Raw genomic sequence first — 139257 nt, 5'->3', positions numbered from 1 at the left:
TGACAATGAAGGGAAGTCCCCTATGGGGGTGGGGATTGCTTAAAATCGGCCAATTTCAGCCAATTTTAAGTAAAAATTCCTGGCACAACAATGAAGCAAGAAATATGTGGGGTCATGTTGGAAATGTAAAAAGCTGACAGTTCCTTTTATCACATGTGGTGGACTTGCCACAAAAGCAAAAGCTTCTGGAAAGAAATACATGCTGAGATGCAAAAGGTTTTAAAATTTGAGTTTGCCATGAATCCACAAGCAATGCTGTTGGGAATACTACCAGAAAATGTAGATAGAAAATTACACGCACTATTTAGATACTTATTGATGGCGGCAAGGGTGGTGTTTGCAACCAGATGGAAGAAGAATGCCCAACTAGAGAAATCTGGAAAGACAAGATGGCAGAATACGCAGTGATGGCAAAACTGACAAGCTATTTAAACAGAAGACCAATGAGAGAATTCGAAGAGAAATTGAGGAATTATTTTACTCACAAAGGAGAAAATGCATAAAATGTTTTAGTTTTAGAAATCTGAGTAAGATAATATACTGATATATTGTTCTAGACTGAATATAAGGTTAGGATCTGATAAGATGGAAATGCTTAAATGTCATTGGTGAGGTAGAATACAAGATATGGAAACTTTGGCATAATAATTAAAAGAAATAGAAATGATCTGTATAGAAGCATTAGACCATATTAAGATATAGCAGTAAGAATGTGCATGGAGTCCACTCATTTTGATCTTCAGTTGATCTAAAAGTCAGGGCTCATTTGGAGGCAGAACGCACCAGAACGGCATTCCGGAATATCTGAAAAGAGGTCACGTGGGTTTTGCCCCCTCTGAGGCAAGCTGAGTGGGGCTGGGCTCCAAAGGAATGTAAGCTGCTTGGACTCATTCTGCTCTGCTGCTTTACTTTCATTTGTGACTCGTGAGAGGAGGGGGGGGAGAGAGAAAATGAGTGTATCGGTACAAGCCGAGTGGGGCTGGGTTCCAAAGGAACATAAGCTGCTTGGATTCATTATGCTCAGCTGCTTTACTTTCATTTGTGACTCATGAGAGAGGGGCGGGGAGAGAGAGAAAATGAGTGAATGAGTGCAAGACGAGTGGGGCTGGGCTCCAAAGGAACGTAAGCTGCTTGGATTCATTCTGCTCTGCTGCTTTACTTTCATTTGTGACTTGTGGAGGGGGGGGAGAGAGAAAATGAGTGAATGGGTGCAAGCCGAGTGGGGCTGGGCTCCAAAGGAACGTAAGCTGCTTGGAATTCATGCTGCTTTATTTTCATTTGTGACTTGTGAGAGAGAGTGAGTGCATGGGTGCAAGCAGGGCTGGCTCTCCAGAGGAGGGTAAGCTGCTTTGAGTTCATTCTGCTTTGAGGAAATACCTGGAGATTTTTGCAGAAAGAGGCCTGAGGGGTGGATGTTGCCTTCTGACACACTTCCGGTGATGTCAGGGTGTGTGGCATATGCTAATGAGATATGCTAATAAGTTATGCTAATGAGTTCCTGCCATTCTTTTTCTAGGAAATGACCCCTGCTAAAAGTGAACACTCTGTAGAAAAAGAACGTGTTTAGTCAGTAAGGTACACCAAAGCTGGAATAGTAGTTGCAATCTTCATTTTAACATTGATGAACTCTGATGAAGGTATGGTGTGTGTACACTGTATTTTAACAACCCTTGTAGTGTAAAATCCTACTGTTCCTTGGACCCTGTTATCCCTCCCTCTTTTTTCTGTACCCCTCTTTGTTTTGAAAAACAAAACAAAACAAAAAACAATGAATGCTCCAGAATGTACATGCACTTCATGTGCATGCATGGCACGTTTCCCCTGTGTGTGCCCCCTCAGAACACCCTGTCTCCCAGTTTGGGCCCTGGGGGGACCTGGCAACCCTAGCTGGCCTCTAGATCCAGATGTGTGGTGCAGGCCATCAAGCCAGGCTCAGTTGTACCATGGTGAAACTACAGGTTTGGACTTACAGGTGCACCTTGGTTTCCCCTGTATTCCTCTTTTCACTCTATTTCCTTTTTCTTTCCTCCTGGAAGCCCCACACATCCTCACCATTCTTTGCTTCATTCTCTCCTTTCCACTAACCAACCAAACTTTTATCTGCCTCCCTTCTTTAGACATATTTATTATTTTTACTTCATTTATATCTTGTCTTTCTCCACAATGGAGACCCAAAGCAGTTCTCATCGTTCTCCTCACCTCCATTTTATCTGCACAACAGCCCTATGAGATAGAGTGAGTACTGAGAATGAGTTACTGGGCCAAGGTCCCCCATTCCTGACAAAGATGAGCTGTGGACCTTGGTTTCCCAGACCGTAGTCTGATACTGTACCACAATGGTTTTGATGCAGTGGAGAGGGGGCACAGAGGCAGATTACCAGGAAGATTGCTAGTAGTACAACAGAGTGGGCACAGTTAGCAAGTGCAGCCTTAGGAATATAGGTAGAAGAGCAGTGAGTGCTCCATAAGAAACCACAAAGACAGCATGACTTCCAAAGCAAAAGAAATGTTAGATGTTTTTGCAGATTTCTATAAAAAACTATATACTTCAGAGAACCCTGATAGGTTCTCAATAGCTTTCTGTCATCTATTAAGACCTTCATGAAATTATCTCAGGATCATAGAGATACTATGAAGCAACAGATCTTCAGGCAAGAAGTCATAGAAATTGTCAAAAAACTTAAACAAAACAAAGCCCCGGTAGAGATGGTTTCTCAGCCGAATTCTATAAAAAATGTATCAACAACCTGGCTGACCCTTTAACAAGCAGATGCAATTCAGTGCTGCTCTCAGGTGACATCCCTCAGATGTGGTATGAATCAAAAACAATTTTAATTCCCAAAAAAGGAAAGAATGATCTTACCCCAAATCATTTAGACCTATTTCTTTACTCAATCAAGATGCAAATTTTTTTACTGCCATACTGGCAATGAATTACATTCATTGTGATCAAACTGGATTCATGCCCCAAAGAAACATATCGGATAACATCAGGAAAACCATTAACATCATCAACTGTTGCAAATTTAAACAGGAGGAATCCCTAATTCATTGTTTAGACACAGAAAAAGCCTTTGATAGGTTGGAAACAAACTATTTAACTCAACTCTTCTAAGCAATGAATTTTGGTCCATTGTTCCACCAAACTATTCGAAAGTTGTATGTAAAACCTAAAGCTCAAATTTCAGCAAACAGACTTCTGTCAGCTGATTTCACCCAGAGGCACCCGCCAAGCCTTCCCTTTATCCCTCCCTACTCTTTGTTATCTCTATCGAGCCCTTAGCAGAAACAATTAGACACAACACAAATATTCAAGGTGTCCTAATAAACAATCAAGAATTCAAGCTCAGTTTGTTCATGGATGATATATCACTAATCCTAAAAAGTTCCTGGCAACTTTGGATAAAGCTATTCTTTCCTTCAGCCAAATTTCAGGATTTAAAATCAATTACTCAAAATCTGAACTCTACCTAATAGTGATTTCTTCACCACTTTCTAAATTCCCTACAAGTTCATTAAGAAATTTTGGACTTATCTTGGAGTCAAAATTCCACTCAGTCTGAAAGATCTGAAAGACTGCAATTATAGTGACCTTAATCTAGAAATCAAGACCTTTCTTAAGGATTACCAGGAACTCAATCTAAGATGGTACAAAAAATTAAACACACTCAAATTGTTTGTTCTACTTTAATATTTGTTTCTTTTTAGAATGCTTCCCCTTATTCTCCATGGAAAGGAAATTCAGAAATGGCAGACTAATTTAAACAAATTTATCTGGGGGAATAAAAAGCCAAGAGGGGAGGGCTAGCCATACCATTGTTGAGAAACTATTACATTGCTACCCACTTGGCTAATTTACTCACAATATACAACCACTTGACCACATTCAATGGGTTAACATTAAAAAATCATACTATAACCCCATGGCATATAATGATACAATATAGAACCACCCAGGTAAAAGATCTATCCCAGCTATCCAGAGCACATCTTGCAATGCAATATTCCTCTTATGGGACAAAAAGAGGAAGTGGTTAGCTCCAGAAATATCACCAATGTCCTCCTTTCTTGGGCAATGATGGTTCCCGCTGGCTACAGAGGCCCACTCCTACAAATTGTGGAGAGAGGCCCATAAGTCTAGATTAGCTGATGTAATCAAGCAGGGCCATATCTTAAACAAAGCCAAACTGGATAAGGATTCCAATACCATTTTTCCATGGTTCCAATACTTACAAATAAAACTCCTCTCAGAAATCAGAGCAGCTTTTAAAAGGAACTTAACACAATTTGAAATGCTTCTGCTGCAAGGAACCATAAAGTGCAAAGGACTCAGCTAAATTATATCAATTAGAGAACAATAGGAACAATCATATTCCCTTGAACTATCAGAACAAATGGAACAGGTCTTGCAGCTTCAAGATATCCAATGCCCAATGGGAAGAAATCTGGAAAACCAAAACTCCAACAAAGGGGGTTATTAATATTCCAAGGTGTTGACACCAGCCTTTACTTGTAAACCATCAAGAATCCAACCATCTCACTGCTCATGGTTCGACAACGAATGTAAGGAAATGAAAAAACTTACTCAAAGTAAACATCGAAGGTTGAAAGAATATTGTAACCTTCTATCGCTTCAAGAGTTTCTTCAAACAGAAAAGAAATATAAAGCCATGATCCATAGGAAAAAATGTGAGGCTATCTATAATGGATAGAATGCCTTAATTAATGCTTCAAGGAATAGTAATTCTAAACAATTTTGGACACTGCTTTCCTCTGTTCAACCCACAGTCAAGCTAGCTACTTTCTGTATTCCCCCTCCAGTATGGGAACGATATTTCTGGGCACTATATACATCTAACGATCCAATGAATACTACGCCAAAACAGCCTGAGAATTCAACATCCTGGTTACCAATAACAAAAGAGACAGTGGGAGAAATCATTAAGAGAATGAAGTCTGGAAGAGCCCCTGGGTTGGATTTAGTCCCACTAGAATTTTTCTCATCTAACCTTGATTGGTGGTGCGATATTCTAGCACCCATTTTCACTATCATTAACCAGACAGACCAAATTTCTAACACACGGCGAAGAGCAATAATTGCCCCTATCTATAAGAAAGGGAATAAATATGACCCGAGCAATTATCGGCCCATTAGTCTATTATCGATCTTGGGAAAAATATATGCCTCCATTCTGTTACACCATCAACTTGATTGGATTCTCCTTGAGAATATTATTGGACCTGAACAGATGGGTTTTATGAAAGGGTGATCGACAATTGACCACTGTATACGATTACACCACCTGGCTAAGAAATACACAGCTGCTGCAAAGGGACGCCTATATGTGGCTTCTATAGATCTACAGACAGCCTTTGATTTGATACCAAGAAAGTGCTTATGGGAAAAATTAGGGAAGACCTTGATGGACCAAAGACTTCTGTAGCTAATACAAAGGCTTTACGAACCCTCAGCTGATCAGGTCCGTTGTAGTTCAAAAGGGCATTTGACAAAGCTTTTTCCTCTGCAGAAAGGAGTGAGACAAGGGTGTTTGCTGGCCCCCATTCTGTTCAACCTCCATATTAATGATATGGCTTGCAAATTAAATGACAAACAGTTCCATCCCCCTGTACTGTCAAATACCGCTATCCCAGTATTACTGTATGCTGATGATACTGTGTTGTTATCTAGAACCCCAGTGCGTCTATGCCAACTTCTATCCTCCTTTGCAGAATATTGTGCCTTAGAGGGTTTGATTATAAATTACAACAAATCCAAAGCGATGCAGTTCTCTAGATCCTTACGCCAGAAGAATTATCTTTGGCGTGTAAATGGAATTTTGCTCAGATATGTCCTGGACAGCTCACATTAGAAATGTTCGAACCATAGTGCTTATAACCATGTGTCAGGTCCAGTATATATCTAAACTGTACTGACTCCATTTTCTAATGCTTCTAGTGTTTAAGTGCTTTCTCCCCAGGTGCACCAGTTCCCAGGCAGCATTCCCACCAGAGGAGATTGTTGTGTCTAACACCGTTCCACCAAGCATTGGCCTTGAAGGAGAGCAGCTTCCCAGGACTGGAAGATGTTGTTTTGAGAACTATGGGGGGAGGCTGTTCCAGATGGGTATTGTTACTCTGTATCCTATGCTTGCTCTTCATTGGTAACAATGATCATGTACCATCCTGAGTCTCCTATTCAGGACAGTGGACTATAATGGACCTTTTCTGCAATAAAGCTTCCTTTGCCAGACATTGGACTTATTCTTGCTTCTAAAGGGAATCTTGCAGAGAGTACCTTATTTAGCCACAGTCTGACATTTTGTTACCAATCATGTCTGCGTCGGGCCCAGCGGAATCCAAGGTTGTCCCGGACAGGGATCCTTTGTTTGATCCGTATGCGTCTCCCGACAATCAACCGGTGCAAACCCAAGACTCCCAGGAGCTGGGAGCAACCGGGAACGGAACCGGAGCCTCCACTTCTACCCTGCCTCTCATCGACTTCAGTACTCGAAACGAGACCGAAAGCAATCTCGGGGCAAGGCCGAAAGCAACCGCTCTCCCCTTGATCTCGGTGCCCACCCCGTCGGAGTGGGGAGCCAGACCCCGAGAAACCAGAGAGCGCCGGGCAGGTGGACTCCATCCACGAGTCTCGATGGACGGGCGCCGAAGCCTAGAAACCGTCCCGGAACTAGATAGCAGCCAACCATGGCGATATTGGAACAGGACGTTTGAGCAGATGGAGGGGGACACGTCTCGCCGAGGCGCCCTGAGTTGGGATTATTCCGAACTTGCCCCGTGGAAGGAGCCAACGGAAGTCCCTGAACCAAGTTGGGAGCAGATACGAGGTCGCACCTATGCGGTAGATACCAGCATCTCGGCCGTGACGGGTATGGCCAAGGGAATTCTAGCCGCGAGGTCGCGAATAGTTCAAGGGGACCCTCCTCCGTGGGGCCCTTTCTCCCCGGTGAGTACAGCGAATGAAGGTTCCCTGAGTGAACAACCAGGGCCAAGTCGTATACAACAATTAGAAGCTAAGCTGATGGATATGGAAGAAAGCTTGGCTCACGCCATTCATTTAATTTCCTCAATGGGGGCAGGGGAAAGACTGTCTCCTGAAGAGATGGCGATACAGATAGCTACCCTTCAAAGTGTCATCTCCTATCCGATGGAGGAAGTTCAGCAGCGGTCGTCGCCTACCGGCGGGGGGGGCACCTATCCTGGCGAATCGGGAGAACAACTCAAGGAACTTCCCCCTCAGCGGGAAACTCCACCGAGAAGGGACCACCCGGTTGTGCCATCCGGTGAGACTCCCATCGAACCTCCTATCACGGGAGGGGATGTGCCGCCAGACGAGACCCCCGTTGAGAGGCCTACGGAAGGGGAGGAAAAGCCAAGTGATACACCGGTGATACCCCCCCATACTTCCCCGAAAACGGTCCGGCCGGACCAAGCGGGAGCACCCGTGGCTCCATCAGGGGAGGGAGCCCCTGGTCAACCGCGCGAAACTGTTCCCGTCGGGCAACCTCCGGGAGATGGTCTACCAGCGCCAAAAGGCCAGCCGACGCTTCCCAGAACAACAACGCCCGGAGGGGCAAGCCCGCGCGGCCTTCCACCCATTCGGCCTTCGCCGCTGCGGCCCCTTCCGCTTCGACCACAACTAACCCCGCCGCTGCAGCCGATACGTTTGCCACTGGAACAACCCGTAAGACCGCCTCCGACCCAACCGATGGGACCTACACCACTGCGACCCCACCAACCCACCCCTCAGCGGCCGATTATTACTCCGCCACACCAACCTCAACCGCCAGCACCTCAACCGCTACGGCCAGCACCTCCGGCATTGCCACCAGCCCTGCCGAGAGCACCACCGCCAGCCCAGCCGAGGCCGGCACCCCCGGCTCAACCGGTGAGGCCACCGCCAGCACAACCGGGTCCCCTCATACCTCAAGTGCCATTGAGGCTTCCGGCGGACTTCTACCCAGCCCCGGCTCCGAGGCAAGACCTCCCAATGGGTTGGGTGAAACTGGACGCCACTTTTGACGGGGATCCCTCCAAACTGGGCTTTTTTCTAGTGCAAGTCGTGCAATTCTTCAACCGGTGGGGACACCTCTTCGGCAGCGAGGCCAGCCAAATTGAACACCTCGGCTCCCGCTTACAAGGGAAAGCAGCGGACTGGTACGTAGGACTATATAATATCGGGGCCCCAGAACTCGATACTCTCCAGGGGTTGGTGGATGCTATTAGAGCACAATATGAAGATCCCTTAGAGGAAACCAGGGCCCGAACAGAATTGCAGGCCATTAAGCAGGGCAGCATGGCAGCGAGAGACTATATCACGAAATTCCGACAATTGGCTGCCAAGTGCCCCAGGTGTGAGGAGTCCACAAAAATTATTCTGTTCAAACAAGGACTTAATCCGAGACTTTTGGACAGAGCCCTCATGCAAGACAATCCCCCTACGCTGTTAGGTTGGATTCAACTTGTTTGCGAAGTAGAAAATCGCATTTTAGAAGTCCGTTTGGTTGAGCAACAACAACAAACGGGACAAAGAAGACCATTGACCTTACAGAAGGGAGCTCGGGGAGCTGGCTACGCCACCCGTGGAGCGAGAGATGCTAGATGGCAACAAGGGCTGTGTTTGCAATGCGGACAGGCTGGTCACTTTGCAGCACAATGCCCCTACCGGCCTGTGCAAAGACCTCCGCTCCAATTACGGCGTCCAACCCTTGCTCCGTTCCCTACGCTCCAACGCCCGACTCCAGCTCCACGAGCAAACAGAGGCCGCGGCGCTTCCCAAAGGCCAGCCTCAGAAAGAGGGCTGGAAGCGGAAGAAGTTATGGAATACGATCCCGCTTCCCCATCTGCAGAAGTCAATCCAGAAAGTCCCCAGTCGGGAAACGAGATGGATCTGTCGTAACAGGGCCCAAACGACAGATCCGCCCCAAGCCCGTCCCTGCACGGAACCGGCCACCTGGGTCCATTTTATTCATGCCAGTGACTTTAATCAACCCAGAGAGAAAAATGCACATTCGGGTGCAAGCTCTTATTGACTCGGGTTGCTCAAGAGATATCATAGCCCCAGCTCTAGTCAATGGACTAGTCTTACCAACTCGGGAATTACAAAATCCAGTAATTTTTGAACAAATGGATGGTACCAACATGAATCCGGTCACAACTGAAACCATCCCGGTGATCACAGGCATGGGACAGCATTGGGAAAAGAGGTCCTTTGTCATCAGCTCTACTGCCAAGTACCCGTTAATTCTAGGCAGCAAATGGCTATGTGATCACAATCCCTACATAGACTGGGCTCAAGGATGTATTACCTTCAATCATGCCAACTGTAAACTTCACCGTTGGAATCAAAACTGGGGCGAAGACCCTACTCAGAAAGAAAAGGCCCTCCTTACCCAAGAAGAAGTCAACCAAATACCCGAACCTTACTGGCCTTTTCTAAACGCTTTCTCGGAGGAGGAAGCGGACACGCTGCCCCCGCATCGACGAACGGACTGTGCGGTGGAAATTTTACCAGGAGCCTCACTACCCAAAGGGAGGCTCTACCCCATGAGTCTCCATGAACGTGAAGAGCTCCGGAAATTCATCGACACCAACCTCCAACGAGGGTTCATCCGCCCAGCCTCTAGTTCCCACGCCGCTCCAGTTCTCTTCGTGAAAAAGAAGGATGGGGGACTTAGACTGTGCACGGATTTCCGAGGACTAAATGCAGTGTCCACCAACAACGCCTATCCTATACCGCTCATCCGAGACCTTCTCAACGTCGTGGCCCAAGGTGATTTCGGATCGCGGCGGACAGTTCGTTGCCAACTTCTGGCGGGAGCTTTTGAAAATGTTGAATATTGAACAAGGTATCAGTTCAAGCCACCACCCACAAACCGACGGACAATCTGAAAAAACTAACCAAATTTTAGAACAATTTCTTCGTTGCTACATTAATTTTCAACAAGATAATTGGGTGGACCTTCTTCCCCTAGCCGAATTCTCCTATAACAACAGTGTACACGCTTCAACGGGAGAGGCTCCATTCAAAATTGTGTACGGGACTCACTTCGATCCCTTCCCGTTAGACGCACCCCCTCTCCATTCCTCTAAACTGCCAGATGTATCTTCATGGTGGGGGGAGGCGGCGCAGCAATGGACTCTTATTAAGAAACACCTCGAAAAAGCCAAACTGGATTACAAAAAATACGCAGATCGCCATCGTGTGGCCGAATGGGAATTACAACCTGGAGATCATGTGTATATTTCCACAAAAAACCTAAAGCTAGCTCAAACCAGCCGCAAACTCGCTCTAAAATTCCTGGGACCTTTTCCTGTGCGCAAAATAATAAATAAAGTGACTGTTGCTGTAACTTTGCCTAAAAACCTGCGCCATGTGCATGATACGTTCCACGTCAGCCTTCTAAAGAGAGCTCCCACCGACAACAAATGGCACATAAGAGCTCCACCCATTCCAACTTTGATTGACGACCAAATACACTATGAGGTACAACAAATATTGGACTCTAAGCTCAAGCGAAACCAGCTTTTTTACCTCATTCGCTGGAAAGACTTTGATTCTGGTTACGATGAATGGGTGAATTCTGCACATGTTCATGCTCCTAGATTAACCAAAGCTTTTCATACTCGCTATCCATATAAGCCAGGGGGGGATCTATTTTAAGGGGGGCAGAATGTCAGGTCCAGTATATATCTAAACTGTACTGACTCCATTTTCTAATGCTTCTAGTGTTTAAGTGCTTTCTCCCCAGGTGCACCAGTTCCCAGGCAGCATTCCCACCAGAGGAGATTGTTGTGTCTAACACCGTTCCACCAAGCATTGGCCTTGAAGGAGAGCAGCTTCCCAGGACTGGAAGATGTTGTTTTGAGAACTATGGGGGGAGGCTGTTCCAGATGGGTATTGTTACTCTGTATCCTATGCTTGCTCTTCATTGGTAACAATGATCATGTACCATCCTGAGTCTCCTATTCAGGACAGTGGACTATAATGGACCTTTTCTGCAATAAAGCTTCCTTTGCCAGACATTGGACTTATTCTTGCTTCTAAAGGGAATCTTGCAGAGAGTACCTTATTTTGCCACAGTCTGACACCATGAAGGCAATAATCTGTTTTTTCTATTCGAAAGGTGGACAATACATCTCAGCTGCCATCGTTGTCTTTAACAGTAAAGTAGGCTAGCAATTTTTATATGGAACACCTGTGTGGGTCGAAGTCTGTGGAGAAGCGATTGACTCCCTCCTCCATCATTTTCTTCAGAAAATTACTGGTGCTCCTAACTGTGTAGCTGGAGTATCATTGAGGGCAGAATTAGGACTTAGGTCCTTCGAAGCACGGGTATGGGCGGCACCCTTTAGGTTTTGGATTAAAACCCTGTTCTCCACAGAATCAAATGGCTATTTGCATCTGCTACAAACCGATTCTTATCAAAGTCCTTGGAGTAAATTGATCAAAAACTGTGTCCAGGTCTTGGGTATTAACCCTCATAATCTGAAAGAACAAGGGCCTTCAGCAGCTCTTTCCTCGATCTTAGGTTGTCTGAGTAAACTGGATTACAGAAGTACTATGGTAAGAGCATGTAGAGAATGCTCACCAATATACTTGGGTTTAACATTGCCACAATCTCTTCCAGATTATTTTGATTTCTTGACAGTTCCACGTTATTGGCGATTATTTATGTTATCCAGATGGAATGCCATTCCATCAGGAGAGTTGCTGGGACGCTTAAATAGGGTTCCCTATTCTGAGCGACTCTGCCAATGTGGCTCTGGCCAAATAGACGCTCTTCAACACTGTCCATTTGAATGTAATATTCTAAACACGGCAAGAGGCAGATGGATTAAGCCCTGTATCCAGGACCCAGGAAGTATAGAGGACAATTTGAGGCTCCTTTTAGCAGGGGTGGATTTTAATACCTCTTTAGCAGTAGCTAAGTTCCTCTCTCAATCGGTTAAGGAAAAAACTTACTAAATTTTTAATACTATACAGATTATATATAATAAAAGACTTTTTCCTATTTTAATTCTAATTCTAGTGTGGCACTGCTCAGAGCCGAATAGGCTGTATGAGCAGTATCATTAAAGTAAATATTCCAAGGCTATTAATATTCGGATTCTTTCATTTAAAGTTATATCTAGATGGTACATGTCACTGCCTCAACTCCACCTGATCAAACAAAGGAATAGCCCCCTTTGTTGGAGGCAATGCGGCAGTGACAGCCATTTTCATTGCTGGTGGACTTCTGGGGGCAACTCTTTCTCCGCGTTTATAGAATCACAGGATACAAAGTCCCTACGAAAACAGAGGTAGTATTGCTAAGCCTATGTGAAGACACTACTATCCCAAGCATGAGAAAAGACCTAATCTTTTTCTCCTCACTGCTGCTAAACCAAACATTACTTCTTCATGGAACAAGACTTCTCTTCTCCCACTATCGGCTTGGTACAAAAAAAAATTCTAGGAGTATTTTGTCATGGAAAAAATTGTGGATCAACTCCATTCATTGGACAATCCGCAGTTTCAGTCCAATTTCATGTACATTTGGCTTCCATTTCTAAATTACATGGCTGCTTTAGGGCAATCACATTTTCCTGTTGCAGTAGTGTGTAACATCCTTGCAATTCTCTGAAAAAATAAAAGTGAGTAAGCTATTTCTCTGTCAAACTTATTTGTATAATTGCATCTATTCCTGTACTGTTGTATAACTTCTGCTACAGTGTTACAGTTTTGTTGCTGTTCGTTATAAAATTGTTAAAATGAAAATAAAGTATTAAAAAAAAGAAAAGCAGTGAGTGGACTACAGCTTGCAGTTCACCAAAAAAGCCCAGAGCCTCTCCTCTCTCTTCCCCCTAAGGATCACGACACACTCCCCATGTCCTTATTAAGAAATGGCTGACTGCCTTACAGAAGTGAAACCTGTACAAGAGTGACAGAGTAACAAATGAAACAAAATAAAACAAAAAAGAATCATGAGGGTTGATTGCTTGGTTAGAGAATGTTTAGATAGGTAATTTGTTTTGTTTTCATATTAATTACAAAAGACCCCATTTTCACAATTATTGTAATTAATAACAAAAGAAACACACATAAGTCTACAAGATATAGATTTCTAGTTACCCCATTCCAACAAATTAGTTCTGACTAAACAACCCTGGGCTATAGAAGAACATTTTTTTCAGTGGAAATACTGCAAAAATTTGAGATTGCATCAAGGACTCATAATGTGCCATTCCATCTAGTTGTGTCTAATTCTTAGTGCAGGAATTTTTTTGCCACAATTATTGTGTCTCATTATTAGTGCAAAAATTTCACATGGACCCAAGCTTTATAGAAACAGTTGGCCAAGCAGAAGAGAGAGATTTTCTACTAAAGATCTTTGACACAGGCCAAGTACCGTGAGCTTATATTCAAGAGAGCAGTTGAGAAGCTGGTTGTTTAATTCATTTATTCTTTTTCCTGGAACATGACACATGGTTTTGATCTGTGCAGAACTCCTGTAAAGAAGGATCTGAAGCATCTATTAAAGTCTGTCTTTATTCTTATTATTTTAAAATAGGGCCCATTAGAAGACATTATGCATTCAACTAGTGTTTAACAGTTTTTGCTATGGTCAACCACAGGTTATTATGAGTGATATGTACTGAAAATGGTATCCCTGTCTCAAGCACATAATAGGTCTCACTGGGTATTTCTCTATTACATCACTGACTGCTGCTGTAAGTTCCTAATATCTCATGGCATGGGCTAAGTCATCCTACATGTTATAGGAGAGAGAAGGATGTGTTATTTTTATCAACATCTTTGAAGGTGCACTATGAACAAGATTCAGTTCAGTGGCATTGGACCAGGTTTTCTAATTATTCAATAAACTTTCAGATCCTCCTTGACTCCATCTATGCATTGGCATGAGGCACTCTTGTTTCACTGTGAAACTGGCCTCTGTGTAGGCCTTTGCTATTTATTTTGCACACTGTCAATATTTTGTACATTGCCTCGACACGGAATCAAAAATGTATGTAAGATGAGGTATTTGATCTTAACATCATTATCGTTTACAAGAATGCATCCAGCATTAAAGATTTGGCTGTTTGCATATTCAGAAGTGTCTTGGCTTATCAACAAGTAGACTGATTTCTGCAAAGCTGGAAACTACTTTTGTTAGAAAAATATGGTGATATTATAAATCTCCACATATACCATAGACTCTGTGAACAATGTTGTATATATAAATAAAACAAGCATTTTTCTAGATTCTTTATGCATTATGTACAGTTCTGTTTCAATAGCCCATTTTATTTATATTTAGAAATTATATAAACCTGTTGAAGTATTAGGATAAAGCTGAAGAAGCATAAAAATGTTTAGAACTATAGAATTCCCAGTAAAGTTTGCCTTTTTAAAAAAATGCTTTATCTCAATTTGTGCAGAATATTAGCAACAATAGGAATAGGATTATAGAAACTGTTCTTATTTGTGAAATACAGTTCCTAACACTCTAGGTATTTCAAGCAAAGCAAGTAGACAGGCAGTGTAGTTGTGCATTTAATTGCTACTTTTTCTTCACCAAGCATGTCATCAAATTAAATTCAATTCCAATGACTAGAACTTTCGCAAATCTGATGGATCTTGGACATGAGCAGGGTCAGCATAAGAGGTAACCATGCCATGGAGCACAGGAAAATCCACTGTTATGTCTGAACAATAGGGATAAAAGAGTACTCCACTTGACTCTCTCCTACGTTTCTCCCAGCTGAAAATAAGAGGTTGCTGAGAAAGCTGTCGAGTCTTTGGAAGGGGTACCCAGTGGGAAGGAACATAGGAAACAAAGCTCTCAGTTTCCTTTTAGCCCTGCTGGTGGGGCTTGAAGGAACACAAAAGAGTCAGGATGCTCCTCCCTCCAGGTAGAGAGGTATGTGTGTGCATATGCATGAGCAGCAGGCACTGGAGGTTATTTTGCCAATGATTCACCAAAACCTCGAGTGGATCCTAGACATAAGTATCCAAGACTAATAATCTTGGTAGGTACCAAGGCAGGGATGAATTTAAACAGATAAATCAAGCAGCCTGTCCAATGTAATATTAGTATGTATATTTGCTGATAATTCATAGAACTAGTGGGGAGGGGCTGTGGCTCAGCAGACCATCCCAGGTTCAAACTCCAATTAAAAGGACCAAGCAGTAGGTGACATAAGGCCACCTGCCTGAGAACCTGGAAAGCTCTGTTATTCTGAGTAGACAATACTGATCTTGGTGGACCACTGGTCTGATTCAGTATAAGGTAGCTTCATATGTTCACAAGTACTGTGACATCTGACACAATTTAGTCCATGGCTATACTCCAGCCAAAATTAAGCATTTTTCAATCCCGTTGATTTCAACAATAGCAGAGGAGTAGTCAGGCATATGTTTAAGTGTCTCCTACTCAGGGCTCATTTCAAGGGGGAATGCACAGGAACACAGTTCCCCAAAGAGGTCACATGTCAGGTGGCCCTGCCCACCTGACTCTCGGCCATTTTGGGCCTGTTTCCTCCTGGATTAGGGCTGAAACGGCCCGGATCGGGCCTCTGATGGGTGGTGGATCACTCTCCTGTTCAGTAGCGGCCCAATCCTGATCATTTTGGGCCCCTTTTCGGCCATTTTCAGCCCCTTTTTGCCATTTTGGGTTCAATTTAGGCCCCAAATGGCCAGGATTGAGTCCAAAGCAGCCAGGATAGGTGATGTCAGGGGGCATGGCATATGCAAATCAGTTATACTAATGACACGTTTCCGGTGATGTCAAGGGGCATGACATAGGCTAATGAGTTATGCTAATGAGTTATGCTAATGAGTTCCTCCAGCTCTTTTTCTACGAAATGACCCCTGCTCCTACTGAAATCTAAATCAGCTTAATATTCTCTAGGTAGTGCTCTATATTTTTCTTTAAATGTAAAAGACCTCTCCACAGTTTTTTCTTGAAACAAGGAAAAGGTGTCATTTAATAAATATTACTCTCCCAGTAGTTCAGGGCATGGACTGTATTGTATTATGAATTCAAATATACAATATTCTCAACGTTTGCGTAGTATCAGACTGCTTGGATGGGTTTACAGGAATAGGGATCATCCAATGCATTCTGTGCAGGGTAGATTTGTATACAAACCCAAGATCCTCTTACAATGTTTAAAACTTGATCTGCTCAACCAATGTCTCAATTTACACAGCATGACATTTCAGAAAGGACCACAAACAAAATAAGCAGCTCCCCCCCCCAATAATCTTTGGCAGTACCATTTTTAGGGCTAGAAAATACTCCTCTGGAGAACAGAATCCATCTTTGAATTGGCCTGCAAAACTGGGCAAATTTGTACACTCTCGATTCTAACACATGCGTGTTAAATCAAGTAACCAGAAGCAATGCAGGCACCTCCCTGCTCTGGGGGACAATGTATCTTTTGTGCTTTCAGATTTAAGTAAATTACATGGTGCCAAAACATTCAGACTACTGGATGGAACTAGCCACTTCTCTATGTATTTCCAAAAAGAAAACATAACTAGGAATGTAAAGTATTTATCCAGAATAATGTATGGAAGTTGAAGTGTGTTTTTTACTTGAGTAAACACATTAGGGAACTCTAACTTGGTTGTATGTCAACCCATGGCAAAAAGGGATATTGGTGCCACCATTTATATATTACAAAAATACAATGTTTCCAACATAGCAAGTACACACAGAGTTTTTTTTGGTACACACATACATTCCAACAGAGGGAGCCAATATCCATGTATAAGTTAATATATATACAGCTGTGAAGGGGAGATCTTTATTGTGGAATGGGAAATTCCATGTACCATTTGCAACCATAAAGTAACTGCTGGAATAGGAGGATAGTATGTAGTGATTACACGTAATGTTGATGTACAACTTCTCTGTTTTCTTTCAACTTCAGGCACAATTAACTGCATGTAGCAGCACAGGAACTCTTTTTCTGTGCCACACACTATTTCTGTAAGTTCTTTTTGGAGGGATCACATGTGCAGGATAAATGGGTCTATCACATGTAAACCTTCTCTGTGCCCAAAAGAATATTACTGGAATGGTGCGAACCTTGACATTTTCCCCAACTCTGCAGTTCTGGTACCTAGAACAATCACACTGAAGTGGCTTTTATGCCAGTAGTATAACTTATGTAGTAATTTATGAATTGGACCTAAAGGTTAACTATGCCATACAATTTTGAGTTCTTTAAACAGGATGATGATTTCACTGGTAAAAGAAAGTCTGAATTATTGGAACTAGAGAAATATCAATAGTAAGTTTAAAAAAAACTATTTTGCAAGAATATTTCACAGTTTATTCATAGAGAATTCCCCCTCCCTTTATCTGATTGCTGGGATGAAAAATATGGCTGACCATTTCCCTGATTATTATAGCAACCATTTTTGCGCATTCTTAACAAAGTCTCTTGGGTCCTCACATTAGATTGTCCAACAGCACACTGCATTTCATCCATTCTTAATCTATTTTTGAACTCTTGTGACACAATAAATAGTTTACGTTCATTTCTGTCCTGTGCTTGATATCAGAATAATACTGTAAACCATCCTCTTGAGATAGTGAGGATTTAAATTAAATGGAATGATTTTTTAAAATTGTTTTGCCCTAAGTGCAACAACCTTTAAGAAAGCACTGGAACTATTCAAATGCAACATTTTCTAAGACACTGACAAGTAACTCATGTTTATGGATCAGAAGCCTAATGTAAAAATATCTTATGCAATAGCTGCTGACCATTTTTTTTGTGTTTAGCTTAGTCAAGACAACAAAAATCCATTTATAGAAACAATGATATCTCCCAGATCTTCATGCGGCACCTTGCAAAATTTTTTGTTACTCTAATATCCTTATTTCATATAATGGCTGTGTTCTGGAACTGGGAAAATTCCATACTTCTCACTTAGTAGCTCAGCCTCGGTCCTTCTCCCATGAAGAGAACACCTAGTAGCAAATGGATCCAGTGAACATCTCTTTCTCTCTCTCTCTCTCTCTCTCCCCCCCTTTCCTTCAGACTCTTTTGAAGTTGTCACCATCAGAAAGCTGAGTTTCTGTAGTTTACATATGATGCATCTCATCATCTGACAGAGCCTGCTCTTGCAATGGCCTCGAAGTCTTCCCCTTCTGGTCTCCTGTACAAACAGAAAACCATATGCTCTTTTTGTAAGCTAGGCAGACGTCTCTCCAGATTTTAACGCAACAAGTTATTTTCCATTAAACTGTTCACTGTTGGATTCATGGGGATATAGATAAACAGGGACCTCTGTAATAGATGTTGCTGTATAGGAGGTAGATCGTGTAGAGCAATGTTCTCGTCGTCTTTGACCCCATTGGGTTTTATACTGCATCCATTGCCTTTTCAGAGCTCCTTGGACCTGTAAGTGGAAGAAATTGGATTAAGACTAGTGGTAAGAGAGGTTTTTTGGCTACTCTGAACAAATTCAGACAAAAGCCCCATTAAGAAGTTACGGGGAATGCACATGCAATCCATGTAGTGTGCATACTTGAAACTTCTTTATTCATATGTTGAGTAATTCTCATGTTATGTTCAATGCATGTACAGCTCAAGGTGTGATTCCAACCCCACATTTTTCCAGGTTCTGGTCCCTGGTTTCATTTATGAAGTAAACACGTGATGGCCCTGTCTTGCAACAGATGTATGCATATACATGCAGGATGTATGTGCATCCACTGTAGAATACACAGGGCCAAAATGTCCAGTATATGCCTCTTCTCCTTCTTAAACAGATCTGGAATTGTGATGCCACTTTTATTGAGGGGAAAAACTATAATACTATAACAGGTTTAATACATTGTATCTACAGTATTCCATAAACACATACTGAATGTTTTTGCAGGATTAAATAAATATGCTTAGCTTTTCATAAACAGAGTTGATGGTGAAGATTCAGTTCTACAATATAATGGTGCAGTCAGTGTCTGACAAAAATCCATTTATTTTAATGCTCTGCCTCTATAGTACAATTAGACCCACCAAAATAATACTAGATGAATAATTTGTTCCAAAAGAAATTGATGCAGTAGAGTGACTGCACAGACTCTAAATAAACTACATTGTAAATTTTTGAGAGTGTTAGCTGGTTGTATATGTTACACAGAAAAATGTTATTCTAATTTAAGCAATTATAGTTCTGAAAAGAAGTTAGGCAAACGTTTAATAGTGTAGATTGCTGGATGTCTACGACAGCCACTATCTAACAGAATGTACATGCACAAATATTGCCTTGGGTTCCTGGATGGGAAAACTAAGTGAAATCATCCTGTTCTCTAAGTTAGCATGATAATGGTATTTTAAACTGATGGTCAATTAAATTTATTTATTTATTTATTATATTAGATTTTTAATCCACCCTCCCCGCCAGGCGGGCTCAAGGCAGAGCCCTGTCAACATTCCAGTTTTTCAATTCTTTGCTGCTGCTACCTGATCTTTTAAAGATTTTTTTGTGTGGATGCAACACTAACATTTTGTTAGTTAATTGTTCATACCCTAAATAATTATGTTTTGGACAATATATTTAGAATCTATGCTTTTACTATAAAATAGTGAAATGAAATATGAGTGGTGGTATAGACAGAATTGCAAATGGATTCTAAATGTCATCTGCTTTAAGTGTTTCATCTTTAGATTTTAAAACAAGAAGCATCACATTGGTTTTTTTACTTTTCAAATTCACAATCTCTTCATTTAGAAAGCTTGCTACTCACAGCGCCGGATCTAGGAATGCCCACGCCCGGGGCAACCCTTGGCTGGCCGCCTCGCATGCGTGCACAGCGCACACACGCTCCCCGCGCTGCGTGATGGGCAGACGAATGGCGTGGGCGGCCCTGCAGCCCCCCATGCTGCCTTTTGCCTGCCCTGCAGGACAGGGGGTGCGCGGCAAGCCAGCTGCCCCCTGTCCTGCGGGGCAGGCGAAAGGCAGCGCGGGGGGCTGCGGGGCTGCCCGCGCTGCTGCCTGCGCCCTCTGGCAGCTGGCAGCTGCTCCCGGCGCCCCCGCCCTGGTGGCGCGGGGGGCAGACTACCCCCCCTGCCCCCCTCGATCCGGCCCTGGCTACTCATACCAAGTTTCTACAACGTAGGCCATGATACAAAGTAAAAAAATCTAAATAAGATTGGGGTTTCACTGACTTTATATTTTGGAATTTCAAAATGTTTGTGCCTTCTAATAATAACATAATCGTAACATTTGATTTATATACTTAACACCCACTCAGAATGGTTTACAAAGTATGTCATTATTTCCCCCATAACAATAATCACCCTATGAGGTGGGTGGGGCTGAGAGAGCTCTGAGAGAGCTGTGACTGACCCAAGGTCACCCAGCTGGCTTCAAGCAGAGGAATGGGGAATCAAAGCCGGTTCTCCAGATTAAAGTCCTGCACTCTGAACCACTATACCAAACTGGCTCTCTGTGACACATTCATACATATATCATTGATAGTGAAGTTAGAGAAGTTCCATTTTCTTACCCATGCAGGCAATATGTGATAGCTACAAATCAGGAAGTATCCACTGGAACTGTGAGGACACTATGATGTTAAGTGGGTGATGCTTAACAGGTTCTACATATCCCTTTGCAAAAACAAGTCAAGAGATCTGTCTGGGTAGCAAGTTACTTGTTCTCTCTCTAACACTGCTTTCTAAGTTATGTAAATAGTTAAATAAAAGTTATGTTGTACTGCATCCTGGATCCAGAAATTTATTCATAAAGAATGTTACATGGTACCAGGAACTTCATCTCAGCTGTGACCTCACTGGGCAACTTTAGGCAAGCCACTCAAACTCATTGCCACTGCCACCAGGGAGCATGGGAATAGCACTAGTGCCTTTACAACATTGTTGTAGAGACTACAAGACAGAAGCACCTTGGACACCTACTGTATTCAGATAGCACTTTTGTGAAAAAGTCTGTGGAAATAAATGTTCGTGGGACTCTTTCTGTACACTTGCTAACAAACACAGAGGTATATAGATGCTTTATGGTATTACAATCCCCATAATTTCAAGGACTGAAGCTGAAAGAATGTGACTTGCCCATGACTAGCTAGACAACTGGGGATTTCTTACCTCACTGTAACATTATAAATTCCTTCTGAAGGATTGCATGAGGAAAACATCATAGAGAGATGAACAAAAATGACACCACCTTTTTCTGTTGATTAGGAAATCCAACATTTGGATCACTTTTTACTAAGTTGTTTGTGTTATAAGCCAAGCTCTTGTGGTACTGAAGGTTTGTGAAGCAAAGAGCCTGTGCAATGAGCTCCAAAAGCAGATGTGGAACATTGCATTGTCTTTGAAATCATTTATGTTGGATGGATTTCATTGAATTTTGCCTTAATGTGAATAGCCTAGTAATAAGCAATAAATCACTGAGCAACTGAGCTTCCATTACATTACAGCTAAGCCCTCTTCTGTGCCATAGAATATTTTTTTCCTCAAGAAATATCACTTTGATCTGTATGCACCTGGCAACAGATCAGTGGTCAGTTTGGAACAAACTGAGCTGAAGAGCAGACTGTGGCTTTAACCAATGGATTGCGCTGGATCTAAGGCATGGCTGGATCCCCTAGAGAAATTTTGGTGGAGGAAACCAGAATCCTCCCAGGTTCTCCAAAACATCTTGTGCGAGAGAATCCCCTGGGCTTGCATGAAAAGGTGTGCGTGAGTACGTGCATGCAGCTGGGGAACAAACTTGCATAAACTCTTGTCTGTTCATGTCAGAACTCACGCAAGTGTGGATGGGCATCTCTCTCCAACTGTACTCCTTGTTACTTCCCATGCCATTCCTGATGTTTCTGGACTGTGGCTTGGGGCAGTGAGTGTCAAGGGCCTTTAGCGGGAAGAAGGCAACAAAAACCCCTTTCTATTAATTTCACTCTTCAAAAATAAGCCATGCCATAATAAATTAAATGCCTGAGAATTTGACTCCGTGAAGCAGCAACTTCACCTAGTCATAAGACTGGGTTATCATGCCCCTTTCTTTCCTTCTTGGCTGATCTAGTACTGTTTGCTTTTCCCTCTTCCTAGTGCAGTAGTATGAGCAACTGGCATGTTGGTGGAAAACAGTAACTCCCTTCCAAGTTTACCCATTAAAAAAAGAAAATAGAAGGCGTCAAACTCCACTTGCCTTAGGGCAATTTTCTAGCACAATATTCTCTGAAAATATGACAGAAGCCAAATTACTGTATGCATTTCCCAGGCACAAATTCCACCAAAATGAATGCAACCAGAGCTGAAATAAATCAGGATTTCCAAATGCCACCCAGTGAGCAAAGCTGCGCTGTGAATTCTGTGGTTCCTGGATCCTGGCCCTGACCTCAGGATACTGAGGACACATGACAATTCCAGTGAAAAGGGGAGGTTATTATGAAAAACAGTGTCCAGCTTTTGAAGTATAAAACTATTACCAGATCAACAGCATTGTAATATTTGTATTTGCCTTATAAAAAATAGAACACCTACAGTAATCTGTTTGCTGAAAATGGGCAAATATATTGTTTGAAATTCTTTTTTTAATGAATCCATTTGATCCTTCAGATTTCTAAGTGGATAAGAGAGTTGTGTAGATGTAGGAAGTTCTGGGTTGCCTTGATAGCACCAGTTTGCTGTGGATAAGAGAATGCTATAGACATATTCTGCAATTGTCCAAGTTTTTTTATCTTTCCCATAAGTGCTGCCCTTTCAAATATTCCTGAAACTCAAAGAAGCTGAAAATCTTCATTCAACTATTAAGTTTATGTAGCTACAGACAAAATCTTTGTTTCAGGCTGTATTTCATTTCTTACAAGGCTGTGAGCCTGAGTAAGAGCTGTAGAGCATTTTACATGCTGAAAGGTGTTACAGGGATCATTAATTCTTACAAACACAAATTGGTGGCCTGTAAGAAATTATGGGGGAATAAACAATCAGGGGTTAGGAGAAGTTACCTACTCTTGCCATATTGACTGTCAGTCAGGGCTAAGTGAACTAGAAGCCATTGTTCTACACCCCCCCAACCTGAGCAATACAGTTCAGGGCAATTTTTACTTTTCTCAACTTACCCTGCATAGTAAAGTTAGAGGTGAACCTTAGGTTATTATAGAATACTACAAACTGTCAGGGGCTCAATTATGCAAATTCCCTCTCTTCTGTTTTCCTTTTTTCTCTTCAGCTAAACTTAACTGCCCTGAACATTCATTGCTCTTAGAGGCCAATGAGTATGCTCAGTCTATATTTTGTTGTTAATCCCACTGAATGGAATATTGCAAAAGGGGATTTTTGCCAAGGAGGATAATATTAGACTGTAGATTTAGAACCAGTGAAGTCTCAAGTCAGTTTTGGCTTGTTTGTAGATTATACTCTACTGCTTTTCACACATCAAAATTATATTTTTCATAAGCAAATTAAACTAGTGACCTGACAATCCTGGGTCGAATCCACATTACTCATTCTAAGTCGCATGTTCCCCGCATTCCCCACGCAATCCCGAGTGCCGGTCACATTACCTCATTAAACAGACGCATTTCTCCCAAATATGTGGTCACAGGTTTTCAACGGGAGTTTCACGGTGGCCGTGAACAGGCCAATGCGCAATTTACACGTGTTTTTTTTTAAAACCACCCCCCTTCCTGTCTCTCCGGCCGTTCCGAGAGTTCCTATTGGCTGATTCAACTTGCAAGTGCTCCGTAGTCTGCAAAAGACTGTTTTTGACTCCATAGCATTGGATTTATTGATTATGCTGTTTCTGAATCAAATCTGGTAGTTTGAAAAATCATTTTGGGGTGAATCCATCCTCAGAACGGACTCGCGAAACTTCCTTTTTAACTGGTTTTTATTTTTTTTATTTTATATTACTGTAATATCGAAATTATGAAATATCAAAATAATGACACTCCAAGGAAGTGAAACTTCAGTAAAATTCAGGCACTGAACTGTCCTGCATAGGAAATGCCCACAAAAGCTTCTCACATGCTTCCAAATTTCCAAAAAAGAAACGGGAGAGCACCATCAGTGCTGTCAGTGGGGGAAAGAGAGGCATCATTATCTTCAATGGTGTTTCTTTATAAGGCAAGATCGAAATAACGGAAAAGTGCGCTCAAAATTTTTTTAAAAAAATGGGCGGGAAAAAAAGGTCCCGCCCAAAAAAGCGGTTTTTGAGCGGCCATGTGACCGGAGGGACGCGCAAGAAAGACGGATTGGAAGCAGGAATGTGAACGAAGAGGAAAAAATCACGGATTGGAGGCAAACGGAAGATATGCGATAAACATGCGGGTAATGAGTGAATGTGGATTCGACCCTGATTCTGAGCAGTCAATGGGAACATATAGAACCACAATCGAAATCTATTAAGTCCCCAAATGCATTTCTATGCATATTTATTTTAAAAATATCTGTAGAAAATAATGAATTCATGTGTTGCTATGATCTGGAAATTATGGCTTTGGTTTTCTAAGAACACATAATGAAAAAATAGCATCTTAAACAGTATTGTGTACCTCCTAACTTACATTTTGATTGATTGGTAAAGGTTCGAAATTAAAGCAGATTTTTTTTCCTCCTAGGGATTTTCAATACGCAACTTTGTTATTAGACTGATAATGAGCAAATTTAGTTCTAGTTTTTTATTATCCTCTTAGCTTTTATGACTTGGACAAAAAAGTAAAAGAAAAAAAAAGAGGATTAATGCTGCCCTTTAGATCAGACAACAGTTTGTCACAATGCTCTGGCAACACGTCTGGGTAATTAATACAGAATGTGAAATGGAGACAAGGGTCTCTCTCTCCCTGCCCATCACTGGAATAAAAGTGCCCTCCAATGCAATAGCAGCCGTGGTCACTGATGGTATGCGAGAGTGAGCAATGATATTGTTAGTAGTCATAAATTTAGGTTACAATGATGTGCATTAAAGTGAAATTGTTTTCTATGCTTACCTCTCCATTGAAAAAACAGAAAATAGTTGCCACAAGTAAACCCTGAGGAAAAAAGAAAAGAGATTTAGATGTCTCCTATGATTTTCCTATGTTTTTTGCATTAACGGTACAAAGTTTCTCACTTCATAAATGTTCTCTCTCTCTCTCTCTCTCTCTCTCTCACACACACACACACACACACACAAGTGCTGCAGAGAAAAAATGTAACCTCCCCTCCATCCACGTCCATAAAATGGCAGGGTCTGTGATATTATACAGAGCTCAACAGTGCAGAAGGTGAAAACAGGGACCTAAGAGCAGGTCTCAGAGTCAGAGACTATGAGCCAAGCTAGAAGTGACGAATTACACTTGAATAGCAAGTGAACAGACTCACGTGTATTCCTCCCTGTTCGCTTGAGCTCCACTTGCACTCCACTTGATCACACAGTGATCTAGTTTGGCCCTCAGTTGCAACTTAGCACCTCAGCAATAAAGTCAAGCTAAAGGCCTTCCTGCATCTCCCTGAGGATGCCTGCAAGACCAGACCTTAAGACCAGGGCCAGAGAAATCTGCATTATGTCCTCTTAATAAAATATGTAACATCTAGCCTGATGTAGTGCTCTGGTGAACTCAAAAAAAATTGTACACTTTCTGTACATTTTTGGTTTGCCCTAATGAAAGGCAATGCATGGATTTTGTTCTTGTTTTAAGAATAAAGTGAGCCATTCAAAAGAGCAGTAACTGTAAATATTCTTATCTTTCTTGCAATGGCAGTCACAAGGACATGTATTCTGTGAATCTGCTCTTAATATTGCCAATTTTAAAGCTAGATTTTTGTCGATTTATTCTTTTATATAAGGACTGACTTGTTTATCCTATGTAGATAGCAGAAGGGCGTTGTTAGCAGGTGATAGCATATATCATACTGCAGGATAAGCTGGTAAATGGTATTGCTGATATTATCTGAAATAGTCTGAAATAGTGCTGGTAAATGTGGGCCATAAGATCGGTCTTCTCTTGACAGGTGCGATGGCCTGATTAATTCTTGCATTAACTGTAAGTGCACTAATAATTTGAATGACAAAATCAAGCAGCTTTTAGACAAAAAAAAACAATTGTATGTTCTCAGTTTATTTCTGTAGAGATATGTTACTGGATAAAAGTATCTTAAGAAATCAAAAATAAATTACAGTGCCTTTCTATTAATGTCATTTATAACCACACCTTTTGAAATCTTTGTACATTCAGTGAAGTTTAGGAAGATTAACTGGAGCAAAATCACTTCTTACCATCTACTAAGATTCACCAGTCTAGATGTGCAATTATATCGTCTTTAGATGATGGCCATTTTCACCTGCATTTAGAAGCCTATATTGTTCTCTCTACACATTAGCCGATTTTTGCTGTTATGTCAGTTCAGGAAGAGACAATCTTCAAACCAAGACAGAAACTGTTTTTTAAAAAAACTAATAATATTACTGGCTTCCAGATATGCCCTGTGGATTGTGTCTAAGTCCAAAATTCATTTCTAATGTCATATTCATAAATCAGCCTTTTATTTTTTTTTCTTTAATAAAAGTGTCCACTTGTTTAAGAAGTGTGAACATGTGAGATGCTGTCTTGGTGGTTCAAGGGGAAGTACTGTTGCCAGCTAAATGCTGGCAACCAGAGGCAGCCTGATGTGCAATCTCAAGGTATCACTTCTGGTTTACATTCACTCATCTCGGTGTATTGTTTTGTTTTGTTACCATAGAGCATTGTGACATCTGTAAGCCTGTACTGAAAAAGCGGTTTGGGGCTTAGGACCTAGGTCTGATTAATAGACTGCAGATACATAGATAGACTAGACTAGCTGACAGGACTAGCAGATAACTGAGGTGTACCTAGGTATGTATTAATTTGCATGTTCCACAAAGGCTCATGGGGCATGTGTTAAAAAATGGGGCTAGGAGAGGTGGTATAATGCAGGACTAGGCTAGCTGAAAACACCGGAAGGAGGAGAGGTGTGGTGACACTACTGCTCTTTGGAAAGCAAAGCTTGTTTCCAAGCTTTGGATCTAAGAAGGTCATAGAGTTGAAACTGCTAGCAAGGGAGAGTTGAACCCTTCTCTCTGGGAGAACAGCAGTAACTGGGAAGAGCTGAAGAAGCACAAAAGAGCAAAGAGCAGGAATTGCTGATACCTGAACTCTTCATTGACTATTTGAGACCAGCACCCTAGTACAGAGCTGCCCCACTTCGTCTTGCCAGAATGAAAAGAGAACTGCTCCTAGGGCAACTAGCAGGCTCCATGATTCATACAGCATCTTCGCAAAAAGAGTCCTGCTGTTGCAAGGCCTTCTGGATAGTTGGGACGCTATTCCAGGCATAGACTCTGGCCAAATCCACAGAACGGTCTGTGCACTCTACCAATTGTGAGTAGGACTCTGCTCTGGAATCACTGGTTAGTGACCCAGTATTGATAACTTTGGGAATGTTTTCATAGTTGTGTTCTGTTATATTTAAATAAATTGGATTTACATTTTGAATTTGTAAACGTATCTCTAGACATTGAACTTGGCCCTTGGGACTCACACACATCATTTTTAGGTACAAATTAGAAGTAATGTCATGACATTGCTTGTCATTATTTGACATCGCTCCCCACTTCTTGCTCCCACTGGACCTAAGAGGCCTGATGAGGCCTGGAGCCTGGAGGTCGGATCATCCTCGCTGCCCAAAGGAGGATGGCAACCCTAGTGGGGAGGGCAGAAAAAAACCAGAAATGGATAGCTCTGTTTCTCCAACCTCCCTGAAGCCTTTTGAGTATTTCTTGTCCAACACTCTTTAGCAGGCAGCTGCCACCATGCTTGTCACTTTAAGATCTTAGGCAGAATCTGACAAGCCCACTGCTGTCTCTTTCTGTCACCCCCCTCCCCCCACCCCACTCATGAAGCTAAATATGCGGCTTGGAGCAATTAAGAGCTGGCATACACATGGCCCAGTTCTTTTGCATTTGAGTAATCTGAGAATCACACTGCTTCTCTTAAGTAAAACAAACTTTATTTCGAAAACAGAGGAAGCAGGGAAGTTGCATATAACTACTAGAGTGGGAAAAGGGGAGCGGGGACGATTTCAGACACATGGGAGGATGAAAAACAGAGTTAAATTACACAATAAGCTAACATAACCTGGTTCCCTTCTGTACAGGACTTCATAGATTCCAACTAGGATTGCCAGGCTGAGCCTGGCAACCAGCAGGAGGGTTAGGGGCGTGGAGATGGGGCGTGTGTGTGCTGCGAGCCTGACAGTCACCGCTGGGTACAGTAGTTTCCAGTGATTCTTAGAACTACCTGCCATTGTTTCTGGCTTTTCCCCAGAAGTGCATACAAAACCATTGCCACCTGAAAAGGGAGAGGGAATGAGAGCCTACAAATGTCTGAAAGGGTGTCAGGGATGGAAGACGCTTTAATGGATGCCAAAGATGGGAGTATGGCCATGCTATGAACTCTTTCACAGCCTCTGCCGACAGCCTGAAAAAGTGCCAAAAGGGAGTGTTTTTCACAAGGGGCAAAAAATTCACAACAAGATTCCCATTTGGGTTCAGTACTAATTTATATGTACTCAGCCTGTATAGTGGGCAAGCTTGGTGGCTGTGGCAACCACATTGATAGTATGGACTTACAAGTGTGTCTTAAACACTTTTCTAATGGCTGAACAAAGGTCTTTTTATCTATGCCTCTCTACCACTAATAAAGATATTTTGATCATAGACAACTTCCATTCTTCTAAATCCTGTTCTCATTTGCAATTTTATCACCATATTGTTTTTTTTTTCAAGAGTATAATGGGAGAACATGGCTTGAAGACAATGAGTTTGCTCAGATGGCCTTGAAATTAAATTTTAGTTAACAGTTCTGTAGAAGAAGCTGTCTGAGGTGAGAATAAAAGTCTGGTGTGGAAAAGATAGACACAGTTGTTATTTCTACAAGAAAAAAGTAACAGCAACAAATTGGGTAATAAAAAGATAACGCCTGCACAATAAAGAGGGCTGCCGTTGTATGAATAGGGGAAGGTAGTGAAAATATTATTTATGTTCTGCTTTAATATAAGTTGAAATGGGATAGACCTTGGATGTGTAAACTGTGGACAGCTTGAACCTGACATTACTGTCCTTGCCATACAGAGTGTCCATTGCAACTCTTATTGAGGAAGTTGGTGAGGAAGAATAAAAATGTCAGGTGGCCCCAACGTGGAATGGCCTGTGCCCGATTCGCTGGGCTTATCTATGGACACAACACTTTCATGTCTCATAAATCCACTTCCACTGAGTCAAAACATTGATCTACCAAGGTCAGTATTATCAACTTTGATTGGCAGTGCATCTCCAGGTTTTCCAGGGCTTCCACATCACCCACTATGTGACCCTTTCAAATGGAAATGCTGGAGAATGAGCCTGGGACCTTCTGCATGCAAAACAAAGGCTCCTTCACTGAGCCACTGCCCAGAATAAATAAATATAATTCCTGACAGGTTATAATCTATTCTCATATTATGCTAGAGGTAAACTGCAGTTGCAGCTGCATCTGGCACCTGTTTCCTTGATGGAACTGCCTAGATATTTCAACAGAAGGATTCAAAGAAAGGAGTGCAATTCTAACATAACTATATGAGAACAGCTATGGTCTAAAACATAATCTTATGTGTTTAATAGCTCTTGGAATCTCTCTGCTTTGCAGCACACATGAGAGGCTGGTTTGTACACTGGTACTGTGGTCTCAGCAACCAGTTCCGTGTGGCTTTTCTCTTTATTGCTCCCGTTATATCTACAGGGATGGAGGAAATCATGTGACTTCTTTACACAACACTGCCACAATCCCTGGGGCTGTTATGTGAACCAGTTTCTCCACTTCTTAAGCAACATGGATTTGTACACAATTGTACTTTACACTTTCACATCTTGCAAGTACCACATTTTTGGCATATCAGCTGCCTATTCTAGGGGCTCAGAAGTTTGTCATCCCTCCCATTTCTATCAACTTTTTGATTCAAGATGGGAACTCATCTTTGCCTACTTGATTTCTCCTATTCAACTCTAAAACTGGTTTTAGATATATAACAAGAGAGAAAATATGACTCGCTTTCATTTTCTGTTTCTTCACTTCCTCTATAATGAAAAAATAGAGGCAAATGTCAACATGAGATACACAACTTTCTAGACAGAGGTGCAGCTCACAAAAGACTCTTGATTTGTTCCCTTCATGGCTCATGAAATCAGCTAAAGGATACATCATATGATGCCTATTTATAATAGGTAATTCCTCAAAAAAGGGTGTGGTACTCACAGTCTTTTTACAGAAACCATCTGTAATGCAAACTTGCAACATTAATGGCCATTTTCCAATCTCCTATTTCTTTTGGAGCTCTTGGAGATTTGGGTAATAGAAGCAGACCATAAAACAATGACAAAAGATGGGCCCTCTCAATTAGAAGCTTGGGAAAAATATTTTGGCTTACTATCCTGGGTACTCATTTTACTGACCTCGGAAGGATGAGTCAACCTTGAGCTGGCTACCTGAACCCAGCTTCTGCCAGGATCGAACTTATGTTGTGAGCACAGCTTGGGCTGCAGTACTGCAGCTTACTTCTCTGCACCACGGGGCTCCTTCCTTGCCTTCACTAGCTATGGTGTTATAGAGCTGTTTGACACATTCAGATTAATCTATGGATCTGCTCATTTGGCGGAGGTGGGGGGGGGAGAGCTAAAAATGCTGTCCAATGCAATTCTTTTTAAACTGGTTCTCCCTCAGAGTACTCTATCTGGAACGTGATGTATGTGATGGATTGATCCACATGGATATCTTCCCTTATGTATTCTTAAGAACACCAGAAGAGCCTGGTGTCTTTTTTTCCACACAGTAGCCAACCAACTGCCCTAAAAGGCAACCTTCTTTGCCTAATGGATCATGACTGAAAGAAGAAAAAAGGAGGAGACACAATACAATGCTGAAAAACGTGCAATAATGTTTGCACAAATAACCATCTTAGAGAGATCCACTTGGCATTAAAAAATGTGGGAAGCTAACTATGTTGTAAGGCAAACAAAGTAAAGCAAAGCTAAGAATTTGAATTGTAAAGAAAGGGGTGGATCTCCAGTTCTGAAACCTCTTTTAGAATATTGTTGCATTGGAAAATGAATGCCTGCTTAATTTTTGCCTCCCATTTTTGAACTGCTCAGCTGATCATATGGACACCCATTTGTTATGTCAAAATGATCTTATAACAGCAAAGCATTTATGAAGCCGAGAAACCAGGAAGACAGGATCATCAGTGCTTTGACTGCAAGTGTGTGGTTTGACTGATGTGTTAAGGACAATCTTGTCAAGAGACCAGGACAGTTAAGAGCTGAACTGGCTGCTATTGTTCAAGTTCACTTTCCATCTGAGAAACCCGGCAGGGGATGCTTTATTGTGTTATTTTCCAGCTGAGAATGCTACTCTGTGGAGAAAATGCTATTATACTGTTTCAAATGGAAACATGCAGCCTCTCATTCAGCCTCTTCCCTCTTCCTTTAACTGTGGAGTACACTGAGATAGTAAGTATTTTGACACAGAAGCATAGAATTTCTATTCAATATGCTCAAAACGGATTAACACAGACTGACGTAAACCATCTAAGTGGAAAAAAAGTGTCCCTAGACTAGCTGCATCTTCATATAGGTGTAAAATGGGATATACCGATAGGTAAGGCAGCATAGTACTACAACATATGCTGATCTAAATAATTTATTTATTACTAAGTCATGAGAAAATCACAGGAAAAGTAGGTAACAGAGAAGGAGATATCATTTCTTTTTTTTTGGAGTCTTCCTGTCCAGAAGGTCCATGTACTTGGAGAATGATGAAACCATGGGGAGGCTGATGCTATGTCTCGAGATCTTTGATGGCATAGCAGTAGGCCTCCTTCCCTCTCCCTCAATGGGTGAATAAGCCTACCAAGTGAGGAATTTTAGGGAGGTCAGTGCTATGCCATGAAAGAATGTACCACTGGCCTCCACATAGCTGCTTAGCAGCCCCCTAGTTGGGTAGATAGGAAGCCAACTATGCTTACTGCATTTTGTTCAAGATGTCCCCATCCCCTGCAAACTCAGGGATAGCACATGTGTTGGTGGAGAGATTCTCCAGGGCATGCAGGAAATGTGTACTGGGCAGATCCTGGAGTTTTGTGAAAGACTCTGCTTATATTTGGGTCCAAGTGGTTTCTACTACTGGTAAAAGACCCTCTCCCCAATCCTCCCATTTCTTGCCCTCTAGTTCTGCACCATTACCTTTTGGGATTAGAAATATATATTGTTTGTATCTTGTCTTTTCTCCTCGGAGAGCAGAGTGGCACTTTACAGTACAATTTTAAACCAAGTTACACTTTTTAAGCCCAGTGGTTCAGAAGGACGTAACTCTTTAGGACTGCATTGCTGGTGTCACAACAATCTTAAAATAGTAGATTAAGCAGATAGATTATGATTTGCCAAAAAGTAGGTTTGGACAAAGACTTTTCTTCTTCTAGCTGGCTTTCATTGCACATGATCTTTTCTAGGGGAAGCATTCAAGCATGCCTTTCTCCTCAAACAGTCTAAAGTGGGACAATCCAGTGTGAGATTCCTGATTATAGAGACCCAGCCATGAAAGAATGATCCTATCTGTTTACTCAGAAATAAATCCCACTGATTTAAATAAAGTTGATTCCCAAGTTAGTGTGCATACAAAATTGCAACTCAAGTGTTGGCAAGCTTCCAGAGGTATTTTAAGGCTGGATCACTTATCTAGAAAATTCCTGCCTACAAATCAATTAAGTTAGTGTAAAGCTGACTTACGCTCATTGACTTCAGTGGCACTAATCCATTAGCTGAACTCAGCTGCATTTCCTGGGAAAAAATGCCTTTGCCAGATGAAACCTACCAGCAAATGCATCATCCAAAACTCTTAGTCAATATTTAAACTCCTACCTGGTAATGCATTAATATGTGCATGACGTAATCATAGACTTCTCCAGCCAGTCTGTTTTCCGGTCTCCAAGGAATAATGACAAACTGAATTCCTAACAAGGGCACAAGGATTAAAGTGGCTCGGACGGCTTTCATGTACATGTTGGACTCAGCCCGATGAGTGTCTCTTAGCTTCGTGACAAGAACTCGGACAATGTTTAGCAAAAAGAAAAAATTGACCTGCAAGAACAAAATCTTTATTATTATAAAGGCTTCTCATCATATTTTTTTAAATTACTAGTAAGAAATCAAGCTTCTAACACCCCTAAATACCAGCATATACTGTCAGTTTTCAATACAAAATGGCTTAAAAATAAGATCTGTTGAAATTCCACTGAATAAAAATATATATGGCACATACAATCATTACATGATATTCATGCCATTCAGTGTGGACTTTGGGAATGTGTAAAATTTTGCAGAGGGAGCAATTGAATCATATTCACCTCCTCTGCTGCATCAGCTGGAGCTAGCTTTTTCCCCACTGTAGCGTTTGTATTTTGTTGTTGTATTTTATTTATATTCCGCTTTCCTTCCAATTGCAACTCAAAGGAGCTTACAACGTTATCCCTCTATTTTCTCTAAACAACAACAATCCTGTGATGTAGAATAGGCTGAAAGAGAGCAGCTGGTCCAAGGTCACCCATCAAACTCCATGGCAGATGGGGCACTTGAACCCGTGTCTCCTAGATTCTAGTCCAACACTCTAACCACTCTACCACCACAGCTTTCTGAGACCTGCATCAGAAAGCTGCTCTGTTTATAGAATGGATGGGGAAGGAAGCAAGCAAAGATGCCACATTATAAAGATCAGTACTTAAGGCCACTTTGTCTCCACCTCACCCATGCCACCCTCTTCTGTCCCTACCACCACCTCTCCTGGGGAACTGACGCAACTAATAATTCTATTTACTTCCTTCTGCCCCCAGATCTCTTAAAAGAAAAAAGCGCAGCAAGCCATGAATACCCTTATTGGAGTTACTGAACTATTCCAAGATTGGTGTTCCCCAAATCACCACTTTTACTTCATTAGTTCTGTAAGCCTACTCACTCAGTTGGTTTGAGCCCCACTTAATGTTTCTGGAGGCAACTCTTGACACTATGCTATACAGAAAACAACAGGACTCCTTTGGTATTCAAATACTATTGTCTTTCCTATTGAGTTGACAGCCGGCATATTTGCTGAATGGTAGCAGTTTAAAGAGCAAGCCAGACGGTGAAACCATTAATTATGATATTTTTTTTAAAACAAAGTAATTTGAGTTCCTTTTAGAAATGTGTTTTTCTTTCTTAGAGTGACTGAAGTCTACATTTCAATGCTAGGAAAAAAACTTTACATATTGCCAGCCAGCCTTGGCCTTCGTAATCATAGAGAAAAAAATTAGACTGCTGAAATAAATCTTGGAGCCATTTGCAGTTCAAGAGATGGCAAGGAGCTTGCAAGGAATTCCCATCCAGATGATAAAATTTATTATGATATTAAGCACAGCAGCTTGCTTTTACAAACCATTACACTGAAAATGAACATGTGTAGTTTTCGTTCCATGTAAACAGGATGAGTCATTTAAACCTGAACAGAACACAACAAAATAATATTCTAAGCAGATTGGTCCCCCTCACCCAGAGGTTTTGCACCTCTCTCTGGCAACTGAAATCTAAATTAATTTCCCGAAGATGGATTAAGGCTACCCTTTTGCCATTTCCATTTTACTCATCACCAATATATTTGTTCTTATACCCAGAGGATGCATCTAGGTTGGCAACCAAAGGCCAGACTCAAGTCATTGCATTTGGAAAGTTCTGTGATACTGAACCATATCTTGATTTTATAGGTATGTTTGTAAAACTCTAGTAAGGATACAAAATGGCTTGAAAAGAAAGATGTAGGCTGCTGCAAAAAAGGAGCTTGCTAAATCTGCCAGTTACAATCCCATTGTAAAACGTTCCTATCAAATACGAGTGAGCATAAAATGAATTCAGGATTCAAGGGCAGCAGCTCAGCAGTTTTGATGTTGCTTCCCAGCAGTATCTGGTGATAGAGATTACTCCTAGAATAGCATCACCAAAGCATGCTATTATGCAATTGTGGTACTGCTTATATACAGGTTATGACATAAGCAGCAACAGGGGAAAACAGGGACATGCTTTTAATACCCCTATTCTCACGTCTACTTTACATTGCATGTGGCTGAAGGGTAAGTAATGTGGGGTTCTGAATGGACATTTGTGTGGTTTAAAATGCAGACCTCTAAAGCAGGCAGATGGATGGGTGACAGAAGTGTGCTGTGATTGGATGGTAGCTGCACCCTGAGGGCAGAATGAATTGTAGTTTAGTCAGTGTGGATCAGAGGGAAGAGGGCAGTCAGTTGATATCTGTGCGTTATTCTGTGAGTGAAGTGCTGTAACCTGAGAGAAGTCTGTATGCTTTTTTCTTTGTCAAAAAAATAAGCCTAAATGGCAACTGGGATAAAATAAGTCTTTGTGACTGATTATTTTTTATAAACATTTGAAGATCTGTACCTATTTTGAAATAAGCTTCCCAGTTGCCTGCTGGTGGCGGGCAATCTCCCAGGGGTTCGCCCAGTTGCCTGCCGATCACTGGCAATTGGCAGGAGGTGGCAGGCCCCCCAGAGGTCGCCCGCCACCAGCAGGCAACCTAGGAAACCATGCACTGGGTATGCTCCTGGTGGGACGAGATGACATCACTTCCTGAAGTGACATCATCGCACTGGCTGCGGGTGTCCTCCTGCACTTCACTGGGGCCAATTTTGGCCCCAAACAGGCAAGAAGTAGCTCTGTGCAAAGCATGGGAGCACACCCATGGACAACATGATGACACCATTTTCTGGAAGTGACATCATCACGCAAGCGCCAGGAGTGCGCACACAGAGACCTGGCACCTCTATTTTGAAACTATCATGCTTATGAACTATTCTGAAGCCAATACGCTTATGAATTACTCTGTAACCATTATGTATATGTACTTATAAATAAACTTTATTTCTGATTAATTAAAATATTTATTTCATCTAGAATAAAGCATCCCCTATTATCTCATAGCCACACACAGACAGTTTTGTCATTCTACCATCTATAACTAAGACTTCCTATGCAATAAGTCAAACAGAGAACTAAAGCAAGAGTGGAAGTGAAAATCTAAGGAATACTGAGAGGCATCAAGGCAATATAATTTAGGCCTCAAAAAGGGGGCAAAATGCCAAACTCTTCTTTGTCTAATACACACTGTATTGATTAAGGCACAGTTTACTTCCTTAACCACGAGCACTTTCATTTGTGTAAGGGTTCATTGAGAACCATTGGTCTTTGGCAAATGGAATTACAAATGGCAGAGGAAGCAAGTTGTGCTGCAGTTGGAGTGAAGCGTGTCCAGAATGTGTTTACAGGATCCAAACTGTAATCTATAACAGTTCGTCCAACACTGTTTGTCGGGCATGAACAATGGCAGGTTGTAGTCTGCATGGACCCTTAACATTCATAGCAATCTATTTCCATGCATGCACATTAGAGGAGGAAAAAAAGACCATCCATCATAACCCCATTCAAAAATTAACTTCTAGTTGAACCCTGAAACATGATCACCCAGCAAACTTATACAAAATTTTTTAGTAAGGAATTCTTAAATGGAGAAAATGGGGATAAAAGAGACAGGGACAGATTCCACAAAACCAGGATTATCCATAGCATAGATGGATAGCATAGGCTTACCAGTCCTCTGGAGGGAGCAGGGGATCCCCCGTCACCAGCCTCTGCACCCTGCTGCCTCTCATCTGCTGGCAGGGGGAAGAAAGGTGAGGGAACATGGTGGTGGGGGCGAAGCATGCTCCCACGTGCTCTAGAGCGTCCCCGTGCACTCCCGCATCATGTCAAGAATGACATCATTCCTGCGTGGCATGGAAGTAATTCAGAGCAGAGTCACCTGGGCTTAGAGCAGAGTCACCTGGGCTCAGGAGCACATGGTCTGCAGCTGCTAGAGGAGGTAAGGGCTTTTTGCCTTTCTTGGCTGTGGTGGGTTAAGCTGAGAAGCTAAGGGTGGTCCTCTCTAGCTTTGGGGCTTTTTGTGTGTAGTTTTGTGTTGATTTGAGTGTAGTTTTGAGGCTGAGTGTGTTTGGGCTTGATTGTGTTTGAGGGTGAGTGTGTTTGTAAGGCTGCTGGGGGTTGCTGGAGTACAAGCCACACCCCCCCTTTGTGCTCACCTCCTGTGCTTAGCAGGAAGTGACCTTTTGCATTGAAAAGGCAACTGCTGGGCAGGGGCAGGGCAGAGCAGAGTCACCTGGGCTCAGGAGCACATGGTCTGCAGCTGCTAGAGGAGGTAAGGGCTTTTTGCCTTTCTTGGCTGTGGTGGGTTAAGCTGAGAAGCTAAGGGTGGTCCTCTCTAGCTTTGGGGCTTTTTGTGTGTAGTTTTGTGTTGATTTGAGTGTAGTTTTGAGGCTGAGTGTGTTTGGGCTTGATTGTGTTTGAGGGTGAGTGTGTTTGTAAGGCTGCTGGGGGTTGCTGGAGTACAAGCCACACCCCCCCTTTGTGCTCACCTCCTGTGCTTAGCAGGAAGTGACCTTTTGCATTGAAAAGGCAACTGCTGGGCAGGGGCGCGAGCCTTTGGCGCGAGCCGAAGGGCGAGAGCTAAAGGGCTCTTGGCCTGTGGCTCTTAGCCGGGGGATCATAGCCGTTTTCTTTCCTCTTAGTGTGTTATTCCTAAAACAGAATAATGAAGTCAGAATGCCAGCAGGGGGTTGGGGGCTTTCCAGTGTATTGCACTGAGTGTCACATGTATGACTATCTGCCTTCTGGTCAGAAGTCCTGGATGTGTGCTCGCTGCAAGGAGCTCCTGGTTCTCAGGGAACGAGTACGTACCCTTGAGGCCAAGGTGGCTGACCTGGAGAAGCGGAGACAGTTAGATAGGCACGAGGACAAGATTCTCAGGGACAGGACAGATGTGTCCCACTCTAAAAATGGCAGCGTTCTTGTTGTCAAGGAGAATGAGGATCTTGTGGAATCAGGGCACCGTATTGAGGATAAGGGGAACATGCCCTCAGAAGGGACCTCTTCTTCAGTTGGTGAGCAGGTTTCCTTTCGCATCAAGGAACCATCCCTGGGTGGGGCGGGAGGGAGGCTCTTGGTAGTTGGTGATTCGATCCTTAGACAAGTAGATAGCTGGGTGGCACAACCGCGTTCTGACCGTATGGTGACTTGCCTGCCTGGTGCGAAGGTAGCGGACATTACGCGTGTTATAGATAGGCTGGTAGATAGTGCTGGGGAAGAGTCAGCGGTCGTGGTCCATGTTGGAACCAACGATGTTGGGAAATGCAGTCGTGAGGTCTTGGAACAAAAATTTAGGCTGTTAGGCAGGAGACTCAAGGCCAGGACCTCCCAGGTAGCCTTCTCAGAAGTGCTACCTGTTCCACGCGCAGGGCCAGAGAGACAAACGCAGATCAGGAGTCTCAATGCGTGGATGAGACGATGGTGTAGGGAGGAAGGGTTCAAGTTTGTTAGGCACTGGGATTCTTTTTGGGACAAGCGGGAGCTGTACAAGAGAGACGGTCTCCACTTGTCCCGAGAAGGAACCCGGCTGCTGGCACTTAAAATCAAAAAGGTGGCAGAGCAGTTTTTAAACTAAATGCTAGGGGAAAGCCGACAAGAGATAAAGTGTCTCTGGTTCAGGATGGTTCATCTCAGAGAGATGAAGGGCTAGGTATAACACTTCTACAGGGAGATAGATTAGAGTTGTCAACTGAGATGGAGACAAACAGTGCAGATGACCTAACTACGTCTCGAGGCAAAGTGTGCCGGGGAAGTTACAGGTGTTTATATACAAATGCTAGAAGTGTCCGAGGTAAAATTGGGGAGCTGGAATGTTTAGTGTTGGGCGAATCCATAGACATTGTGGGCATATCAGAAACTTGGTGGGATGAGGAAAATCAGTGGGACACGGTGATTCCTGGATATAAATTATATCGGAAGGATAGGGAGGGAAGGGTTGGTGGTGGGGTGGCTCTATATGTCAGAGAAGGTATACATTCCAGTAAGATTGAGAAGGTAACTGAATTAGATTCGCTTCTGGAAATGCTATGGGTTGAAATTACGGGCCCAAATGGAAACTTAACTGTGGGAGTTTGTTATCGCCCTCCAGATCAGAAAATAGAGGAGGATTATAAAATGATGACAGGATTAAAGATGGCTGCTAAACAAAAAAACTGTGTTGTAATGGGTGATTTTAACTACCCACACATTGACTGGGCCAATGGGTGTTCGAATCGGGGGAGAGAAAGTGAGTTTCTAGACTGTCTCAATGACTGTGCTATGGAACAGATGGTTACAGAACCTACTAGGGGAGAGGTGATCCTGGATTTGGTCCTCAGTAATGCTGAAGACCTGGTGAGAGATGTAAATGTGATTGCACCACTTGGGAACAGTGACCATAATGTTATTGAGTACAACATATGTATAAATAGGAAATTGCCAAATAAGACCAACACAGCCATGTTTAACTTCAAAAGGGGTAACTTTTCTGAGATGAGGGCGTACGTGAAGAAGAAACTGAAAGGGAAAGTAAAAAAGGTCAAAACACTTGGGGAATCTTGGAGACTATTTAAAACTACAATCCTGGAAGCTCAAATTAAATATATACCGCTGGTTAGGAAAGGTACAAATAGGTTTAGGAAAAGGCCAGCATGGTTAACAAGCAATGTAATAGAAGCTGTAAAAGGTAAAAAGGATTCTTTTAGGCAGTGGAAAACTAGTCGGAGTGAGGTTGATAAAAAGGAGCATAAGCTGTGGCAAAAAAAGTGCAAGTCTGTGATCAGACAGGCAAAAAGGGAATATGAGGAGCATATTGCAAAGAACATAAAGAAAAACAATAAACAATTCTTTAAATATATTAGAAGTAGGAAACCAGCTAGGGAGGCCGTGGGGCCCTTGGATGACCAAGGCGTAAAAGGATTACTAAAGGGTGATAGGGAAATGGCCGAGAAGCTGAATGCGTTCTTTGCTTCTGTCTTCACTGTGGAAGATAAGAAGTGCATGCCCACTCCGGAAGCACTGACTTTGGGAGGGGTTTTGAAAGACCTGAGTCACATTGAGGTGACGAGAGAGGAGGTTATGCGACTGCTAGATAATTTAAAAACTGATAAATCACCGGGCCCAGATGGCATACATCCAAGAGTTCTGAAAGAACTCAAGTGTGAACTTGTAGATCTCCTCACAAAAATATGTAATCTGTCATTAAACTCTGCATCTGTTCCTGAGGACTGGAAGGTAGCTAATGTTGTCCCCATCTTTAAAAAAGGTTCCAGGGGAGATCCGGGAAATTACAGGCCAGTCAGCCTGACGTCAATACCGGGTAAGTTGGTGGAAACTATTATCAAAAATAAAATTAGTGGGCACATTGATGACCAAAAGCTGATGAGGAAAACTCAGCATGGGTTCTGTAAGGGAAGATCTTGTCTCACCAATCTGTTAGAGTTCTTTGAGGGAGTGAACAAACAAGTGGACAAGGGAGACCCGATAGATATTGTTTATCTTGACTTCCAGAAAGCTTTTGACAAAGTTCCTCATCAAAGGCTCCTAAGTAAGCTCAGTAGCTATGGGATAAAGGGCCAAGTCCTCTTGTGGATCGAAAACTGGCTAATTAATAGGAAACAGAGAGTGAGCATAAACGGGCACTTCTCACAGTGGAGGGTGGTGAGCAGTGGGGTGCCACAGGGGTCGGTATTGGGTCCAATGCTTTTTAACTTGTTTATTAATGATTTGGAATTGGGATTAAGCAGTGAAGTGGCTAAATTTGCAGATGACACGAAATTGTTCAGGGTGGTGAAAGCCAGAGAGGATTGTGAGGCACTCCAAAGGGATCTGTCGAGGCTAGAAGAGTGGGCATCCATGTGGCAAATGAGGTTCAATGTAGCCAAGTGCAAAGTAATGCACATTGGAACCAAAAATCCAGAATATAAATACAAGTTGATGGGGTCTGAACTGGTGGAGACTGACCAAGAGAGAGATCTTGGAGTCATGATAGATAACTCACTAAAAACGTCAGCACAGTGTGCGACTGCCATAAAAAAAGCTAATGCTATGCTAGGGGTTATTAGGAAAGGGATTGAAAACAAATCAGCCGGTATCATAATGCCTCTGTATAAATCGATGGTGAGGCCTCATTTGGAGTACTGTGTACAGTTCTGGTCGCCACACCTTAAAAAAGATATCATAGCACTGGAAAAAGTACAGAGAAGGGCAACTAAAATGATTAAAGGGTTGGAACACTTTCCCTATGAGGAAAGATTGAGGCGCTTGGGGCTCTTTAGCCTGGAGAAAAGACGACTGAGGGGAGACATGATAGAGGTTTACAAGATAATGCACGGGTTAGAGAAGGTCGAGAAAGATGTGTTTTTCTCCCTTTCTCACAATACAAGAACTCGTGGGCACTCTATGAAATTATTGAGCAGTCGGGTTAGAACAGATAGAAGAAAATACTACTTTACACAAAGGGTGATAAACACATGGAATTCGTTGCCACAGGAGGTGGTGGCAGCTACAAGCATTGCCAGCTTCAAGAGGGGACTGGACAAATATATGGAGCAGAGGTCCATCAGTGGCTATTAGCCACAGGAGATAGATGGTATTCTCTTTGTGGGGAGGTGGTGCTCTGTTGTCTTGGTGCTGGAAGGAAGGCAGTGGGAGGGCTTCTGGTGTCCTGGCCTCACTGACAGTCCTTTAGATGGCACTGGATTTCTAGCCACTGTGTGTGACAGAATGTTGGACTGGATGGGCCACTGGCCTGATCCAACATGGCTTTGCTTATGTTCTTATGTTCTTATGTTCTTAATTGAGTGAAAATTGGCCACCAGTTTAGTGTTTAGGGCTGATTTTCACTCAATTGGCTCCCAGCGTGACCCGTTATTTCCATATTGCCCCAAGAACGATGACATTCCTGGCGCAACATGGGATGTACTGGAGCATAAGCATGCTTCATGTGTGAGGTACATACCCCCCCATGCAGCCCCCCACCACGGTCTCTCCCATCCCTCGGGTTTGATCCCCAGGGACCTGGCAACCCTAATGCAGCAGTTGGTACTTCACATCAAGGTCACTCACTTGCTAACGTAGTATGGAGATTAGGAAGCAAGTTTGTGGTCCTAATACATTTATTTGGCAGCAAATTCTATCAAGACGATAGGGCTTGCTTTCTAACTGTGGAGAGTTAGTAAAAGAAATAGGCACCAAGTTACTAATAAAGTAATTCGAATACATGAAACTGCCTTACGCTGAGAGCTGGTGTAGCGTAACGGATAGAGTATCAGACTAGGATCTTGGGACACCTCGGTTCGAATCCTCAGTTCTATTCATGGAAGCTTGCTGGGTGACCTTGGGACACTCAGTCTGGCCTACCTCACAGAGTCGTTCTTGTGGGAAAATGGTGGAAGGGAGAATGATGTTCTAAGCTGCTTTGAGTTCCCAATGCAGAAGAAAAGTGGAATATAAATAAAAAATGCATGTAAATGCAATGCATAAGTCAAAGAACTGGTCCAACTAGCTTAGTCTGCTCTAACTGGAAATGGCTCTTCAGGCTCTCAAGAGAGAAGGGTCTCTTCTATTCCTGATATAAGAGATCCTTTAACTACAGTTGCCAGGAGTTGGACCTGGGACTTTCTGCTTATAAAACATGTGTCCTCCCACTGACCTATGGACCCTCCCTAAAATTTGAGGTATCTCCGTTTTAATGGAGCAGCTGCAAAATTGTTGCACAATTTCCTTTCAAGGTAAATTCAGAACCACCCTAACCATTTTCACTGAGAAGGCAGTGCAGTGGGACTGACTTCTTCAGATGCTTATAACTGGAGCCTTGGGGTCTGATTCCTGTGAGTGTCGAGGCCCCAGTATGTACATAAAGCTCCCCCACCTGTAAGGGTTTCACCATTGATTTTGATGTAAACTGCTTCAAAGTGCAGTGTGGGTCCTCCATTGACATGAAAAGAGAACCTTACATGTTCCGGTTATTCATCTGCACATTGGCAGTGGACACAAGGAACACTGGTTCAGTCTGAAAGTGTTGTGGCATTAGAGAGAATGGCTGGTTGATTATGATGTGAGGGCGCATATGATAAAGTAGGCTATTGCCGTAAGAAGCTCTGGCAGCCATCAATCAGTTCATTTAAATCTGTTCATGACAGTAGCTTGTCAGAACTAAACAACCTGTTCTGTTCCATGGGACATGGTGGCAGCTTATAAGAATGATGCTTTTTTGTATTGTATTCATATAATATCACATAATTGATATAATTTTCACTGAATTAGAAGGTGTTTCATTTTAGTGAAACAATTACTGGCATTGTAGGAAGCATGAAAAATCTCCTTCCTACCATCTGTGCCTTTCAGCCATCTGGAATCACCAGGGGCCCTACTAACTATACATATCCCCAAATAATGCATCAGCTGCCAAAATATACCTCATGGGGCTTATTATTATTAAACCTTTATTAGAAGATAAAGAATTATCAAGATATAATAATAAAAGAAATGGAAAGCAAATTGTATGAGGCCTGAGGAAAGAATGAGGGAGCAGTACATGATCAACCTAAGCGACAGGGGGGACCTGATGACACATGGCAACTGCCTACAGATATATAACAAGTTGTCGAGGGAGGAAAGAAAACATCTGTTTTTCCTATCCTCCGGATATTGTTCTTACAGACAATTCTGTTTCTAAGTATAGGATTTGTGTGGGATTGTATACATATCAGCAGCATGTATTTGGCCTTTTGGTATTTTTAGCAGTGTGGTTTACATCAGAATGTGTCTTGCCAGCACTGCTGGTTGTAAAGCCATTTTTTCAGTACTGTGATTGAGCAGTACATACACTATGTTCAGACAGAAGTTGTGACTTTTGTCACTGAAAGGATCCAAGAAGAGGTAGGCCCCAAAGCAAGCTGAATAAGGTCAGTGTCTCGGTATTGATTGCACCAGTCTAAGGTTTGTCCATCTTCCAAATAGTTGTAAATAAAGAGCTTCCGACTCTCAGATTATAATCTGTTATTCTTACAACGTAACAGTATATATGTTAAATCTGTGTAGCTATCGGTGGATATTTTTCTTTTCATTTTTGAGCTTTTAAATATCTTATGCTTTTAACTGTAATCACCAGATCCAGAAACCCGAAAGTTGAAATGATTCTATAAATTGGAAACTGTTAAATACCGCCCATTGTAATCAACTTGATTACAAGGTAATCAACCTGATTACATGGTAATCAACCTGATTACATGGTAATCAACCAGTTATTGTTATCAGCTAGCCCACTGTAATCAACCTCTTATTTGACTAACTCCATTCTGTGATATCCCATGAAACCAAGACAAGCTTTGTGGCCAGGGACAATGTTATGTTTCTACAACTGGCCAGTGACAGTATCCAAAGAAAAACAAAAACACAAAGTCAGGAGAACGCACATGCGATCATCTCAGGGGCCTGGTATTCTTAACATTCAATACACGTTCAGGCCAAAAGACACATTAGAAGTTCCAAACATGGAAATCTAAGATCACATAAAGTTTGGCCCTTAAGGTTTAGATTCTCTTTTTTTACCTGGGGTATCAAAATCCCATGCTTCAAAAGAAACCACAGTATGTAGAAAATACACCAAATGGATTCCATGCTATCCTATCTGTTTGTGTAAGAGAGAGAGAGCCTGGGTTCTGAGGGATAGCCAGAGGCTGCAGATTTCTTAGCCATGCCAGCAAAATCACACATGGGGAAGCACACAAACCGTTACTATATGAAAATGGGCAGCTCCACGAAAGAGTGCACCTGTGAGGTGACTCAAAACAAAGATGATTTTTTTTTAACTAGGAGAAGAACAATTATATGTTTCCTAAGAGCAAGCTCCACTGAATGTAATGAGACTTACTTCTGAGTAAACACACTTAGGATTGCAAGATTCAGAACTATTAACACAAAAGCAACTAATGTTCTTACCAATAAAGCTGCCATCACTGGCCCATGAACGACATACAGCAACTGAGTGTCAACACTCATCCAGCAGCTGGAAGAAAAAAATATATAAAAAGAGTAAAACTGATTGTTTTTGTAATTGCTAAATTAAAAATGTATTTTGAAGGACGTGCTACTTACTTATCATTGAAGTATTTTGCTCTTGCCACAGCGTGAATTGATGCTGGTACTAAAGGAAACCCTAGAAGGATTAATTACATACATCAGGTTTCATATTATTTGAGAAGGCTTTCATGTTAGTCAGAAAATGACCTTTTAAATAATACAAAAATATTCCACATAATCTACGAAAAAATGACACCCAAGCAATTGAAAGTGCAGAAGTTTTTTAGTGCATAGGCTGTTGTGGTGATAATATTTCTCGAAAAGGAGAAACAAAAGTGGGCTCTCTTTCCATAACGTGGTCAGAGACAGACTATGCAGCCCTAAGCATGTTTACTTAGATGTAAGTCTCATTGCGCTCAATGAATAAGTGTGCATAGGATTGCTGTCTGCAAAGGCTATTGGGAGTACGGTATCTCATGGTAGCTACCACATACAAGGGCTATAAACTGATTGGTACAATTAAAAGGTGGCGTGCTAGGCTATCAGCGGCCAGAAACCTACTTTGCAGGTGATTGGAGCAGAATGCAAACATTAGGCCATCTTATGGTACCTTCCAGAAAACATGTATGTGCATTTTACACCGATTACCTGTGGGATGAGATATCAATTCATCACTGTTTATTTCTGTTTTGATATCTTCAATTCTTTGGAAAATTAGTTAGTTAGATTTTGACTAAATAAATATATGCTGAATTCTGTGATTCTTTTCAATTAATTGAGAATGTTGAAAGAGCTTTATACTTTGCCACTAATTCTTGCTTTTAGTTCTTATTACAATTGTGCTACTACAGTTATACCTCCAAGGCTCTTGAAATAAACTTGTCCTTGATGCTGCGGCTTTCTCAATAACGACATCACTGTTTCATTGACATTGAAGTTCTGCTTTTTGTCCCATACCTACTGGCTAATCATCAACTCACCTGCAGGTGTGGTGGGAGCTTTTCATTCATTCTTGACACAATGAAAGATTTACGACTATTCTCAAAGGAGTTCCTGTATATAATGATAATCCTATAATGATAATCCTTGTGGATTATGTTACAGAAATGATTCAAAGCACTCTGCAACCACAGAACCATATAAGCTTGGCAAACTTCAAAAAACAGCTTTGTCAAATTTTATTGCTTCTTCCCATGACTTTATTCCATGGGGATCTCCACTCTGAGATAACTAGAAAATGTCACCCTAGGGCAGGGCCGGATCTAGGGTTGCCAGCGCCCAGGGCAACCCAAGTGTGCCCCCCCCCATCATGCAAGGCCGCCACAGAGCTGGCGGCAGCAGCACGGGCAACTGAGCGGAGGGCTGGGAGGCCGCCCGCGCCATTCGCCTGCCCTGCTGAAGGGACGGCCGGCATGCTGCATGCTCCCTGTCCTGTGCAAGTGGCAAGCCAGCCACCCCATTCATGGGGCAGGCGAATGGCATGGGCAGCCTCCCAGCCCTCTGTGCAGCCACCTGCGCTGCCAACGCCAGCTCCTGCATGCTCCCGATGGCTGGCAGCTGCACCTGGTGCCCCCTCTTTGGTGGCGCCAGGGGCAGAATACCCCTTGCCCCCCGTCGATCCGGCCCTGCCCTAGGGTGAAAAAAAATGGTCATACAAATCCACATGGTACAAGAAGCTATAGAGGAAGGATATAATAGCACAGTGCACACTCAGTACTGAGTGTTGTATCCAGTGGAAATTTCCTCTGATGAAAGAGTGGGTTGATTTCCACAGATTCCCCTTTCCATGGCACTACTCTGACCCCACACTGCTATTCCTGGGAGGGTCTCTGACCTCCAGGGTGCATTTTGGGCTGCAGTGGGATGGCAGGGGTGAGGAAATCCTTGCTCTGCTGATTGAAACCCCTTCTCTCAGTAGAGATTCTATGTAGGATGCATCCCTCTATCTCTTACTGCTCATGTCTTCCCTCAAGCTGATGTTTAGGCCAGGAGTGGCCAAACTAAGTGGACATTCAAGCCACTATGCTAAGCCACAAATTGTGTTCACAAGTTTATTGACTTATGGTGCCATGAAAGGAAAGGCAACTGAGTGCCATAGGAGGCAAGTCACATTTTACTTGTCAAAGAATCTGCTGTGTCCTGTGATACACAATTTGACCTACCCTAGTTCAGGAGCACTTCAAGTACATAATGTATTTACCCAGTGAAAACTGAATCAACCCACGACTCAAGAACTGAAGATTTGAATAGTCTCTGAACAGGAGATGGGTGATGAAAGCAGAACAATAATAATTTTACTCTGGGAAGGATATGTTTTCACAAAATGTGAAATTGCCACAGAATAACAAGTGTTTGATTTGATCTTGTCTATAGACCCTTTCACACAATGTTGTAGAGTGACTTTAAGTTGTGTGTGTGTGAGAAGTAGTATCATGGTTACAGGCTCCACCAATCGCACACACTCATTTGAAGATGTGGTCTTTAGGTATTTCTCTGCACAGCTGGAATCCTGAAAAAGCAAGTTTCTCATCAATGGCCCCATGTACACGCAGTGGATGCACACAGGATCTTTAAAAACTCGTAGGTGAACACAGGTAAGTGGACAGTTCAACTGACCATAGCAAGATTTCTTCTCCTACCTATATAGAATTTTTGGCCTGAAGCATGAAAAGGGCTGAAGCCCTTCTCTTCAGATACAGGTTGGAGAATGATAAAGGGAAAATGGCTTTAACTCAGTTTGCAAAAAACTCATGATTAGAACATCTTTTCACAATTTTGTTTTCAGTAGACCACTTTAAACACTAAAACTAGCATTTGTTTTTTAATTGCAAACACAAGAATTGAGTAATTTAATTTTGGATGAAGATTTTCCAAACAGTGTTGAAATAAAATATCAATATTCTGATATGTTAATGTTTTTGACACGTCTTTTGGTGTTGAGGCTGTTGGAACAACATTAAAAAATCTTATAGAAACAATCTGCATTCAGGTAGCATGAATAAAAACAAGACCGTGCTTCTCTTCTGGCACTTTTCTTTCTATGAATTCTAATTTCAGCCTTAGATAACATGGGTGACTCTTGCTTGCCTGCTACACATGAGTGATTTTACATTTACTGATCTAAAATTGCAATGTGCAAATCTGCCAGTATGACAAAAAAAGGCAAGGGTTTGTTTAGAGCAGAAGAACGGTAGGGTACAGCTTTCCATTTTTAACAGTTCTGCTTAATAAAATTCAGATATTTCATTCAGTTCATCTCTCTATTAGCATTCCTATGGATACTGATTCATGTTAAATTCATGGGACTGGCACTTATTTTAACTGTATGCTTTAAACAAGATTAGGCCAGTTACAAGCTCTAGATTTATTGTTAAGTATATTGTGCCCAATCTAAAAATGAATAAAATGTCTCTCTTTGCCTAAACACTGCAATCCAGCTCATTTACAGAGGGTCGAATTAGATGAGAGGTTTGTGTTTTCTTTGTAAATAGCATCCATACAATTTGGATGGAGACCATAGTACAGAGAGGTTTTAAAAAAAAATCTTTTTCTTCTGTGCCATTTTCACAACCTGAAATGGCCTATGTGGAGCTGTTCTTTGCCCCAGTTGGGGCAAACACATAGGCACGCTGTGTGGTGCTTGTGTGTTTGCTCCAGTGAGGCAACCAGCAGTTCCATTCAGTTGTCACTGGCAGTGACAAGCTATCTCTGTTCGTCTCTTGCCTTAAAAATCCCAGCACGGGTGCCCATAAATTGGCTGTGACTTGATGGCAGTTTACACACACATGGTTGTGTGGAAACGCAGGAAAACTCAGCAGTGCATGCACACCAAGGTAGGATATATGTCATTCCTTAAGCTTTGCTAAGAATATTACACCTTCACATTGGTTCCCTTGTTGGTCTCCCTGGTGAAATCTGAATTGTAACATTGGCATGAACAATATGGACCTAAAGGTATAATTGGGCAGCTTTACTTCTTCCACTAACCACCTCCCTCCCAAGTCCTTCTTGGGAAATTCTGCGAAATTTGGGGCAGTGCCCATGTAGTGGAATTTTGGGAAGGAAAGGAATTCAGCAGGGATGTGATGCCACAGAGCCTAGCCTCTACCGTTTCCTTCAGGGGAACTGAAGATTGGTCTAAGTCCAAAAGAACATACACCAACAACAATCACTGCTGCCCCGTGCGCAGGCAGAAAGGGATAAGGAGGACTTGGCAGGGAGGAGGCTTCAATCTCAGCAGTCCCTCCTGCTGCTCCGCCCTCCCCTGCTCACCCAGACCATCTGTGATTGGGTGGCCTGACACAGTGTGGGAATAGACTGGGGCACCCTACCCCCATGTGCCACGTCTTAAGGATTGACAAGAGCACCTCGCCTGTGGCCCTGCTTGCTGTGGTGGCAAGATACCCCTCAGCTGGGGAAGGCAGGAAAAGGAAACCTCCCCCCCCCCGGTCTCATCTCATCTCAGCCCTGCACCACAATTTGCCTTCAGTAAGTCGGGAGCCTTGTTGGTAGTCCAGAGATCAGATATAATTCCTAGAGAACTCCAGGCCTTACTTGGAGGTTGGCAGACTTAAATAGGACAACATTGGTCTACCTTACAGGACTGCTGTCATGACTACTACTGACTGATGCATGCGAACTGCTGTGAACATTTAGGAAACAGACTTTAGAAACACTAAGAATTATGTTCCAAGGGCTAGAAGGAGAGCTAATAACTCAGAAAATGGACCTCCCTGGGCTTTTCAGTGGGTGTTCCAAGTTCCTGTGAACTGGGAGGATAGTTTGTAACAGCAAGGGAAGAAACAAGTTATTCATAATTTATATAGAATGGGAAAAAACACCACATACCCCAGCCCAAGAGGTAATACCAATGCAAACGCTGCTCTTCAGCAAATACTGCCACTACAATGAGCGTATGAAGATAAATGCCTTCACAAAGCATCCAGAAATAGTTGCAGCCCAGCATGTATTGGTGAAAAAACTGGAGTACTTTGCAGCTTACCTGTCAGACAGATGGAAAAAAATTAAAATATATACAGACAAGAACTGGGCAGACATCATTTTGCATACCTTAGGTAAGTAAGCAAGCAAAAATACTATTGCTAAGATACAAAGGATTTTACCTCCCTAGTATTCGTTGGATGTTTTCCACATCTCCCAGTGACTGTGAGCCACTAATAAATCAGACATATTGAGTGAATGTTCCTCTTAAATCATAAGGCTTCAGTTTCAAAGAGCCAAAATTCCAAAAGCTGCTATCAGAAAATCACACTTCAGAACACTTTTTCCAGACAGATGTTCAAGAACTAACAAATAACTAGACCTCAGTCTCAGCTAAATCATGGAAAAGAATTAGCTGAATCCTCCAGGTCAAGATAGCCTGCTTCCTAATCATTCCTCGTGTTTGCATTAACTAGTGTTATGTTTCTAGACTGAATTTCTAAAGAGACAAGTTTCTTTTGAAAAAAAAAACTTACTTGTTACTCAGGCTGAACTCTCATTAAACAAGCAGTCTAGATAAATGAGTAACTTGTATTAGTCATTCCCAGGGGTGCATTGGTTAGATGGTCAAACTAGGGCTGACAGACTAACACATCAGACCTGAGTTTAAACCCCATTCCACCAAACCGCACATGAAACCACTTCTGAACCACCACTGTATAAAGCAGAATTTCCCCAGGCTCCTAAGCTCATAGACACATTGTTCTGCAGTCATGGCAGGATTTTGTTTAACTGAAGCATCTCTCTCTAAAAGCTGCCAATCACCATCTTCTATGAACTCACCACTGCAAAGGCAAACTTTCTTCTGTTTGATTGGCAGTCAGGGATAGTTGTAAGACTGAAGTTCAGGTCTAAGAAGCAACTTCGTCATCCACAGACATGCATTTTGTGTGCATCTAAAATTAGGTTTTCTTAATCTATGGCTACAATGATTGTAGATGAGGGTGGCAGTCAAATAATGGAAACACTGTATTGCAGAGACAGGCTATGTTGGTATCAGCTGTTAAATGGTCATGTGGCTTTGAAAACAGTATTGGATTCAAATTACATATTATACAGGATACCCTTAATTGTACTTGCTGTGAGAGGCCTCAAATTTAGATCAGTGCTGTGTTGGTTGACCTTTTTAAACATATTGTTTCCGCAACATAAATCCTCTTGGTTGCTATTATACCTATCTAGTACTTTTTTATGCTAACCTTCTTCCAGGGAGCTCATACACAGGTCTGCTTTGACCATTTTATCCTCATAACAACCCTGGGGGGGGGTAGGTGAAGCTGACAGAGTGCTCCCCATTGACCTTCATGGCAGAGGCAGAATTTGAACCTGGGTCTCACAAATCAAAATCTCACACTATCAACCAGTATATTTCAGGTTGAATTGTGGGGTTCCCCCCTTTCTTTGTTTGCAGCATTTAGTATCAGCCAAAATTAGAAGAAACGTTTTTGTTGATGCTACCATCAATAGGAAAAATGGTGGTGGGTAGAGAGAATAGAGAGAAACAACTATAACGAGTAAGAAGAAAGCCAGACTGGTGATTAGAGCCAAATGCAACGTGGAAAACACAGTAAGAGGGAGTTCTGTAGAAGTAGCGCAACTTGTATGTGATAGTATGTATGATAAAGGCACAGAAAAAAAACAGTGATGGGTTTCACATTGTTGGTTTCCTGTTTGGGTCCAGGAGGGAAATTTCCTTTAGGTTTAGTAACATGTGAACTACTTCCTGGTCTTATCTCACTTTGTGATGAGCATGTTTGTTGTCCACTTGAAAGATCTTAAGGGGTTTTGCAAACACTCAAGAAGAATGTGAGGGAAACACAAATGGATTAAGTACAAAATATGCTCTTTCTCGCCTTACCTTTGCTAAATGTGAGGGGGCAAGAGATGATAAGGAACATTGTTAGCCATCCCCGGCAGGAAACAATAGCCTCGACTGTGTATAATGTACCCTCCCTGCCACCTACTTCCTCCCCTTGTCAGTGTTTTATTGCTTTCTAAAGGCAGGAAACTGGCAGACAGGGCTGTTGGGTGACTCTAAAATGGGTGAAACTTTTTGAACAGTGGGATTCACATTACAAGCCTCTCTACCATCAGACTTCATCAGCATCCCTTCCTAAGCATGATTAGGGATTCTTCACCCTGCCCTGTAACCCTGCATTGCGTCGCTTGGTTCTTTGGTTAAAACCATTTTGAATTTCTCTACAAGTCTGTGCAGTGTCCATATATTTGGGTTCCATGGTTTAATCTGTGAAGGGCTGGTTCATGACTTTCTGGGGCAAATTCAATGATAGCCTTTCCTGCCCTGCTGGAATTACTATACAAACATTTTAAGCTTCTGGGATGCCTTGCGTCTATTAAGCTTTCCATTAATTAATTCTATTAAGCTTCCCATTGAGCAATACTTCCCCTACTTCATCTATATTTCTATAGTCCCTATCACACACAGCAATCACTGTCTGTAGCTTACTGATTTGAATTCTGCAGCCGTCTTCTGAGTTAATTTTCACTCATCCACTTCAATTTATGGCTTTTTGAGAGGCTTGCTCTCCTGATGGGCAATAGGTTCGGAAAAGCTACTACACAAGGCATGAAGGATCAGCCTGGTTAGCGCTTGAAGTCATATATCATCAATTGAAAAATACATTAGAAAATGCTAGAATGAAGCATTCAGGCTTAGTGATATATTAAACTGAATTGCGTTAAACAAATATTATTCAGAACGGAGTAAACATCAAACTTCACTTATGAAGATTTATAGAATTTTCATTATACAGAAGTGGTTTAAAGATAATTGCATTCTAATCTTAAATGCAGTAGATTTCCTTGTCTGTTTTAGGTATCCCAAGTGTAAGTTCACAAAACAACCTGTACACTAGTAACCATTACATGACCAGAAGCCTCCTGGTAACTGCTCTCCAGACCAATAACTTCAGCCATCAATAGACAGAGCCTCCCTCTCAATGCTACCATCTGCTACTCTCATGGTTCGGGGGGTCACACAGCACCATCCTATGCAGTCTAAGGTCATTACTACAATCAATGGGCTAGAACATTTAGCTCGGTATAGGACTTTGCTGCAAGTCATGTATCTTCTCCTAATAGCAAAGAAAAACAAGAAAGTCACATCGGATGGAAGTCACAGCAACTTATTTGTTAAGAAACAAAACATTTTTGGAGGACAAATTAGTTAGCAATAGACAGCGGTTGGTGTGAGTGCTGGAAGAGCTGGGAAGAGTTTTTCCACAGATATCTGCAGCTTTTGGTCCACATAGCTACTGCTGGAATAATCCAGTGAACCTCTTTTGATGGCCCTCAAGGAGCTTAATGTGATAAAAATGTAAAGGCAGAACCAGCATAGGTTATGGAGATTATTATAACATCATATTGTATATGTTGCAAAATGAAATGCAACAGTGCTGTATTGGTATTGAACCTCTGATAAATGTGTCTGAAAGCCATATTTGAAAAATAGCAGCCTAATCACAAATTTTGTGCAGCTTCACAGGCCTGACTACATAGGACAAAATGCAGCCAAAAATAAGCATTTCAAAGTCACTGGCAGATTTACACATAAGCAAGTCTTTAATTGAAATCCATGGGACTTAAAAATGTTAAACTTTGATTGTTTGCACACTAGGTGCAAATGAAAACTAAGCACCTTCTCCTCCCAAGCGAATAAGAAGTGATAATTAAGAATTAAGTTTAAGAATGGAAATCACCACCACCAAAGATAAAGAGACAATTAATTAGATAGACATAAATGGAGGTAAAAGGGGAGCAAAAAGGGAGAAGTAGGATTTATTTCCAAGAAAACATGGTGGGATTTTTCCCCTCTTATGAGTATGATCATTGCTTGATTTTTATGGGGAACCAGGTCTTTATTTGGACCTTTTGGAGACTTTTTGGAGGGTCTCTGCCATCTCCAGAGGGAGGGAGTGGTAGAAATCATTGCAACCTTATATATGAGAACAGGAACCATTTTTTTAAAACAAAAAAAGCACTGTGGGGAATACAGAGCTATATTATTGCTGTGCAGAACCACAGTATTAATTCTGCTTGAGGATCACTGCAGAAAATAAGTAAACAACGCAAGTGTCCTGGTGTCAAAGCAACCTTCAGAGTTACTGCTTAAGAAACTCACAGTGCAAACCAAAACAGATCTAAAGAAGGGAGCTCTGACTCTTGAATGCTTATACTCTGAAAATCTTTTTGGTCCCTAAGGTGCCACTAGATTCAAGTCCTAAACAGAGTTATACCTTTCTAAGTCCAATGGATTACTCCAAATAAACTGGGTGCCAAATTCACTGGCAGTTACAATTACAAACCAGACTATGCATGATCATAATAGATCCTTCTCTTTCAATAAGGCCTTATCCTTGTTGGGCATCCAGTGGGGACTCAGGAATCTAGATTTTTTTTTTTTTACTAAATACATGATTTCATGCCTTTAAAAGAATTTCCTGCAGCTTATATGTGGCAGATTTTGAAAAAGAATTACATTTTTAGAAATAATTTCAAGTGGGTAGCAGTGTTGGTCTGTAGTAAAAGATCAAGATTTGGGTCCAGTAGAAACTTAAACCAATTAGATTTCCAGGGTATGAGCTTTTGAGAGTCAGACCGTCCTTTGATAGATACCATTCCATCACTTTACTATGGACTTGATCTTTAAGGTGCTACTGGACCAAATCTTGCATTTTTAGGAATTTAGTTACTACATTTACAATGTAATCCTAAGAAGAGTTACTCCAGTCTAAGGAAATCAACGTGCTTGGCCGGGAGTAACTCTTCTTTAGGATTGCACTGTTAGTTTGTACATAGATTTAAAGCCAGTGCCAGCTACTATTATTTATCAGGCATGTGTGAATGTGTGTGCCATCAAGTCACAATCAACTTATGACAGTCTCAGCAAGAGGATGTCAAGGCACATGAGAAGTAGAGGTGGTTTGCTAGTGCCTTCCTCTGCAGAATCTTCCTTGGTGGTTGACCACCTATGTACTGACCCTGCTTGGCTTCTGAGATCTGACAAGGTTGGGCTATATCATACTGCCCTTCCATTATTTGTAATATAATCAGGTTAATCCCTGTTGGCTGCTGAGCTACAAACAAGCAGTTAGGATGGTCACAGTGACTGTGGTGTAAATGCCAGTTTGTAACAGGAAGTGCTGCTGTGAGGAGAATCAAGACCTCATGCTAGGGGTGTGACAGACTGGTGGTGCCTTTATTAGGGCTGACAGGTCCCCGTACCCTCTTGATGAGAGGGGGAGTGACCCAGCATTCACCCTTAGGGACTCCTTGTGCACTCCTGGTATCTAGGTGATGATGTCACTGGGCAGGCTGCAGGAGTGCTCGCACTTTGCGCTGGGCCAATTCTTAAATCATTGGCCTATTTAGAGCCCAAATTGGCCCAGTGCAAATCATGGGAGCATTCCCACAGCCTGCACAATGACATCACTCCAGGGAGTGATGTCACACTGTGCCAGGAGTGCTCCTCAGGAGGCCCATTCCTGCCCTTTCCTTCCTACTGGCCAGGTGAGTGGTGGCGGGGTAAGAAAGGTGGGATCGGCAATCGTAGCCTTTATACACTATCCATCCTCGCTGGACAAGAGATAGCGATATTTTGGAAAGTTAATTGTTTGGAGACAGGTCTTTGTAGAAGACTCCAGAGGATCAAAGCAGGGGAACAGCAGCAACCAGAAAACATTTTGGTCATCATACAGTCATATCAGCACAACCCAAGTACACAGGTCCAACACATAGTTCTCTATAAACAGTATATAAAAATGGACTCATTTACTATAATTCCATTTTGCTGTGATGCAACTCCTTTCATAGGCAAGCAATGCCTATGTTTAGATTTCTATTTCTCAGGTTAGAGTTCTATTCCTAAGTGTACTTTTCTGATGTATGTTCAAGTACACAGCACTCACATATACATATCCTTAGTGACACTTCAATTAATAACTTTGTGCATTATCCACAATTCTGGTCACATCATCTCAAAACATCAATGGTGCTTGTAGTTGATATACAGCTGAAAATGTCTCCCACTGTCTGTTAGTACTGCAAATGACCTACAGTTTATTACATTTATTGTTTGAATTCAGACTGAAGAAGACACTAGGACATTTTCCTCAGACAATATATTTCTGTCTCAAACAGGATTGCATTGAATTTGGATTATTAAACTGGCTCTGGATATTAGATCATTGTTCTCTGACAGCACGCTTAAATTCCAAGTGTCCATAACTTGGAATAAATAAGAAACAGACCTTTTCCAAAATACCACTTGACTAAGCAGTGTAACTTTAAATCATTTTCTGTCAGAACATATTATAGCTGTTGATATGTCACTACCTATTTTCAGATTAGGAGCATTTCACAAAATCCAGTTGTACTTAAAAAAATGACAATTGAAGTCTCATCCAGAGACCGATGATTAAATTTGCTTTTTATCTATTTAAATACTTTTTCCCAAGGTATTTCATTTATTAGGGCAGTGGTAATATTATCAGGAATGCACAAGCAGAGGAAGATCACAAACAGTAGAAAACAGGGTCTATGCATTTGATATTCGATTTCTGACAATGCATAAAACTTGGTGACCAAAGGGCTGCTATAGATGCTGCATTATGAAAAATGCAGGGCTTTTTTTCTGGGAAAAGTGGTGGCTGAACTCAGTGGGTTGCCCTCAGAGAAAATGGTCACATGGCTGGTGGCCCCGCCCCCTGATCTCCAGACAGAGGGGCGTTTAGATTGCCCTCCACGTCGCTCGGTGGCGTGGAGGGCAATCTAAACTCCCCTCTGTCTGGAGATCAGGGGGCAGGGCCACCAGCCATGTGACCATTTTCAAGAGGTTCCGGAACTCCATTCCCCCGCGTTCCCCCTGGAAAAAACCCTGGAAAAATGATATATAAGTCAGTTGGGATGGCTTCAAAAACTAGTTTTATTGTAACAGGCACAATGGCAAAACAAAATCTCAAGAGGAAAACAGGGACTTAAACCTGACCAATGCTGAGGAGGTACAACAGGGTCACATTTGATTGCGAAAGTGGAAGGCTTTTTTTATTAAATGAGGTTATTACTCTGAAGTTGAAAAGGAGAATCAAGAGGGTTGAAGCTTTCCAAGAGGCTTAGAGAGTTCTTGAAGAACTCAAATATCAAATTGCACTTATCCTAAAATAAACTACAATAATATTGTTGAGAAAGTCCACCAGGGCCAGCAGTTATGGCACAAGAGGACAGGCCACCTCATGAATTAGAGAACAAGAAGCAGAGTTTAGTAATCCTAAACTCTGCTTCTTGTTCTCTAATTCATGAGGTGGCCTTTCATTCATAACAGAATGAAATAAGTAGTGGGGAAATGATTTAAGACAAGTGGAGGATCTGCAAATACTTGCAGAAGTCATGTAATTTCCCCCTTCCCCAACTATTTCCTCTTTCCGTTCCCTAAAACCCCCAATAGCCCCTCTCCCTTGCCAGCTTCTTCTCAATCCCCCTCCATCTAGGGGGCACACTCTGGTGGCGGGCAAACGCCCAGGGATTTGCCCCCTCACCCACCAATCCACCAGCAATCGGCGGGAGGTGGCAAGCCCCCTGGAGATTGCCCACCACTAGTAGGAACCGCAAGAATGCTTCTGGGAGTGACGTTGTCTTGCTGGCCATGAGAGTGCTCCTATGCTTCATTTGGGGCTAAATTTGGCCTCAAATGGGCTGAATTGGCCCTGCGCAGAGTGTGGGAGAGCTCACACAGCTGGTGCAATGACATCATTCCTGGAAATGACATCATCACACATGCACCTGCAGGCTACCAGGATCTACCAAGAACTCTTCAGAACCAGTCCAGGACAACCCTGGGCCTAGTGGCCATGAACAGCCTTTTGTCAAGTATTCTTATATCTTTTCTTTCAATCCAAGTAACCTGCCCTACAGTTACAGTTAATATAAAGAACCTTCAAGTGTAATAAAACTGGGTGTTTTGTTGTTTGCTGCACTATTCAATACTATCTTTATTGGCTCTGTCTTCAGTTTGCTCTCCTTCCCTTCTGCTAGCAGCCACTGCATGGGAAAAGTATGGCTTAGTAGTGTGCTGCCAGCTACGTGGTAAGGAACCCCTAAGGACTTGTAGGCAGCACTTCATTTTCTCTGGATATCCTGCTTCTGGATATCCTGGGATATCGGGTTGGTCATTGTGGGAAACCATGTGCTGGACCAGGTGGACACATGGTCTGGTCCAAACAGGCTCTTAAATTACTTTCTTTTGAATATTTATTTTTGAAATAGATTTCAAACGTATTTAGATTATTCTGTCTTTGGGTCACCACTGTGGAGAAAAGCATAGTATAAATGAAGTAAATAAACAGAACTGTTCCCATCACTCACATGGTGAAGACAGATGTATTTTGGTTTTTTCCTCATCCCCTTTCCAAGTATTTATTGGATAAATTTAGGGAGTGTATTTGAGTATACGTCTTACTTCAGTAGGCAGATAATGATCATATTCTTATTATGGTCTTACTCCAGGGAGCTCAGGATTACATGATGGGATGTAATGGCACTTTTGTTCTAGTAACAAGCCTATTACAGGAGACCAAAATTTAACTCACTGATCACTATACTATAGATGAAAACCAAGTGGGATGGGACAGTAAATGGTAGATAACCTTAGTTTCTTGTATATTCCTAAATAAATAAATAATAGACTGGAAATTTTTCTTTCAGTAGAAAGTATGGTGATATTCATAATACCAAAGCTGAACCCCCTATTACTCTTTAATGGAAAAGGCAAGTACAGAGGTGACATTCCTAGCATATATTGGGAGGAAAGAAAAAGATTTTCCTATAATAGGACATTAACTTTCTCAACAGAAAAAAGCCCACAAAGGAAAGAAAAAAACCTTCAACATTCAGTCAAGTTTTCTGCTTCTAGACAGATGCTGTCACAATAGGAAAATTTTCCTAAGTGGTTGTTTGGTATTCACAGGATAACAGATTAAATCTGAGTCACTGAAAACTTCATTCATGTGGGATGTGGGAGGTTTTGCTTTGAAAGCACCAATGGAGTAGATTCTTTAGAATGGAATGGATTGCATTCAGCATTGTATTTACTTTGGGGTCAAATGTTTCATTTATTTAATATCAAAGAATCAAATGACAGCCAACTGGTTTTCTCCTGCATATTGTAAGACAATAATTTCTAGTCTCAGGGCTTTCAGGAAAGTCAGCACCTGACAGCTACAAGAAAAAGGTTGCAGGCAAATAGGGAAATATCTCACAGAGAAACTAGAGTATTTGGGGGAGAAGCTAATACCAGAGACATTAAAATCAGATATTAGAGAAACTGAAGACCCATTCACGAAGAAACATATTTTGAGAGAGGTAGATAAAAAGCTGGTGAAATTTGGTTATCTATAATTTTGGAATTGCGAGTAAAACTTTAGATCAATACAGAATACCTCATCAAGATGCCAGTGATGAGATAAAATCTTAAGGAACAGGAGAGAAGATGAAATGCTTTCTGACTGAGCAAACAAAAATATAACGAATGTCCCCAAATATAGTATTGTTGGAAGAAAATATGCTATTCATTTTCAACATCTAATTTTATAAAGAGAGTGATGTACAAGCTTAAAGAGGTTTTTAAAATGAACAAAATACAAGTAAACCCAAACCTGTAATTATTAAAACTGATGAAAATGGAAATACACTTTAATATTATTCTTGTTCACGTCATAATATAATGAGTGCACAATAAAAATAGAATCATATACAAGGAACAACTTAAACAATATAAATACAATACAATCAAAGAGATAATATCTGGTGAAATGTGCATCAACAGTTCTGGGTAAGTAGATCATCTTTAATGTCGGAAATGTCCATGGTTATACATTTCAGAGATATAACTGATTTTGTCTGTAGTGGCCAAACAAGAAGGCTACTACAAGTAGCCAAACAAGTTTGTGGTCCCTTAAAGTGTTATACACAAGCTGGGGACCTGCAAAACTCACGGGGATGAAAATCCTATGCCTCCACACCAACCCCCATCTTTTTTCCAGCCCCCACCTTTCCTCTCTTTAGGTTCCCCCTCCATGTTTTCATCTTTCTCTCCCCTCCCTCTGCAGACTTTTCTCTGTCCTTTCCGCATCTTCTTCTCTTTCTCAAGCTTTTCTCCACCCCACCCCTCCGCATTTTCCCATTTTCTGTGAGTCTAACAGCTAGTCTACACAAGGAGGATAATACTGCAAAGCACTCATGGTCTCATGTACAGGCATGGTTCCAAGCAGCACAGTAGACCGAGATATATTAAATCCCTAGCAATCTTCATTCACAGATATTCTGGCCAACCTCCAGGTGGAGCCTGGAATTCTCCCAGAATTACAAGTGATCTCCAAACTAGGAGATCAGTTCTCCTGGATGAAATGGAAGCTTTGAAAGACCAAATTATGGCATATCACCATTGAGCTTCCTCCCTTCCCCTAACTTTTCTGTCCAAAGGGTTGCCAGGTCCCCCTGGCAACCAGCAGGAAACTTATCCACTGCTGGGGGTACCCGGAAGGGACACCAGGGTGTCACTTGGGAAGTTCTGGTATTTCTCAAAAACAATTTGGTTTATCATAGATGTGCTTCCCCACTTCCCCTTTCCCAAACGGAGGGAATTGGTGAGAGTCTGCTCACCATAAGCAGACATCTGGTAAGGCTAGCTATCCCTAAACACTACTCCCAAATCTTCAGGAATTTCTCAAGCTGGAGTTGGCAACACTACATGCAGAGTATCTGTCATTTTGGTGGGCATTTTACTAGCTATCGATAAAAATATTGTAAATTATAAAGATGCAAGAATTACTACATTTGGACAAAAGAAGACGTAGAATGTAATGAGGCACCTTTTGTTAGTGGTTTTTATAAAGCAAGTTTTATCAGAAAGTTTGCAATAATGTATAACATTAGTCATTCAATTATAACTAACATTTAGCAACACATTAGTCCCCTTTGATTTTCTATGTAATAATAAAATGCATGAGTGAATCAGTGATTTGCTTTAATATGATTTTTACTTTAACGTGATTAATATAGTGCAACATGATCAGTATAGTGTGGTATTCATGTTAACACTACTGGGTATGTGACATTACAAAGATCGCAAAGATCTTTCGTCTGTATATTATAGGCCATGTTACTTAGAGAACGAACTTTGCAATCCTGAAAGGGGGGGGGGCAAAAGCGCCCAGGAAGGAAACAAGGAGTGACGATGGTGTAACCTGGGATTATGTGGTTGTAACTAGAGATGGGCACGATCTGCATTATGATCTTAAAAAACCCACGATAATGGTGATCGCGCGATCGTGAATCGGTGGATCGTGCTTGTCGACGGCAAACGATCCAGTGGTCGGGAGGGGCCCAGATCGGGGCTGGATCGGTGGCGATTGTGCTCGGATCGGGAAGCCAGACACTCAGGCACCAGCAATCTATTCCCCTGGCAACGGAGCCAGGGGAAGGCCTGAGCTACTCTGTCCTCCTTCTGTTGCCCAGGAAACCCCGATGGAAGCCCAGCTTTCCTTGATCAGCAGGGCTTCCTTCCAACCACGGAGCAGCAAAGCAGTCACAAGTTGGGAGAAGACACCCAGGGGAGGGAGGGGGAAGGGGGTGTTCTGTAGCCATGGGCACTCCAATCTCATTCCTGCAAACCCTGATAGGCAGCTCTGACGGCCAAACACAGATGGCCAAACACAAACACAGATGCCGCCGGCATCACCCACTGTTCCTGTATCGCTGGGAACAGCGGGGCACCCCTCCGCTTTTGCCTCCACGATCCATGATCCACGGCTTGGGAACGGGAGATGATTGGTGTGGATTGTTAAATTGGGATCGTCGCCAGCGCCGATCCATGATCAGCTGGATCGTTATTTTTTTTTGGATCGTGCCCACCTCTAGTTGTAACCCCCACACGATGGGGGGTGTCATAACCCCCATAACAGTGCAGCAGCCCAGCACTGCTCCACCCAGGTTTTTCACTGGTGCCCGGCCACAGCGGCTTTCCTCTGTAGGTCATGTTACTTAGAGAACGAACAGTGCAATCCTGAAAGGGGGGGGCAAAAGCCCCCAGGAAGGAGACAAGGAGTAACGACGGTGTAACCTGGGCTTACGTGGTTGCAACCCCCACATGATGGGGGGGCATCGTAACCCCCCATAACAGTGCAGCAGCCCAGCACTGCTCCACCCAGGTTTTGCACTGGTGCCTGGCCACAGCGGCTGGGTGCAGGTGTAACTAGGGCGTAAATCCTTGTGCTGGTGTACTGAGGGAGGGCCAAAGAGAGGGGAATGAGTTAGTCCACTCCCTAAGCCATTTCAGGCATGAGAACATGGAAAGTTATGCCACAAAAAATGATGTGTAGCCCATGGACACCCATTGTAGGGCAGGCACCTCTGTGGGGTGCAGTGAGCCCAATCACGGGGATCTTTCTGCCTTGTGCTCCTGCTCTCTGCAGGATGGGGGAGTTGCATTGACAACTGGCTACAGCAAATGCAGCGCAGCCCATGGAGTGGTTATGCCTCTTCTTGCCACTCACAGTGCTGTCAACTGCAACTGCCCTGCAATTAGTGGATTCTGCCAGCGTTGCTGGGGCAACTGTGGAGCGTTCTCTCCTGGCCGCACCTGGTAACGCCTGGCTGGGCTTGCCATGACAGCACTGCACACTTGTGAAAGTCCTTTGAGAGAGGGCAAGTGGTACCGGAAATCTCTGGGCAGCCACACGATGGTGGGAAGCCAAAGCTTAGGTTTGCACTGTTAATACATTAATGATAGCCATTTTGTTATGCATGGTTATTATTTGGGTTGCATTTTAAAGCTGTAAGTTATTTGGTAAATTGGTCACATTGAGATATCCTTCTGCCTTTCCACCATCTGAGTCTAGTCCAGCATCCTGTACCACACAGAGACCAGTAAGTTGGCCTGAAGTACCTATTCCAGTATTACTTATATTATTTTGGCTACAGATAGAAGCCAAGTAGAACTGCATCACTAGCAATAAACAGTGTGACCCTAAGCAGTGATCCTTCTAAGCACATTGACTTCACTGGATGCAGAAGTGTGTAACTCTGCTTAGGATGTCACTCTGACTGCACTAATAAAAATTTTGCTTTTGCTGTGAATTCAACTAGATAGGCTTCTGCAATGCACTCTTTTTGAGCCTTCCTCTATTTACAGTAAGGGGATAATAACACTGGCCTACCTTACAGGGTCATAGTAAAAAGTTATTAAAAGTGAAGATTATTGGTAAAAAGTACAGAATGGAAAATGAAAGTTATATATCAATATTAAGTATTATCATTAGGGTCTGAATCTATTTAATTGTCATTCTACTGCACGCAATACATATCATTTTCTTGAAATTCATCTTTGCAAAAGACCAATCTTTATGCTTCTTGGTAAGTACCCCCACCCAGGGGGGGAGGGGAAAATGCACTAGAAGAATAATTTGAATAAAGTCCATCCATCAGAAAATACTAGTGGCGGGAGGAATTAAGAAGGATAAAATTTGAGAGATTAATAACAGTTAATTGGAAGACAGAGCTGTCTCAGTCTCAGTCAATGAATATGGAAAAAATCTGCAGTCTGTCCTTGTATTCTTAACAGAGCTGAACTTTGACACACTGGCCACATATAGTAACTTAGTTTAGTAAGGAGCTGAGAATTCCTTAAACCCAGGGCTTTTTTTCAGCTGGAACGCGATGGAATGGAGTTCTGGAACCTCTTGAAAATGGTGACATAGCTGGTGGCCCCGCCCCCTGATCTCCAGACAGAGGGGAGTTTAGATTAATCTAAATTCCCCTCTGTCTGGAGATCAGGGGGCGGGACCACCATGTGACCATTTTCTCCAAGGGCAACCCACTGAGTTCCACCACCTCTTTTCCCAGAAAAAAGCCCTGTTTAAACCTATTTCAGAATCCAAATTCTCATCTCCCAAACCAACATATTCTTTATGACATAAGTTTTCTCTAGATTTCATCAGCATTTCCAAACTTGGCTCATGTTTGTCATGGGGTTTAAGCCCTTTTGGAATACTTTTAAACTCGACACTGCAAAACATAGAGGTCAGTGGTGTGATTCAGAATCTATTCAGAAAAGAGACAAAGAGTTTAGAAAACAAATGATATGAAAAAGGCTAAAGCAACTGGAGATATTTAGTCTAAGAAAACAAAAACCGAGGGGTGGCAGATGCTAACCATTGTCAAGTACATATAAAGGACTCAAGAAAGTACTGAGTGTTCAGCCTGATGGCAGGACAACTGCTTACAAAAATAGGATGGTAGAATTTGGTTAAATGTGATATAAAAAATCTTAACTCAGAGCAGTAAGAGCACTCAATGAGATTTGTTCTGTGGAGCGAATATGGAATAACACATGCCTAGGTTGAGTATCACCAGCTGCATAAAAAGGAGGTGAGGATATTGTTAGCAGGAAGCCTCAAGGGTTTATTTTCCTGGCTGAACCTAAATTCTCAGCCTGATTCACTTTACTGCAGACTGAAATGTATCAAAACAGCTCATTGAAACAGTGGGAGAGTAAGAAGGGATTGCTCAGCATATCTGAAATAGTGCTGAAACTAGGAAACTGCACAATTGGATTCCTTTCCTTATTTGAAGAAGCTGAAATATAGAGTAGATTGTTCTCTGAGTCATTTATCAGTGAACGGGTTGGTTCACACTTCCAGCTGATGGTGTAATCAGATGTTTAAATGCTATGGGCCAAGGAGCCTGGCAGCAAGTCTGCTGACCAGGAAGAGAACATGGCAGGAGTACAGAGAATGGTGGCCTAGATGGTGGAGACAGAGGAAGGGCCAAATGGGGACCTGCCAATCCAGCAGAGGAACAAAAACCCCAGTTACAGCCCATGGACCAGGTGTGGCCTGAAACCAATGCAGCAGGATAAGGATGGTTGGCTATTGCTGCCACAGTTGGAGGTGATGGCATTCCCATGAGCTTATGTTGGGCATTGGAATGCTGGAGTGGGGGTGGGCCCCAGGGGTGGGTCCAAATTCTTGGGAGGGTTTTAAAAGAGGTGGTCTGGAGGAGCCTGGAGTGTGTGGAGTGAGGCTGGATCAGGTCAGCACGGCCCTATCTGAGGAAGGAGTTAGGAAATTCCCTGGGGAGGAAGGACAGTGCAGAACACTTTTATGTACCTTGTGAAGGACTGATTAAGATTGCTTGCTTGGAAGCTGCCTGGAGTAAAACCTGTGGGAAGGAGATGAACAGAGCAACACCCTGTCCCAACCTTGCTGTGCTCCTTGCTCCTCCAGGTAGCCCAAGATTTGTCTGCTCAGCTTACAAATGCTTTCCCCCATTTCAAAAATCAAAATTTCAAAAATCTCCATGTGCCATAGAAAATTAGTATATTAGTGGGAGGATTAGGTTAGGAATTTTCTGACTTGCTAGCTTTTCATGAAGTTTGAAAAGGAAGCATTTAAATGTGCAGTTTCCTCCCCTGCTATCTGAAATGGCAGAATCCATCAAGCGTAGGCAGAAAATCTTTGATTCCCTCTATGACATGCTCCCACTGCCTGCACACCTGCTAAGTTCATCTCTGATACAATTGAAAAAGGGTAAAGAAGACCCTAATGGAGGCAGCAATGCTCTGCCCATACTTCAAAATAATTAACTTGAATTGCAAATTTTAAAGGTAGGTATGCTACAAAAGGCTCAGATGGTCTGGAGGGGAAACAGCCAGGACTTCAATTGACAGCTTGATGTCACTTCAAATTGTAAGTGCCTAGGATGTTATTGCTGACAAAGTAGCTGGAATTACCGTGCAGGATAGTGAGGAAGCAACTAACAGTGCAATCCTAAGCAGAGTTGCTCTAGTCTAAGCCCATTGATTTAGACTGGAGAAACTCTTCTTAGGATTGCATTGAAAGCCTGTTATTAGCAGGAGACTGTTGTGGAACCCAGAGCAGACAAATATCAGTCAGTGGTGCTGACAAAAGAAAAGGTGCAATCCTAACATGGGACACGGAGTTGGAACCAGCTAGCTTTTTGCTCCATCTCACTCAGTTCCCCTTTTTATTACAGGTTCCATCACACATGGCATTTGCACATGTAGGTACCATGCGGCTTTTTAATTGTCAAAGGGGACCACCGTACTTCATTTTCACATGTGGAAAAGCTAGTCAGATCCAACCCCATTCTTTATAATGTGTAGTTCTGCCCGGAATAAGCACCTACCATCTCATCTTTTCATAGCATTTTTGTAGCAAAAAAAAATGTGTTGTCTTAGCTTTTGAAATCCAAAGTTCCAACACAACAGATTCTCATTGTAATAAAGTCAAGGGACAGCACAGTACTTACTGGATCTTTTTTTACCAGACCTGGTTCAGACACAACAGCAATGAGGTAGGCGAGTGTAAACACAGAGTTCAGAACGTAAGAAAAAAACAAATTCTTATGCAGTGTTATCCTTTGACAGCTGAGGCTTCTGAAAGAGAAGCACCACAAATTGTAAATTAGTGTTTTGATTCTGATGTCACTTTGCAACAAGCACATGCTGGCAACTGTCTTTGAAGAATGCAAGCTGGCAACAGGCAGCTGGAGAACACATGGCTGGCACTGAGGCCCTGGGAGCTAACAGAGGTTTTTTTACACCTGTTTAAAGCCACATGTTTTCCTGATCACATTGTAAAGACCTCACAGCCTGCATTCTGAACCTTGGGCCCAGAGGACCAAAAAAATACCCTAAAGTAAAAGTGAGGATGTACATGAATGCAAATGATGAATTGCGGAATTACTACTCTGTAAGGTCGTGTCCTTTAGAGCATTTAGATGGAAATGATAGAATGTGGTAGGAATGGGTAATCAGCAGAGTGAAGAACCTTGGCCTGGAACGTCCCTGTGTGTCAGGATATTTGGATTCGTATTATGCATGGTTTTGATTCCTCTTTGGATGACACAAGAAGAGACAATTTCCTGTTTAAATATTGCCAAAATAATCAAGAAAATGGCCTATTTTTCATGATTTCCACACTTTGGAGCCAATTTTTTACTAGAACGAATCAAAAATTGTTGTAGCATTATGCAATTGTCTTGGTGCTGCACACTCTCAGGTTTAAGAGCATGGTTTCTCCTTAACTATGATTGCCCTGATTCAGTATCTGGTGTGTGGAGAACCAATGATGACAAGCCTGCTATCGCATATAAGGCCACATATTAGGCCAAGATAACTACAATGCCAGTACACGTGGTGAAGTATGTAACCTAGAGTAGAAGGATGTGAAAACATAAAATGTTCTTTTTTCAACTGTCCCCTTTAATACATACAGTTTATAAGTGATTAAATAAATGAAGTAAATAAATAAACACAATGCCCAGTATAAAAGTCTCCTTTCCACAAGGAGATTCTGTTTCTCCATGAATGCATAAAGTACAGTGTGAACACGAAGCATAAAGATATAAAGGCTAGTAAATTTAACTTTGCATTTTCGAACTAATGGTACTTCCCCTCTCTGTTAGGAGAGGCTGCATTATGGCAGATCTGGCCATGTGGACTCATGGGTAGACTATTGAATGCACTGTACATGGATCTGCCCTTGAAGACTACTCAGGTGTTCAAGCTTTTTTAATACTGGGAGCTGGGCAGAGTATTCATATTGCAAACATTCTGCAGTCACTCCAGTCAGTTACTGGGTTCAGTTCAAGATAACGGTTTTCACGTACAAAGCACTTCACGACTTTGGACCTACATATATTCAGGACTGCCTCTCATATGCTATGCTGCGACAGCTCTGCTGATCGGAGAAAGCCTTCTGAAGATGCTAACTTGCAAATGAGTAAAAGCTGTCTGTACCTGTGCATTCTTGGTTGTGGTTTCCACCTTGGATAATGGCCTGCCTGAGATGGTCAGGAGAGCTACTACACTTCTATCATTATGCAGATTGTGTAAGCAGAATCGCTCAGGAGGGCATTTTCATTAAGGCATGAAAACTGTTGTAGAACAGAACAGTTCAGGAGAGTACTTTAAGGGAAAAGAGTTATAGTCTATTCTGTTGTATATTTTATGTATTATCTTGCTCTTACACCATTGTGTCTAACATTTATTTATTTATTTGCTGCAAAACTAGTCTCACAAACCTTTCATAATTCAAAACAGCATTTGGATAGGATTATTTTAGGCAATTTTGCACAGGATCTTAGCTAATAAATATATTTATTTATATTTCAATTTATATACCGCCCATCCCCAGGGGCTCTGGGTGGTGAACAGTTTAAAATCAATAAAAACAAGAAAACAATACTAAAATCAATATACAAAACAATAATGAAATAAATTAACCAAGTGCAATGGTGGGGAGACCCCCCCCCGAAGGTGGGAGGCCGACATGGCACCGTCCCCTTCAACCACCGAACGCCTGGCGGAACAGCTCTGTCTTACAGGCCCGGCGGAACGATCATATGTCCCGCTGGGCCTGGGTTTCCATGGACAGAGCGTTCCACAAGGCTGGGGCCAGGACTGAAAAGGCCCTGGCCCTGGTTGAAGCGAGGCGGGCTTCCTTAGGGCTGGGGACCACCAGTAAACATTTATCTGCTGATCGAAGCAGTCTCCGGGGAACGTACAGGGAGAGGCAGTCCTGAAGATATGCCGGTCCCAACCCGCTCAGGGCTTTAAAGGTAAGAACCAATACCTTGAACCTGATTCGGAATTCAACCGGAAGCCAGTGCAGCTGGCGCAGGACAGGTGTAATATGTGACTGGTAAGATATACCAGTCAGGACCCGTGCTGCCGCATTCTGGACCAGTTGTAGTTTCTGGATCAGGCCCAGGGGTAGCCCAGCATAGAGTGAGTTACAGTAATCTAGCCTGGAGGTGACCGTTGCATGGATCACTGTAGCCAGGTACTGGGGCGTCAGGTAGGGGGCAAATTGCCTGATCTGACAAAGATGGAAAAATGCAGACTTGGCAACTGCCGTGACCTAGGCCTCCATCGATAGGGAGGCATCCAGGAGCACGCCCATATTATTGTATGGTAGGGGCTGATACAAAGACAACCAGTCCACATAACAGTGGATATCTTAATTGAGTCAGTGAAGAATGCAGAAACTTGAAGAAAATACTTACTTGAAGTAGAAGAAAATCCCCAAGGAAATCAACAGGGAAGTTATAGACAGTGCATGTCCTACTATAGCCATATAATATAGTATCATTATCATCTGAAATTTAAAAAAAATATTAAATGCAAGACATCCAGAAGTTCTTCAGAGATATATTAGGCAAATGTAACCTTGCCTGAGCTACCAAAGAAGATCTTTGTGCAGAACACATGGATTTCTGCTCTGGGATCTCCATGAAGGGCCCCTCATCCATTCATTACTGCATAGATTTCCTGAGGGTGGGTTGGATCCACTCAGCTTTTTCCTTCAGTCTCATCCAATTCCTTTTTTATATTACAGCCCCAATCTCATATAGCTTGTGTCCATGAACATTCCATGATCCTCAGCATAACCTTCTTTGGTGGTCAAAGGGGACCGCTCCTTCCTTTTTCAACAGCAGAAACATTGGTTGACTCCAACCTGATATTTCCATGTAGGTTACATTTTTGTCACCATGTTAGTATAGTCTACAACGACTGTGTGCAGCACACCACCGTGTTAGGTGTCATGGGCTTATTTGCCTACCATATCCCATTAGTCAGTAGTCTAGAATTCTATTGTTTTGGAAGCATATTTTGCAAACTTTCTGTTATACAAATCTTTTTGTTAGTACTGCTGGCCTCACTTTCTCAGCCATGCACATGCCAATAAAAGCCCATGATGAGACCATACTAACCATCTTCTAAGAATCTGAAATAAAGGGATAGGGAACCCTGGTCTCATAGTCACAGAGAGTTCACTGCTTTCATAATCTTCACTAAATCATTCCTACATTGATATTGTTAGGAACATAAGAGAAAAAAGAGAATATGGGAGCCAAACTGAGCAACAGGAGAGCAATTCAGATGGTTCAAAGCCAGTCCTGCCCTAATATGCTACCAGTAGTTGCTTCCCAGCTTACGGTGGTCTGCTTGGTATCTACTGGGACATGTTCCTTCTCTATAACGGTCCCCACTTTATGGAAGAGGATGTGAGGGGAGAGCTATAGTTAAACTTAAGAGGTGCAGTAAGGCCTTTTTGTGAGAACTTTTAATAGGTTTAAGCAGCAGGCATTTTCTTGGGAAGAGAGGATTAATTTTTTTTTAGTATCCTTTTATTCTTGGAATGGTAAGCTGCCTTGAGCCACAAAGGATAAGTGGGTTATAGATACAGGGGCAGTGAGTGATTCTGAGGCCCTGGACAGAAGTCTAGGATAAGACCTAGAGTCACTGCCATCCTCCCTGGTTCCCCCTGCCAGGGCCAAAAAAGCAGCGGTCCTTGCCTCATGTGTGGCAGGTGGGATCTATGGCTGGAAGCTAGTTGCCAGAGCCCTGGATGCAGCAGGCACAAGTTAGTTGGCTTCCTGAGCCCTGGACACAGTGGACATGAGCGGCTTTTGTTGTGAGCAGGATAGCACAAGTCTGGGTAGCAGTGGTAAGAACCTATTCTTTTTCTTCTCCCACCCCTCTGTGGTCATGGAAGCTTGCACCCCCAGCATGGGTCCAGGGCAGCTGCACCTGTTGCCCACTGGCTAAGATCACCCATCTAGATATTTAAATAAAGGGCTTTTTCTCCTGGTGGTACATGCCAGTACACAGTAGCAGCACCTCTTTTGGCTGGCAGGCTTGGGCTCCCGAGGGGCTGAGCTTCATGAGTACTTGCACGTTTTTGTTTTATTTTTAAGAAAAAGAGTACTGTTGAAATAAGTAAGACCTGGATAGCCCAATCTTATGAGATCTTGGAAGCTAACCAGGGTCAGCCTTGGTTAGTAATGGGAGACCACCACAGAAGTCCAGGATCACTATGCAGAGGCAGGCAATGGCAAACCACCTCAATTAGTCTCTTGCCTTGTAATCCCCAGCAGGAGTCACCATAAGTTGGCTATAACTGGATGGCACTTTCCAAATAACAAAACATTAACTGGGTAGATGTACTATTTTTTTAAAGAACTAGAGGTGGCAGGAAAGGAGAGCAGAACCTGCCCAGTTCCATCCACTAACCTCTCTGTACTTTTTTACCTCGCATGCTACGCTCCTAACCAAACCTGCTTCAAGAGCTTTCTGGGCAGAAAAAATCTGGGTGAGGATGGGACACATTGTCTAGAGGTAAACCGTGGCTGTGGTGAGGGCTCATTTCTTTTCACTACATGCTGTTGTGTAACCACCATCCTACTTTAGATATTGGAATGTTCCTGTCCTTAAAAGAAGGATTCTATGACCATTATATTTCATGTGGCACTGAACGTTTCTTAACATAAATCTAGCTCAATTAACATCTTGTAAATTTCTAATTACTCAGTTTGTTCTTTATGTACCTATATGGGAATTAAAAGAAAACATTTGAAACGCTAAAAGGAAATAAACCATTTTTTTAATTTAATTAATTAAAGGAAGACAGAAGATACTCAATCTTCAAGAGATAACAACAACAACAACAACATTCGAGTTATATACCGCCCTTCAGGACAACTTGATGCCCACTCAGAGCGGTTTACAAAGTATGCCATTATTATCCCCACAACAAAACACCCTGTGAGGTGGGTGGGGCTGAGGGAGCTCTGGAAGAGCTGTGATGGACCCAAGGTCACCCAGCTGGCTTCAAGTGGAGGAGTGGGGAATCAAACCCGGCTCTCCAGATTAGAGTCCAGCACTCTTAACCACTACACCAAACTGGATCTGGATGTATATGAAGTTTCCTCCCTCTGAAGAGGGGGAATTGTTTTCACATGCCTGGAATCTGTGCAAATAACCCTCATGCTCTGCTGCAAATTATTTCTGTTTTATTCTCATCTGTATTTTAGGTAAATAATGTTCATATGACTTCCCATGAATGACATACTTAATAGGAGTCAGGTGTCCACTGGCTATTCCAGCCAATGAAACCTGTACAGATGTTCAGTTGATTGCCTTTGAGATTATCATTTATTTTTGCAGGAGAAAGTCAACGGTTTTCTGGGAATATTAAAAGGCACATGAAGACATAAAGCTGCCTTATATTGAATCAGACCATTGGTCCATCTAGGTCAGTATTGCCTACTCTGACTGGCAGTGGATTGGCAGGAAGTCGCAGACCAATGTTTTTCACATCACCTATTATCTTATCCTTTTAAGTTGAGGTGCAGATTGAACCTGTGACCTTCCAGATGCAAAGCAGATACTCTACCATCAAGCCACATGAATAGTGGTGCAGCAAAAACTGAAAATCATAATCATGGATTACTAATTTAATTTGCTCCCCACAGATACTATTTTACTAACAACAACAACATTCGATTTATATACTGCCCTTCAGGACAACTTAACACTCACTCAGAGCGGTTTATAAAGTGTGTTATTATTATCCTCATGACAATCACCCTGTGAGGTGGGTGGGGCTGAGAGAGCTCTGAGAGAGCTGTGACTGACCCAAGATGACCCAGCTGACTTCAAGTGGAGGACTGGGAAATCAAACCCAGCTCTCCAGATTAGAGTCCTGCTGCTCTAGTCTTAACCACTACACCAAACTGAGTTGTATACCTGTGCCCCCAAATTACTAGGCCATTTACAATTCAAACTGAGATGTGTTTGGAGCTTATGTGCTAGGTTAGTGTCTGTGCCAATAACAACAACAACAACCACTGCCACTCTTCTAGACAGATTAGTGCCCCACCCAGAGCAGTGAACAAGTTAGTGTTATTATTATCCCCATAATACAACTGGCAGTAGAGTGCTGATTCACAGTTTATTTATTATAGTAGATAGCAGATACTGGGGATGCTGTAGGCACATTCTCAGGAGCTGATTATTTAGCTTCGCTATGTCAATGAAACTCTCCTGATTGCTAAAATGACTTGAACTTTTTGTGAATGTAATTGTAAAGCTGCTGGAGCTGCTGTAACTTCCACCTTCTCTTCTGTGAGGAGATCCATGTTGGTGAGTACAGAGCACGGAACAGGCCATTTTAGTGACACACAATGCAAGGAAAGAAGCATCACATGGTTGGTTAGGCAACATGCTGCATTCTCCCATCTCCAGAATATCCAAGGGGCAAGACAAGATTGCACACATACCCCCCCCCCCAAAAAAAGAAAAAGAAAACCCCCCACCATGGAAGCCAATTTAGTACTCTTGATAAATATTATCTTTTTAAAAAAGCAATCACAGACACCACATAACTGGCAACCCAACTACTATACTATTTGAACCACAGCAACCTGACTCTGTTTGTGTTTAGTGCCTGTGCCATTTTCAAGCTTTTAAAAATTCTCTTTCTTCACTGCTAAGAGTTAACTGCCGGTGGCTCAGGCTCCCTGCTATGCAGCTTCAGCAAGAACGCCCTCTTTAAATAAAATCATCAGCTGGCAAATGCCAGCAGGCCTACTTGCTCACCCGCAGAATCACCCTGACTTTTTTGTGATCTGCCTCCCCTTTTCTGTAAAGAAATTCACTTCTAGTCTGTATATGTACATACCCTGATTACTTTTTTTTAAAAAAGAAAGAATGACTGCCGGCCCTCTCACAGCAAAGCTACTTCCAGCCACATCCTTTAATGGGCAACAAAGCCCATAGCTCTGATTTGGTACAAATCTACTGCTAAGTGACATTTGGAGCAAAGAGGCCACAAAGATCATATGTACCGCTCGATCGATGATGAAATATGCAGCTGTAATAACAAATAAATAAAATGTGTAAGTAAGAAATGGAGTCCTTTAAAAGCATTTCTACACACTCAGCAGCTGCATGCTGGAACAGGGCTGTGTTGGGAGTTCCCATGCTTCCTTTTCGGCCTAGAGACAGCCTCTATTAAGATCTGTTTCCCCTCACCCATGATGTGGTGTTGGTCAATGGAGGAAGATAGCTGCCCTCAGCTCCACTTATCTGCTTCATGAGACATTCTCATTTCTGTCTCTTGTGTACCTTGTAATAACTACAACAATGTTATCAGCACATGACAGGCACTGTTTTTTCTAAGCAAAGGGATTTGTATCTTTGGCATGCATTCTTACTGAATAAACTCATTTCATTTTTAAAACACAGCCATACATTGTTTAGAACCTGCGAGTTTTGATACAGGTGCTCCTCCTGAGGCAGATTTGCATGTGGTCTGAAACACTGGGTTGGAGGGAATGCCAGTAGCTGCCACCTCCCTGATAACAATACATTGAAAAGGTGTAGATTCTGTGCAGCGGCCTGAGTCATCACATCTTTTAATAGCCTACCTTACGCTTTTCATTTGTGAAAGAATTGCACCGTGTGTAATCAGACCAAGTCCGGTTGTTTTCAGGATGCCGGAACCAATTTCCATTCTCATCACAGGACTTTGAGGCTGTTTCTGTGAATTTAAAAAGGCAGTGGGCATAATTCATTTAGAAGTCTATATCTATAGACTTAGTTTTTAACCATCTCATTAATTACAGATAATATTTCACTCTCATGCATTACATCAGTGAAAACAGGCTATAAAATATTACAGCACTCATCTTTCCTTAGCTAGAATAAAATAACAAAATGTTACATTATGAGTTGGAGCCAGATGTATGTTTCCATGGGCGCAAGGACTTCTGGCTGCAGAGCATGATTTTCCTGTGTCCCCTTCAAGAGGCAGCATGAAATACCCTTGAATTTTGGGGGGGCATTCTGGACTGCCCTGCAAGGAGGGAAAACCACTTGCACCCACATAAGTCCTTGTGCTTGTGGAAATGTTAATCTGTATCTAAGACATAAGACTACATCCTTGTGTTTTCTGAGCCTCTGGGATTGGAAGGATGTAAGCAATGAAGATATTGGAATGGATTGGTTGAGGCTATCCAATGGCCCCTGGTCATGTAACCTGTTAGCAGAGTAGCCGAGTAGACAGAGAAACTTGGGGTGTAGGATCTTGCATTGCTGGGTATGTGTGGAAGAGAGAAACAAACTTACAATCAGAGCCTTGGGGTCAAGCTAGACATGTAGGCTTTTAAACTCAAGTTCCCTGCAGCCACAAAGCTGCTTTGGGGAAATAAAGGAGAGCCAAAATGCCCTTGGAATGGCTCCTCCCTCTCCTCTCATACCATTTCTTCGTGTCAAAATAGCAGGGAAGGGAGGTCCCCCCCCCGTTTTTTCTGTTCCACAGAGTATTCTGTGTGTGTCTGGGAACCCAGGCCCAACTCTTTAAAAACCTGCACCTCTAGATGGACCCATAGTTAAACTTTAGAAAAGAAGTGAGAGTTCTTTGTTGTGTGAATTCTATACATGACAGGAAAGGTGAGAGACAGATCTCTATCTAGCCTTCTGGTCTAAGGATACCAATGGATGGCAAGACGGGCGGTCTTGCATCCATGATATAAGATGGAAGGATGGAACATGTGACCAAGAGAGGAGGATCAGGTGCCACGAAGAGGAAGTCGTGAGAATAGCATTCCATACATCAAAGGATAGTGGCAGGGTAGTAAAAAGCAAAGTGTAAACAGATCCCCGAGTCCCTGACCTCTCTTTTTCCTTGGCTTGTCCTCCTCCGAAATCTGAGCATGGGGCAGTGTTAATCGTCCTTATATAACCAAGGAGAGAGCCTATGGCTATTTCCATGTGGCCAAAACCTCCAGAAGATCGTGCGAAACTCACAGAACAACATGTCTTCCTAGCGCGATTTTCTGGCACGATTCCATTTAATAGCACGATTTCTGACATCATCACGCCATTAAAGGGGATTGTGCCAGGAAATCACACTAGGAAGTCACTTCATTCCGTGAGGTTCATGTGACCTTGCAGGTGAATGAGAAAACAGCCTATGTTGTCCTGCTCCTTCCTTGTGCAAGCCAACTGTCAGTTGAAGCAGAGCCTTGCTAGCAGGATGGGAAGAAAGTGGCTCCTTGCAGCTGCCTGGTCAGACTGGCCTTTCCATTGCTGTCAAGTTCTTACTGAGAGTGGAACTACAAGTGACAAAAGGCACAGGTTGGACACCTGTCAGCTTCCCTCAAGTTTTGATGGGAAATGTAGGCAGCTTGGCGGAATGTTGGACAAGTGACAGTTGAAAAGTCCATTGGACAGCAGACAGAGAGCCAAGCTGCAAGACTAGGATGCCTACATTTCCCATCAAAACTTGAGGGAAGCTGACAAGTGTCCAACCTGTGCCTTTTGTCACCTGTAGTTCCACTCTGAGAAAGGAGGCGAACCCCAATCTGATTCTATGAATTGTCGCATTGGTGCAGCTGCTCATATGACTGGGCTTCAAGCAGTATCCATTCCTACCTATTTACCAATTAATTCTTTATGAATCTAGCTGGCTACCGCCTCTGATTGCAGCTCAAGGCATGCCACATGTTTTTGCGACTGAACTTGGGAACTGATAGAGGGTGGGGGACACAAAAACAATGGAGATAATGCTAAGCAGGGTCTGCTCAAGTCCAAACTAGACAAAATACAGTTTACCAGAAACTGCTTTGGGGTTTCCCTGACCCAACTCTGATCCTTTCACAGACCAGCAGTACCTTCTGGGCATGGTGATCTCAAATGTGCCAGGATCTGATTAAGATTGGGACTGTGGCACAGGGGATGCAGGGGCTCCAGCCACCCCCTTGACATTTTCCAGACCCAAAATGGCCCCAGGGGATGTTATTTGCTCTGTTGGAAGACTGCATGTGTACTGGTGGGCTACACGTACGGCCCCCAATGCGGCAAATAACAACTTTCCAGAGTTGTTTTGTACCAGGATAACAGTGCAACTCATGGGCATGGCACAATGTTTGGACCTCATAAATAAATCTCATTTCATTCAGTGGGACTTAGGAAAGTGTTGAGGCCAAATTTGGAATACAGCCAATTTCTCCTCATAATATAGGTAGATAGAATCTACTTGAAGTTATAATGAAATGTTTCTGCACAACAGAATTAGGAATTTAAATCAGTATCTTAACAGTAATATGAAGATATTTTCAGGTGGGCAGCCATTTGGTCTGCAGCAGAACAGCAGGATTTGAGTCCAGTGGCACCTTAGAGAACAACAAGATTTTCAGGGTGTAAGCTTTTGAGAGTCAAAGCTCCTTTCTTCATACTGAAGAACTCAAATCCTGCTGTTAATAAGTGCTGCATAAAAATCCCTAAAACTGACAGACTTTAAAATAAAAATAATAATACGTAAATGGAAATTTGCATACAGAATACTACATTATTCCAACTTGACTCTTCAGTATGATCACTGAAACAACCCTAGCGCAGGCATTTATCAGCAGTCTAGCATTAACATGTTATGTAAGGATAAAAGGGCATGGCTCAGAGGATTGGCTGACTGGTGTTCTTGGAAAGCATGAATGTGCATTTTTGTGCATAACATAACTATCTTTTTAAGAGAAAACATACATTTTAAGATAGATCAAGGTGGGTAGCTGTGTTAGTCTTGTCTGCAGCAGTAGAAAAGAGCAAGAGACCAGTAGCACCTATAAGACTAACAAGATTTGTGGTAAAAGTGAGCTGTGACTCATGAAAGCTCATACACTATCACAAATTTTGTTAGTCTTACAGGTGCTACTGGACTCATACATTTTAAGGCAATTTTAAGATGATCACCATATTCCAGGAAAGAGGCATGAAGAGGACTACATTTCCCAGGAATCTCCAAGAGACTGGAAGGTAGAGGTGGGGAGAGAGATCCCCTCCATCCAACCACTGACTGGCCAGCCAACCAATGCCACATCAGCTTGGAGCTACCCAGCAGCAGATGCAGCAGTCAAGAGTGCCAGCTCTGGCTTGGAAAATTTTTGGAGATCTGGGGACAGTACTTGTGGAGGAACTTCCATTCCCCCCTAAATTCTCTGGAGGAGTCTGTTCTTCCAAGCTGCTATTTTCTTCAGGAGAACTGATCTCCAAGATGTAGAGAAGCTTGAAATTCCAGGAGAACTCCACCCCCTGCTTGGAAGTTGGCAACTCTAGTAGCAAAAGAAACAGCCACTGTGCATGCCACAATAAATGCTACTGTGGGGTAAAGGAGATGGGAGGGAAATAAATTAATAACTGAACAAATATCGTCTATTAATTTTTCATTATTTTCCTTCATGTTGCCCGAACAGAAAAAATAAGCTGGCCTTTTCCAGTGCATGCTTTCAGTACTGTTCATGCTTTCATTCATTAAGAATGCTACAACTTTAATCTACCTGGCTGTTATGGCCTCTAATTCACACCTGCTCTGTGCTTGGGACACACTGCAATGGATATAACAAACTTTGTTTTATTTATTCATTTATTTATGAAATCTTTTTACGTTATTTATGAACACCAGGTAACATCTCCAGTTTCTGCATATTTGATTTGAGAAGAGCGACTTTTAAGATTTTTATTTCATTGACATCTCAGGACTCAAGACAGGTAAATACAGAACTGGCTCTCTGCTTTGGAGAAGAGATGTTTTGGGAAATAAATAAATGGGTACCACACTGGGATCCATCACTGCTCTTAGCCTGCTCTTAGCCTTTCCATAGTTTTACTCATCTTATAGATCTCATACATTTCAATGTGAATTACTCACATGTTGTGTTACAGGCTCACACATGAGCAGTAATATCAACCAATATATTATTATTATTATTATTATTATTATTATTATTAAACATTCCAAATGCATGTATCTTTAGATAATTTATATTGCGTCTTAAGTCAAGGTACACTTTTCCTATGTCCACTGAACTTCAAAGGGTGTAACTCTCTTTAGGATTGTACTTTTAGTCCTTTTATTTTGTAAGCCACCTCAGGCAGGTTCCTAGACAGGTGTAATAATTTTTTTCTAAATAAATAATAAATTAATCAATATGTTTTTAGTGTTAATTTTTAAGTGTTTTGTTTCTTTCCGCCCACCTTAAGAAAAAAAAGCAAGTGAACATGCTAACAGGCCAGCAGTTGACAGTACGTGTTTTCTTTTTATGATCAGGAACACACTTTATATAGAAATGCTTGGATAAGCACACTGCAAGCAGTTCAAAAGGAAACTATTATGGAATAAGAATAACTAAATTTCAGAACAATCACTCCGGGGATCCGATGTTCAAATGTAGTACGTGCACAGGCAATACAAGAAAGAAAAGAACACATTATCTTAACTGCCCATCAATTTAACTTGCAGATAACCTTAGACTGCTTTCTTACCATCTTCTCCATTGCATCGGCTGCCAGATATCATCTCAAGCTGGAAAGCATCAGAGCCCTTAAACAGAGATTAAAGTCGACTGTGCTATAGAACACAATGTACCGAAAAAATTTACCTAATGTCCTTCCATTGATATCCAACGGATCATATTATTAACAGCAACAGTAGTTGGAGAGGTATACAGCTGTGATTCAGGGCTGGAGGATCATTGTTGTAGTAATCATGAAATCCAAACAGTAAGTCTCTTTCCCCAAGGCTCTATTCAGCAAGCCTGACTCATTGGCAATAAGCAAGAATCATCAATCAGAGGCCATTTTCTTTGACAATCCTCTGCTCTGTAGGGCTTTAATAAGTAGCCGTAAGATAGCTTTCAGAGGTTTAATTACCAGCAAGATAGCAGATTTGTCCCAGCAAGGGGACAAAGTGATTGTTTCATTCCACTACCCTCCTGGAAAACTAAGTCATGGTTTTAAGCCCAGACTAGGCAACAAAAGATGTGCACGGTGTGCCAAACTAGACCTGATAGAAATCATAGATCCCCTTGGTCCTTTAAAGGCAAAATTTGGCATCACTGACTTTTAAAAAGGCTAATAATGGTGGGAGGTGGGGGTGGGTGGGGGAGAAGGCTGCAAGTCAGGTAAAGGACCACACGGCCATAATTTTTCATATAATATATTTAAAAATGTATAAAGTTCACCTCTCTCCTCACCATATCAGGTTTCAAAGTGAGTAACAATGAAATAAAACACACACACAATTTAAAAGCAAGAATCCAGTAGCACCTATAAGACTAACAAAATTTGTGGTAGAGTATGAGCTCTCGTGAGCTCATGAAAGCTCATACCCTACCGCAATTTTGCTCGTCTTATAGGTGCTACTGGACTCTTGCTGTTTTCTACTGCTACAGACAGACTAACACAGCTAGCCATCTTGATCTAACACAATTTAAAACTATATAATAATAATCATTAAAACATAAAGTAACATTAAAAACAAAGACCCTGTGCTCATATTCCCTTTTTCCAGAAGTCTGCTCCAAAATCTCTATGGAATATGTCTGTTTTACAGTCTTGCTGGAAGGGTAGAAGCTCTCCTGACTTCTGAGGGCCTATTCTACAGGCATGGAGCAGCCACTAAAACATCCACTTTGTGGAGGTGATGTCCAGTAGGAAAATGGTGTGAGAGGAAAGGGTGAAATGCCTCTGCTCATGTAGTTCCCAATTGAATTTCCAACGTCAAAGTGGGGCCCAGAGTTTTCAGAATTACTGATCTCCAGACTACAGAGATCAGTTTCTCTGGAAGAAAGGGCAGCATGGCATACATCTCCTGTGAGCTCCTCCCTCTCTTCAAAACGTCACTCTCCTCAGGCACTGCCCCCAAATCTCCAGGAACTTACACAGAGCTGGCAATACTAGTTCCAGAGTTTCCCTTTCAATCTCATCTTCAATGCCTGCAGTGAATTAAAATCAGTAAAAAAGATGGAACTATACAAGAAGGGATCTTCTAAGACAGTGGTATTTAACTAGGGTTTCCAGGACTCTATGCCCTCTCAGTGGGAGTGGGGAACCCAAGACTTACCTGAGGAAATCTCTTTGAGCATGTGCTTTGCATGCACACATTCCTGGAGCGATGCAATGATGCCAGTTCCAGGAAGTGACATCATCAGGCCGGGCATGAGTTTCCTCCCATGCTTTGCTGGGGCCAATTTTGGCCCCAAACGTGTCAGCATTAGCTCTGCACAAAGCATCAGGAAGTGACATCATCATGTCCTGCTGGGAGTGCACCCAGTGCACACTTCTTCAGTTTGCCTGCTAGTGGCGGGTGATCTCCGGAGGGTTTGCCACCTCCCATTGATCACCAGTGATCAGCAGGCAACCGGGCAACCCACCCCCCGGGAGACTGCCTGCCTCCAGCAATCTTTATCTTCAACCCAAAGATCCTGATCCGCAGTTAGTTTGTAGATAAGGTTGCCAGGCCGCAGGCTGGAATCTGGAGCATTTAGGGGTGGGTAGGAACAAATACATCAGATTCCAACATATGACATAACTTCTAGCAAAAACCAGACATGACATCATATTGGGGTTGGGGAGACACACTGTAGGGTTCTCAAAAACTCTATGGTTAAACCAGAGTTTTTGGCAAATCCTAGTGTGCCCCAATGTAAGTTCCCTTTTTTTGCTGGAAGTGATGTTGTCTGCTGGTACAATGATGGCATGCACCATTCCCCCATTTGCTGCTATTTCTCTCCTACGGGCAAGAAATGGCAGGGATTGCCAGGTGGTCTCCTACCAACCCATCAACCACAATGTAGAGCCCCATTAACCTGGGATGCAAGCTCCTATGTAGCCTCCCTTTTGTTGCTTGTTGGAGGAAGGTGCGGCTAGTGTACATGCATAAAGAACAAGGGTACCACATCACCTGCCTCTTTTACATGCAGAGGAGCTAGAAGAGCAGCAAGGCAGGCTACTAAGTGGTGCAAAAGATTCCTTTTTAGCGCAGGAAAACTCAGAGGCTCTAGCTCTGCAAGGTACATAATTGTGACATATGCTTGTTGCTCAATAGGCCCCTTCTGCCTTCTCCATTAGAGCTCCCACTTTGTAGAAAAGACTCCCTGAGGAGGTGAGATTGTGTGCTGAAAGGCCATTTCATTTGCCAGGGAATTTAATTATACAAGGCAGATATCTTTGGGGGAAAGGGGTCATTAGAGGTTTTAGTGTGTCATATTTAAATATGATGTTTTAAATTACGATTTGTAAGCCACTTTGAGTCATAAAGAAAGACAGGATATAAATATTTAACTAAATAATCAATTGTAACTGTGCCATATAAATAAATTCCCTAATCTCTTCACTGAGACTATGTAACTTTAGTATGTTTTGATTAAAGGTTGCTAACTATGGGTTGGGATATCATCTGGATATTGGGGGAGTGGATCCTGGGGAGGGTGGGGTTGGGGACGAGAGGCACCTCAGTAGCGTGTAATACCAGAGAGTCCACACTTCAAAGCAGCCATTTCCTCCAGCGGAACTGTCTAGAGATCAATTGTAATTCTGGAAGATAATTCTGACCCCACCTGGGGGACAGCAACCCCATTTGGGCTCCTACAAGGTTAATATGCTACACGCACCAAAATATAAGCTACAGGTGGTAAACTAACGGAAGCTATGGGATTTTGTTTTTTGGTAAAACTTGCTGTCTTTCAAAGGTCAACAACATGGTATCCAAAGTAAGAGATGTTTAGAGATCTTGGGGCATTTGGCATTTCAGCAGAGTCAAACATTGGTTGTTGTGGGTTTTCCGAGCTGTATAGCCGTGGTCGTGGCGTTGTAGTTCCTGACATTTCACCAGCAGCTGTGACTGGCATCTTCAGAGGTGTAGCACCAAAAGACAGAGATCTCTCAGTGTCACAGTCAAACATTATTTTTTATCAGTTATGATTATTTGAATTTTATTTTATAAATTCAACCTTTATTTTTTAAGAATATTGATATTAATGTATATATACACATACCAATATTTGTCTTCATAAGAAAATGACAATTTAAAACATGAAAGCATACAGAGAGTAGCTGCCTGAGATTTGCAAAGCTCCTTCTCCCTGGAAACTCCCCTAAGCTTAAACATCTTTTTAAAGCACTCTAAGACCTTTCGATATGAACTGGCATTTAGGAGCCAGAGCTGAGTAGGAAAACGATTTAATTTCTGTCTGACATCGTAGCCACCCTCAATTCATCTAATAACCTCGCCAACATTTTTTCAAAGTTCAACAATACTTTCATTAATTGCCAAATGCAGACGTTTGGCAATTACTACATAATACTAGTTCTCCGAAACAGATTGGAATGCAGTATTATTTTTAACCTGCTAACTAATCTTTATCTTAAATTTTAATGGAAATTTTATATCTGTAAGTTGTGTTCTCAAGCTCTAACTATGAATGTAGAGAGCCATACTACAGGGATTCAAAATCCATGATCAGGGTCTTCCCATGTTTTAAGAAAAAAAAGGGAATATATTGGGCCCATGGTACATAATAGGGGAGGTAACCTTTTCCCTTGCTCTGTGTTCTCAACACGAATTGCCTTGCTCAGGAACTGCTATTTGTCTTGCAGAGTAAAACACAAGATACCTCTTGGTACCTGTAGGTTTACCTCTATGGGACAAATATCAGTTCTGGAAGGAGGATTGAGATGAGGAAACTGGCTGTACATGCCAGAGCCTCATCCGCATCAAAACCCTCATCCGCATTAAAAATGTGAGATCTTCAGTGATCAATGTAATAGTTAATTATATTTAAGATGCGGCACAGAAGACTTATGACAGGTTTCGGGAAATGAGCATGCTATAATGTTTTCCAAATTATAGATGGAAAGGATATACTTGTCTGTAATTGTATTCATCAGTTAAATATTTGAAAAGATGAAGAATATAGGGAAGAGAGTATTTCAAGCATCAGATAATGTCTATAATATACAAAGCTGCCTCCTAAGCCTTCATAGTATGAATGTCATTATAATAATTAAAAAATGCCAGAAAAGCATCTAAGTCAGTAGAGCCATATTTATAACAAAATAATACCGTGTATACTTTTAGGAATATAAATAATATTTAAAATGCAACTATTTTTAGCGGTCAGACTTTCCCTCACGATATTAAGAAGGCTTATGAATATGGCTACGCCATAAGCCCCTTCTCTGCATGTGTTTCAAACACAAAATCTGCCCAAGCAGGCAGAAATATGGAAGCCAGATATTGGCCAGGAGACGGAATGTTGCTAGGTTGAGAGACGTCAGGTAAGGCCAGTGTTCAGCCCCCATGCCCTGGAGATGTGCAAAGATCCTAAGACAATAGAGTCTTCCTGGAGTTCCTGAACTAATCACCACAACACTCCCTATTGACCTTCCCTCATCCACTCTCCTATTCTCAGGCGACTCAGGGCTCTGGTAGCCTTACCCCTTCATATATCATGGGCCGTAAATCAGCTCTGATAATTTCAGTTCCACCTAGGAAGACTATATCAAACATCACCAGTTCGTTGTCTCACCCCGGAGACAGCTTTCCAGTCCTTTGTCACACCCCGGGGACAACCATTAAGTCATTGTTTTGGGGCAGAAGATGCAATTTTGCCCCAGGGTATGTCCCACAGTATAATTGGACTACCCAGCTGTCATAGTTGTGTGCATGCCTTCAGATCCAGCATCCACCCTTGGTCCTCTGTCTGAGCTCTTCTGCATTGACATGCTGGTCACTCAACACTCTCTCTCTCCCAGACATCCTCTTTTGGATGGTAACTATCACCCAATCCCTCAAACTCTTATTCCGTTTTCACTACTGCTTTCTAGTTAGCTCTGAGTGTGTGTTGTGTGTATTTCTGTGTGCTGTTGATCTTTATTATTTTTCAATAAAACCTTCCTTTGAACCATCTGTCTGTTCACTGAAATAGCTCTCTATCTGGGACAATCCTCAAATACATAGGTGGAGATCCCAAGGTTACCCACCTCTCACTGCCTTTCCTTGCATGCTAATTCCCCCAACTTGCAAGGAGAACTCTTCATTAGGTAACACGGCTGAGTTTGATGGCATTGAATGGAACATGTGCAAAATGGAAGCAGTTGCACTCCTTTGAGGTTGCAGTCCACAAAAAGGGTAAGGAAGAAACTGCCTGAAGAATAAGGAAACATCAGATGGATCTTCCTCCTTCTGTTTCAATATATAGTTCTTATGTGGTGAGGAGTTTGGCATGCAGAGCACTCCAGGGATACGTCCAAGTGGGAAATTTTCACTCCTGGCTACCTCCACGATCTGCTCCTCAAGAACAAATATGGACCCAAGAAGTAACAGCAATAGGTAGAAGGTATCCTGATAGACAAGGCTGATCTCCTTCCCTGGCAACTGTGTGTTGACTGCCACTGTACTAAGAAGCCTGGCAGTTAAGAGTCTTCCATTCCTTCATCCTCATCCAGCCAGATTTTGGAGACATGTACCAGTTAGTGTACTCAACAAGGGTTAAGTACTGAATGGCAGTTTCCCCATACATAGATCTGATATTCAGTAGTAGAACACTGAGACTTGGTAGCTTTCTAGCAAAGTATAGCTAAAAAGGAGGCAAAGCCCTAAAAGACAAGACAGAGGCAAAGCCAAGACCTTCAGAATAACAGCAAACCACGTCTGTAATGTATAGTTCAAGAAGATAACATAAGATCTTGGAATAAGGACAGGTTACACAGCAGTAAAATTGCCAAGATGTATTTACAAAAGCTAGATACACTATCCACTGGTAGTATGAGCAATGCAAAATAACAGATGGTACAGACAATGATCATCCCACAACTGAGCATATATAAATAATAAATCATAAGAGAAGAATGAAAAGATCCTGGATGTATACTTATTTCAATATTCTCACAATATTTATTCCAAATTGCATACAGACCCTATTGAAACATTCTTAAGTTAAAAGACTCTGTGTCCTCATGGTATTCATGAAGGTAGAGATAATGACAGCAAAAGTCATAGTAGTGCTGGATAGGAAAGGACTGTATCTTCATAATCTGAAATATCAGTATAATGACATTACAAAAGAATCTAATTTATTGTAAGGATAACCAGCTATAAAGTCATTCAAGTCCTTTATCTTGAAAGCATAGAAGTAAACAGCAATAACTAAGATGAAAACGTCAATACAGGTTGATTTTACCCACTGTGAATGTATTCTGGCACACAAGAACAAGAAAATAAAACTACATTGCATCAGTTTAACCCTTTGGTCTCATTTTGGCAGCCCGAAATGAGCATCAGCCCCAGGGCTCATTTCGAGGGGGAACGCGCAGGAACGCAGTTCCGTCAGTTCCCCAAAGAGGGCACATGTCAGGTGGCCCCGCCCACCTGACTCTCAGCCATTTTGGGCCCGTTTTGTCCTGGATTGGGGCTGAAATGGCCTGAATTAGGCCTCTGATGGGTGATGGATCACTCTTTTGTTCAGCAGTGGTCCAATCCTGACCATTTTGGGTCCCTTTTTGGCCATTTTCAGCCCCTTTTTTGCCGTTTTGGGCCCAATTTTGGCCCTGAATGGCCAGGATTGGGTCCAAAGCAGCCAGGATAGGTGATGTCAGGGGGTGTGGCATATGCAAATCATTTATGCTAATTACACATTTCTGGTGATGTCAAGGGGCATGGCATATGCTAATGAATTATGCTAATGAGTTCCGCCCGCACTTTTTCTACGAAATGATCCCTGATCAGCCCTAAAAAACAATCTTGCATTGTAAAACTCTACACAAATAGTTATATACCACAAAACCCACTATATCCTATAATCATCTAAGATACTCAGGATATAAAGTTTGTATCAAATCTGAATCGAGGAAAAGATTGATTGTAACAATTTTTTTCTGTGACTACCAGTAAAGGGGAATGTAGTATAAAGAAAAGCTCCATGACAAGGCTGTATGTAAGAATTAATAAGATACTGCTGCTTGCCTCGGTTTCAATAGAACAGGTCAGTCTCTATACAAAAGAATAAAGAGACATAAATCTGTCATTAAAAATTGCAATACTCAAAACCATTGGGAGAGCATTTTAATCTTCCAGGACTTTCCACTGCTGACCTAAAAGTGGCTGTTCTCAAACAAAGAAGCTTCAAGAGCAGATTACAAGGTGAGACTGCTATACTTGAATTCATTTATAAGTTCAGAACAATGGACCCCGCCCCGGGGTGGGGGCTGAATAGAGACATAGGATTCTTATCTCATTACAGATGCTCATTTCTGCTCTAATTAAGCTGTGTTGTACCTTTACATCTTGATGCCCTTCTTGGTTTCACCCCTTCCACCCCCTGACTGATATAAGGGCTCAGGAATCTCCACTCCTCCTTGTATCTGAAGAAGAGAACTTTGACTCTTCAAAGCTTATACCCTGGAAAATAGATCCAGAGGAGTTAGCCGTGTTAGTCTGTAGTAGCAAAATCAAAAAGAGTCCAGTAGCACCTTTAAGACTAACCAACTTTATTGTAACATAAGCTTTCGAGAATCACAGTTCTCTTCATCAGATGCATGGAGGGCAAGAAGAAACTGGTCAGAAAACCTTATTGGTCTCTAAGGTGCCACTGGACTCAAATCCTGATGTTCTACAGCAGACCAACATGGCTACCTACCTGAAATTAACTTCAACAGAGAATAAGTTTCAAGAGACTGACTTAAAGGAACATGTTCTAATTGTAGTCAATGTAAATGATGACACATAACTTACAGCCAGTTAACCTACAAAAATAAAGATGGGTCCAACTTATTATTAAGGCCCCAAGGGGACACTGTTATAAGGGTGTGAATCTCAAGAGACTCTGTTCTATGGCTATAGGTTTGAACTGAAATGATCATAGTGTTTCTAAAGCCAGAAATATAAGATCTGATGTGCTGTGGACACATCTTTTGTACTGTTCAGTTAAAAGAGGCTCTCATGGGTCTTTGCTTTGCCTCTGTTGTCTTTCCTGACATAATAATCAGAGCTCCCTGCACTGGGAAGTGGTCTGGAAGAGATACCAGTCTTTACTCCATTCTCCTGTTCTTTCACATTTCAGTTCCTCTGTATATCTCCCTCTACCCTTCTATGACTGCGCTGATTTTCTATGCAACAATGCTTCTGAATCTACTAATAGATTTTCCTTCCAAGCCTTCTCTACATTTTTAGTTACAAAAACCAGGAAAACATCAATCTGAGAATCTGTATGGTTTAATTTAGCAAGAACAAATCAGAGTTGAAGACAATTACAACCACATCAGTGCCTAACACATTTCTTTAATTCAGATAATACAGCTCAGTACACATTTTTATAGCCACCATCAAATGCCAGCCACATCTATTCACAGGAACTGGCTTGCAGCCATCACAAGGTTTCCCAATTCTCCATTTTTAAAATTAAATCTCTCAGTGATGATCAGTCACCTGTGAAGTCCATTTCTAGCTTCATGCTGACATGCCCAGCAACTGTGATATGTGCCAGTGGAACCTGATAAACTGACCTGCAGAGAAGGTACTCCAGTTCAAATGAAAGTTAATGAGCAGGTCAGAGAGGTAAGGGAGCAGTTCAAGTGGAGAAGATTCAGAGAAGCAGGGAAATTGGTGGGCTTGGAGGGAAATGTGATGACTATAGATAATTTTAGGAATCAATAAGAATAGAAGGGTAAAAGGAATCCTTGATTCCTGTATTCAGAGTCAAGAATATGAGAAAACAGAAAGTGAAGAAAAATCTTGGGAAGATCTTCTTCAAGAAGTGGTACGCAAGATGAGATGTAGGTATTCACAGATAAAATGCCATATAATGTCACCCTGTAAGAAGAATGACAAACTCTTTTTATAGTGGATTTTAAGGTTGGTTTTGGGTTCCAACTGGCTGTGAAAAATGGGAGTCAACACAGGTTTATTTATTTCTTTTACTTGTAGTCTACCTCTCTCACTGAGACGCAAAGCAGATTACATAGCATGAGCTAGTACAGTCAGTTTCAAGGACAATAAACAATGTAATAGGGTATATAAATGCAAAATTTGCAAAGATTTAAAACTAGTAGAAATATAACTGAGAGTTGAAGAAATGTTGAAACAGAGTATAAGCAATTCTTATACTGACATATTAAACAACATAGAACTACCCAGCAGAATCACACTTAAAGCAACAAATAGTACATAGTAACACATAGTTTATATTTACTAGCCCCTTTCTATTTACTGATGAAGTTCCTTGATACCACTTCCTTACAACACAGCCCTTTTGAATAAGCAATTCTAAGACTAACATATTAAACAACACAGAGCTACCGTATAGGAGCATACTTGAAGCAACAGATAGTATTTAGTAGCACACAGCAGTAAAGTCTACAGTTCGTCTCTTCTTGTGACTACTTTCTTACAGTGCAGCCCTCCTATCTGAGTAAAAAGTCTTCTTGAATGATTCAGTTTTGCATTGTTCTCAGAAAGCCAGGAGAGTGGGAGCTTTCCTAACCTCTTCAGGTAGGTCGTTCTATAAGGTGGGAGCCACCATAAAGAATGCACATGTACAGGCAGCTGTTGATTTTGCCCATATGTAAAGTGGCAGCTGCAGAAGGCCCTGTTCAGACGAGCGAAGCTGCTGTGGAGGGAGACAGGGAGAGAGGCAGTCCCATAGATATGCCAGATAGGGTTGCCAGGCCCCCTCGATCTCCCAGTGGGAGATTGAAACCTGGCTCTTACCTGCAGCGGGGGCGCGCGCTCCTGCAAGTGTGATAACATCACTGCTGGGAAGTGACATCACCACGCAGCCTGTTTGGGCACGGATCGGGCCTGTTGTGGGCCCCTGTGGGGCCCTCCGCAGGGGCCCACAACGGGCTCGATCCGTGCCCATTTCAGCGTGTCCGTTTCAGCGTGGATTGGGTCCGTTTTAGGCCCCTGTGGAGCACGGGAGCTTTCCTCCGCTCCGCAGGGGCCCACAATGGGCCCAATCCATGCCAAAACGGGCCCGATCCGCACCAAAATGGGCCCGGATCAGGCCCGTTTTGGCACGGATTGGGCCCGTTGTGGGCCCCTGTGGAGCGCAGGAACGCTCCCACACTCCACAGGGGCCCTGATCCAGGCCAAAATAGGCCTGATCCTGGCGGTTGCTGTGCGTGGGGGCATGCAGCACTGCAGGGGGGGCGCGCATGGAAGATGCGCGCCCCCCCACTGACCAGGTAGGGAGGGGCGGGGGTGGCAGGGAGGGGGCGGGGGATCCCCTGCCCCCACCGGGGGTCTGGCAGCCCTAATGCCAGACCAAGGGTGTGAAGAGCTTTGTATGTGATAGCCAATACCTTGAATTGAGCCTGGTAACTGCCAGTGGAGAAAGTTTTTCCCTAAGGTCTCTATGAACACACAGTGATTTCTATAAATCCATTTTTGGGGACCTCCAGGGTCTGAGAAACTCTGAGGCTGCCAGTATCTGCTACAGTCTTTATGCATAGATTAGGCCCACTGCACCTCCCCATAACAGGGAAAATGATGGAAACAGCCCGAGGGGTGTGATCTGTGCTGGCATAATGACAGAAACCCTGATCTGTAATTAATCTGGGACACCCTGAGCAGGGCGATTTACCCATTTCTGTTCACTGGGGAATTGACATGACTTTTGAAAAAAAAGTTTGAATTATATATTAATTAAAGATTTGATGCTAAAGATTTGACTGACTACTTCTAATTAATATGTGGAACTCTCATTTCCTTGATTCGGTTTCAGTAGCACCTTACGGTCTTTAAGGTGCTACTGGACCGAAATCTTGCTCTTCTACTACAGACGAACAGGGCTACCACCTGAAACTACCTCATTTCCTCGGGCTCCTGGCAGCTCTCTTTTCCAGATCTGAGCCATTTAACTCCACGAATGAAGTTCTCCCTCAGCCTAAATGACATGCCACTTCTCTAAGGGCAGCTACACTGATGATCACCATTCCTCCCAATGGCAAAGAGTCCAGTAGCACCTTTGAGACTAACCAACTTTACTGTAGTATAAGCTTTCGAGAACCACAATTCTTTTCGTCAGATGCATCCCAATGTAATCGTTCGTATGTTAACAAATGACTATGGTAAAAGTACACTTCATATTCATGGCTTTGACGTGGCCATTTCTCTAAAACATCTCTACATTCCAATCTTGCACTCCATTTCTGCATCCCATGGGACAAGGAAAGATGACAGAACCACTGGTCTTTATTTTGTAGTTACCAAAAATGCTCACCGCAGCTTTCAAAAGGGATGAAGGGAGGGAAAGCATGGACTGACAGCAGCACTTCTTCTTCTTTCAACCATGAAGATAGTTTAGGTGGGTAGCCCTGTTGGCAGTAGAACAGCAGGATTTGAGTCCAGTGGCACCACTGAGGACAAGCTTTCAAGAGTCAGAGCTCCCTTCTTTGGTCTGAAGAAGGGAGCTCTGACTCTTGAAAGCTTACACTCTGAAAATCTTGTCGGTCTCTTTAGATGCCACTGGACTGAAACCCTGCTGTCCTACACATTTGTGTTTCCAACACATTTGTATATGTTTTCAAGCTGTTTCATACACTGTGGATATTCTACATGACAGCTTTTTGGTGTGGAAAACTGTGTAAACCACTTCTGCACATCATATGGAAAGAATACATCTATTTCACATGTGTAAAACACTCATGATTGTTCATGTTGGCATGTACATGGTGTTTGATGCTGTGATTCATGATTGATCTCCACAGCATGTATATGCAGAAAAGCAAATAAGTTAGAGAGGGGGGTTGTGGCCAGGAATATGGCTGCAGACTGAGTGTTTGTCTCTTTTTGTGCATGTATGCAGCTTGAAAATCATAGGGCCAGCATGAAAAGCTGTCATGGGTGGGGGGCGGGGGGGAACTGCACTAGATTTAAAAGTCTATCCCCTCCGATTTGGTTTTTGTATTGTTCTTCCCCCCCCTTTTTTGTGAACTTCTTGGGTTCCCATTTGAGGTGAAAAGTGGGATATAATTAAAGAAACAAATCACGCATGGAACTGCTGTTTCCTTCATGATAATTATATCTGGGAAATAAATTTGTAATGATTGAAGTAGTCCTCAGCAACAGAAGGATGCTTGAAATACTATTTTCCCACTCAGCAATCAGATGCAACAGTCTGTACCTTTTAGAGGCCTGTAGAAAAGTTAATTTCAGTGTGTTTAGTTTCAATCTGACCTGTCGCCAAAATTCTCTGCTCTATGCAGCCATCAGAGTTCCTTTGCATCAGGTTATACATTAGTTTGGTGTAGTGGTTAAGAGCGGCAGGTCTCTAATCTGGAGAACCAGGTTTGATTCCCCACTCCTCCACCTGAAGCCAGCTGGGTGGCCTTGGGTCAGTTACAGTTTCTTGGAGCTCTTTCAGTGCAATCCACCTCACAGGGTGATTGTCGTGAGGATAACAATAACATACTTTGTAAATTACTCTGAGCAGGCATTAAGTTGTCCTGAAGGGCGGTATATAAATTGAATGTTGTTGTTGTTAGTCCTACCCGCCCTGGGGCTGTAGAGCTAATCTTTCAGGATCTGTGCATGTTTGTTGATAACATTCACTAGATGGGAGATTCCAGAGACACTGTGGTTTCAACTGTTCAGAAGCTGTACTAGAACAACATAAACATACTTGTGTACTGCTGAACTGCATGAGGGAAGATCAGGCTGACTACTTTGTTTACTGATTTGTTTATTTATTTTACACCCACACACAAATTTCAATCATCTTTTTGAAGGCTGCAATCCATCAGTCTGTTTGGCTACATGCCCTTCAATGAATAATGCACAAAGCAATAATGGGCACAAGGCCTCTGTGGCTTAATAAAGTGTTATCATTTTTTTGCTACTGTTCTTCCAGGAACTTTGTAAAACTGTCTCAAAGCATGAAATACAGGAGGAAGACCCTGGGAATAACAATGTTCATTTTACAGGGTGGAACCAGCTTTAGCAGCTGCTACATCTAAAAATGGAATGATTATAAAAGAAGGCAGACATTAAAAACAAATACCTGCCATTTTCATTACTCTGGCTTCAGGGAGCACAAGGATAAAGTCAAGGGACAGCAGGCTATTAAGCAAAGGATGCCTCTGGGTCCTCTAGTTGGCACAGAGGCAATTCAGATATGCTATATAAGTAAGATTGATTTAAGCCCCTTGCAAAGTTATAGCAAAACTGTGGTTTTTAACAGTGAAATCCTAACTAAGCAGAGTTGCTCCCGTCTAAGCCCATTGATTTCAATATGTAATTGATTTCTGCCTTTGTTTCCAAGCTCTAAATACATCCGCTGAGTGTAAAAAAAGGACTACTGTACCAGTTGGATCAAAGTCTGGAAAATAATCAGGACAATTTTGTTCAGCTTCTTCTCCAGCAGGCGTGTCATCCCAACAGAGCCATCCATCCCATGTACGGTTACAGAACAGACCTAGACAATTCAGAAAGAGTAAGGCTCAATTGATTTGGGGGGGAAGGGATGTGCTCCTTGTACCCTGTTCTCTTGTTCTTTTATATTTAAAAATGACCCCCTCTGCTTTTCTTGCTTAATGAAACACTCTCATTCACAGAAGTTATTGGCACTTCTATTATTTTAAAATTGGAAGGTACATTAAATAACAGACAGAAACTAGATCCAGAGGAGTTAGCCGTGTTAGTCTGTAGTAGCAAAATAGAAAAGAGTCCAGTAGCACCTTTAAGACTAACCAACTTTACTGTAGCATAAGCTTTCGATAACCACAGTTCTCTTCGTCAGATGCATGCATCTGACAAAGAGAACTGTGGTTCTCGAAAGCTTATGCTACAGTAAAATTGGTTAGACAGAAACTAAAAACTGGATGTGACTCAAGGTTTGACTAAATTTTCAGAGATGTCATAATCCTATCCTTGAGACCGAGAAGTATCACTGGTGGTTTATGGAAGGCTGGTCACATCACTGCACAGAATCCATGTAGTCTGCATGGAGTCAAGGAATTGGTAGTAAATGCCTACCAAGGGATCAATGGAAGTGATGGGTTTGTATATCTGTAGCTTAGTGTTGGAGATAAGCCTAGCTCAGCTACAGTCTGGGTTGAAGCACTCTGCATGAGTACTACTACTCTTGAGGGTTGGATAGAGGGTTGGTTGACCAGACACCAGGGTTTGTACGTCTTCAATCTAGGCTTGATCTTCTGGATGTACAAAGCTTCATACACCCTGAACTTCATACCCGGAGCTCCATTTGTGGCCTGTGGGGGTGTGAGGATGTTGCATATGGTGGATGCCTTTGTTTCTGGGGCCCTGTGGCTCCCATAGCCCCCCCCCCCCGGCCTATGCTGGCAGCCTGCAATTAAAAAAAAAATCCCATCCAGCCAATCAGCAGCAGGCTGGCTGGGCTTGTGCTGAGGAGGGCTTTTCAACCAGCAGACTTGGAAGACACAGTCTTCACTCAGGTCCGCCAGTTAGGTATATCCTTGGGACCTTTGGCATTTGGCTCTTGACTGGCTTCCCGCCCATCCCTCCCTCTCTGCATTGCTGGCAGTTAGGGGTTCTGTTCAACTGTGGATTCAATTTGTAATGTTACTCCTTGACGGCTTTCAGTTCTGTAACTTGCATTGGGATTTTGGGGTCTGCTCATTGTTTTCTTTTTTATCTCATCTTAAGGTAGGGCACTTTTGCCATTGGGCATGGATCCTTTTGGCGGAAACATGGCCTGCAAGCCCGGTTTCCCCATAATTAGGGATCCCCTTAAGAGAACTTGGAGGTGATGCACTGCAGAGACATGTCCAGCTCAGGGGCTATTGGGTCATGCTCAGTCTCAGGTGTAAGAGGATCCATGCAGAGGTGTGTGCTCATCTGGAATCTCACTTACTGTCATCCTGTGCCTCCCCTCCCAACAGGCAGGCTGAAGGGGAAGGGGATCATTAGCTGACAGGCGGGTTAGCCGATGCTTGGATCCACCCCCATGCTATGAAAAAGCTACATAAGCTGTAAACCAATAAAGTCATGGCCTTTTAAATTCCAACAAGTGGCCTTGTGTTTTCTGTTACCTTGCCCTCACCTCCTCACTCCTCTGACACTGGCCCCTCAAACAGCTGCTCTACAGAAGCCCCAATAGTACAAAGATTGTAAGCATTTCTAAGCATGTTTGAGATCAAAGTCTAAAGATCTCACCATCCTTTGTACAGTCATCTGGGAGGAAACAATCATTGGTTCTGATGGCCAGGCTTGAAGCAAGCTGGAGTTTATTCTTTCATACAGAAGAACATATTTTGTGCAGTGAGAAAAAAATTGTGTAGTAGGACCTGATTTTTTGTGTAGTCAGACATGTGGGCATAGGTGCTTGAAAAAATAGATGAGAAAAAATAAGATAAAATGAAATAGAAAATGAAGGTGAATAGTGTCTTTTACTATCCTTTTTTCCTTCCATAAGTTCCATTTTGTTTGTTTGTGGGCTGGGGTTAGGAAGGATGCTGTACTGCTGTACTGCATACTGAGATAACAGAGAAGAAATCTAGAATAAACCCTGAAACGAGTTTTCAAGGCTCTTATTCTGCACAAAATAGTTGGCAAATATTTCTTACAGAAGCATAGTAATCAGATTTACAGACACAAAAAGATTTTAAAAGATGACAATAACTATGGAAACTTGGTGCTGGCTGTTGACAAGTGAGAAGATTGCTTGGATAAAATTGGAAACTGTCAAACAATCCGTTCCTCCTCTTCTTCTTTTAAACTTGTGATCTAGGTGGGATGTATATATTTGCCCTCCCGTTATAAACACAGATATGCTAAAATACTTGGTCGGACTATTAACAAATCATGGCAGCACTTCTGTGTGGGATCAAATTACACCCTCCCCCAGTGAAATCGTTTTTCTTTCTGACAATACTGTTTTCTTCCAGGATTTGGCTGTATTTTTATATGCTGGAAGAATCACTTCATGCAAACAATTAAACAGATAAGCAGGAGATTCATACTATTTCTGAAAGTCAGCAGTAGGGGGTACATAGGTTTTTTGTTTTTAATTCTAACGTGCTTTGTCATTCAGTGAAATGAAAAACATTTGAGTTTTTCCAATGCAATGTAAAATGTTTTTTCCCTAGGGGAAATCAATGGTACCCTCCCATTATTTTTGCTTTATGATGAAAGGTAAACTAATGTTGTTTTTATGTAATGATACTTGGGGGGGGCACATATTTGAAATCCACTTATTTATAATCCCAAGTTATTGGCTGCTACAATAAAACAATCACAATCACACTTATTTTTCTGTCTCTTTCCCCCCAGAGAAATCCACCTGTCAGGCTTGACAGGTGGCTGAGCAAGGACTTACCTATGTAGCCTTGTATACTTCAGCATCTTGTTAACTAGGGCTTCATCTGCTATACCTGTGCTGTTACCACAGCACAGAAGTGTCAAGCTGTGCTGTGGATCACTGATGTGCTAACTATGCATGCACAGTAGCTGAGAGCCCAGTGTAAAATGAGAAGTCAGGTATGAGCAACTCCATAGATTTGATTTCCCCCCCTGCTTGCTCACGTCATATTTCAATCAAGCCTCAGTTCAACAGTCCTCTTTATAACCTGCCATGGAGTATTTCACATTTGACAAGGATTATTTCTTTATTTTGAAAATGTATGTGCCATCTCGCAGAGACCTGCTCAAAGCAGCTCACAAAGGAATAACAAACACAATAAAATCATAAGAACAACAACATAAAAAATCAGAAAAAAAACAAAATAAGACACAAAAACAAGCCGGGGTATAAAAAACATTCACTAGCCTAAAACAATATTCATAAAGAGTTCTCAGGTAGCAACTAGTAAGAGGAACCCACACAGTTAAAAAACTGAGTAAGAATAAATGTTTTGGCCTGATGCCTAAAGGACAGTGAGGTGGCTGTTAGATGAGCCTTAAATGGGAGGACATTCCAAAGGTCCTTAAATGGGAGGACATTCCAAAGGTCCATTCCACTAAAATGCCGCCTCTGCTCCTTATCCACTTCACACTTGCAGTTGGGAGCACAATGGACAGGGCTTGGGAAGAGGCAGAGCTGGATTTATGCACAATCTTGGTAGGCTACATTTTAGGGGCCTCAAAATTTTAAAAAAATCACTAAAATTACTATTTTTTTACTAATTCTAAAGGGCCTCTTAAACTTGATATGGTTTAGGGCTTCAGCATGCCTTAATCTGATTATGGGAAAAGGATCTTAACTAGCTGGGCAATACAGGAGGAGGTGGTCCATGAAGAATCCTGGCCCCAAGAAGAGTTGCCAGGCAGCAGGCAGCAGCTCCTGGGAAGAATTTGAGGTATGCAGCCTAGTTACACCATAGAGTTTTTGTAAAAGCTAGAGTGTCCACCATGCAATTTAATACAATGATCTCACTATAGCAGAAGGCTTGGCATCCCTAGCACCATACTTGGTGGGTTATCATGTATTTTATACAACAAGAAGAACTTTGAAATGGCAAGTTCCAAAGAGATTGCCACGGTAGTCTGTTACAGAGGAAACAGACAGAAGTTGGGTGACACCTTAAAGACTATCACTTTTTAACTGCAGCATAAACTTTTCTGGATTAGAGTACCTGATGAAACGGCTATAGTTCCTGAAAATTTATGCTGGAATAAAAACAGTTACTCTTTAAATTTCCATAAGGCTCTTGTTGGTTTTCAAACTAGGCCTCCTTTGTGACAAGGCGACCATTTCAGGTTTTGACAGGGATTTCAGCACAGTGATGGAAACAGAAGATTTATAGGAGGATTGAAAGCTGTACTGTGGGATATGTTTGACATTAGATTGCCAAAAAGCAGTATTTTTTAAAGAGCTCTTGTGGTTCCTCCTTTATCCCTCATAATAACTTTTTATATAGGAGTTTCTGAAAAATAATCACATGTAGTTTGAAATATGGGGGAGTACAGTTACTCCCTACACCCAGCCTTGTGAGAATATCGTCCTCAGTCTAAATACAAAGTATGGAAATAAATCCCACAGATTTCTGGGAACAGGAGGATTCACAGAATGGTTGGATGATCTTCTTTTGATGTATTCAAGATTAAGTTGGAAAAAAAGCAACACATTTGTTATGCTTATATTTGTTATGCTTATATTTATACTCCTCTGAACAATGGGAGTTCCTGATGTTTAATACCATGTTGTCTTAAACATGCTGCTTGTCCTCCTACTTACACCGGACAATGAGTCACAGATAATGAGAACTGGCAGTCTACCTTCTTTCTAGATATCTGTTTCTATTTCTCTGATAGTGCCCGTCAATCATTAGGCAGTTTTGGGTGGGGAAAGAGGAAAGTCACTTGGATGAACCATGTCTGTTTCTTCTACCCCTCCACATACCATACAAGCAGATCTTGTTCTTGTGGCCATGTGTGTCTGTAACAGGAACTTTATGTGCAAACAGGGAACACTGTCCCAGCAGCACTATTTGTTCACTAAGTCCCTTTCCAGAAGTTTTATCTATTTAAAATACTTGTCTCCCGTAATATACCGTTAAAATAATAAAAACAACACTAAACCAGTAGCATAAAATATATTAGAGCAAGAATCAGAAGCCATTCATAGCAACTAATCGGTGGACTAAAGCCACATAAGCCAACCAACTACAGCACCCTGACAATGTGGTGTAGTAGTTAGAGTGTTGGACTCGTATCTGTGCAACTCAGATTCAAATCCCTGCTCTGCCATGGAAACTTGCTGGGTGATACTGGGCCAGTCACATACTCTCACACTAACTTACCTTACAGGGCTGTTGTGAGGATAATGACATAAGCCATTTTAGGTTCCCAGTGGGAAGAAAGGCGGGATATAAATGAAGTAAAGAAATAAATAATTAATAAATCCAGCAATGAACCCTAAAATAAATCTATTCTGCAGGTAGAGATTTAAGAAATCCTTCAAGAGCAGTAGGCAGAGGAGGAAGGCACAATTTAACCAAAGCTCGAGAAAAGCTTCAGGAGTATTTATTAGCAGACAAATCCACAATCTAGTTTTGAAGACGTTTGCCTCGCCAAACAAGCAATCCTAAACAGGTACACCTTCCTAAACTCATTGAAATCACTGTAACTCTACTCAGGATTGCACTGCAAATGAAGCCAACTAATGCTCACAAAACTGCCGTAAGGGAAACCATTGCAAAACTTCAGAGTGGAACTTTCCTTGTGATTTCTACCCTAACACTAATTTTGATTTCTTCCTGTAACATTGATTAGTCTCAAAGTTATTTCTTTTGTTCTCCTTTTACCTTTTTTTGCATAAGGCGGCTCTCTGTTCATCCTCTCATAGCATCTGAACTGGGAATCCACTATCTTCTGGCGGATTGCTGCATTTTCAGTTGCTATAGGTTCTAGTGTGGTATCATTAGCACTTGAAGACAGACTTGGAGCCATTCTCTGTGCAAAGAGGAAAATCTGTTAATGTCTGTGAAGAAAATCAGGAGAACAGAATCAAAAGCACAAGACTCACAGATGCCCATCATTCTTACTTCAAAGACCTTTTTTATCTGCACATATGCTTAATGTTGCCATGGAAATGTAACTGGGGTTTTTCTGTGTGTTGCCAGTAAAATGTACAGATCTTTCCCTTCATGACAGCAGGCAAAATACAAGATTAACTAAGACACTGCAAAGAGCGACTAGCTTTGATTAACTACATCTCTTGCACTTCCCTACGGTAATGATCCCTATGGGGCTATGGCTTCAATATCCATTCATTTCAGCAGGACCTGCGTGGGAACTCTGGACTATTCCCTTTTGAAAAGAGGGAAGCTGATCAGGAGTAACTCTGCATGTATTTTACACTGCAGCCAAAACCTCACACTGTGAGCACATCTGTTCTCTCCCCCCGCCCTTTCTTGTTCAGTTGCTTTTTGGAAGAAAAAAGAAAATAAAGCATCCCACTGTGAGCATACTAGTCAATGGGAAAAAAGGGACTTGCTAGATCACTTACTAGATCACATATTTTATGGTCCTCTTTAGGTATTCCCTTAGCAACAATGACTGCGCTAGCTAAACTGTCACTTTCCATATGGGGGGAGGCCTACAGAGCCAGAATGGAACTCCACATGACAGCGTACATAAGTGTGTCACGCGGCAGGATTTCAACTCGGGAGACTTTGTGACATTGGCAACCTATTGTGGTAATTGAATTTTTGTTTCTGTTCTTGTAATATAGCTGTACAGCATGTGTTGTAAGTGCTATTGCTCAGAGCACCGTGTGACTCAATTGAAGAGCAGAGGAAGCAAGCACTAAAGGTTCGACATCTCATTGACCCTTGCCTCTCCAGTGCACCTGCTGTAGGCCTAGCCACCCTGATTTCTTGTTATGCTGTGAATACACAGGAGGACCACTCAGAAGAGCCACTGGGAACAGAGCCAAGGTTTAGAAGAGGCGACGGGGTCTTTGTGGACCAGTCAACAGCCACAGCGGATCTGATGTAGTCCACCAACTGAGGACTTCATTAAGAAGGCTTTCAAGCAGCAGAATAATTTGAGGGCAAGGCCTCCTGAGTTTCCACACAAAGGAAGCCACTAAAGCTCCCACACTTTTGGTTTTCTCCCCTTTTTGCGTGTGTGTGCTAAAAAGTGCTAGAATGCTAGAATGGAAGCCAGGGATACGCTCTTTTGAAACTCAAATTCCATAAAACCAGCAAGTGGGCAGCATAGTTTGAGATGATGTTGTTATCTTATTTACTAATGTTTTTCCTTCATTTATACCTGGCCTTTCTCCCCAGTGAAGACCTAAAGAAGTTTACACCATTCTTTATTTTATCCTCACAACAATCCTATGGGGTAGGTTAGGCTGTGAGTTTGTGACTGGCCAAAGGTCACCCAGCAAGCTTCCATGGTAGAGTGGGGATTTGAACCTGAGTCTCCTCAGAATCTGCTCAAGCAGATTCAGACACTATAAGGAAACTCTTCAGGCTCTTTGTCTTTTAGGCACGACTCCAAGGGAAGGCCTGAGTACTTGGAAGTGCTCTTATCTGTGATGTTGTGTGAGCAATGCTTTCTCCATTGCAGTGAGCAGGGCACAGGGCTGCTAACTCTGGCTTGGGAAATTCCTGGTGATTGGGAGTGGTAAAGCAGAGTTTGGGGAGGGTAGGTAGCTCAGTGGGGATAGTGTTGCCAGCCCCCCCCCCATCATAGAGTCTGTTACCTGTGCCTGTCTCCTGCCTCCAGTATTATGAACTCTGATTGCCTGTGCCTGTCTCCTGCCTTCTGAATTATGGACTCTGTTACCTGGGCCTGCTCTTTGCCTCCCTGGATTATGGGCTCTCTCTCTTGCCCTGAGACCTGTGGCATGCCTCATGCTGGGCATGAACTGTACCTTGGGCCCAGATCACGGCAGCTAGCAATGACATGCAAGCAGGAAGGAGTCTGTATGTGAAATGGATTAGGCGCCCCCTGGCCCACTTCCACCGGGAAGCCACCGCAGAACAGTCCTGGGTCCGCCTCAATACCCAGAGCAGCATGCCAGCGAGCCCACAGACAGCAAACCAGAGAGCAGCCATGTTCCCAGGCAACAGGCAGTTACTACAGATGGTTCTCCCTGAGTCCACCATTTCACTGCAAGGCTCCTGTCACGTCCAAAGCTATGCCTCGCCTTGATATGCAGATCGCTTGCAACAGCCCAGGGATGGGAGTGACATGCCGACTGTACAGGGCGGACAATGGACATTTATCAATACGCCCATCAAACTTTGACATTCCGAGCCGATCGCATCAAAAACAATCTAGCTTCCTGTCAAATTCAATTAACCCGCCCTGTACTCCTTCCCTTCCTTGTGTCCTGTCCCAGGGGTGTCGCTATCACAGAATTAGACTCTAAAGTGGCCCAATACTGGCCCATCATATCTTTTGTTAAAAACATCCTGGGAACCAGTCCAGGGCAGGATGAAGGGCCCCCACCTCAGGATACATTTCAGCTATTTAAGCAGGCTCTGCCTGACGCTCGGTGCTTGGCGCTGTGCCCAGTGCCCGGCGCCGGGCTCAGCCAGGTGCAGCGCGCTATCCCCGACCCAGATGGACCCTCTGCATGTACAGGGCGGGCACTGTACATCACTCCCCCCCCCACCTCACTGCTGGAATCTCTGCTTCTCGCCGTGATCGGGTAATGTATTGCTTCTCTCTGCCATCAATCTCAAGTGGGAACCTGCTAAAGCAAATCTCTCTGTAACTCTTTCCAACCTTTATTTCTGAGTTCTTGTATGTCTGCTGTGTCAGGTCCAGTGTATACCTAAACTGTACTGACTCCATTTTCTAATGCTTCTAGTGTTTGAGTGTTTTCTTCCTAGGTGCACCAGTTCCCAGGCACCATTCCCACCGGAGGAGACTGTTTTGTCTAACGCCGTTCCACCAAGCATTGGCCTTGAGGGAGAGCAGCTTCCCAGGACTGAGAGATATTGTTTTGAGAACTGTGGGGGGAGGCTGATCCAGATGGGTATTGTTACTCTGTACCTTATGCTTACCCTTCATTGGTAACAATGATCATGTACCATCCTGAGTCTCCTATTCAGGACAGTGGACTATAATGGACCTTTTCTGCAATAAAGTTTCCTTTTCCAGACACTGGACTTGTGTTTGCCTCTAAAGGGAACCCGGTAGAGAGTGCCTTATTTAGCCACAGTCTGACATTTTGTTACCAATCATGTCTGAGTCGGGCCCAGCGGAATCCAAGGTTGTCCCGGACAGGGATCCTTTGTTTGAGCCGTATGTGTCTCCCGACAATCAACCTGTGCAACCCGTGCAAGCCCAAGACTCCCAGGAGCTGGGAGCAGCCGGGAATGGAACCGGAGTCTCCACTTCCACCCCGCCTCTCATCGACCTCAGTACTCGGGACGAGACCGAAGCCGACCTCGGGGCAAGGCCGAAAGCGACCGCTCTCCCCTTGATTTCGGTACCTACCCCGTCGGAGTGGGGTGCCCGACCCCGAGAAACCAGAGAGCGTCGGGTAGGTGGGCTCCATCCTCGAGTTTCTATGGAAAGGCGCCGAAGCCTAGGAACCGTCCTGGAGCTAGATAGCAGCCAATCATGGAGCTATTGGAACAGGACGTTCGAGCAGATGGAGGGGGACACGTCTCGCCGCGGCGCCCTGAGTTGGGATTACTCCGAACTTGCTCCGTGGAAAGAGCCAACGGAGGTCCCTGAACAAAGTTGGGAGCAGATACAAGGTCGTACCTATGCGGTGGATACCAGAATCTCGGCCGTGACGGGTATGGCCAAGGGAATTCTAGCCGCGAGATCGAGAGTCGTCCAAGGGGACCCTCCGCCTTGGGGCCCCTTGTCCCCGGTGAGTGCAACGAATGAAGCTTCCCTAAGCGAACAACCGGGGGCGAGTCGAATGCAACAGTTAGAAGCTAAACTGATGGATATGGAAGAAAGTTTGACTCATGCCATCCATTTAATTTCGGCAATGGGAGCAGGGGAAAGATTATCCCCTGAAGAGATGGCGATACAGATAGCTACCCTTCAAAGTGTCATCTCCTATCCGGTGGAGGATGCCCAGCAGCGGCCGTCATCTACCGGCGAAGGGGGCACCTATCCGGGCGAATCGGGAGAGCAACCCGAGGAACTTCCCGCGCAGCAGGAAATTCCACCGAGAAGGGATGACCCGGTTGAGCCACCCGGAGAAACCCCCACCGAACAACCTAACCAGGAAGGGGATGCGCCGCCAGATGAGACTCCCGTTGAGAAGCCTACGGAAGGCGAAGAAAGGCCAAGTGATGCACCGGTGATACCCCCTCTTACTTCTCCTATAGAGGTCCGGCCGGACCAAGAGGGAGCCCCTCGTCAACCGCCAGACACTGTCCCCGTCGGGCAACCTACGGGAGAAGGTCCAATAGCGCCCAGAGGACAGCCGCTGCTTCCCAGATTAACAACGCCCGGAGGGGCAAGCCCGCGCGGCCTTCCACCTGTTCAACCCTCGCCGCTGCGGCCCCTCTTACCTCGACCGCAGCTCATACCGGTGCAGCAGCCCCAGGACCAGCCCGTCTTACCACCTCCGAACCAACCGGGACGGCCAGCGCCACTACGACCCCTCCGACCACCTCCGCAGCGGCCGATCCCCAATCAACCACACCAACCTCCTCCACCTCGACAGCCACCGCCAACGCCTCCCGTGTTACCCGCCAGACCGAGAATACCGCCGCCTGCTCGCCCGCCATTGCAGCCACCGGCCCAACCAAGACCAACCCCGACAGCGCAACCACGGCAACCTCCGCCCGCACCACCAGCTCAACCCCAGCCGGCACCGCCGGCTCAACCGCCGCCAGTACAGCCGGCACCGTTGCCCCGTCCGAGACCCCAGTTACCTCCTCCTGTGCCTCAGGGGCAACTAGAAATGCCGATGGACTTTTACCCAGCGCCTGCTCCGAGACGAGAACTCCCGATGGGCTGGGTAAAGCTGGAAGCCACCTTCGATGGGGATCCCTCCAAACTGGGATTTTTCTTAGTACAGGTGGTAGTTTTTCAACCGTTGGGGACACCTGTTCGGCAGTGAGGCCAGTCAAATCGAACATCTTGGATCTCGTCTACAGGGCAAGGCAGCAGACTGGTATGTAGGACTATACAATGTCGGGGCCCCAGAACTCGATACTCTTCAGGGGTTAGTGGATGCTATCCGTGCCCAATATGAAGACCCCTTAGAGGAAACCAGGGCCCGAACAGAATTGCAAGCCCTCAAACAAGGCAGCATGTCAGCAAGAGACTATGTTACAAAATTCCGACAATTAGCCGCCAAGTGTCCTAGGTGTGAGGAGTCCACCAAAATTATTCTGTTCAAACAAGGCCTTAACCCGAGACTTTTGGACAGAGCCCTCATGCAAGACAATCCTCCCACGCTGTTAGGGTGGATCCAACTTGTTTGCGAAGTGGAGAACCGCATTTTGGAAGTCCGTTTGGTTGAACAACAACAACAAACGGGACAAAGAAGACCGTTGACCTTACAGAGGGCAACACGGGGAGCTAGCTACGCCACCCGTGGAGCGAGAGATGCTAGATGGCAACAAGGGCTGTGCTTGCATTGCGGACAGGCAGGTCACTTTGCAGCACAATGCCCTTACCGGCCTGTGCAAAGACCTCCGCTCCAACTACGGCGTCCAACCCCGGCTTCGTTCCCTACGCTCCAACGCCCGACTCCAGCACCCCGGACGAATAGAGGCCGCGGCACTTCCCAAAGGCCAGCCACAGAGAGAGGGCTGGAAGTGGAAGAAGTCATGGAATACGATCCCGCTTCCCCAACCGCAGAAGTCAATCCAGAAAGTCCCCAGTCGGGAAACGAAATGGATCTGTCGTAAGAGGACCCAAACGACAGATCCCCACTAAGCCCGTCCCTGCACGGAACCGGCCGCCTGGGTCCATCTTATTCATGCCAGTGACTCTAATCAACCCAGAGAGAAAGATGCACATTCGGGTACAAGCTCTTATTGACTCGGGCTGCTCAAGAGACATTATTGCCCCTGCGTTAGTCAATGGACTAGTCCTACCAACTCGGGATTTACAAAATCCAGTGATCTTTGAACAAATGGATGGTACCAACATGAATCCTGTAACAACGGAAACCATCCCAGTGATTACAGGCTTGGGGCAACATTGGGAGAAGAGGTCCTTTGTCATCAGCTCTACTGCCAAGTACCCGTTAATTCTAGGCAGTAAATGGCTATGTGATCACAATCCCTATATAGACTGGGCACAAGGATGTATTACCTTCAGTCATACCAACTGTAAAAATCACCGTTGGAATCAGAACTGGGGCGAAGATCCAACTCATAAAGAAAAGGCCCTTCTCACCCAAGAAGAAGTCAGCCAAATACCCGAACCGTACTGGCCTTTTCTAAATGCTTTCTCTGAAGAGGAAGCGGATACTCTACCCCCGCACCAACGAACGGACTGTGCGGTAGAAATTCTACCCGGAGCCTCACTGCCCAAAGGACGGCTCTATCCCATGAGTCTCCATGAACGTGAAGAGCTTCGGAAATTCATTGACACCAACCTCCGACGAGGGTTCATACGCCCAGCCACTAGCCCCCACGCCGCTCCGGTCCTCTTCGTGAAAAAGAAGGATGGGGGACTCCGACTGTGCACGGATTTCCGAGGATTTAATGCAGTGTCCACAAACAACGCCTATCCTATCCCGCTCATCCGAGACCTTCTCAACGTCGTGGCCCAAGGTAAGATCTTTACGAAATTAGATCTAAAAGATGCTTACTTTCACGTTCGTATCAAGGCAGGGGATGAGTGGAAAACCGCTTTTAATACGCCCCTCGGACAATATGAATACTTGGTTATGCCTTTTGGTTTGACGGGAGCCCCCTCTGTATTCATGTCCATGATAAACGAAGTTCTACACGAATTTCTGTACAAAGGGGTGGTGGTGTACCTTGATGATGTGTTAATTTATTCGGACAACGAGGAGGAACATATTCAAACAGTACAAAAAGTCTTAGCCACCCTGATGAAGAATAATCTGCCCATCAAGTTGTCCAAATGTGAATTCCATAAAACCGAACTCACTTACCTCGGGTATTGCATCTCCCAAGAAGGTCTGAAAATGGATCCAGCCAAAATACAGGCGATCCAAGACTGGCAGACACCCACCACCCGTAAAGAACTACAATCCTTCCTGGGTTTTGCCAACTTCTATGGAGACTTCATAGCAAATTTCGCCCAAATCACGCTCCCCTTAACAGACTTGCTCAAAACCAAAGATAAAGGGGACCAAGCTAAAAAACCTTCTTCCAAACTGCTATGGACCCCCGATTGCCAAACGGCCTTCGAATGTCTAAAAAAGCAATTTGTAACGGAACCCGTCCTCTCCCACCCCAACGACCAAGCCCCTTTCATAGTACAGGTTGACGCCAGCGATACAGCGATAGGGGGAGTTCTGCTACAGAAGGGGGAGGATGGGAGACTGCGGCCTTGTGCTTTCTTGTCTAGAAAATTTTCGGAGGCGGAAAGGAATTGGAATGTGTGGGAGAAGGAGGCCTTTGCAGTAAAAGCAGCCCTCACTAACTGGAGACATTGGCTGGAGGGGGCGCGATACCCTTTCGAGGTCTGGACGGACCATAAAAATCTGGAGGCCCTCCGAAGCCCGCGCAGACTGAATGCTAAGCAATTGCGATGGGCGGAATTCTTTTCCAAATTCAACTTCACTCTAAATTATCTCCCGGGCAAAACTAACTTTTTAGCGGACGCCCTATCGCGCATGCCCCAACACAAGAGCAAAAGGGAGGAGACTGTCGACACTGTCTTCTCGCCTACGCAACTTGGGGGCGTGGTGACCACTCGCAGTCGGGCCAAGCAGCCCCTCCCGGCCAACCAAGGGTGGAAATCGAAACTCAAAACTGAAGTGGAAAAGGAGGGGGATACAGCTCCACGAAACAAACTGACCCAATCCCCACACGGGGATTGGCTAGCTGGGAGCAAATTTTATGTCCCAAACAGCCTCAGGCTGGAGGTCTTGCAGCGCTGTCATGATGCTCCCACTGCTGGACATTATGGGTATTTAAAAACTTTGCACCTGATCCAAAGACAATTCTGGTGGCCGGGCATGCGCAAAGACATTTCCCAATACGTTAGTTCCTGCCCTATTTGCCTCAGCGCCAAAACCAGGAAAGGGAAGCCTCCGGGTCTCCTGCAACCATTGGAAACACCAAACAGACCCTGGGAAATAATATCCATGGACTTTATCACTGATCTACCTATCTCTAAAGGACATAATTGTATTTTAGTTGTGGTAGATCTGTTCTCCAAGCAAACTCATTTTGTCCCCTGTACTGCTATACCCTCTGCTCGAAAACTAGCGGATTTGTTTCTGAAACACATCGTAAAATTACATTCTTTTCCGTCCAAGGTGATTTCGGATCGCGGCGGACAGTTCGTTGCCAACTTCTGGCGGGAGCTTTTGAAAATGTTGAATATTGAGCAAGGCATCAGTTCAAGCCACCACCCACAAACCGACGGGCAATCCGAAAAAACAAACCAAATATTAGAACAATTCCTTCGTTGCTACATCAATTTTCAACAAGATAATTGGGTGGACCTCCTCCCCTTGGCCGAGTTCTCATATAACAACAGTGTACACGCTTCTACGGGGGAGGCCCCCTTCAAAATTGTCTACGGAGCCCACTTCAATCCCTTCCCGTTGGACGCGCCCCCTCTCCATTCCTCCAAATTGCCAGATGTATCTTCATGGTGGGGGGAGGCGACACAGCAATGGACTCTTATTAAGAAGCACCTCGAAAAAGCCAAACTGGATTACAAAAAATACGCAGACCGCCATCGTGTGGCCGAGTGGGAATTACAACCCGGAGATCATGTGTATATTTCCACAAAGAATCTGAAACTAGCTCAGACAAGCCGCAAACTCGCTCTGAAATTCCTAGGACCTTTTCCTGTGCGCAAGATAATAAATAGACTGTTGCTGTAACTTTACCCAAGAACCTGCGCCATGTGCATGATACGTTCCATGTCAGTCTTCTAAAGAGAGCTCCAACCGACAACAAATGGCACGTCAAAGCTCCACCCATTCCAACTTTGATTGACGACCAAATACACTATGAGGTACAACAGATCTTGGACTCTAAACTCAAACGAAATCAGCTTTTTTACCTCATTAGATGGAAGGACTTTGATTCTGGTTACGATGAATGGGTGAACTCTGCACATGTTCATGCTCCTAGATTAACCAAAGCTTTTCATGCTCGCTACCCATATAAACCAGGGGGGGATTTGTTTTAAGGGGGGCAGAATGTCAGGTCCAGTGTATACCTAAACTGTACTGACTCCATTTTCTAATGCTTCTAGTGTTTGAGTGTTTTCTTCCTAGGTGCACCAGTTCCCAGGCACCATTCCCACCGGAGGAGACTGTTTTGTCTAACGCCGTTCCACCAAGCATTGGCCTTGAGGGAGAGCAGCTTCCCAGGACTGAGAGATATTGTTTTGAGAACTGTGGGGGGAGGCTGATCCAGATGGGTATTGTTACTCTGTACCTTATGCTTACCCTTCATTGGTAACAATGATCATGTACCATCCTGAGTCTCCTATTCAGGACAGTGGACTATAATGGACCTTTTCTGCAATAAAGTTTCCTTTTCCAGACACTGGACTTGTGTTTGCCTCTAAAGGGAACCCGGTAGAGAGTGCCTTATTTAGCCACAGTCTGACATGTAAGTCTGTATGTAAGTGCTATGTCAGGCATATGCAACACTTTAGTAAACATTATTTATTTGAATATTAGCCTCCTCTTTCTTGTCTGAGAAATCTAAAAGACTGACTCTGGTATACATTGGTTAAAGATCCGTGCTAACTCAAGCCAAACTGCTTGCTAATTCCCCTATAAAAATAGCAGTTCTGGTAACAATAGGGTTGCTAACTCCAGGTTGGGAAGTTCCTGTAGAGTTGGGGGTGGAGCCTGGGGGAGGGTGGGGTTTGAAAAAGGGAGGGGCATAATGCCATGGAGTCCAAAGTAGCCATTTCCTCCACATGATTTCTGTCATGTGGAAAGCAGTTGTAATTCCAGGAGCTCTTCAGGCGCCCCCATTATAGGGTGACCAAATCTCCAGGTGGGGAATGGAGATATCCTGGAATTATAATGGAACTCCACATAACAGAGATCAGTTCCCCTGGAGGAAATGGCTGCTTTGAAGGGTGGACTCCATGGCATTATATCTTGCTTGAAGGGTGGACTCCATGGCATTATATCTTGCTGCTGAGGTCTTTCCCTTCCCCAAACCCTGCCCTCCCCAGGCTCTCCAAATCACCAAGAATTTCCCAACCCAAGAGTTGGCAGCCCCAAAGCACAGTCATTCACTGCTGACTGTTTTGTAGCAAATGCCCTGAGGAAATAGATCCACATATGCAAGGCAACATGGAGCTTCTTTTTCTCTTCTGCAAAAATGTATGTGCTTCCCCAGTGGCAACAGATCAAGGCTGTAGGGCAAATGTTCACACTATGAAATATCTGGTCATTTTAATGGTTACTGTTCTGCTTTGGGCCCTTATTGTTATTTCTATTTACCTTGAGAACATGAGCAGGCAAGATTGTTGCCAGTATGAAAAAGTTTCCCTTTTGCTACCTTGGTGGTGGGAGACTGCCTCAAGTTATAGCTGACTCCTGCTGGGGTTTTCAAGGCAAGAGAGTAACAAAGCTGGTTTGCCTTTGTATGCATCTGCATAGCAACCCTACTCTACTTGTGAGGTCTCCCATCCAATTACTAACCAAGGCCAACCCTTCTTAGCTTCCCAGCAAGATCTGGTTTGTGTAGGCTATCCAGGTCAGGGCTTTAGCCTTGGCTAAATCATGAAGGCTCCTGGAAGTAAGATTATCTCTCCCTTTTATAAGTCATTCAACTTGCTTCTGCGGCTTAAAAAAAAAAATTGATGATTTTCACAGTTGTACAAAGAAGAAACATGAACATCATCAGATTTAAATACTGTCCTCTCCCCCCGCACACTGCAATCCCTTCTGACTTGCCTATTTCTTTATGTATTCAGTTTGACAATACTCTTCTACCACCTGAATAATTCCAAAGGATTAAAAGATAATACACAATCATATTCATTTATTTCCAGTTAAAGTCCTACATCTTAGTCCTCTGTGGAATATATCTATATATATTTAAAGCCTAGTGAAACATATGCAGGTAAATGCACTCCAGCCTCCATCCATTCTGATAATTTGTTTTAATAGAATCAGTTGTGTGATACATGACATTCTTAATTCTGGCTTTTTCATTATTCTTAATTGACAGTTTGCGACTGTCAAATGACAGATGGAGGGGAGGGAATTATCCCTGTACTTGCTTTGGCTTTGGTAAGAAAGAGCTCACTCAAAATACGTGTCTTAACATCTTCTATATTTTCCACACTGTTATCAAATGACGTATCATCTCTCCCCCGTCCCCCAAATATTCAGAGGCATTAGTGGAAGTCAGACTGAATGTGAAGTTCCTTAACTACACCATGAAAAAACAGAGTCTCTCTACACAAGACATCTTACATGGGGATGCTCAAGTGACTTACTTTCTGTGCGGTCTTATATTCAAGCATACTCTTATCTCCCTAGCAGTGCATGTGTAGCCACAATAGGAGAACAAATGTAAGATCTTTCATTTGAGTGTCCTTGTGTAAGATGATTCGGAGAAGAAAGTTAAATGCAGACGACTGCATTCCAAGCTCTAGAAATGAATGGTATAGTTTGCTCAGTAAATTTTCTATATTATGCACATCAATAAAAAAGGTGTTGCAGTATGAAAAAAGTAATAAATATCGCAAAATTACGTGAAAAGTTGCAATTAGCAACAGCATTTTGGCTATAATATATTTTTTAAAAAATACGTATCTACTAAGATCAGGTTATTGTCCAGGACCCAGACAGCTGCTTGAGGAGCACTGAAGAGCAAAGGTATAGGATTTCTGACACTGAAAAAATTACTTTCAACAAATTCCACCCATGGCATATTGCAAGCTGCTTTCCCTCATGAGTTGGAGGAGTAGGAGGTGCTATTTGAGAACTACAAACCCAAAGGTATGGGCCTACTTGTACCGTTCTTTGGAGCTCAGCTAACCTTCACTTTCACAATATATTATCACTTCTTGAAACTACAATGAGCCAAGGAAGTATTTTTAATGGAAGGACCAGATTGTTTTTACCAGATATAGGAAAGCAGAATATCATACATAAAGGAAAAAATACTTTTATTAAATAGAAATGAGTAATTCACAGTTTCGTAATCAAGTTATCATTTGCTGAAAGGGGCCAGTAATAATCCTTCGGAAAAGAACTGATTAACTGATGTCCTATGTGGCAGTTTAGCAGCCATACATATGATGTCACTCCTAAAAGTACAAGTAAATGACATCATACATACGACCACCAAGCTATCACGCATTAGGTGACTGTTATGAAAGGTACATTAACACAGAATAAAATATAGAAGTCTTTAATTGATGACCTTCTTAATACCTAAAAGGTATTGATATAGTCTAAATAGAAGCCATTTTTCACATAATTTTGACTTGGCGTTAGACGAGTTCAATTAATCCAGAACTAAACAGCAACCAAAGAACAGAAGAATTTACAGTTTCTAAAGCCAAGACTCAAGATAACAAACACCAATAGCTAAATTCACAATATGGTGAATATGGAAAACTGTCCACAAGCTTACCCATTCCAGATATGACTACACGGTGTGACATAGCTCTATCATCAATCATTGTCAGTTACACTTGGAAAAATATCTGCCATGTAATTCATAAGTAAAATTAAGCAGTTTTCAAAAGCTGTACAGTCCCGACTCCCAACACACATGAAAAAGTCATCTAAGAGAAATTTGTTGAGAAATTTCTAGCCTACAAGAATTTAGCCTACAAGATTCTAGCCTACAAGAATCATGGTATTTTAAAATGGACAAAGCTATCAAACTAGTAACTGATATCTATAAACGCAACACTATTATAAGTGCTGCACAGTAAATTGAATCCTCCAAAATTCATATAATTCTGATTTTTTAAAAATACCATTGTTCTATTTTAAATAGGATCAATGAGTTTTGGCAACAGGAAAAAAATCAAAATATGGTTTATAGTATTTCACCACAACAAAACAGCACACATGCAGCTGTAAAAACTCTTACTTTCCACATGATGGAAAATATTAAATCATCCAACCATTATTCAGCCTTCACTGTATTCAAATGTCATAAAGTTGATGCTTGGTTAACCTAGCCATTGTCGAGAGCTTATAATAATAATAATAATAATAATAATAATAATAATAATAATAATAATAATAATAATAATAATAATTTATGACATAACACCTACAGAATTGCAAAGATGGCATCACTTGGAACAGCGTACATATTGCACCGATACCTAGCTGATACTTAGGTCTCTGGCGGAAACTTGTATCAGCACAGCAAGGCCAATCAATGATAACATGATCTTTATTTATTATTGATTGTGTTGCATGTCATTTGAATAATAATAATAATAATAGATTTATATATTGCCCTTCAGGACAAATTAACATCAATTCAGAGTGGTTTACAAAGTATATTTTTATTATCCCCATAACTATCACCCTGTGAGGTGGGTGGGGCTGACAGAGCTCTGGGAGAACTGTGACTGACTCAAGGTCACCCACCCAACTGGCTTCAAGTGGAGGAGTGGGGAATCAAAGCTGGTTCTCCAGATTAGAGTCCTGCTGCTCTTAACTATTACACTAAACTAGCTCTCTGCACCACTAGTCTACCAAACTTATCAATAGAGTCCACAATAACCAAAGTTCAAAGCAAAGCCAAGAAATCAAAAGTGGTTAAGTGGTTGGACTGTAAATCAGCACTCTGCTGGTTCAAATACTGCTACTTATAATAGTGTTGCATTTATAGTAGGTGGTCTTGGGTAAGCTAGTCTTCTCAGCTTCAGCTCCCCAACTGTATTGTAGGGTTAAGAATAATGCTGAGTTTGTTCACACGGTTGTGTGTAAAAAAGCACATCATTAATCAATTGTACATGAATACAGATCTCGAACTTTCTGTTAGGTCTTATGGTGTACACAGACTTTGGGCTGCCACTTGTTTGTTTTACTTACAATTAGTAGAATAATTAGTAAGAAGTCATTGCTTTTTTTGTCCATTATAGATCCTTTCTGGAGCAATATTTCTTTTCTGGACCTACTGGGAGTTGAAGAAAAACACCATTAGATCTAATTTATCCATTGGCAATCAAGAGAATATCCTGATTTATAGTTGTAGTCATAAACACTCTTATGTGTATGTAACTACAAAAGAGTGAATGTGCGAATGTTCTATGATACCACAAAAGATTTACCTGTGCAACACCTAAAATACGAATAACATAAAAAGACAGAGGTGCTACTGAATATGCTGCTGAATCAAAGGCTGTGCCCTGCATGTTTGAATGGAGATGAATTTTTGTGTCTTGCTTCTCATGTTGGAACTTGCATGACTATGGAGGTAAACAGCTAAGCAAGCTGCACAAATATCAAGTGTTTCCTTATGTTTTGCCCAAATTTGCTTTTTATAGCTGAGACTGAGCTTTGTCATGGATGGATTTAAGACCATACAGTCCATGAATTAGTCCACAAATCATGGAAACTCCTATAAGAGCAAGATGTACAATCCCTAAACAAGTATAACCAAAAACAGAGATGCTGAGCTAAAACTTAAGCAAAGTCCCTGTGTATACTCTCTCTAAACACTCACCCACCCATGTAACTAGTAGAGTCTTGTCCAACTCTGGTAATAGTACTGATACTTGCTGACTGTCACATAGGGTTAGGGAAGGCTTACAGAGAAGATAAAAGGAAATTGACAAACTTTGAGGTCACTTTTGGTTTTAAATTTTGAAAGGATAGTTCCTGATAGGAACTCAGAGATAGTATTTGGGTCTCTTTAGCTGGAACAGGAAATAATCCTCTCTGCAAATGCCCCAGTACCAAGTTGCATATTCTGCTTTTCCAGTAGCTTAAAATAAAAAGGCAAATAAAGAATATCTGAAGTATTTTGACACTTAGAAACTTTTCTTATATTTCTGTTGGTGCTTCATGTGCTATGCAACCCTAAACAAAGTTACACCCTTTGACTTCGAAGGATTTAGAAAGTCGTGATGCGATGCCCCCCTATGGGTCAGTAATGACTTGGTGCTTGCACAGGGGACTACCTTCCCCTTTACCTAACTGTTAGGAATATACTGCAAGTATTTCTTCTTTTTTGTGATGGTTGATAGCTTTCTTTGCTTTGGGCTGAACATTTCCAGGAATTCAGAGTCCATTTTTGCAAGTTTCATCTGAATATCACATGGTTTATCAGAATTATAAAACTCAGTAAAACTCTGCCACTGTTATTGATAGGTTCACAACACTAGGATTGCCAACTCCAGGTTGGGAAATTCCTAGAGATTTTGGGGTAGAGCCTGGGAAGGATGGAGTTTGAGGCATAGAAGGAGCTCAACAGGAATGTGATGCCATAGAATCCACCTGCTGAAGCTGCCAATTCCTCCAGGGTAATTGATGCATTTAGTCTGGTAATCTGGAGATTAGTTGCAATTTGGGGAGAACTCCCCCCCCCCCCAATTGGCAACCCTAACAACAACTGTAGCAGATGACTGATATACTTTCATCTCAAATGCTTTCCTTTTAAGAAGGTCTAGTGGTTAATTGCCCTGACCTGGATGGCCCAGGCTAGCCCGCTCTCATCAGATCATGGGTGCAAAGCAGGAAGTCCAGGGTAGGCAGCAATGGCAAACCAACTCTGTCTGTCTCTTGACTTCAAAACCCTACAGGGCTGCCCGTGGTTCTTATCTTGTAAACCATCTCAGCTCTCTAAGGACACAATCTTATCATCAAATGTACCCTCCTCAAGCCACAAATGAAAAACCAGGACATAAGAAGGGCCAAGAAGGTAACTTTAGTAAACTTGGTAAAGTTACCAAGAAGGTAACTTTATTTATCAAGGTACATTTATGATACATGAATTTGATACACAAATCTCAGGGATACATTCTATGAGACCCTTATGCCCGATGGCCATCAACCAACTTTGTCACTTTTAAAGTGTAGAGAATCTAAGATTCTATCTTCAGGGCAGGGTGAAAATTATAGACCAATGCTGGTTGTCAGAAACTACTACAAGTCAGAAGGGGCTGTCTAAAATTCCAAATGCCCCCCATTTGCTTCCAAAAAAGTCTCCAAGATTTCTAGATAGCCCCCAGGAAGTGGAGAAGCATATACCCCATGTAAAGATCACCATTCTAACAGCTCAAACACACGGTGAGGTTGGCTTGCCCTCTTTACAAGACAGGATGTTGCACACATTTGAACACGATGCCTCCAATACAGGAATCCAATTTTTTCTCCTTCCAGACCAAAAGATTTAATACAGACTAAAAAAAAAAAAAAAGACTGACCTACGTATTTACATCTTGAATTTGCAACAGTGAAGGCAGTGGCCAGGACAGCTGACTTGCAACAGCTGAGCCACCTGGGAGACTGCTATCCCTCAAAAACAAAAATCACCTGAGATGCCTGCTTCAGTTTTGCCTCATGGCAGAGTTAACCCTGTACCTACCAGCTGGACTCAAGCTTAACATTGTCAACCTTATAGTGCCTTCCTAAGCAAAGCTGACGTCAGTTTCAGCTCCGCTGAGGGTTTCACTGTTAGTCACTTGCATTCAGACTGAAAGGCTTCTACGCCCTCAGAGCACAACAGCCTCTGTGATTTCAACAGGGCTAAATCAAGTTTAAATCAAGTAATTCATTTTATCCAGTTGATAAATAAGATGGCCAGGTACAGTGTTATTTTCTAGCTTACATTCTACATTATATGCTATTTAAGATTGCTGGGGCAATTAAACAGGCTAGCAATCTATTTTTATGTCTCCTACAGGGTGTTCCACATACCTAATTTTTATAAGTTATTATTTATTTATTAACTCCCTAATGATGCTGTTAATATACAATAACAGTTCAATATCTGTGAAACTCTTTTTATATCCAGTTTTAGGACGCAGACCAGCCACTCAAGTTAAAGACTTCTAAGTCCTATTGATTTCAATGGGGCAAGTATATAGCATGCTCTAACAGAAATCAGAGAGGCAAATCGCAGAGAGGCAAATCACTGGGAGTTGGCCCGCCACCAGTGAGCATCTGGCAAGCCTAGTCCTATCCACATTTACTTACAAATAATTGTATCAGTGGTTACTTTAAAATCAATGTGCTTGGGACCAGGTTGTCACAGACCACATCCCATAATAGGATACACAGAGTTTCAAGTGGCTTGCTTGAAAAGTTGAACCCAGATTCAAACTGAAACAGATAATCCCTAATCAAGAAGAAATAATCTTTCATTGTTTATTTTAAAATAATTATATTAATTTAGAGTATTTCCAGATATATAACTTAGAGCACATTTCCAAAATAAGATCTTTGGCTTCAGTTTTTTCATAAACATCTTAATTAAATGACTATTTTTAATCCTACGACACCATGAATTTTATGCTTTCATAATTCAGAATCTAATGGAGTGGTTTCTCTTTGGAGTGGTAAAAAACATGCAATGGTGTGTGCAATGATTTTGTCTTAATTGAAAGTGGGAATTGCTGCTGTCACATTCAATCAAAGTTCTTAGAATAAACACATTTTCGTTCTTAGTGGCTGGCACGGCATAGGAGCTAACAACTAAGTTTATGATAGGTTGCTCTGAACGGATTTCTTTCATCTCTACTAAATGATGGGGGAGTAACCTGAAATTTTTACTTAGGATCAAAAGATTCCTTTAATTCCGCTCAGTTCCCCAGAGGCAGAATTAGAAGCATAATCTGAAAATTATCTAGAAACACAGCATACTAAAATTATACCTATTCTTGATTTACTTTCCCCCTGTGTTAGTTAAACTCCATGCTTGGTTCCTATGCATTTCTCTCTGGCCACTAGGGCTGCCAGGTTTCCTGGTGGCAGTGGTGGATGTCCTATTCCAGGTCTCTGACCCCCATTGGCATTCACCTGGCCTCCCAAGAGTGACATCATTGCACGGGACCCAGGAATGCTCCTGTGCTGTGCACTGGGTCGAATTGGCCCCAAACGCTACGTGCACGTGCACTGAGTGAAAAAAAGGTGAGTGCCAGGTCCCCCTACCTCCCGCCAGGAGGGTAAGAGGACCTAGCAAACGACTGCAGAAGCTTTCCTCTACTGTTGAGCTTCTACTACTAGTACCTTCTACTTCTAGTAGTATCTTCTACTACTAGTACCTCTGGTACACAAGATTAGTGTTTTTGCGCAAGCCTTTACACACACAGTAGTCCTAGTGGCAGAGAAAGTGAGTGCTGTAGAGGAGAAAAATCTCCACAACGGGTTTAGAGAAGCCCAAGGAGAACAGTGTTGTAGAATTTAGACTTATTTAGAAGTTTGATGCCTGATTGTGCTGAAATTAAAGCACAAAAGTTATGTGTGTGTTTAACTGGGAAAACAATGGATGTTGTATACTTCTATTCAGGGAGGGGCAATGGCTCAATAGTTCAGTCCTTGCCATCTCCAGTAAAGGACCTCAAGATCGTTTTTGGCTTGCGGGAGAGTACGAAGTAATGCACTAAACAAATCAGGTCTCTAGCTGGTTTGAAGCAGTTTCACAGGTCCATATACGTGGCCGCGCAAAATCGCGCAAAACTCCCGGAATGATGGTGTCTTCCTGGTGTGATTTCCCGTCATGATTCCGGTTTGTGGTGCGAATCATCATTCCAGGAGTTTTGTGCGCTTTTGCGCGGCTGATAAGATGTGTGAAAACGGACATCGTTTGTTCCAATGGTATAAGGATTTACTTTGATTTAATGCTCCTATTGTTGCTCTGGGGAATTTAAGGAGAGGCACCATGGCTCAGTGGCAGGGCATCTGCTTTACGTGTAGCAGGTTCCAGGTTCAATCTCCAGCACCTCCAGCCAGATAAAAGGTAGCAGGTGATGGGGAAGTCCTTCTCCTGCATTTGGCATTTAAAAATGCTGAGGCCTGGGACCATGATGGGACCACCAATCGTGTTTCCCCTCCCCACATCTTTCAAGTGCTGAAACAGTTGTGAAGGGGGGGCTGTTTCTGCACTTGAAAATGCATGGGGGGGGCAAGATCACCTGGTCTTGCGGTACCATGGGCCTAATCAGAATCAAGCCTTCACAGCACTTTTCGATGGAATCTACAGGTCAGACCTGTGGACACTGTAACATCTAGTCCAGCCCCAAATTGGCAATCTATACCTATTTCCCTTCCTTCTGTAGCACCGCCTCCCCTCCTCCGAGTCCTCTATTCCTCAGGACAGGAGCATCAATTTGTGGAAATGAGTGGTCTGCAGTGGGTGTGGGGAGATGGGAAAGTTCCATTTGGCTGGTGGAAAACTTCCATACAACAAAATAAAGCCCCGCAATGAATTGTTTAGTATGATACCATTTTTCTATGGTTTGTAAAATGCTTGATGCTAACATCGGAGTTCATGAATGATGAAAAGCGCAGGAAATCTTGAAAGCAAGTTATTCATTTTACCCCAAAGGCTTACATTTAAAGCTAGGATAAACCATACCAGCTAGGATAAACCATACCATTGCTGTTCCTCAAATGCAAATGCTGTAATGGCGTTGCTTCTGCTGTTGTTGATCTTTAAGAAAATGCCAATGGTGTTACAAGGATTATGTTCAACAAGTAAGCAGCACAGTTCCTACCCAGTGGATTTATGACAGGGCAGCTTGCATGGCAAAACTATTTCATACACATCACACAGTTTCAGCTGCCTCTGCAGTCATTTTTGCCCAGAGCAGGCCCATCCATAGGGTGCCCACCAGTGGCAGCCAAAGTCCCAGCAGTTTTCCCCCTGCCTGCTGATCACTGGCAGTCAGGGGGAAGAGGTAGGCCATGTGGTGATTGCCCACAACTAGCAGGCAGCCCAGGCAAAGGGCACACACACACTCCCAGCCCTGTGCGTGATGATGTCAGTTCTGGAAGTGACATCATCACGCACTGGTGAGGATGATCCAGATAACTACCATCCCCCCCCCCAGCCAGTTACCCTGAAGACCTGGCAACCCTACCCACAGTGGCTGACTAGCTGCCTTTAGGAAGCCCACAGGTAGGGAGACTGCAATAGCATCCTCCTGCTGCATACCGCCCACATACTGCCTCAGGTACTGAGCATGGGCACTACATGATCAGCAGCAGCAGCTGCCTTCCACCACTTGCAGCCCACCTTATTCCTGGCCCTTTGAGGGAAGGGAGGAAGAAAAAGCAGGCAACTACTGCTTTCATGTCAATTGGCTAGCCATAGCGGTGGGGGCTCCCCTAGCTCCACATGTGCCTGGGGGGCAGCTGGGGGGCACCAATGAACTGGAATGAACTGCCTAAGGCACAAAAACTCCTTGGGCCAGCCAGCCCTGTTTGTGCCAGACATTCTGTTAACTTTATTACATTCAACATTGACTCAAGGATGTGGTACTGACAACCCTTTTAAAGATATATTTTTGGAAAATCTTCTCCTTTAGCCTCTTCTTTAATTCTCTTTATAGCTTGTGCTACAAAGCAGTACACATTTCACAATACTCACATATCTTTTCATCAAGAATTAAAGAATTCTTAACTGCATATTAGGCAGTACACAATTTGAGGACTGGATCCTCAAAACATGAAAGACTGTTTCAATGTATCTAAGGGAAATTCGGATGTGTGTTTCTTTAAAAACAGCTTCCGTAGAAAGGACTGTTTTCTCTTTAATTCTTGAGTTCTGCTCCTCAGAGTGCCATAATATTTAACAGAAGATTGCTAGCAGAAATATCCAAGAGTAAACGAGAATGATTTATGATCTTGATGGAGCTCATCCCTAGACCCCACCCTGATCTACATTCCAGTATCCAGTTCTAGAATTGAAATGATGGGAAAGATTCGACTTGGATCTATGGTGGTTGTTGTGGGTTTTCCGGGACTTAGATCTGTTCTTCTTTAGCACATAGGACCAATGTAAATGCATTTATCTTTCACTTCAGAGATTCTAAGTCATAGCACTAAAATAAAAAGAGGCTCTGAATCTAAACCCTGGCTCAAATTCAAGGTCTGGTGAATTACTAAAGACACCCTTGACAAAAACAAAACAAAACAACAACAACGAGGGAGCAATTTGCTGTCATTTATCACATCAAGAGTTTTACTGAAGCACTGAGAAATGTACTGCAGCATAATTGATCAATCTTATTTACTTCTTGTTTCTTCCTGTAGTTTTGATTTCTCATGTTCTTTCGCTTATTTTGGCTTCCCTCTTCAGTGTATAACAGTCATTTTTAGAGATGAGCATGAACTGGAAAAAAAATGAACCGTGCGGTTCATGGTTCGTCGCATTTCATGAACCATGAACTTTCACGAACCTGCCCCGGTTCGCAAACCAGTTCATTTGGTTCGTGAAAACGTCACATCCAGGTCAGCAAACAGTCACTTCTGGGCCAGCAGAAGGCCACTTCCTGGTCAGCAGAAGGTCTGCAGGAAGTCCATCCCCTGTTGCCTAGGAAACTGATTGATTGGTGTCAGGCTGTCTGCAGCGACAAACCAAAAAATGAACCAAACGAACCAGCCTAAAGTTTGTGGCGGTTCTTCAGAAATGGGTTCTGATGAACCGCTGGTTCACAAACCATGAACCGGCCTGGTTCGTCAGGAACTTTGGTTCATATTTCGGTTCGTGCCCTTCTCTAGTCATTATCACCTGATGAATATTGAAACAGTTAATATAGGATGTATTCTGTCCTAAACTGTACATTTTATCTTTGGCATACAAATGTTAAATCGTGGAATTATTAACTGAAGGTATCACCTCTCCTGGGGATAAAAAAGTTTTTTTTAAAAAAATTGCATATGCTAAATCAAATACAGCAATTTACCATTGGTTCAAAATAATGAGTCAGTAAGTTAACATAACATTTAATCAACATTCTATCCCAACCATAAAGGGTTTAAGCTGTGCATGGTAGCAATTCTCCAAGCAGAGGGAGATGAGTAGGGGCAGAAATGTGGAGAAACACCTGGCTTTCAATATGGATTCCGGACTAGCCATACGGAGAACTTTGCTGCACCCATGTTCACCAGGTGAACATTCAATTATTTATTGCCTTGGTGTTCCCTGGCAAAAGTCATCTCAAGCACAGAATCAAACTGAGCAGCAATGCACCTCTGCAGCTTGCAAGCTGGTAATTGCTCAGTTAGGAACAAAATAATCTAATTTTTGCCCTAGGGTCATAGTTGCTCAAGTCACTAAACTAACTAACTTATGTGAGGCATGGAATCACTTGCTATATATGGCCAAATCATCCTTCTCAATGAAGGACTGGAACTGGTGCACCAAACAAAGTTGGCTAAATGTGCTACATTCCCAAATTAGACCTTGGCCTCCATTGTCAGGCAGGGCTAGAAAGCCAGCCTGCCTGCTACACATGGAGGTTTCTTACTATTGCGGGGGTGGGGGGAATAGCTGCTTTGCTGTTTCTCTGCTGTTTCTTTGCTGCTGTCTCATTATTACTGCTTTGCTGAGCTGTCTTATCAGTACAGGTATGGAGCTACCAGACACCTGAAAACCAGCCGGCTGACCTTAAAGTCCCAGCTCTGTATCTCTCCATGTTTTTTCCCACTTAGAAGCTGTGCTCCACTTAGGAGCCAACTCTAACTGACTTTCATTTGAAATAGGGGGAGGAGAATGAGAGGTATTTCTATTCTGGGAGGGCTTCACTCTGGCATTCCAGGCAATTGCTTTGTACAGGTGGAAATCTCATAATAAAGACCTTTAACTCATGCAGCTATGTCTGATGAAATGGAGAGTCTGAAAGAGTCCTCTAGCCAAGCCTAACATCCATATGCAAGCAGGGGCCCAACAGCATCCTCAACTGTGAACACACTTATAAGCATGATAGGAACTCAAGGGCATGGCCAGTACTCTATCCCTCCTGAATAAAACCTCTTGGACATGGACTGTGTGAACTTTAATTTTTATTCAAATGTGCAGACCGTGTACATTGAGGAAAGTTCCCTATCATGATCCCTTTGCAAAATTTCCTCTCTCTCTACTTTCTTGGCTCTCAGTCAGTTTCCTGGTTCCCTCCTCAATTCATCCATTCCAGACTCCTCTTGACTACTTCTTTTTAGGTTCTTTTCACCCTCTGAACCCACTCCTGTGAGTTGAATTCTCCTCCTTCTCACCAATGCCATGCCCCACACAGCCCCACAGAAATTCTGGCTCTTCCAGTAGCGTCTGCGATAGTCTGCCAACTCCCCCCATCATATGGCACTGGTTCTTAGCTACACTTAGCCCATTGGTATCTCTGGGGTTTGCTGCTCATTGGCTAGGGTTTGCTGACTCTTGTCAGTCTCTGCCCTGGGCACATTGTCTGTCCGACTGGCACCCTCACCCACCTGAGTATCCGGGCTACACTGTTCTTTTTTGGGGGAGGGGAGAATGCAATCACATCCAATTATGCTAACTTCTAATTCCTAAATGGCTACATTACCAATCAACAGCCAATTTTCAAACTAAATGTAAACCAATGGGACCAACAAGCAGATACTACTCCTACCTAAGATGAATCTGACCAATATTACCAGCTCTATTTTGAGAGGTTTTGTTGTTTTTAAAAGATGAGTATGAAAAACAGAGTACTGATAAATAAATTCAAGGAAGACCTAACCTCCTTATCTATAATAATAGTACCAAAGAGACAATTTTATGGTGCACCTTTTTGTATTCCTCCATGACGATCTGCACCAGCCAAACTTACTTGTTCTACTCTCTGTTGCATCTGTCCACTGTAGAAAGTCAAAGGTGGTAACTACTATTTTGCTAAGTAAGGGATATTTTATTCCATCAATCTCTTTCCCACATTTTGAACACATTATATTTCTGACAAAGCGCAGTGCAGCTTCTAGCATCTATATTTAAGCCTAATCCCTTTGCAGAAATCTGTCTGCATAGAATGGAAACTGTGAGTTAATGTGGCATTTGAACCAACTAAGTCCTCAAGTGATAAATTACTCGTCTGTATTTGTGTGTTTATAGCATGTAACCAAATATATATATTGATGTGGCAGTTATTATTCCCAGTGCTGTTATTTATACCATATTTGGCAAGCCTCTGGCTTAGTTTCAGTAGAGGATTTCCATGGACGGAAAAGATTTTTGCTTTTCTGCAATGCAGACCTACGACTTCCCTCATTCTGTTCCTGGGTGTTCCCTGTCCCTCATGAGTATCCATTTGGGGCATTTTGGTCTACAGGAGGTAGATTTAGATGAGGAAGTCACACTCCAAAATGAAAATTCTTTTTGTCCATGGAAATTAGTACCAGTAGATTAAAGCCTTTTTCTTTATGTATTTTCAAAACCATCATTTCAAGGTAGCAGGAATAAGACCATGTTGGTGCTTTTAAGTGTCTTCAGAGATACGATGCTTCACAAACTACCATTCAGAAACAAGAAATGTGGGACTTAGAGCAGATCTACAAGTGACAAAAGGCACAGGTTGGACACTTGTCAGCTTCCCTCAAGTTTTGATGGGAAATGTAGGCAGCTTGGCGGAATGTTGGACAAGTGACAGTTGAAAAGTCCATTGGACAGCAGTCAGAGAGCCAAGCTGCAAGACTAGGATGCCTACATTTCCCATCAAAACTTGAGGGAAGCTGACAAGTGTCCAACCTGTGCCTTTTGTCACTTGTAGTCCCGCTCTTAGGCTCACATCCTAATAATACTTACTTGGAAGTAGATTCCATTGAAATCAACAGGAGTTATTTTTGAGTAAACATGGTTATGATTCAGGAGTAACCACAACGTTGCCGATTTCATAGGTGTCTAAAAATGTTGCATGCAGATGAAACAAATCACAGCTGTGAGTGAAATTAACTACCAACATGGCATGTAACTGCAAGGACAGCATGAAACATGTTTATTTTTAAGGCCTTTCTTTTTAACGGCCCGTTTTGAGTCAGAATATTATTTCTTCCAACTCACAAAAAAACAAAGATATAGAACAACAGGGTTCAATAAATTAAAATCACATAAAGGAGAGAGGCCAGACAGAAAAGGGTCTGAAACAAAATGAAATAATAAGTATTTCTGTCTTCATTCAGATTTCTTGGGGATATCACGTTGCTGTTTATATAACCTCTTTAGAGAAATATGAAACCCATTCATAATATTGACAGAGAAATGAACTCTTAAGTCAGGCCTAAGGACAAACAAACACACATATGCACCCTTTCTCCATAGTCTGCTATACAGTAAAGTGTGCATAATGAATAAATGTAGGTGGGACCAGGATTATACATGCAAATACCATCTCAGACTGACAAGTGTTTATTACAACTTATGCACAGAGCCTATGAGTGCACAGTTGTATGCATGTGAGTTTTTACCATATAAGCAGGAATCCTGAAAAGGCAGAGATCCAAGTCATATGAACAAAGCTGTGCATGCATCAAATTTATGCATAAATTGCAATGAATGCACATATGTTGGGATGTATCTTGTTGTTGTGATCCTGCTTGACTCATTCATTGTAAGCTCTTAGAACATCTAAAAAGACCACAGTTATTTCAAAGAAATTAAGGGGAGCATAATTTCTTTTCAGATCCTTCCTCTATTAACTATTTTAGGTGAAACCTTGATCTGTACTCAGTATCTCAGGATTCCTTGACATTTTTGCATGACTCTAAAAAGGCCTTTTAGCTCTCATATTTGTAGGCATTTTTGAGATTGTGGTTAATGTGTGGTAGAAGAGACATTTTCAGTTCAAATGTGTTCTAGCTAGCGGTGGTTTTACATTGACATTACAAATTACAGGAAAGGCTACACATTATAATGGGCTATTTCAGCCCATTTGGATTTGTTGATAGGCTCTGCATTGCTGGACAACACAGTATTTCAAAGATGCTGCGTGACCTGCTGTGAATTAGTGACACAATATGTGAAAAGTAACCTTTAAGCAGTAAGAAAGGCACCTTATAAGTGCTGGACCATGAAGAAGAAAAAAACACCCCACATCCAAGCTCATGGTAACCATTCCTAAACCCTGAAAGCTAGAATTATAAATTTTTACTTTCCTGCTGTATTATAATGAATATTGCTTATTGCAAGAAATGCTCTCGATTAGCAAACTAAGGACTAGAATGCAGGCATCAGTCATAGCAAAATGTATATGGCCAGCGCAAAAAACCACCATGAGCCTTTTCATTCTCTTCCTTGACTGGCACTGGCTTATACATCTGATCCAGTTCTTGTATTTTTCCTACCAGCATCAGTTTGTGATGGGAGACCCAAGGACAAACCTAGTTGTTATATCCTTATGCTTCCAGTCATTAGAGGAGAGCAACCTCATTAGCAGAATTCAACCATTAAACCCAGGCCCTAATTCTACAAATGTGGCTATACCATCAACTTCTTATGATACTACTGGAGTCCCAGTGATGTAGAGATTAAACATAGGACGGGTGCATGTTGTAAGAGAGTTACATAGCTACAACTTGCAAGTATCCACTGATCTGAGAGGTCTAAGGTAGAGGAGGAGCAGGAAATCCTCAATGATGGCTGGTAAATTTAATGACTAAGAGTGAAAGGAGCCTATCTCTAATCTAACTAGCAGGACAAGTGAGGAAAAGGTTCTCAGTTTAAGACCAATTTCCATTAAACGGATTGTACCATTCAACTTCTAATAACTATCAAGAAACAATCAACCTGAAAAGGATATCAGATATCGGACTGATTCTGTTCCAATATGATTTTTTGCCTGTTTTCTACTGTGAGAATATTGTACTGTGCTTCTAAAACAAAGCAACTTAAGCAAAGCAACAATCTACAAGATCCAAGCTATGGATCAAGAATAGGGAAAGCAAAATGAACATTTATCTAGGTCCAGCTTGATTTGAGGCCAAACACACTCCTTAAGTAGAAATTAAAAAGTCAGAATTGGCTTATAATATTGCAAACTGCTGCAAAAGCTGCCAGAAAGCAACTGCTGAAAATGAAGTGAAATGGATACTGTTAATCTCAATATATAATAGATACAGCCGGTGACTTTAGCTCATATTTTCTCTCCTATATCAACTGTTGTTTATGATTCTAGATGGTGCAGCACTGGGCTTTTTGCAGTCTATTTTTTTTTGTTAATTTCCCACCTGTATTTCTGTCCAAAAAATGTATAATCTACAATATGTTGACAAAATTGAATTTGTTTCTGTTGTAAAAGTAGAAGGCCTTGAGCCTGTAAACCTTTTGCATGTTGCCTGGATTCTCTCTTTGCCAAGAGGAGGGATTATTGGTTAAGTTAATGATTTTCTACTGTTATTACCCTGCAGAACGTCTACCCTTGTGGTATAAAGGATGTCTTCCTTCCTTTAGCTTCACAAGTAGGTTCATTCACGGGGCTGCTGGCATGCAAGACTGCAGGAAGCTGCAAATGTACTAATTATGAAAAACCTCATCAAAACACATCATGAAGCTCTGTAAATCCCAAGGGCAGACGCCTGATGATTATGTCATTTCAAATCTAGAAGTGGATTATATTTACATAAATGCTCCCATCATTGCTTCCTTGAAATTTGATTCCAAGAGTCAATCTCCTGCACTGTTATCTGGATGCTTTCCAGGGTTCGGTGTTTAGAGATTAAAAAAAAATTCTCGCTGCTGAGAAGGTGATCTGTAGAAGCTTTGTGAACTGCAGATTATGATAGCAGACTAATAGCACAGCAGATACGATCCCCCAACTTCAGAGCACAGTGGGAAATAGGCAGCTGCTTGCTGATCCGGTTGCCAATTCAAAATGCTTGTCATTTTGGTATCTGATGAAGGAGGGGAGGTGGGGAAAGCCACATATTATTTTTTACATTGCTTTTCAACATTTGTCACCAGCAGCACTCAGTTATGAATGAAAATGTTAGTAAAGGAAAGAAACAGTTTCTTATGGAACACATTCAGTCAGATAATATTACCTTCCCATAGATCACTCTTCAGCGTTTCTGATGGACACAAATATGGTTGGCTTTGGGAGTTCAACACTTCAGACATGCTTAGGTATTAAGGCAGAAGTTAATGAAGTATAGCAAAACAGTGGGTTTGGCTCCAACCAGCTTTCCTGTTAAGTACAAAAAGGAAGGAGTATTTGTTTTGATCACCAAAAAACCCTCCATGTGCTGGTGATCATGAGACCTGCATGGACAAAAAAGCCATGTGGAACAAAGTCTGTAGTAAGGAAGGGAATTTGCTGAAATTGACTGAAAAAGATGTCTGGATCCAATCCATCATCTTTACTGATAAGGGAGGAAATCATACTTTTGAACATGGAGTGGAAAATGGCAGTTCTTTGCACAGAAGTAGCTATACTTCTGTGCAAAGCCAGTTTGATGTAGTGGTTGAGAGTGCGGGACTCTAATCTGGAGGAACTCAATCCTGCTTGAGTTTGTCATGTCTGTCTTTACTAAAAGGAAGGTGGTATTGCTATAGTGGAAGTAGGGTTGCTCCAGGTTGGGAAATTCCTGGAGATCTGGGGGGGTGAGACCTGGAGAAACCTGGAGACAGTGGGGTTTGGGGAGGGAAAAGATCTTGGCATGGCATAATTCCATAGAGTCCACCCCCCAAAGTAGCCATTTTCTCCAGGTGAACTGATCTCTGTGGCCTGGAGATCAGTTGTAATTCCGGGAGATCTCCAGCCACTACCTGGAGGCTGAAGAAGAAGGTTCAAAAGAGAGAGTCGCGTGTTAGAGAAGAATGACCAAAAAAAACGCAACCAACTAACTACAACCAACAATCTCAAAAGTAAATAAGAAGTAAATTTATAAAGTAAATGTATGAAAATCAAGGAAGAAGGAGAATCCGATAAGGGATGGTCAATTGCTAGCTAACCCGTTGCGGTTACAATTTGATTGATTTTGTTAATTTCACCATTTGAAATGTACTATTTGATGTTCCTACTTGAAGGCTATACTTTTTGCACATATTGATGTACAAAAATTGATGAACGTACTGGTTGATGACTTTATCTGGATACCTGTTGCTTATATTTATGTATAGAATTCCACTTTTTTGATGTATTTATCGGGCCGTTCACAGCCCCTCTCTTACTCTAATGTAGTCTCCTTTCCCCCTTCTGTTTTTTTTGGGGTGATATAGGTTTACTCCGGGACTTCCATTAAGAGTGTTATTATCTTTATTTCCTTGATTTTCATACATTTACTTTATAAATTTACTTATTTACTTTTGAGATTGTTGGTTGTAGTTAGTTGGTTGCGTTTTTTTTGGTCACTACCTGGAGGCTGGCAACCCTAAGTGGAAGTGGCAGAGTATCACCTCTAATCCCTTTGCTCAAGAATAGAAAATCAGTTTAGGTGTCTGACAGAATCCTTTAATTTTGTTCATATTAGTACAGCTATTTACTTGCTTCATTTACAGTCTGCCTTTCTTGCTGAGACCCAAGGTGGATCAAGGTCAGCCCTAAAACAAATGCATAAATCTTAATTTGAAATGCTATTTATCTAACTCCACAATAGCCACACAATAAATAACTATTGAACTGTAGGCCTGGTTCTTACAATATTGCCGCTAGGTTTCTGCATTATTTCGCTGACAAATTATTGTGATTAAAGATTATTTAGAAAAAAAGCAAACCGAGCCAGAATGTTTTCTACTTCTCATTTGGAAAACAAATATGGATTGGGCGTTAAGTAAGCTAAAATCAAATGACATATGAAAGATTCATTTGATTAAAATTCAGTAACAAAAATCCCCTTCTCCCCAAGAACAACAGTAAGGAAAAGAGTTAGGGGCTACTGTTAAATTAGTAGTCTGTAGACTAATCAGGGCTTTTTTTCAGCAGGAACGCGGGGGAACGGAGTTCCGGAACCTCTTGAAAATGGTCACATGGCCGGTGGCCCCGCCCCCTGATCTCCAGACAGAGGGGAGTTTAGATTGACCTCCGCGCCGCTGAGCTGAGCGGCACGGAGAGCGCGGAGAGCGGCGCTGAGAGCGGCGCTGAGAGCAATCTCAACTACCCTCTGTCTGGAGATCAGGGGGCGGGGCCACCGGCCATGTGACCATTTTCTCTGAGGGCAACCCACTGAGTTCCACCACCTCTTTTCCCAGAAAAAAAGCCCTGAGACTAATCATATTTCTTTCATCTGTTTATTATTTGCGTGTCTGAAAAATCTACAGGCAAGCTGGGCAAGGCTGAAAAATTCAAACATCCCCACCTTTTGATGGCCATCTAAAGTCTAAACATTCCTCAACAGGTCTAGGTTGTTCCAAATGAAGTATTATGCATGTAATATACTTTCTTATACTGCAATTTAGATTGATTTCTAATATTCAGATTTTTTACTACTATGTAGGGTTGCCAGTCCCCTGGTGTGAGTGGGAGATTCTCCGCTCTCAGCCTTTGTCCCCTACCGTCTGGCCAGCAGGGGAGAAAAGGTGTGGGGAATGGGCCCAGGAGCTCTGGAGCATGCTACCCACATGCTCTAGAGACTTCACTGTCATACCGGGAATGACATCATTCCTGGCGCGACAACGAAGGGGAGGGCCCCATGCAGGAATATTTTCCTTAATATCAGCCAATTTTAAGGAAAATACTCCCATGGGGGGGGGCTTTCTTTAGTTGTCCTGTAGGGAATTATGTCATTCCCAGTGCAGCAACCAAGGCCCGGTTGTGCGCAGGGGTGCTTTACATGCGTGCACAATAAATATCCCCCAAGCACACCCCTCCAAGACTCCTCTGTACCTCAGGTTGGACCCCAGAGGACCTGACAACCCTACTATTACGACATATCTATGAAGTGAAATGGATTTGTAATACACAGTTGGGCACAAGAATCCAGTTTAAATTCTACACTGTGCTCGAAACAAGTGTTCCCAGCACCAGTTTTAACAGAGATCTAAATCCCATTGATATTGTGCCCACTTACATGCTAATATTCATGAAAATAATTTCTTTATGGCTGTTGTAACTATCCTGTGTAAGCTTTCTGTACAGAAAGAAAAAGAAAGAAAGAAAGAAAGAAAGAAAGAAAGAAAGGACGAAAGGACGAAAGAAAGGAAGGAAGAAAGAAAGGAAGAAAGAAAGGAAGAAAGAAAAGGGTAGGATATACCTAAGGGAATTAGAAATCAATTCAAATTAAATAAAATGCTACAATTTGAGCAGCCTGTCAATGTATAATTAAAATAAAATGCAAATTAGCACCAAAATGGAGATTAACATTTCACTGAAGAAAGAATTAGTACTCTTAAGGGAATAGTGGTTGACTGTATGATTTGAAAGAAAGCTGAACGATATAAAAGAAGTACTGGATTCAATCTCTTTTGCTTAATTGAGTTTGAGTACAATCCAGCCAAAGAGAAATGTTTTTATGTTCAATTTATTTTAGTAGGATAATTAAATATTTTCAAATATTCTAAAATTATGGCTTGGATCCTACAGTACCATTCTGTCCAATGGCATGGCTTTTCCATTTGTAGGAGAGAGAGGGAGATTTTTACCAGTTCCTAGGGGACTACCTACCACCTAGGGCAAACTCTACTCCCTGTTCCTTTGGATACACTGACCTGTAGGAGCACAATTTCAAGGGACACAATAGACTGTAGTGAGAGGGGGGCATGTAGGGCCTTCTAGCATTACTTCATTTGCACTACTTAAGTTCCAAGAGGCAACCAGGAGTTTCACGAGTGGGATATTTCCATTCTTCCATTAAAAATTGCTCAGCTTTTCAACTCTACTTAACCCACACTGTTTGATGCCATGGCATGATCTCCTTTGATGTAACAAACTGAAGTGTCATAGGAACTCTGCCATTGGTTATGCTACTCTGTTGTCATAGAAAGTCTAGTGAGCATGACAACTGGCTGTTGTCACGAGTAATATACTTTGCAGTAAGAACACTTATGGTGAATATTCCCAAGGCTTCCACTTGTCTGGTTCATATAGATATTTTTCAATTAATTAAAGCTGAGGATATAGATAGGACACTTGTCCATAAAACCTCTATGAATCATTCAGTACAGAAAGGCACAAAGCATGCAGTGTTAAGAGGCTATAGTCAGACCTCTCCTGAATAAACTACCATTAGACAGCAGAAATCTAAATAATTCCAGGCCTGTATCCAATCTCCAGTTTGGGGGTGATGATAATAGAAACAGTGGTGGCCAATGAACTACAGCCCTCCTAGTCTGAAGCAAAGTGTCTAGATCATTTTCAGTCTGGATACAAACATGGTTATAGCACAGCAGCTGCTGCAGCTACCCTAACTATGGTGATCAACTAACTGAAGGAGCGTGTCCCTGTGGGTTCTTCTGGACTTCTCAGTGGCTTTCCACTCAGTAGGTATCAACCACTGTATCCTTCTTGTCTGCACCAGAAGGTGATACTCAAGGACTTCTGTTCACCCCATCGGCCACTGGCTTCTGGGGGACCACAAGGTTCAAGCTTGAGGGCTGAACCAAGGGTTCAATCTTGATCCTAATGCTTTTCAACATCTGTATGAAACTGCTGAGGGAAATCATCTGTAGCACAGTGTCCTCAACATGGAAATAACACACTGCTGTCTCTCTCCTTTCCACCAAAATACAAGGAGGCAGAGTGTGAAATGAATATTTAGAAATCATGAAGGACTGGATAAAGGTTATTAATACATTGAAGCTTAATTCAGACAAGACAGAGTGTGATGGGTGGGGACTGATCCAAATACAAACCTAATCCCTGAAAGATTAGGTTCAGGTATACGATTTGGGGTTACTTCCAGACTCAAAATTGTCTTTAAGCAGTTGAGTGCCACAAGCTGCCCAGGGTGCCTTTTACCAACTAAGGCTCGTAGCAGAGGTTCACAAACTCTCACATGGTGCTGAATTACAGCACCTAAAGGTCTTGAAGTGAGTTTAAAGGCTGACCTTTTCTGGAGGGCCTTGGAGTTAGATTCATAAGAAATGGTATGAAGGGGGCATGGCACTATTGGGGAATGGGTTTTTATTTATTGCTGCTGTAGTTTAATTGAATTTGTATTGTATTGTATAGATTTTTATTGGCTTTTACTGTCTTCTGTTTGGGGACTTGGGGAGTTTTTGGTTGAAATCCAACTTGTGGACTTTTTGGTTAAAAGGTGGTCTGTAAATTTAAAAAAACTAAATAAAATCTATTAAATTAAACTGTGCTGGTATTGTCATTATGCTATGGGCAATTCTGTGCTGAGGTTTCTATTTGTATAAATCAGATGAGTGACTTTTCAGCTTTGAATGGAAGACAAATGACAGTCGCTACCTCAGGATTAGGTGCCTTGGCAACATATTACCAGCAATCAAAGTATTAAGAGTTTAGATATGATAGCAGAACCCATTATTAGTTTCGTTTATTATATCAGATGCAGAATCAGGCTGATGGTTCCAGTTATTTAAATATTGTGGTCCTAAGGCTGCAGTCAAAGCATCGTTTTGCTAGAAGTTAATTTCCTGTGAAATAAGTGGGCCTTGCTTCAGAGCAAAGAACAAAGACATTAGGACCACAGTACTGCAATCCTATAGAGATTTATGATGTCAATGGGATTACTTAAGAGAAATGTACTTAAAATGTACCATATTGGTATATATAGTAAAATAATTTTCTGAAGCGCTAATTAATTCAGGTCAAAACTCTAAATAATTGACCTGTATATTATTTTCCAAATCTGATTTAACAGATGCATTTATGTTATCATCATTATGGAGTTGTTTATTGGTAACAAACATGTGCAACTAATGATAGAAAAGACAGTTCATTTGTGTACTTCACACAATAAAAATCTAATTCGAGTGCACTGGGACTACTGCAGAATGTGGTTTCCTTTCAAGACATAAATCAGTCTACAATTTACATTGTAGCTGTAATATTGATTTCACCTCAAGCTATGAAACACTAATTCAGATTCCATAACATTAAATCAGAAGACATTAGCTTCCAGAATATAAATGCTCAGTGAAAAAAAGCAAGAGTCCAGCAGCACCTATAAGCCTAACAAAATTAGTGGTAGGGTACTGAAGAAGTGAGCTGAAGAAGCAAGCTGTGGCTCATGAAAGCTCATAATCTACTACTAATTTTGTTCGTCGTATAGGCAGGGATCATTTTGAGGGGGAACGTGTAGGAACACAGTTCCGGTAGTTCTCCAAAGAGGTCACATATCAGGTGCCTCCACTAGGGTTGCCAGGCCCCCTCAATCTCCCAGCGGGGGATCGGGGCCTGGCTCTTACCTCTGTTCTGAGGGGGGTGCGCGTGCGCAAAGTGCATGCATGCGTTCCTGCAAAGCGCAATGTCACTTCCAGGAAGTGATGTCATCACGCTGCTGTCATCACACTAGTCACACACTGCGCAGGGGCTCGCGTTGGGGGCTGCTGTGGAGTGCAGGAATGCTCCTGCACTCCACAGTGGCCCAAAATGCGCCCGCGGATCGGGCCCGTTTTGAGCACTGCGGAGCGCAGGAGCACTCCTGCGCTCCACAGCGCCTCAAAACAGCCCTGTTTTGGTCTGAATTGGGCCCATTTTGAGCTGCTGTGGAGCGCTCCTCTGTGCCGCAGTGTCCCAAAACGGGCCCGATCTGGGCCAAAACGGGTCCGATCCACGGCCGTTTTGGCGCGGATTGGGCCCATTTTGGGATGCTGCAGCACGCAGGAGCACTCCTGCATTCCACAGCGGCTCAAAATGGGCCCAATCCAGGCCAAAATGGGGCCGATTCACGGGAGCATGCAGCTCCGCAGGGGAGTGCGCACAGAGGGTGCGCGCCCCCCGCTGGCCAGGTAAGTGGGGGCAGGGTGTGGGGGGGCAAGGGATCCCCCACCCCCACTGGGGGGGTCTGGCACCCCTAGGCCCTGCCCACCCCTAGGCACTGCCACCCTAGGCCCCGCCACCCTTAGGCCCTGCCATTTTGGGCCCATTTTGGCCTGGATTGGGCCTAAAACAGCCAGGATTGGTCCCAAAACGGCCAGGATCGGGCCTTTTACGGGTGGTGGATCACTCTCTCACTCAGCAGTGGCCCAATTCTGACAATTTTGGGCCACTTTTCATCCTTGTTCAGTCCCTTTTTGCCATTTTGGGCCCAATTTTAGCCCTGAATGACCAGGATTGGGTTCAAAACTGCCAGGATAAGTGAGGTCAGGAGGTGTGGCATATGCAAATCAGTTATGCCAATGACACACTTCCGGTCTTGGCAAGGGGTGTGGCATATGCTAATGAGTTATGCTAATGAGTTCCTGCAGCTCTTTTTCTATGAAATGACCCCTGCTTATAGGTGTTACTGGATTCTTGCTCTTTATCACTGCTACAAACAGACTAACACAGCTACCTATCTTGATAAATGCTCAGGTTAGTCCATATGAGAGAGTAGATTTTTTAATCCTTGACTGTTTCTTCAGCCAACAAGTCTGTATTATGCCAATGGATTTTAACTATACTTTTTATATGCCTGCTGCTTTTCCAAAATGAATCATTTAACTGCAGTTATAAAGAAAAAATCCAAAAGCCAAACTAGGTGTGATGCTGAATGGATCTGTCCAGTTTTGCAGCAGTTAAACAGCAGCTTGGTGGGGCATGGCATGAATAGATAATTAGGTTTAACTCTTCCCCAACTGTATGCAGTTTTGGCCAAATCCCAGGCTGCTGGTGGTCCTGGAAGGGGAAAAGACAAGTGAAGAGAGGTCCTTCTTCCCCCCCTTCCTCCCCATTGGCTAATAAAGAAGTATGATTGGTTTCAACTGGAGAAACTGCATACATGGAAGAGATCCAACGTGGTGTAGTGGTTAGGGTGTCACACAAGGATCCGAGATTCGCAGGTTAGAATCCCCACTCCACCATGGAAGCTTGCTGGGTGACCTTGGTCTAGTCACACACTCTCAGCCTAACTTGCTTCACATGGTTGTCCTGAGGAGAAAATGGAGGAAAATGATGTCAGCTGCTTTGGGTTCCAATCTGGGAGAAAGGTGGGGTATAAATGAAGCAAATAGTAAAGAAGTTATACCCCTTCTGTCTTTATATCAGTGATGTATTCCAAATCATGGCGGCTTCAGTGTCATGTTTAGTTTGTTCTTAAGTTAACCCATTATTTGACAAAAATAGTACAAGCACCAATGTTTTAAATGCTGCTGAAGGATTAGAAATTAAGTTTTATCTGGTGATTGAAACTGCATGCATACAAGTTACAAAAGTAAGTGGCCTATTCAACAGGGCCAGTGTACATGTAATCCTTGTGCGATAGATTAAAGTATGCAAAGTATACTGTACATGCGGTCCTGGTGCAGCATCCTTGAATCCTGCTTTGACAACTCTGCATATGGCTTTCATGTATAGGGATGTTTGTAAGATCACCAATCTTCTTTTGAGGTAGGTGCCATTATGCATGGGACCTGTTCTGATGCTAAAAACAAGCTTATTTGCTGTAGTCAGATACCTAGCTGCACTAAAGGGTTCAGAATGTCCCTTTTGGTGTGATGGCTGCCTTAAGAAAGTTCAGAGCAGCTTCAGAAAATGGGAAGAGTTTGTTCAACTTCCTGTTTCTCATGCACGTAAAGCTAGCAGAGGTGGACCTGGAATACCTCTTCCAGTACAATACTGGGGAAATTTCCCCATTAATGGAATTTCTGGAGTGGTGGTGGCAGTATTATCCGGTTTGCAATGAATAAGCGCATACTGGATGAAGTTTCCCTCACAAAACTTGCCTCTTAACTTAAGCACTGAGTCCAGTGGTGGAAGGCAAAAGAGAGCAAGCTATGTGCCACAGGAAGCAAGATCCATAACAGGATGGGTCTTGGATTCATGCCTTCACTCTGCTATGCACATGGTATATGCTACCAACACATAAGATGGGAGATTTGAGACAACTGTATTTCCCAGAGGTGTACAATTAGTTTTTCCAAAATGTACTTTAAATAGTAAACTTTTAGCCAGTACATAATGCAAGTCTATAATGAGTAATATTCATTAGAAGATTTTTTAAATAATGCCAAATTATGAAAAATACCCAAATAACATCGCATAGGTGTTTTGCAGAGCAAGGGGGACATACATATTGGGGGGGGGGGGAGAGACTTTGAAAAAACGTATTTTTAAATCTTTAATTTTTAAGATCTGTGGTCAAACTGTTTTCCAGACTGGTAAACATAAACTTTTCATAATTAAAAATACCTGTTTTCTTCACAATAAGCTGCACACTGCTCCCTCTCCCATTCTAGGGCTTCAAAAATTGGCAGTCAGCCTGTTGTATCTTTTGTGAATATTATGGTTTTTAGGTGCTATTTCTACAGCTGAAAGAGGGATAGATAAGCAGAAGAAAGAGCTGACATCACTATGTAAATAACACTTCCTTATGGATGGATGCATGAGCTTTCAGGTGTCACAGGCATTCCATGTCTAATGAAATAAAGAGTTTAATCTAGTCTCCAAAGTTAACATTTTTAGGATGCAACATTTCCAAGTATATGAACTTTCCAGTGCCTACAATTCCCCGAATTAAACAACAGTCCAGAAGCATCTTAAAGACTAACAAAATTTATCCCCGTACACACTTTTATAAGTCAGAAGAGGAAAAAAGGTAATGTGGAGAAGGTACAAGGAGAGACTACTGTAGTAACACAAGAACTACAGTGAAGTCCTAAGCAGAGTTACTCTGGTAACTCATTGAAATCAATGGGCAGAGACTGGAGTAACTCTGCTTAGGATTTCACTGCCAGTGTAGTAAAAGAGAGAGAGAGAGAGAGAGAGAGAGAGAGAGAGAGAGAGAGAGAGAGAGAGAGAGAGAGAGAAACTAAACCATTCAGGATGTGTGAGAACTACTCCCAACTAGACATGGGCACAAACCAAAAAAAACAAAAACAAACCATGAGATTCGTGGTTAGTGGATTTTAACGAACCAAAAACCACGAACTGGCACAGAACTGGGGCCAGTTACAACCCAGTTCGTTGTTCGTGGGATTTAAATACCCCTTTCCAGCCACTTAGCAGCAGAGAAAAGAGCATTTAACAGTTTAAAGGGCCCTTTCCTGCCTTGCAAGCAGCAGGTCCCTTTAAACTATCAGCTGACAGGCGGCGGGGGGGGGATCCCCCTGGCTGACCACCAGCTGATAGTTTAAAGGGATCTGCCCATGGCAGGGCCCTTTGAACTGCCCAAAGCCCAGCCCCCCAGCCCCACTCCCCCACCTCCCCAGCCCCAACCCCTGCCCCAACCACAGCCCCAGCCCCACACTTACCTCCCCCTGTGGTGCAGTGTCGTGCCTCTCCTCCCACGAGGGGTGGCAAGGCCATTTTCGGCCTCCGCCCCTGCGCAGGCCTGCAGAGGGCTGGAGGAGGCAGAAAACGGCCTTGCTGCCCCTCAAATGGCCACACCGCACCATTTTCGGCCTCCTCCAACCCTCTGCGGGCCTGCACAGGGGCGGAGGAGGCTAAAAATGGCGTGGCACAGTCATTTGAGGGGTGGCAAGGCTGTTTTTGGCCTGCAGAGGGCCCACAGAGGGCCAGAGGGGGCCAAAATGGCCTTGCCACCCCTTGCAGGAGGAGGGGGAGGACCCCACAGGCTGCAGGAGTCCTCAAGGTAAGTGTGGGGGGCTGGGGCTGGGGGGGTAGGGGGCTGGGGTTTGGGCAGTTTAAAGGGACCTGCCCTTGCAAATCCCTTAAAGGGGCAGTTGAAATGGCCATTTCCCTGGGAAATGGCCATTTAAACTGCTCCTGTAAATACGACCCAACAAACCAGTATAAAGTCTGTGGCAGTTCCGTGAAAAGGAGCTTCAATGACCCCTGGTTCACAAACCCCTAACCAGCCTGTTTTGTGGGGGGGTTTGGGTCGTATTTAGATTCATGTCCATCTCTACTCCCAACTGTTGATACTTAGGCTGAGTAGAATTACTATAAAATCAAACTAGGGAAAAGACAGTGGGAGAGACACATAAATGAAGTAAATAAAAATTTAAGTAGGTTCAATAGGGAAATGCAGAAACCATGTAAAAATGTACAGATGAATTAACATCTGTGAGTGAGATGAGGAAAACATGGACCTTATGCAATCCTATGTTAAACCTCTTGATAAATTGTAATTCAGCACTTTCACACTGCAGTCTCCTTTTGAAGTATGACTCGAATTATTCCATGTTCAGTATTCTCAGCACAATAATGTACCTTTTGTTTATATTTTGTACTTTTGGTAGAACAGAGAGGATGAAATCTTTACTCAGATCAGTGAAGGGTTTTTTTAATAACGCAAAATGCAACCCATCGCATCTGGTAAGATTGCAGCTCTGGAAGGCAGTTCTATACATCACAGGTTGGACTTACGCAGATCATAAAAGGGGTAAAAGCAGGCTACTTCAAGTGAAGAAGAAGTCTTGTGTAAGCTGAAAAATACCTTAGGCAAAAGCCCCCTCCTCCAGCACCCCAGCCTGGCAAGAACAAAATATGCACCAAGAACATGGAATGTTGAGAGAAGATGGGGGTGGGGCGCAGAGTAGAGGAGAAGAGATTCGTTTATTCTTCAGTAGATGGTTACCTATCTTCCACAATCAATTTTGCCACAAAGAGCCTTTATTTTATCACAAATGAATGCACAGTTCATTTGACCCTTTTTCTTCAGACTTTGAATCTTCCTTGGCTTCCCTACAATGGCACAGCCACATTAATCTCCACTGCATATGGATAGGAGATGAAAAATTAGCCCTTGCTCATAGCAATTATCAACTGTGACCACGGAAACCAGTGGGCTTTGCAAATATTCTCTATCTGAAAATAACCTTATGTATCACCTTGAGAATTGCTAGTGAAATTTCAGAAGCTATCCCGGACACAAGAGGAGGAACCAATGCGAGGAAAAACCTACATGAGGGCTTAAAAGTAGGGATGCCAGTCTCCTGCCAGGGGCGGGGGATCCCTCACTCCCACCCTCCATCCCCACTTACTTGGCTGGTGGGGGGGAACACGTCTCCTGGGGAGTGCTTCCGGGCGGTGCAGCACACTCCTGGGTGGTGTGGCATGCTCCTGAGTGTCACA

General features: G+C 42.7%; 1 protein-coding gene across 1 annotated transcript; it reads right to left on the bottom strand.

Moving 5' to 3' along the window:
* Positions 1 to 18250: 18250 nt before the first annotated feature.
* On the bottom strand, positions 18251 to 99117 carry CALCR (calcitonin receptor). Its single transcript, XM_054990947.1, has 11 exons — positions 98973 to 99117; positions 93053 to 93163; positions 74345 to 74457; positions 69137 to 69228; positions 66377 to 66503; positions 49883 to 50036; positions 45110 to 45170; positions 44954 to 45020; positions 32936 to 33154; positions 24978 to 25019; positions 18251 to 18421 (listed from the first exon to the last, which is right to left on the bottom strand). The coding sequence occupies exons 1-11, from the start codon at positions 99115 to 99117 to the stop codon at positions 18251 to 18253; spliced, it is 1302 nt and encodes a 433-aa protein (XP_054846922.1).
* Positions 99118 to 139257: the final 40140 nt, after the last annotated feature.

Source organism: Eublepharis macularius, chromosome 11, assembly GCF_028583425.1.
Source record: "Eublepharis macularius isolate TG4126 chromosome 11, MPM_Emac_v1.0, whole genome shotgun sequence".
NCBI lineage: Eukaryota > Metazoa > Chordata > Lepidosauria > Squamata > Eublepharidae > Eublepharis > Eublepharis macularius.
This window is presented reverse-complemented; position numbering and strand designations above follow the sequence as displayed.

Excerpts from the sequence above, each read along its gene's own strand:
- CALCR (XM_054990947.1), bottom strand. The coding sequence starts at position 99,117 with ATGGCTCCAAGTCTGTCTTCAAGTGCTAATGATACCACACTAGAACCT. Across the intron at positions 25,020-32,935 it reads ACATATTAATGCATTACCAG|GGTTTACTTGTGGCAACTAT; the intron begins GTAGGAGTTTAA and ends TTTTTTCCTCAG. Across the intron at positions 18,422-24,977 it reads TCTGTTTTTTCAATGGAGAG|GTCCAAGGAGCTCTGAAAAG; the intron begins GTAAGCATAGAA and ends TTCCACTTACAG.